Here is a 144,179-nt window from a genome sequence, read left to right on the forward strand (position 1 = left end):
AAGGGCAGGATGATGGGAATGGACAGAAAGACAGAAGAATGAACTAGACTTAACTTTCCTATGTGCGTATATGAATACATGACTAGTGAAATTCCACATCATGTACAACTGCAAGAATGGGATCCTAATTTGAATAAGCTATACTCCATGCATGTATAATATGTCAAAATACACTCTACTGTCATGTATAAGTAAAAAAAAATAAAAATACATTTGGAGGAGAAAAATAAATTATAAATCATGTGAAAATTCAAAAATATATCTTACTCATTTTTGTGACTCCCTTAGAGTGTAATACTGCTCTGCATACAACAGGGATTCAAAAACATCTCTTGAATTAATTTCATATGTAATTTGTTTGTAAATTTCAAACTCAAAACTTAACATGTATACTTTATACCCATTAGAATGACTATCCAAAAAGGGGAAAAGAGTAAGTGTTAGGATGTGGAAGAAATTAAACCCTAATCCACAGCTAGTGGACTGTAAGAGGGTCCAGTCATTGTGGGAAACAGTATGGCAATTTCTCAAATATTTAAACAAAATTACCATAATATCCAGAATCCCACTTCAAGGTATACACTGAAAAAATTTGAAAGTAGGGACTCAGGTACTTGTAGACTAATGCTCATAGCAGCATCAATTGAAATAATAAAAAGGTAGAAATAATCCAAATGTCTAACAATAGATGTATGAATCAATAGGTGTGGTGGTATGCACCAGTAGTCCTAGCTACTCAGAAGTTTGATGCAGGGAGATTACTACTGTCCGGAAAATTTAAATGAGACCTTGTCACAAAAAAAAAAAAAAATGACAACAACAAAATGTAGACAAATGAATAAACAAAAGGTGGTACATATGGGGAATATTATTCAATCTTTAGAAAGGAGTAAAATTCTAATGCATACTATAAGATAAATGAGCCTTGAAAACATTATGCTAAATGAAAGAGCCAGACACAACAGGACAAACACTGACTGATTCCATGGATGAAGTAACCATCACAGGGAAATTCATATAGAACATAGAATAAAGGTTATCAGGAGCTAGAGGATGAAAAAGATGGGAAGTTTAGTGGGTAGAGTTTCTTTCGGGGGTAATTTTTTTAAAGACTTGGAAATGCATAGTGGTGATAGTTACACAACATAGTAAAGGTTCTAGTACCACTAAATTTTACACTTGAGAATAGGTGAGATGAGTTTTATATATAGTGCACCAAAGTAAAAACAAAGTAGTATTTAAGACATCTGGTTTTCACTTCTTTTGCTTCACAACATAAATATAAACTTCCCTTTTCTTTTCAAAGACCTTAATTAATTTCAGTTGAGGTTATTTTCAGTGTTTTATGGAATTCTGTCTAAAATATTTGTAAAATAACCCATATGAAGAAATTTTATTCTGGATCACTCAGGATAGGTTGTTGTGTTATCAATTAACTCAAGATTCTAGAAGCCTTTTGCCAGTAACAGAAGGTAGAATTATTTCAGTATATTGCCACAAGGTGGTGATAGAGATTACAACATTAATATTTAATTTCTCAAATTACTTCTTCAGAGAGGCACTAGGAGACACTATTACAATATTTTTATGAGACTGAAAACTATCAAATAAGTCCTTAAAACTTCTAAAGTCTCTTGTTGACTTCAAATTATAACCATTAAATCTGATTCAACACATCTGTTGCCTCCCTTAAATTTCAACAATTTAAAAAAAAATTGTTATTGTCTAGACCTTCATTGGGAGTTTGGAATATAGTGTTATTCTATCAGTTCTTTCTTACTTGCCAGTTGGACTATTTCTATGAAACAATTCTTCCAACTATAATTGCTATCTACTTGTAGATAAAAAAAAAACAAGATAAATACTTGATTATTTTCCTCTATTCATTAGATTTTCTGAAACAATAAATTGATTTGCAAACATCCTGCAATGATAAACAATTATTTTTGATTTATTGGTATTATTGTGAATTCATAGATTTTTAAATGCATTTGGTGTGTTTGAATCCATTAAGTTATCATCTTTTTAAAAAAATGAGGAGTGGGGGTGTGAGTAGCAATATGAGTTTCAGATCTAGTTCTAGCTTATTAAACTAGGACCCCCTACTGATGTATTATTGGTTTCAAAGACAATAAATCAGATGAATGATGATTTTTAAATAGCTTTCTATTCTTGTAGGATCCTTTTTTGTGGATCTACAATAATAAGATATTCTGATGGCATGTCTAGAGAAACTGATGCCATCTGACATGCCCTGAAAATAGTGTCAACCAATTAGAACATGGTACATTACTACACCTATATTTTCAGAATGTACAGATGGCCTGAATTAAATAGATATTATCACTAAAAACCCTGAGACAGTTAGGGCATTTGCTTTTGAGAACAAGTTAAGTATATGGTAATATGTGGTAAATTCCTTAGGAATTAATATTTGTGAGTAAAATTAAATTTTACACACACAAATCTATGTATACAGAGAAAAATAACCAGCAGTACAATCTAGTAGAAAAAGGCTTTGAAGTTAAGGGACCTAGATTCAAATTCTGACTCAACTACCTAGCAGTTATGTGATTGTAGCCAAATTACTTAATTTCTCTGGGCCTGAGTTTTCTTTTTGTAAAATGGAGACAATAGATCCAACTTTCCATGGCTCTTTTCTGAGCATGTGTTTTTCTGGAGAGGTAGCATAGCACAGCAGTTAAGTATTTGCATTCTTTTGAAGCTGGCTGCCTAAAATCATATCTGTACTTTACTCACCATATGACTTTGGGCAAATAGTGTGCTTCAGTTTTCTCATTTACAAAACAGAGATAATAATAGTATCTACTTCATAAGGTTATTTAAGTATTAAATTAGTCATTATTTGTAACTTGTACACTCTCTGATACACATTTCATTATATGTAACAAATCATATTTGCTTAAAAACATTACAATCTCCTGATTTTCCTCTAGCCTCCTAGTTGTTCTCACTGTTTACTTTAGACTTTTCTCCCTGCCCATTTTTTCCTTGTTATTTTGATGTTCTTCCAGGTCTGTCCTAGGAACTCTTCCTTTTTTCACTTCTAAACACACTCCCTGGATGAACAAATATACTCTCGTTTTCAATGAAAATTTATATTCTAACTATTGTTATATGTATATCCCCATCCCAGATTGTTCTTGTCAGTTGCTGATCAATAGTACCTCTGCCTCTCCATTAGACAGTTCCACTTGATGTACTTAGCATATCCAAATGTGAATTATTTTTCCTAAAAATCTACATCTGTTTCCTAGCTAAGTGAAAGACATTATCAAATACTAATCATCCAAGCTTAAAATATATGACTCAACCCTGATCCCTTCCGTATTCCCCTGCCCAATCATTTTAATATTTCTCAAATGTGTTCATTTCTCAGTTTATCCATGTTATGGTAATCTCCACTTTAGATCAGACCAGACTTGACTTTTGCCTGAACAGTTGCAATCACCAATCTGCCTGTTGCAAGTCTTACCATTCTCCATTCTGTTCTTTACATTGCAGCTAGAGATTTCCTTTCAAGTCACAAACTTAATAATGTATTATTTCCTAGGCTGAAATACTTCAAAGGTTCCCCATTGCCCTCAGAATAAAATCCAAACTCCTTAGCATGTTTCAAGATTTAGCTCAAGCCTCCCTAACCTAATCTCTAATCTAATTTCCTCTTGCATTTCTATGCACTAGCCCTTCTTACCTAGTTTAATTACCCTAAGGGACTCTATGCCCTCTGGCTCTCAGGCTTTGGCAATATTTTCTCCATCTGAAATGTCCTTCTCTATTCCAAGGTCCTACTCATATCCTGGAGATGGCTTAATATAATTTCCTCAAGTAATGATTTCCTGATTCTCATTATCACCACAATCAAGTTCAGATTATGTGTCCATTGCAAAATATACTGTATCATAGTTGCCTTTACCTACTGACCATATACTGTGAGCTAAAATAAGGACAAAGTTTTAATATATATATATATATCTTTACCATTCAACCATTACCACTATCAAATTCCAGAACATTTGTATCACTCCTAAAAGAAACTACATGCCCATTAGTCATCATGCTCACTCTTCTTCTCTCAGCCTTCAGAACTACTAATCTTTTTCATCTCTATGGATTTGCCTATTCTGGATATTTCATATAAATTGAATCATATAATATGCAATACTTTGTGTCTTATTTATCACATTCTTAAATCCTGAGTGTCATCACACTATGGGAACAAAACAGGTGCTCAATAAATATTTGCTCAATCAATGAAGAAATACTATTGTAACAAAGAATTAATGGTCTAGGGGGGAGAAATTACAAAATTGTAGAGGTAGGAGGAACTTTAAATATCATCCAGTGCAAATCTCTAATTTTCTAGATGAGGAAATCAAGATCCAAAATATCATTGACTTACCCAGGGTCAGTCAGCCATTTAGTGGTAAAAGTGAGACTTAAAAATGCAAAATATTGGCACAGGACCCAGGCCCACAGTAGGCCCAGGTCCATCCTGCCACTGGCAGACATTTGCCAGAGCTCAAGCTCTGGCACAGGACTGCCTCTTCTGACTAGCAGACCACCACAGGAGCTCAGGTCCAGCCCAGATCTGCCCACACCAACATATGCAGGACCCAGGCCCAGGTATTGGCACCAAAATTTTTAAAGAACTCAAAAATCTTAACACCAAAAAACAAATAACCTAATTAATAAATGGGCCAAGGAACTGAACAGATACTTCTCAGAAGAAGATATTCAATCAATCAACAAATATATGAAAAAATGTCCAACATCTCTAGCAATTACGGAAATGCAAATAAAAACTACTCTAAGATTCCACTTCACTCTAGTCAGAATGGCAGCTATTAAAAATACAAACAACAATAAGTGTTGGTGAGGATGTGGGGAAAAAGGCACACTCATACATTACTGGTGGGACTGCAAATTGGTACAGCCAATATAGAAAGCAGTATGCAGAATCCTTGGAAAACTGAGAATGGAACCACCATTTGACCCAGCTATTCCACTCCTCGGTCTATACCCAAAGCATACTAAAGTAGATGAATGGATAAAGAAACTGTGGTTTATACACAATACAATATAAATAATGGAATATTATTCAGCATTAAAAGAGAATAAAATCATGGTATTTGCAGGTAAATGGATGGAGCTGGAGAATACAAAGTGAAATTAGCCAATCTCAAAAACCCAAATGCCGAATGATTTCTCTGATTTAAAGATGTTGATTCATAATATGTTACTGGGGGCAGGGGATTAAATGAACTCTAGATAGGGCAAAGGGGAAATGGGGAAGGAGTAGAAGGGAGGAGGAATAGGAATAGGAAAGATGGTGGAATGCAATGTCATCATTACCCTAGGTACATTTATGAAGACATGAAGGATGTGACTCTACTTGTGTACAACCAGAGATATGAAAAATTGTGCTCTATATGTGTAATATGAATTGTAATGCATTCTGTTGTCATATATAAAAATTAAAATTTTAGTTAAAATTTTTAAAAATGCCAAAAGTTTAATTCACAACGTAGGAGTTTTTCTAGACTGACTCCCCAAAATGAAAATTCCCTTTTTCTTTCCCTTTACTTAAAATGATGAAGTAGCCATTGCTTTCCTAAGTGTTGGGCTTGCTTACTTGCTTGCGTCTAAACATGGTAGATTCTTTTTCTGATGTTTTAGAATGAGCTTGCTTCATGAAGGTAAAAAGACATAAATCATTTTTCAAAATAGCCAAGCCCCTTTCAGTTTTTAATATTCTGTTGTTACTATTGTTTCTCCCTTTGAGCAAGTGTCTTGTGGAAGTTTCCTATTGAAGTACAACTTCTACTTAATTTTTTTGTAGTTGTAGATGGACCAAATGCCTTTATTTTGTTCATTTTTATGTAGTGCTGCATATTGAACCCAGTGTTGCACGCATGCTAGGCAAGCAGTCTGCCACTAAGTTATAGCCCCAGCCCAGTTCTGCTTAATTTTGAAAGCTCACATGCTAATGGCCCCAGGAGGTATGACTATCAGAGATCACACACTCTCAGAGAATAGCTCTGATTTTTTTTAATCACCTTGTTCTGATTCAATATCTAAAACCTAGAAGATATTTCATAACTATGGAAATTAAGATTAGAACTCTTTCAAGTGTCTTTTGCTTGTGTATTTGCTTGCATATTGGATCCACAAACATCTGAAATTTCACAGCGTATCCATATCATTCATTCTTATGTTTGATATGCTGATTCTGTGATAAAAAAATTAATGATCTTCTTGAAAAGTCAAGATTTCTGTGTTCTCTTGGAAAAAAAATCACTTTAGGCTTATCTTTTGACCTACATCTCAAATATTCTATCTTATTTATTATTTATTTTATTACTTTAATTGGGGTTTTTTATTTATACATGACAGTAGAATTTATTTTGATATATTTATATAAGCAAGGAATATATCTTATTCTAATTAGGATCACAGTCTCGTGCATGTACACATGTTGAGATTCACTGTGGTGTATCAAATACTTTATTTTAAATGGTGGCACAATTACTTACTATTTTACTCCTTCTGTGTGTGAATCCAAGATTATCAGAAAAAGATTAACCAGCTGTTGTTGTGTTTATTGAGACCATATTTTTTGCCATTTCAAGTGAAGCAAAACCCAAAACTTACTAGATCCGTTCAAAAAATAATCATATTTGATGTTACAATAATTTTTATATACTAAAGATTTCTATACATCTTTCCCAAACTTCCAAAACTATATTTTTACAAGAAAATCCTCTATAAATTAATGATACACAACAGATAGATTTTGAACTGCAACTATGTACATTTATTTGTTTGTTTGTTGTAGTTGAACACAATATCTTCATTTTATTTATTTTTTTAATGTGGTGCTGAGGATCTAACCCAGGGCCTCGAACGTGCCAGGTGAGTACTCTACCACTGAGGCACAACCCCACCTTAGATGACCTTCTTTGCATATGTATGATACGAAGAATAGTTTTGCTTAAATGAAGTGCATATCAGCATAAATGGATTAAAAGGATTCATAAAGCTGTAAGGAAGCAGAGATTTCATTTATTACCAATTCAATCCCTTCATTTTAAAGAAAAGGAAAGTCAATTTAATGGAGGAAGGATAGTCTTTTCAACAAATAATGTAAGAACAAGAGGATGTCCCAGGCAGAAGGAGAGAAAAAGAAAGGAACAGAGGAAGGAAAGGAGTAAAAAAAAGAACCTCATGCTAAAACTCACACCATGTACAAATATTAACATAAAATGGATCATGGGAATGTTACAGAGCCGAGACAGTGTGTGGCTCTCACTCTTACAGCCATTGCAGTACATTGAGTTCCATAGAGACAGCAAGTGAGAGCTGGACAGGCACTGGGCAATTTTGAAGAACAATTAAACCTGGGCAAAGGAGATACTAAGAAGCTGAGAGGCAAAATGTCATCATATGCATTCTTTGTGCAAACTTCCTGGGAGGAGCATAAGAAGCAGCACCCAGATGCTTCAGTCAACTTCTTAGAGCTTTCTAAGAAGTACTCAGAGAGGTGGAAGACCATGTCTGCTAAAGAGAAAGGGGGAAAATTTGAAGACATGGCAAAGGCAGACAAGGCCCATTTTGAAAGAGAAATGAAAACTTATATCCCTCCTAAAGGGGAAACAAAAACAAAGTTCAAGGATCCCAATGCACCTAAGAGGCCTCCATCGGCTTTCTTCTTGTTCTATTCTGAGTATCACCCAAAAATCAAAGAAGAACATCCTGACCTATCTATTGGTGATGTTGCAAAGAAACTGGGAGAGAGGTGGAATAACATTGCTGCAGATGATAAGCAGCCTTATGAAAAGAAAGATGCTAAGCCGAAGGAAAAATACAAAAAGGATATTGCTGCCTGCTGAGCTAAAGGAAAACCTGATGCAGAAAAAAAAGGGGGGGTTGTCAAGGAAGAAAAAGAAGGAAGAGGAGAAAGATGAGGAAGAAGATGAGGATGAGGAGGAAAAGGAAGATGATGATGATAATGAATAAGTTGGTTCTAGTGCAGTTTTTTCTCTTGTCTATGAAGTATTTTAACCTCCCTGTACACAACTCACTTCTATTAAAGAAAAAAATTGAAATGTTAAAAAAACACAAATAATAAATTTAAATGTAAAACATAAAACTATAATAAAAAAGAAAGTGAAGTTCAGCAAAGAATCAAGACAGCTTCACAAAGGAAGTGGCATTTTAGGAGAAGAACATGCCTATATAATTTCCTTTATTTGTTCTTTGGCAATGGTTAGACTACTTCAAACCAATAGAAACAGACATTTTGCCCACCATTTTAAAATCAGGAGAGGAAAGGAAGTATAAGACCTTTTTTTCCTGTCAACAAGGCTCCTGAGAGCTAAATGTTGCTTTTACAATCCCAGTACCCTACTCATGGCTAAGAGGAGAGGTAAGTCTTGATTCCCTATTCAGACTCATGGCTTCCTTCTCTACACACTATCATATGCTTTCTACTTCCACTAGTATTTGCAAAATATTTGTATTAGTCAGAGTCTCTACGGGAACAGAATCAACAGGAGGTATGATTATAAAAAGAGGATTTATTAGATAGGTTTATACAATCAGAAGCTGGATATTTCACAATGGCCTTCAGCAGGTTGGAGAGCTGGAGGAACCAATAGCCCAGTGGATGTGCAGTTCAACAGCCTCATAACAAGAGGGATACACAGTGCTATCCCAGTCCAAGACTTAAGGCTTCTGGAAATTCGCTGGAGGATCACTGGCAGAGTCCACTTTGGAAGAGTGAAGGAGCAAGATTCTGAGATCCTCAGGCAATTGCAGTAGCAATCAAGAGTCCCTTCTAGAAGAATCAAGCTTGCATCTGCTGCTGCTTCCTTGTTCTTCCAGTTTTTTATTCCAGCCAAGCCACCACCCCATTGTCGGTGCTGCCCACACTTAGGGAGGGTCCCTACTGTAGTTCTTTAACCCACGTGCCAATCATTCCTAGACACACTCTCATTGACACATCCAGAAGCCTCTTAATCTTCAGCATCTCTTAATCCAAGTTGACAATTCAAATTAACCACTATTTTCCATGTAAGGAATATGTTTATGAGTCTCCTTCTCTCACTACACCATAATCTCCCAAAGCTCAGAGACCAAGTAATTATGTCTCTGATCCATATGGTACCAAATGGAATGCTTTATAAAATGGTAGTATAAAATAAATGCTTGATGAATGGACAAATACAGTGGTGTCAGCTTTTGATAACTGGAAGTTATATTGATTTTAGGAGTTATATTGAAAATTGAAAGCAAATAGCAAAAAATAAACCACCCTTCCTACTTAGCTTCTTTCTAACCAATCTCAGTGTGCATAATCACAATGAACAGGGACACCTCTAGAGATGTCCTGGGGATACATTCTATTCAATATGTGTGTTTTGAAAAGTCTCAAGTATCCCATCTTTTGGAGAAGATATCCAAGATTTATCTGAACTTGATGGGCAAAGTTCTGATTGGTATAAGTAGGCAAAAGTGAGCTGTTTGTTGTATCACAATGTGTTGTCTGGTTTCTCAGCAGAACCTCTGAGATTCTAAAAGCTGAGAGCCTGACTCCACAAGATTCTATTAACACATGTTGCCAAAATAAAATTATTAAGATCAAAGAGAGAACCATGAATTCTCATTAACTGAGAATGAAAAATCATCCTTAGCACTCAAAGATTAAGGGTCAATGATTAGAGACTGTGTCTTTAGAAACATCTGTGTCATGTGACTGTATCTGATACAGTCACATGACACAGATGTTTCTAAAGTGGAAAGAGAAAATCTTGCCAGTGAATCTGGGTGCAGTGGCACCTGCTTGTATCCTAGCACTTTTGAGGATGAGGACAGAAGACCACTGGAACTGAGGAATTCAAGACCAGCTTGGGCAGCACAGTAAGATCTCATCTCAAAATAACTAATTAAATCCAGCCAGTGAAAGTCACCTCAAATAAGATATTCCTTCCTGTCCTCCTTTCACCTGTTTTGCCTGTTACTATGTGTATAATAAGTTTTGGGAAAATTTTAACAAACGGAGAATTTTGACATATTTCATGAATAATGATCAACTTCTAGTGCAATACACATTTCCCCATCCCTAAACAAGACATTTTGCTTTGAAATCGAAGATTTTCAAGTCTCTTATCACTAAAAGGGTGGATGTATGGGCAGAAGCTGGGAAATTGTTTGAGTTAGTTTATTCAAATATCTATTGAAAACCTTCCATGAATATAACAAATAAAATGAAATTAAGCAGCTCCTGCCCTCAATGAGTTGATAAGCTAGTCCGAAAGGTGAACGCTTTTCCCATAGCTCCTACTGCAGGGCCAGGGTCAGGTGCTCATTCATCCATTCAGATTCTAAACAAAAGTCTCAAGGAGATCAGCAAGGAATGAGCAGGGGAAAGAGTAAGAGAAACTTCACAGAAGCAACTAGAAGAAAGAAAGGATAAATTATTTTTTCAGTCCACCAATATTTTTTTAATACCCATTGTCTGCTGGGTACTGTGCTGAGTACTGAGAATCCTGGGGTGGTAATTCAGGCCTCTGATGCAGCTTATTTATAGACTATGGTTAAGAAAGAAGAACAGGTTAACAGATAAATGAAATCTGGTTGACATAAATTCTGTGAAGGAAACAATAATAAAAAGTGAGAGAAAATAATTGAGTGGGAAGGATTGCCATTAGTAAGGGGCAAGGGAGGAGGTTTTTGGACATGGTATAAGTTGACTGAGCTCAGAACCCAAGGCAGGTGACAATTAGGACAGCCAGCATAGAGGAGCCAGTGGTCCATTGGAATGGAACAAGACCATCTATGTGTGTGGTCGGAGCTTCAAAAGCAGTTATTTCTGGGAAGTATAGGATTAAAGCAGTAATCAACTGAAAGTGATTTTGCTCCCCAGGGAACTTCTGGCCAAGACTGGAGGCAGCTTTGATTGTCAGGACTGAGGAGAAGGATGATATTAGTGCTGAGATTGCAAAAACCTGCTAGGAAGGAGTATTTCATTGGAAATCACAGTTTTCTTCATTCTATTCTTTTGTTTGTTTGTTTTAATTAGTTACACATGACAGTACAATGACCTTGACATATCATACATTTGAATCACATGGGATATAATACCTCATTTTTCTGAAACTCCTGTTCTCAGCAGCTTGGATCTTTTTTCTTTCCGGCAGGAACAAAATAAGAACAGCTAGCTATCAAGTGGCCCACTCTTTACTCCACTGTCTCAGGAAATCCCATTGCAGAAGCTGAAAGGACTCCAAGAAGCTTTGGAAAGTTGTCCAGGTTAGAAAAGATGTACTTAGACACATGGGAAAAGCCGTAGGGAAACCAGGCCCTGCGGCTGCCAACGGTTACCTCTGAGGAAGGGACTGAGCTCAGGACCGGGTAAGGAGAATCCAGGTAGACTTTTTAGTTTGCATAATTACACACTAAAGTTGAAAATACATAATGGGTCACTAGCAGGAAAGAGGTGGGAGATGCCCTGGAAAACTGAGGAACTTTGCCCTTTGGATCCCTAACCCGTCCGTCTGTTCAACGTCAGACCCCTCCAAGCTCTATCCGGCCAGGGCTCCCTCAGTCCTGCGTTGGCCTGGGACCTCTCTGGGCCCCCGCCTCGCAGTGGCCCGTCTCTGGGTCCCAAAGTCCCCCGGGACCTCACCCCCACCCAGCCCGGCCGCCTCACCTCAGCGGGCAGGCACCGCCTGTGGGAGCCCCCGAACAGACTGTTCTCATTCTACGGATTGCCCAGACAGACCAGGTCCGCCGCAAGCTTCCCGAGGCCCCGTGAACTCGGTGCGGGTCCCTGACCGCGCCCCCAGCTCCCAAGGCAGCACGAGCTTGGTGGGGGTCCCTCTAACCCCGGAGCGCGGCGCCAGCCCTAGGAAGTGAGGAGATGTGTGGCTCTAGCTGCGGGAGAGCGGCACTAAGAGCCGGCGCCGGAACTCAGCTGTGAGCCGAGGGGGGCCCCCGCCTTCCAGCCGGCGAGCATTAGCCGCCACACGCCGCGGCTTTGCATATTCATTTGGCTGTGCTACGCCTCCCGCGGTCGGTGGAGGAAAAATACATTATTCATGAGGAAACATCTGACCCCGCCCAGGAAGCCTTTGCGGATTATTCATGAGCCTGAGAGGGCTTGTTTGAGCCGTTGAGTGCGGGTGAGAGCGAGGCGTTGACCCGCTAAGGTGAGAGCTGTTCAGAGCCCAGGTCTCTTGAGAAAGGACGCTTGGGCGTTGTTAGTCCTGTGTTCTTCGTGTTAAAAACGTTTTTCTTTTCTTCTTGTTTGAGCCTCTGTTTGATTTTAAAGTACTTCACAGAGTCAAACATTTTCTGAGAAGCAGAAACGCCGGGGCTGAAGAGGCGGCCCAGGGGAGGTCACTTCCCCCGACTTTTTTTTTTTTTATGTTTATTTTTTACTTATAGGTGGGCACCATGTCTTTATTTTCAAGAGGTGCTGAGGATCGAACCCAGGGCCTCACGCATGGTAGGCGAGCGATCTACCTCTGAGCCACAACCCCAGCCCCCTCCCCCGACTTTTGATGAGGAAAATTTTCAAACATTTAAAAAAGGAGACGGAGAAGGGAAATACAAATGGGGTGGGAACACCCGCATCCCCACTGTCCAGTAACTTTAACATTCAGACTTTTGAGGAGCTGGAGGGATGGGCCTGGCGAGGGAAAGCAGCCTTTAATTTGCCGCGAGGCAGCCGCTGGCTGTGTACTGGAAAAAAGCGTGTGGAGCTTTGGGGGTTTTCCTTTACCTGGTCAGGCTTTCTCCAGCCATTGACGGGTTCGGCCGATGCCTGGCGCAGACCAAGATATGAGAGAGGTGGCCACCAGTCCCCGGGGAATGACCTGGGTTCCTCTTTCACTTTATGGAGAATTTGCCTTTAATCTCTGTAGACTACAGTCGTCCTAATAGGACAAGGCAGCCAGTGTCGTCAGGTGTGAACATACTTTATATACAACCAGAGAAATGAAAAATTGTGCTCTATATGTGTGATAAGAATTGGAATGCATTCCGCTGTCATTTATCTTTAAAAAATCAATTAGAAGTTAAAATTTTGAAATTAAAAAAAAAAAAATCTCAAGATTAGCCAATGGCCTAGCTGTGCTCACCTGATGAAAAGGAAGGAAAAGCTTGGTTGTTGCCCCCTAGTTGGGTTTTAAACCTTGTTTGAGGGGGAAAAAAAAAAAAAACTCGTTAGGATGATACTCCCATTTTGCCCCCATTGACTCTAAGACTCTTGAAATGGGAAACCTCTTAGAGTCTGTAATCCTGCAGGATGCCTGGCACATCGCATTTGTCTGGTGAATGTTGCATGAACCATTGAAGTAGCATGAAAAAGTTATGCAAGATCAAAAGAGCATCAACAAATACCCAGTTAATGCAGTGGAAATCTTTTACTCTGAAGGAGCATGGAGTAGCAGAATTATTAGGGGCAGATGGAATGTGTTGAACCAGTGAATAATAATTTATTGAAGCAAGCTCTAAATGACAGGTTCACTGGGTGAACTTTGGTAAACCAAGTCTCCTTGCTGAACTTCACTTTCTTTTTCATTGTGGTTATATGTTTTACATTTAAATCCATAATTCATTTTTAATTAATATTTGTATATTGTTGAATTTTAGGTTGAGGTTCTTTTCTTTCTCTTTTTCCCTTTCTCTCCCTCCCCCACCCTCTGTATATCCTTTTAATGCTAGCAATATTTGTTGAAAAGACTATCCTTCCTCCACTAAATTGACTTTCCTCTTTAAAATGAAGAGGTTAGATTGGTAGTAAAGGATTCTATGTTGTCTTCCAACTTCATTAATCTTTTGAACTCACTTATGCTGCATTTGAGTGAAGCTATCCTTCATATCATACATATGTAAGGAAGGTCATCTAGAGTTCATGTGCTTAAATAAGGTTCTGTGGTACCTCTCCAGATAAACACATGCTCAAATAGAACACTGAACAAGCCTGGAAAGTAGGCGCAATTGCCTCCATTTTACAAAAAAAGGATTTTAAAGCCCAGAGACATTAAGTAATTTGTCTAGAGTCACATGACTGCTAGGTAGTTGAGCCAGAATTTGAATTCAGGTTCCTTAACTCCAATGCTTCTTTCTACTGTGTTATTATGCTGGTTATTTTTCTCAGCATACATATATTTGTGTGTATAAATTTTAATTTTATTCATCTTATAAATATTGATTCCTTAGGAAATTACCAAATACTAAAAAAGCCTAATTTGAATCCTTTCTGAAAAGCAAATGCCCTGCATGTCTTTACTCATAATATAAATTTAATATAGGCCATTTATACATTGTAAAATATAGGTGTAGTAATGCATTATATTTTTGTTGGCTGATGCTATTTTCAGGGCTTGATTCTCTCGATAGGCCATAAGAATAGCTTATGATCATAGAGAAATAAAAAGAACCCCACCAATATAGAAAGCTATTTAAAAATCATTGTTCCTCTTATTGTCTCTAAATCTAATAACTACCACCCAGTGGGGGATAATGGTTTAACGGGCTAAAATTAGATAGAAATTCTTATTGCTACTTTTCCCCTCTCCTCATTTTAATTCTTGAAATTTAAGGGAGGCAACCGATCTGTTAAGTAAGATTTGAGGTTATACTCTGAAGTCAATAAATGGTACTGTGGAAGCTTAAAGACTAAAAGACTATTGGGTGGTTTACTGCCTCATATAAAATATTGTAATACAGTGTTCCCTACTGCTGCTCTGAAGAGAGAAATTTAATGTTACTTATTTATAATCTCTATCACCACCTTGTGGCAGTGTCTTCAACATATTGGCAAAAATCTTCCAGAATCTTGTGTCAATTGATAATAGGTCACAGCCTATCCTGGGTGCTCCAAAATGAAATTTCTTCAGATGAGTTATTTCACAAATCTTTGAAAATAAGCTCCAAATGAAATTAAATAAGGCTTCTGGAAAGAAAAGGGAAGATTTGCTTTTGTTTTATGTTCATGAAGCAAAAGAGGTGAAAACCAGATATTCTAAACCTTAGCTTTTTTATTATGGTAAACTATATTTAACATAAAACTCATCACCTCACCCATTCTCAGGTGTACAATTTAGTGGCACTAACTACATTCACTATGTTGTGCAGCCATCACCACTATCCATTTCCAAAACTATTCCTCACCCCCTACAAAAAAAAACCCTACCCATTCACTCCCCTTTTTTATCCCCCTAGCCCCTGATAACCTTTATTATATTTTCCATGAATTTACCAACTGTTGGTACATAATCTATAAAATTATAATATATTTGTCTTGTGTCTAGAATTTTTCACTCTGCATGTTTTTGTGGTTCTTTACATTGTAGCATTATCAGAATTTCAATCCTTTCTAAACATATATTCCCTGATGTATACCACATTTTGTTTATTCATCTGCCCTTTCTTTTCCTTCCTTCCTTTCTTCCTCCCTTCCTTCCTTCCTTCCTTTCTTCCTTCCTTCCTTTCTTCCTTCTTTCTTTGCAATAGGTTCTTGTTATGTGTTCCTGGGCTTAAATAGCCCTCCTACCTCATTACCTCAGCCTTTTCAATAGCTAGGACTATTGGTGCATGCCACTGCTCCCAATATTGATTCATAGGCATTTGTGTTGTTTTTACCTTTTGAATATTTTGAAATGCTGCTATGAACATTAGTCTATAAGAATCTGAACCGGGCTGGGGATGTGGCTCAAGCGGTAGCACGCTCGCCTTGCATGCGTGCGGCCCGGGTTCGATCCTCAGCACCACATACCAACAAAGATGTTGTGTCCGCCGAGAACTAAAAAATAAATATTAAAAATTCTCTCTCTCTCTCTCTCTCTCTCTCTCTCTCTCTCTCTCTCTCTCTCTCTCTCTCTCCTCTCTCACTCTCTCTTTAAAAAAAAAAGAATCTGAACCTTCATTTTCAACTTTTTTTTTTTTTTTTTGCTATCTTCCTAGAAATTGGATTGCTGGTTATTAAGGTTATTCTGTTTAAATTTTTGAGGAACTGCCATACTGTTTCTCACAAGGATGGACCATTTTACATTCCCACCAGCAACGCATACAGTTTTTAATTTCTTTACATTTTCACTAACACTCTTTTCCATCTTTTTGAGTAGTCATTGTAATGGATATGAAGTATACACATTAGCTTTTGAATTTGGAATTTGCAGATAAATTACATCTGAAGTTAATTCAAGAAATGTTTTTCAGCCCCTGCTATATACAGAGCTGTATTAAACTCTAAGGGAAGTAACAAGGATGAGCAAAATATTTTATTGACTCTCTAGGTGGTTTATAACTTATTTTTCTCCTCAGTATGTGTTTGTGAATGAATAAATCATCATATGATTTTAATTGGGTAGCTTAAAAAATTAATCCAGTGACTTTATGCTAAATTTATAGAAAATGGGTAGTGGAAATTAAAATGTTTATTAAACTTATTTGCTGGGGCTAGGGTTGTAGCTCAGCAGTAGAGCACTCACCTAGCACGTGCAAGGTGCTGGATTCTATCCTCAGAACCACACAAAAATAAATAAATAAAATAAAGGTATTATGTCCAACTACAACCAAGAAAAAAATTAGAAATTTATTTTCCAAAGATTACATTCAACTATAACTTATGTAATTCTTTGGAAAATTCTCAATAAGGATCCAAATTTATTTTATAGTTGGATAAGGCCTGATAGCACTATTGTAGTATTCATTCTTCCTTTATGTTTTCAAAATTAAGCTTAGTCAGCTTCTCTCTAACTGAACAATCTGAGAAATAGTTTATACTTAACTGTCCTTGATTTTAGTTTTTCATTTATCTTTCAGTTATACCTTTTGAAAGAGTAAAATAGAAAGTACTATGATAGACAAGATCTCTAATTAATTTTTTTCAACAGGTTTTAATTATTGAAAGAATCCTGAAACATTTTTACAAATGGCTACTGCTCAACTCTCTCATTCCATCAGAATTCACAAGGCATCTAAGGTATTTGTTGGAAGTTAAAAGAAAATCAATGACCATTTATTGTGTCACTTCAGAATCAAGATGTTAATCTTTGCTTTTTATTGAAACAATTTTACCACTTATAATTGTCACATAATATTCTTGGAGAATATGTCTACATTTTAATTGTCTAATGGATTTGGGATATTTGGGAAATTAAAATAGATTACAAAGTTATTGACTGGGTGCTTGTTCATGTTGAAATATTTCTGTCTTCTAGAGTAAAAGAAATCAGAACTAAAAGACATTTTAAGAGACTGGTTCTTTGTTAAGACATTCATCTCCTGAAGCAATTAGGAAATTTGTGCTGCACATGGTGATGTAATTAGAGGAACTAGAGGGTAAAGCACTGAGAGAAATGCAGATATTAGGAGCCTAGGGGAGTGTATTGGTCAGTATACCATTTCTGTGACAAAATACTTGAGATAACCAATTTAAAAAGAGGGAAGAATTTATTATGACTCATGGTTTCAGAGGTTTCAGTGCATGGTTGGTTGGCTCCATTGATTCAAGACCTTTGGCAAGGCAGAACATCATGGCTTGAAGCACGTGGTAGAGTAAAGCTGCTCATTTCAGTGGCTGGGAAGCAAGGAAAAAGAGAAAAAAGGGCCAGGATCCCAATATTCCCTTTAAGGGCGTTCACCCAATGACCTAATTTCTTCCTTCTAGGCCCCCCTCCTAAAGATTCCACCACCTCCAAATGGCACCATAGGCTGGCAACCAAGTCCTTTGCATATGGGACTTGGGGGAACATTTTAGATCCAAACCATAATAGAATACATGCCAAGACCAGGCAACCTTGCTGGATTAAAACCTTTATTAATACATCATTCATTGAGATTCAATATTATAAAATGTATGTAATAGTGTTTTATTTTCTAAGAGAACACCAAAATAAAGCAAACAGACAAAACTAAAATTTTATCTTCCAAAAGTTTATGATCTGTTTAGGATAATAAGATTTATAGACGGTAAGTTGATGTACCCATATTTACCTAAGTGTGGAAGAAATATATTTCATATATTGATATGAAATATATAATATATTAGGCATTTATAAAACTACCAATAACAATCCTGAAGTATTATACCAGCTAAGCAGAGGGAAAAAAATCCCTATCGTAACAAACTGTAGGGGTCTTTACCAACCATTGATCTTCATTACTACAAATTATTATTATTATTACTTTTAAATTTCACATTTAGTGTAAAGTATCTTCATAGTTTCAAATTATTCAGTTTTATAAATGTTATTCAAGTATTGCCTCTACATTTTGGATTGTTTTCAATAAGTTAATACATGTATGCTATGCCAGCTACTACCCAATTACTTAAAAGAACCTTAATTCATCAAGATCTATAGATACAAAAAGCATTTTTTTTTCAAAAATTTTACACACAAACACATACCTCAATACATGTTTCATGCAAAATTAATGATGTTATTATATAACTTTTAACAACTGTATGTACTATGCTTTGACAAAAAGAATGAAATGGTAATTCATTACCACTCTCTGTGTAGTATACCAAACAAGAGGCATTCTTGAGGTTCAGAGCTGAGAAAAGGGAAGCAGAAGTGGAGGCAGAGGAGGAGCAGGAGTCCAAACCCAAACCCAAACCCAGGCCTAAGCCACAGCTGGAGCCAGATGCCGGACCCAAGTGCACACGGGTGCAAGCAAGCCATGAGGAGCTGGCTGGGCAAGAAGAAGCAGTGATCCCTCACCCTCATCCCCGATAGCCAGACTCTGGATTGGCCTGCTGGTCAGGGGACCAAGAGCAGATCCCAAGTCAGGCTTTATTCAGCCTTCCACAAGGGCTAGTCCTGTGGAAGGTGCCTTCAACAGCAGGACCAGGTGGGTCACCATGACTGAGAACTCCATGTCCTACAGCCAAACCCATGTGGGTGAAAGCCTCCAAGAAATCCACAGTCCACCCTATGTATTCAGAAATGATCATGGCTGCCATCCAGGCTGAGAAGAACAGCACTGGCTCCTTGGGAAAATCCATCTGGAAATATAACAAGAGTCTCTATAAGATGGGTAAGACCACCAACTCCCAGATCTAGTTGTCCATCAAGCATCTGGTGACCACCAGTGTCCTCAATCAAACCAAAAGGGTGGTGCCTCAGGGTCCTTCTGTTTGGCCAAGAGTGGCAAGCCCAAGAAGTCAGTAGCCTTCAAAAAGATCAAAAAAGAAATCAAGAAGGTGGCTATGCCAAAGAAGTCAAAAAAGAAATCAATGTAGAAAGACCACACTGTTTTCTTCATTATCAATTCCTTAAACAATCCAAATGTAGGCTTAGAAGAAAAGTTTAGCATTAAGCACCTTTACCTTTGTGGATAAGATTCAGCTTGCTCTTGACAAGAAAAGAGTGCTTGAGTTATAGGAAGTGTAATTAGTGTGAAGAATTCAGCCTTTTTGTAAACTTCCAGATATCAAAATAGATTTTGATATATAACTGAGTTTTCTGAGATGACACTGCCTCTATTTCTATATCCATTTCACCTGGACTTTCTAAGCAGTCCTATGAATGTATCCCTATATGTGGTTATCAAAAACCGAATAGCTGCCTCACGACAATTAAGTACTTGTTATTTAAAGAGGGAAAAATATTAAAGTTTGAATTGAGTTTGTAGGCCTTCTGTCATTTAGTTTCTTTTTCCACACTAGTTAAAAGATTTAACCTAAATTCTAAGTGTTTGTAAAGAGTTAACTGTCCTACATCAAACTTGTGTTAAATAATTCCATCCACTTATACAAGAAGAAGATTTGGAAGAAGTAGAAGTTGGGCACTAGTTTGTACGCCTATGAGTCAGTAAAGACTAAAGTAATACCCCATGTTGAGTTGATTATTTTGATATATGATAAAAAAAATCTTTGAGGTAAAATAGTAATTCTGTTAACTGGAAGATCACAGGATATATCCATCATATTTTTCAGGACAGATAGTTTTTACAGTGGGGCAAGTAGGTTAAATTTATACTGTATGGAATTTGCATTTAGGTTCTAAAGAAAAGAATCTGTAGAGAAATCTATGCAATGTATAATTTGCCCAGATTAGTTTTCATTTGAGGAAAGGAGTTCTGAAATATCTTCAAAGTTTACTCATCAATTGAAAATCTTTCAAAAAGAGATTATTAGGAAACTGGTGTGTGGTGGTGGAAAAGAAAAGCTCCCTCAGTTTTTGGAGGGAAAACTTTAAAATTACTTTAATGGCTAAGTTTACTTGGTGCAGTTAAGAATTAAACTTGTCAATTTTAACATTGCTGTTACATCTGAAATAAACTTATGTGATGTTCTGGTAGTGAAAAAAAAAAAAAGAAAGAAATCAAGAAGGTGGCTATGCCAAGAAGGCTGCCTCGAAGCCCCAGCAAGAAGCCCAAAGCACCCCCAGTCAAGAAGGCCAAGAGGAAGCTGGCTACCACACCCAAGAAAACCAAAAAAAAAACCCAAGGTTATCAAAGCCAAGCCCATCAAAGCATCCAAACCCAAGAAGGCCAAACCAGTGAAGCCCAAAGCCAAGTCCAGTGCCAAGAGGGCTGCCAAGAAGTGACAATGAAGGTTTTTCTTATGGACACTCCTTCCTCTCTATTTTCTGTAAATACTTTTCTCCATTCTTCTCTCTCGGTCCTCATCTATAACCCTTTGCCCCATTCTATTCTGATTTTATTAGAGACAGAATTTGGATTCCTCAGAAATTGTAGAATAATTTCCTTTTCCTTAACCAGTTGTACAAGGACAGCAACAACCAATCTCATCTGTGTAATGATGAGGATATACTTATATTTTGTTTTGTTGATTTGCTAGTAATATTACAGGGTTAGGGATTTAGGTGGGTATGTGTGTTTTGTTGAGTAGTTTGTTCACTATGAAGATAGATGGCAGAGGACAGAACAGGCAAGGTAGTTTGTTCTGGCTAGACGAGTGGGAACCCAGAACTACAGGGGTTGTAGGAGTATCTTTAAGTCTTTCTTTAAGTTGGGCACCCCTTTTGAGACTTTCAGAACCTTTGGTGGGGAGGAAAGGGGTGGCAGCTTCGAGCAGCAAAGAAGGGAAGTAGAAAAAGCTCTCCCTGGAGTGACTTCCCAATGATGAGCAGTGGCAGGTCCAAGCCCAGTTTCCTTCTCACTTTTGTTAATCTGCCCTTATGGTCTCTCTGTTTTCTTAAGGAAGGGGATGGGGTCCAAGTAATGGTTGGGAGAAGCTAAAGCTTTTGCCAGTCAGCTAGAAACTATCCATTGGAGGGTCTTTGGGCTTCACAAAGTCCCCTGTTAAATGGAAGTGGAAACTTTTGGGGAAGGTGAGAGGAATCAGTCAGCCAAGTGCTTCAGTGTGCACTGTTGAAACTTTGGGTTTTTCCACATAATTGATGGATTGTGTCCTAGAAGGACTTTTTGGTGGTTGTCTCTATTGCATAAGACATGGCTTTATCTGGTCTCACTAGTCACTTAAAAACCTCCTGACCTCTTTTTACTTCTGAGTCTTTTATAAATAGTTATAGACAGGGAAGGGGAAGGACAGGAAGTTGACAGTAAGACAATGCAGTTGATTTTGAATTTGCCAAGCAGTTTTAGAGACTAGGTCTGTGTATATGTATATATGCCTGGCTAGGGCTAATATTTAACATTACACACTGGGAGCTGGGAGAAAAAGAAAAAAAACTGTACAGTTGTCTTCCTTTTATTTTTAATAAAATAGGAAAATCACCCACTTGCATTCCCCCCCTACACACACACCTTTTTCAAACAAGTGTTATTTGTGCCAGGAAAAGATTTGCTATCATCATAATTTTAAAACTTTGCATTCTTATGCATCATAATTATATCTAGAATGTCTTTTGTACATTCTAAAATCATTTTTATGGATATAGAAAAGCTTTGGGGAAGTTCTTTTTCATCTAAAGACCTGTTGAGGGGTAGTTTCTGCTTCTGTGTGACAGAATTATAAAACTTAAGCAGTAGAATTGTGTTATATAGTAAAAGGATCTCAATCACTTGCTAGCACTATGATCTGGCAAATAATTTATTTCCTAGGTTTCTTTTTGGCACCTGAGGCATGAGTACATTTTATTAGATTAACTCAAAGATCCTTTCAGTTTTAAAATGCTGTGCAAGGCCTAAAAAAGGATTGAGGGTAGATCTACCCAACTAATTTTCTCAACCTTAATCTTAAGATAAATTCCTATTTATTATTAAGGCCACATAAGTATTAAAAATAATTTCATCTATGTTAGTGTAGTCTCACTACAATTGTAACAGTTAAAGTATATTCTATCACCAAGTTTTGGAATCCCCAGAACCTAACCAAATTTGTATTTTATCATATTGAGGCTTGCTGGTAATAGAAGCTTATAAGTATGACTTGGTCTTAAAAATAACTTCATCATCTGGGAATGGAACCACGATTTGACTCAGCTGTCCTTCTCCTTGATCTATACCCAAAAGACTTAAAAACAGAATACTACAAGGACACAGCCACATTATAGCAGCATAATTCACAATAGCTAAACTGTGGAGCCAACCTAGATGCCCCTCAATGGATGAATGAATTTAAAAAAATGTGGCATATATACACAGTGGAATTTTACTCAGCAATAAAAGAGAATAAAATCATGGCATTTGCAGGTAAATGGATGGCATTGAAGAAGATAATGCTAAGCGAAATTAGCCAATCCCAAAAAAACAAATGCCGAATATTTTCTCTGATATAAGGAGGCTGACTCATAATGGGGTAGGGAAGGGGAACATGGGAAGAACTGATGAAATCTAGATAGGGCAGAGGGATGGGAGGGAAAGGGTGGTTAGCAAGGATGGTGGAATGTGATAGACATCATTATCCAAAGTACATATGAAGACACAAATTGGTGTCAATATACTTTATATACAACCAGAGATATGAAAAATTATGGTATATGTGTGTAATAAGAATCATAATGCATTCCACTGTCATTTATTTAAAAAAAAAAACTTCATCAACCCTAGCCAGAGCAATTAGGCAAAAAAAATTAAAAGGATATGAATAGGAAAAGAAGACCTCAAACTACTCCAATTTGCCAACGATATTCTATATTTAGAAGACCAAAAACACTGTACCAAAAAGCTTTTAGAATTCATAAATAAATTCAGCAAAGTAACAAGATAACACCCATAAATCAATTGTGTTCTATACACCAGTGATGAATCAGCTGAAAGAGAAATTAGGAAAACTATCCCATTCACAATAGCCTCAAAAAAATAGTGGGAATTAATTTAACAATAGAGGTGAAAGATCTCTACAATGCAAACTGCAGAACACTGAAGAAAGAAATTGAAAAAGGTCTTAGAAGATGCAAAGACCTCCCATGTTCTTGGATAGGCAGAATTAATACCATACAGATTTGATACAATTCCTATTAAAACTCCAATGATGTTCTTCACAGAACTAGAAAAAGCAGTCATGAAATACATTTGGCAAAATAAGAGGCCCAGAATAGTCAAACTAATCTTTAGTGAGAAAAGTGAAGCAGGAAGCATCACAATACCAGACTTTAAATTATAGTACAGAACTACAGTAACAAAAACAGCAAAATATCTGCATAAAAATAGACACGAAGACCAATAGAACAGAAGACACAGAGACAAACCCACACAAATACAGTTATCTTATACTAGATAAGGCACCAAAAACATACATTGGAGAAAAGATAGCCTCTTCAATAAGTGGTGCTGAGAAAATTGGAAGTCCATATACATTGGCTGTGGCTCTCAACACATATACAGTAAATGAAATTTATCTCCTATCTTTCACCCTACACAAAACTCAATTCAAAGTAGATCAAGGACCTAAGTAAGCATTAAACCAGAGACCCTATGGCTACCAAAAGAAAATATAGGCCTGCATCTCCATTATGTTGTCTTAGGAACAGACTTCCTCAGTAAGACTCCTAGAGCACAAGAAGTAAAATCAAGTATCAATAAATGGAATGGTATCCAACTAAAAAGCTTCTTTGCAGCAAGGGAAACAAGCAAGAGTATAAAGAGAAAGCCTACATAATGGGAGAAAATCTTTTCCACCTGCACCTCAGAGCATTAATCTCCTGGATATATAAAGAACTCAAAAAACTTAACACCCAAAAACAAATAACCCAATCAATGAATGGGCACTAAATAGGCACTGAATAGGCACTTCACAGAATAGGCATCGAATAGGCACTTCTCAGAAGAAAAAATATGAATGGTCAACAAATATATAAAAAAATATTCAACATCTCTAGCAATTAATGAAATGCAAATCAAAACTACACTGAAATTCCATCTCACCCCAGTCAGAATGGCAATTATCAAGAATGATAATTGTAACAGTAAGTAACAGTAACAGTAAATGTTGGCGAGGAAATTGCTAGTGGGACTGCAAATTGCTGTAACACCATGGAAAACAATATGAAGATTCCTCAGGAAACTTGGAATGGAACCACCAATTGACCCAGTTATCCTCAGCATATACCCAAAGGACTTAAAATCAGCATATTATAATAACAGCCACATCAATGTTTATAGTAACTCAATTCACAGTATCTAAGCTATTGAACCAACCTAGATGCCCTTCAACAGACGGATAGATAAAGAGAATGTAGAATATTACTCAGCCATAAAGAAGAATGAAATTGTGGCATTTACTGGTAAGTGGATGGAACTAGTTACTATCATGCTAAGTGAAATAAGCCAATCCTAGAAAACCAAAGGCCAAATGTTCCCTCTGATATGTGAATGCTAACACATAATAAGGAGGGGGAGGAGGGAAGAATAGAAGCATTGGATTACACAAAGGGAAATGAAGGAAAGGGTGGGGGATGGAAACAGGAAAGAGTAGAATGAATCAGACATAACTTTCCTGTTATATATGAGTACACGACCAGTGAAACGCCACATCATACACAACCACAAGAATGGGATCCTAATTAGAATAAATTATACTCTATGTAACTATCATATATATATCATATGTAAAATTTTTTAAATCTTTTTTTGGAAAGTGGGGTACCAGGGATTGAACTCAGGGACATTTTACCACTGAGCTACATCCTCAGCCCTATTTTGAATTTTATTTGGAGACAAGGTCTCAATGAGTTGCTTAGCACCTCACTTTTGCTGAGGCTGGCTTTGAACTCGCGATCCTCTTGCCTGAGCCTCCCAAGCTGCTGGAATTACAGGCATGCACCACTGAGCCTAGCTAAAATTTTTAAAAAATAAAAATTTTTAAAGAACTTCATCAGATTTGAGGACTACTACTTTGCTACACATATAAGATACTTCTGGTGGTCCTAGGGCTGTAGATGTTTTTTAACTCAAGCATTTAATAATAGAAGAAAACTTCCCTATCCAAGTTTCAGGAATTTCCTGTTTCTTTAAGGATTAAATACAATTTTTTTATGTGGCATTCTAGATTTGCTACATCTTGGTTTCTATGTCCTTCTCCCTTTTTATTCCCATTATACCCTGCTTGAACTCTCAGCATCATGATTTCAACCTGATACCTGTGTCCCAGATGTGTCATAGCATTCTTGCTTCCTTGCCTGAACTAATTGTATTCCTCTTTCTTGCCACTTGTTCAAATCCTACCTTTTTTTCAGGACCCAACTAGGTCTCGTTTTGCCTACAAAGCCTTCACTCAGGGCCAGCCTCAGGTAACCAATAGCTCACCTTCTCTTCCTGGAGCCTCTAGTGTCTCTCCATTCATTTACTACTTATTCTCAGCTGTCTGGTATGCTAACTTCTCTTTTATGTCCAAGTCTTTTCTTTTTGATAGGATTGTAAATTCCATGAGGCTACTGGTGTTTTCCCTCCCCCCACTCCTCCCCCCCCCTCTAGTATTGGGGATTGAACCCAGGGTCACTTGACCACTGAGCCACATCCCAGCCCTTTTCATATTTTATTTTGAGACAGGGTCTCCCTAAGTTGCTGGGATTACAGGCATGTACCACTGCGCCTGGCTCAAGTATTCTCTTTATTTTAATTTTGGTTTTATTTAATATTTTACAGATTATCAGAGTAATACATGCTTGTTGTAACAATTGAAACAATACATGAAAAATATTAAACTGTTGAACCAGGCACTATAAGTACTTTATAAACATTAACTCATTTACTCTCAGCAACAATTCAACAAAGTATGTATCACTAAAAAATATTTTTAAGTAGTTGTCACTGTTATCTATATTTTACAGATGATAGAAATAGGTTGCAGAGAAGTAAATATCAGGAACTTTCCACCATACATTGTAAATAAAGTTTTGTTGGAACATAACCTACTCCCATTCAGTTAAGAGTGTCTATATCTTCCTACATGCTAAAATGGCAAAATCAACTGCAAAGCCTAAAATATTTACTATGTGGCCCTTTGACAGAAAAACTTTCTGACCTGTGACCAAGACCATACAGTTTGTTAGTAACAGAATAAGGACTAAACCTGACTCTTTGACTGTACTGTCCATCCTCTTAATCATTTTACTATACTCCCTTATTGTTATCCTTCTACCCTTAAATCACCCTCTGAGGTTATGCTGTTAAGAACTTCACCTGCTTCTTTCTACACCTTTTTCCTTGCTTATACAAATGTGCACAATTATCTGTGAATACACACACACACACACACACACACACACACACACACACACATGCACACACTTATTCATGCCTAAATGAAAGTTATCTAACACATGCATTTTTTTTTTCTCTAACGGATATCACAGGAACTTAGGAATCAATCAGCATTTCCTTATGCTTGGGGCCATTTTAAATAGCAAAATCATAAAAGGAAGCCCAAAAGAGTTAAATAATTGGGCACTAAATAGACTAAAATAAGTACACATGTTTACAGTATGATAGCTGAACTGAGAAGAATGAGAGTGGCTTTATTTCAGCTATCATACTGTAAACATGGAAACGTGAGCTTCAGATGACAAATTTGTTGCTGCCCTATGCATATCTGTAAATGATTGCAAAAATGAACAATTGTTGGTTCTGGATTTACAAATAAATTGGAGTGAGTAAGAAAGTACACAAATGTGCAACCTACTAATAACAAGAATCGAACCCAGTGCCTCACACGTGCCAGGCAAGTGCACCTCTGCTGACCACAGCCCCAGCTCCTTTTTCCCCCTTTTGAGATGTTGGGGATTGAACCTCCCACATTAGGCAGTGCTCTAGCACTGACTACATAATATAATGCAATATATTTCCATTTATTACCTCTAAATGTATCAAATTTGAAGTAAAAAAAATATCTTTCTGTCCTAGCTGTGATAATAGTATAGTTGGTGGGATGAATATATTTAAAAATACTAATGTTTTTCACCTTATTTTTTTCTAGGAAACAGTTTTTCCATCCCAAATCACTAATGAGCATGAGTCACTGATAATGGTGAAGAAACTTTTTGCTACTTCTATCTCATGCATAACATACCTAAGGGGCCTGTTCCCAGAGAGTTCTTATGGAGAACGCCATTTGGATGGTAAAAATTAATTAAAATGGTTGCTTTGGTTGTTATAGCCATTTTCTCTATTTAGCAAGAGTAAATTCATTTCTCACAATGTACTAATTGCAACTCATGGGTCTACAAGACTAAGTTGCTAATCCATTTTCCATTTTAATTTCACTATTTTAGTGGTTTTTCTTAAAAGAAACATTAACTTCTGACAAGTTACAAGTGAAAAAAATATATATGTATGGACAAGCGTAGTAGTATTTCTAAGCTATCCCTGTAAAATAATAGCCAGAACAAAATCTGAATGCTAAAGATTCACTTTAGTCTTCACCTTATTTGAATTTGTTCTTTGAGGAAGTTCAAAGGAATCAGGTGAAAAACTCTTCTCCCTATTAACATATATAACTATGCTGGGGGGAAAAAAGGCAAATCTATTTGTTGATTATTATGGATATTTATTTATTTTTTTTTTATTTTTTTTTTATTGGTCGTTCATAACATTACATAGTTCTTAATACATCATATTACACGGTTTGATTCAAGTGGATTATGAACTCCCGCTTTTACCCCGTATACAAATTGCTGTATCATATCAGTTACCTTTCCATTGATTGACATATTGCCTTTCTATATTATGGATATTTAGACAAACTACTATTCTTACTAGTTCTGTCTTTTTCTCAATTGCCAATTTCACTCCTTTTGTTTCTTGTGCCCTTAAACATATCACTTTATTGCCTTGTATCATAAGCTATTTCTGGCTCCTTTCCTTCCTTCATATTAAAAAAAAATTTACCTGGGATTCTTCAGTTTTTCAAAATATTAGTGTCTTTTTTTTTTAAAGACACTAATATTTTGGACTTTGGATCTCTTTGGTTTGTTATTAAAATGGGAACTGTCATTTGGAAAATTAATAGAGCCACAAGTTTCTTTGTTAAGATGTTATTTTTTCAAAATCTAAATTTAACTCTCTCACATTCATATTTAATGGCATAACTTAGCCTCATTCCAATTAAATTTTTAAGTAGTTTTTAATTCTCTATATAAGCATCAATGAAATGCATGTGTACTATAAACAATATCAGCATGATATTGTGATCATGATAACTTAATTTGTATTATATGACTTTTTAAAAAATTATGGTATATAAATCTGTAGTAGTGAATACGTTTATATAGCATCTCATTACAGTTTCTCCTTGTATTTATAATATGGAATTGTGAAGGACATGTTTTAGGTAATTAAGCACTTACTGTATGTCAGTCACTATCCTAGACATGGGGTTAAAACCATTCCTTTGACAGTTTTGTCTCCATTTCACCATTTGTACTTAAAGTAACCCACATTATTAAAATGCTCAATTCTCCTATGTCATTTTCTTTCTAATAATCTTTAAATGTTATGCCAACCTGGAATGATTTTCATATCCTTCATTTGAAGAAGAGATGATGTCTATTTTAGGGTAGGAAAACAATATGAAAAGGTAATTGACTCATACAAAATTATAACAAATCAGTGATTGACTTTTGACTGATCTTAATCAAAACACTTTTAATATGATGTTTCTTTTCTTCCCTAAACACTTGGCTTTATTACCAAATATTATTTCCATCTGAAACCCAAGTATTTAGGGAAGAAAAGAACCTTGAGAAAAATCTATGCAAATTTTTTTTCATTTTTCATTCAGTGAGATGGAGAGAAATGAGATTGAGGTGTATGTTTTAAATTAGTCAATGGAGTTAGTCTCAATACTATGATTACTTAAAATTGAAAAGAAGTAAAGAAGTAACAAATCAATTTTGCAATCCAGTTGTTCTGTGTTATAAACATGAAAGACTGCTAAACTGTCATCAAATTGGGACTAATATAATTATCAACATAGGATTTATTTTTAAAATGATATTTAGAGATTCAAAATGTTTTATAGGCCATAAAACTAAATAAGTTATATAACTGAAATAATGGAAAAACCCTAGCATGGACATTCTCAGTACTGTACTCAGCAGATGAAAATAGACTGTTTCTATTTTTATAGATCTCAGTTTAAAAATTCTTCGAGAAGACAAAAAATGTCCTGGGTCACTGCATATTATCAAATGGTAAGTAACCAAAATTTCAAAAAAGTCGAACAAATTTTTATAATAGCCGAAATTGCCCATAAGATTTGATTTAGTATGATCATTTCCTTAAAACCATTTCTTTCTTTAAAAAAAATTTCTAGAAATTTGTAGCAATTCTTCAATAGTACTTTAAGATTATTTTAAGATACTGATTTGTTTTCAAAAGAAAATAAACTTGTATAAAGAAACCATCAAGATTTGTTTATTATCATTTGAACCTCAGTGTAATAAACATTATGAGAGAAAAAAAAAAGATGTTCCACTGCCTTAGAATTGCTTAAAGTTCTAAAAGCATTTAAAAGATGTTGGGAGATTTAAAAATAATTAAATGGGAAAGGTAACATGGTTAAATAGTTAAATGGTTATCAATTCAATATATTTAAAAGCAGGAAAAGGGTAAACTACTTCTGTACTTGGCAATATTTTTTACTTTTTTTCATGTGGTCCAAATTGACATCAAACGTTTATTTCTTGACAGGATTCAAGGTTGTTTTGATGCTTTGGAGAAGAGATATGTAAGAATGTTTTAAAATTTTTACCAGGGTCTTTAAAAAGTTTAGATTTTTATCTTATATTTTATTTTGTTGTGTTTAACAGTGTATCAGTACCTACATTTGCATTCACAAACCAGTTTCCTTTTACTTTATGTCTTTGTAGTCTCATTGATGTCTCCTTTATGACAGTTAGAAGTGAAACCCTCATTTTTTTATTCTTCATATGCGTATCTTTTTGACCACAAAATTTCCTCTGAAGTCACTGGAAGATATCCACAGGATGTGGGATAGAGGAGGCATGAATCTGATAGTTAGCACATTGAACATATTCAAAATAGTGGTGATTCATTTGCAGATATGAAAGGAAAAAAATGACTTGAATAATTGATTTTTATTCTTAGTTATTTTGGTAACTGTGTTCAATTCATGTATGTAACTTGTTCTCTGAATTAACTACTGTTTTACCTAGAATTTTTTTAAAAACGCAACTGAATAGAAGACATTGTATTTTATATAAAAAATGCAAACATTCAAAGAAAAAACATGGAAGTATTTATTATTTGATAAGTTCCTTTTATTTAGCCTAGATTCAAATTTGAAGATTTAAAAATATAATATTTATACTTATAAGATTTCTCAATAAAGTTAAAAATATCAGCCAGAGAAATTTGTTTAGAAAATCCAGAAACTAAAAATAATTATAAAGATGTATTTTAAAAGTATTTTTAAAAAACTGTCATTTAATTTTAACCAGTTCTCCAGGTATTAGTAATTTAGCTATAAAGTTTTTGTTTCTAGGATTTTCATATTTGTTTTAATAACCCTCCAAAATTACCACAATTTCATATATTATGTGAAATATACCCCTATTGAATATGAAGTAGGAAACTGCTTAATTGCTGAGTTGCTGCAAGGCAAATAGGTAATACTGTTCCTCTTACCATTCAGTTACTTGCATGAATTAAGGTTGCAGTTCAACATGGCATAAGGGTCATGTGGTATTTAAATATAATTAAATATATCATATATCTTTGTGAATAATATTTTGATGAAACTGTTTCCATCATTTTCAGTCATGATATAGCAATGTCACAATGATACCCAGAGCAAGGAACTGTGCCAAGGAACACTGGGTTATAAAAACTTTATATAAACTTCATAGCAATCACTAGTTTTTACTATTGTTCTGGACAATAAAGAATGTGCTGCCAAAGCCCATTTTACAAAAATAAGAAAGAATAAAAACACAACTCAAATTTAAGTGCATCTGATCTTTCATGCTTCCCTAGAGAGCTATGAAAAGTGTGAAAAAATGGAGGCACTGGTCTTAGTTGAAGAGACAAGGTGCATATAAATTAAATTTCTACCACAGCTTTCCCTCCTTCTTCCCATCTATGTCTTCTTTTTACTCCTCAATTCTGACTTTTTTTTAATATTTATCTTTTAGTTATCAGCGGACACGACATATTTGTTTGTATGTGGTGCTGAGGATCAAACCCGGGCCGCATGCATGCCAGGCAAGCACGCTACCACTTGAGCCACATCCCCAGCCAGAATTCTGATTTCTTTAAGAAATTTTATGTGATTAAGCCTTCATGGGTGGGAGGAGCCTTCCATTGGATTATTTAGTACATTCATATATTTCCCTCTTCACTGAAATTATTATTTACGACTTATTCAACTCTGGCCTTGGGGACCTAGGGATACAAATATAAAACAGGTGAGGGCAAAAGTTCATAGACAACAGTAGAAAATGAGCACTACTTATATGCAGGGCAAATGATCAATGGTTACATACTGGCCCAGCTCTACCTGATGAGAAAATGTTGGTTGTACTTCTGTATTGATGATAAATCACTGCTTTTCTGAGGTCCCAGGTGAACCTTCACCAACTTCCTTTTTTTTCTCTCAAGACTTTTCTCAAATCTAGCAACTAAGGATTAACACCTCTTGTCCAAAAGTTGTGTCTACAAGTCCAGCTCTAGACTAAGTCAGCGCCCCTTCTGATTGGTCAACACCTGTGCCATATTGGACTTCAAATATTGATTTTTTCATATCAGTTTGATATTTTTATTTAATATATATATATATATATATATATATATATATATATAATTGACTATCACCCCTATAATAACAAGTATAAGTAACTATAAGACTCAGAAAATGATGCTTGCTGGGACTGGGGTTGTGGCTTGGTGGTAGAGTGCTTGCCTAACATGTGAGGCACTGGGTTCAATCCTCAGCACCACATAAAAATAAATAAATAAAAATATTGTGTCCATCTACAACTAAAAATTTTTTTAAAAGAAAAGAAAAAAGAAAATGATGCGTGCAAAGTTGGGTGTGATGGTACATGCCTGTAATCCCAGCTACTTGGGAGACTGAGATAGGAAGATCACAACTTGGGAGGCCAGCCTGAACAACTTATTAAGATCCTGTCCCAAAATTTAAAAAGGGCTGGGAATGTAGCTCAGTAGCAGAGCATCCCTGAGTTCAGTCCAATATTGGAAAGAAAAAAAGTGATAGATGTCAAAGGAGAGCTACTAATCAGCTGCAGTATGAGGCATGGAAAAGGAAATATTGTACTCCATAAGGACATAAGGAGAAATTTTGAAAGACTTTTGAGCTTTTGATACCCTGAGTGTTTGGACAGGTTGAAAAAAGGAGGTCATCACTGGCATACTAAACAACATTCTTTTATTCTCCTTCATCTACTCATTTAGCAACATCTTCTGGGTGTTCATCATTAAGGTGCCATACAATATATTTAAGAGCTAGAATTTCAGAATCAAACCGTTTTAGGTGAATCCCAGTTTTATCACTTAATACCTGTGTGACTTTGGTCTAGTAACCTACCTCTTAGTACTACATATATAATGGGCATAATAATAGAACCTACCTTTTAGGGTTATCTAAGAACTGAGAATTCAATGAGTTAATAATTGAAAACAATGGTTCTCAAACTTTAGTTCATATCTGAATCACCTGGAGGGCTTGTTAAAACACAGATTGCCAAGCCCCATCCCCAAATTTCTGATGTGATTCCTCCTCTCCAGGGGCGTCACGGTGTACTAGAGAGTTACTTCTTAAATAAAATAAATCTAACATTCTATGTACTAAAATAACATGTAATGTACAAGAATATCTTAACTAGTTTGATGCATTTATTATACTAAATGATTATGTGTATAACTGATGTTTTAGAAATTGACTTAAGCTCTTAGATAAATAGTATTTACATTATTTTCCAGTTTTTAATATTTTATAACTTCTCTCAGGTGATTTTGTGCTTGTAGGGAATAAGATTTTAAAAGTAGTTTAAGTAAAGTCAAGTTGGATTATCTAGAGATTCTTAGAATATGTGCTAGTAGATGATTATTTACAGTTATGAATTTTGGGTGATTTTTACATTGTTTTCCTTGTGCTGTATGTATACTATGCTTGAATTATTCAAATAATTATGTAAATTTTTTAATAATTATTATTTAAAAGATGATATATTTATCTCTTTACTCCCATTCTCAGTTCCCCACCATTGAAAATCCCCGTCCCAATTACATTCTTTCAGAAACCTGAATCTGATCATGTCATTCTTGTACCTAAACAATATCCAGGGCTTTTAAAATAAAGGTCAGAGTCCTTCACATGACCTGCAAGACCTGTATGATCCCTATCTGCCTTCCCAAAGCATTGCTCTAATTTCCATGTTCAAGCAACACAAAGATTCTAGTACATGCCAAGCTCCTCTGAATTTTGCACATATTCTTTTGTCTAGAAAATTCTTCCCTTGACCCCATACATATTATCTACCTAACTCCAATTTATCCTTTAAGTCTATGCTTAAATATTTACTTCTCCAGGAGGCTTCCATGACATTCCCTCTTCCCCAGCCTAGATTATCCCTCTATTTAGTATTCTCAAGCCATCTCATGCTGCTTTTTTATAGCCATTAATACAATTGCAATGATGTAGCTACTATGCTGGGTTTTTTGGTTTAATATTGGTCTATGCTGCTAATCTGCAGGTTTCCTGAGATCAGGGGCCATATGTATTTTACATGTATGAATGAACTATTAATTGATTAATACCGTTTCACGGAGTGATCTTAAAAATCAATTATATGCAACAACCAAAATAACCACAGGGTGTCACTAAAGTTTTAGTTATTTGCAATGAAATTACAGTCCTAAAATTTTCCCATTTGAATTCTAGGCTTAGAAATAATCAAGCTTTTTTTTTTTTTTTTATCTATGCTATATATTCTATTCTATTAATCAGAGAGAATCTCTTAATAGTAGTATATATAGAGAGAGAGGCAAGAGTTTTATAGACATCAGCCTTAGATTTTTATTCTAGGAGATTAGTTTTAAAAGAGATACTTTTTTTTTAAGATACTTGGGGTATCTTTAATTTTTAGAAACAAGGAATTATTTCATATATCTTGATGCATTTATGCATTTATTGCCTCACAAATTCAAATATAACTTCTTGAGAATAGGGTAGTTACCTTTTTTTTTTTTTTATATCCCCTTCCTTTCCAGCAGTCTTGGGTATGTAATAGGTACTACTTGAATGAATGAATAATTAGTATTCCTTTATCTGACTTTTTGAATAATTTTTTCTACCTAAATATTTGTAATATGTCTGAAATACTATCTTTTCCATATTTTTAATTGTGCATTATAGTTGTACATAATGGTATGTTATACATACATATAACAACAATATTAACTTGGCCAATATCATTCCTCAATATTTCCCCTTTTCATCTCCTTCTACCTCCCCTTGGTTCCTTTCCTCTACTTTCTCTGAAATAATATTTTAATTAGCTTTTGTTAAAAATAACAATGATATAGATATAATTATGTTCTAACAAAGTTTTCTTTTTTCTTGAAGCTACATATGGCAGTACTTACAGTAAGTACATACTTAAAGATAACTAAACCTCTGTCTCTACTTCCTTGACTTTTGTATTCTCCCTCTTCCTTTTTTATCCATATTATTACATTTTAGAATTTAAAAAATAGTTCATCAGAATTTTTATTAAAACATTAATTATATATTTTGTAGATTATAGACATGGAGAAACATGGGATATACTATCTGCTTCATCTGTTGGCTATCAGGATTTTTATATTTTTAAAGTTACTTTACAGGCTCAAAGTTTTTTGTTTTTGAAATTTTATAGACTCTTTTGAAGTTTTGTATACTCCTGATTATCACATGGCATATGTAGTTTAAAAAAATGAGAATATGCCATTAAGAATCTTAGATATATGATTTGTTTAAACATTTAAACCATGCCAATTATTTAGAACTTATTGTAGCTCATTCACAGTAGTTGTAAATACCTTATATTTCTTGTATGGAATTAATCCTTAATAGTCAGTGTTCATAAAGTATTCTAATGGATCCATGTTCACAAAACAAGAGCTTATCCTATCTCCAGCTTGAAATATGTATCAATACAGTACTCAATTGAGTACAAATTGTCCTCTTTATATAGAAAATGTATTCTGTGAGGAATAATCTAGTAAATTTCAGAAATTAAATGCTGTTTATTTTTTCTTTAACAGCTTTACACAAATCCAAAGGAACCTGAGGTAAGAAGACAAACGTATAAGTAGATAGTATATGTGTATTATATTTAAGTATATTTACCTGAGTTGAGACTATAGACTATGTTGCTATACTACTATTTGAACAGCAAGAGTGAGCTCTTTCAACATATTTTCTTATAAATGTGGCCAATCCTTTAGTATGAGATTTTCAAATATTACCTAGGAGTATTTTTTTTAAAAAAAGGCATTGAGTAGAACTGGGCCTCTTCCATAACATATTAACATTAAAAGACTCTCTTGATATATAAATATATAAAAAACACATTTTATTTCTTTTAACTGATTCTGGAAATTGCTTATGGTCTTTTAGTAAAATAAACCAGACATGGCATAATTCTAAACTTTTTTTTTTTTTGCCAACTAAATTCTCCCCTTTTGACCTTTACAGAGTTTCAGAATTTTTTTACCTCTTTACTTCCCTATCTATTTCTTTCTTTACCTTAGTGATTGCTACTTATCCTCAAGGCCAACTTAAATTCAAATCTTTCATAAAAGCCTCTCTGGCTAGATTGTCTACACTAACTTCTCTAAATTTATTTTCCAGAAGAACCCCACAATTTAACACTCTCAATTGACTCATGCAGATTATTTTCCCAAGCAGACTGTGAATTCTTGAGGACAAGGTTCTTGTCTTGTTTTCTATCTTCCAGAGTGAATATTATAGTCCTAGAAACATAATAGTTACTTTTGCCACTTTGGCTTCTGTGGCTGTAGTACTGAGTTGGAAGGAGAAGCCCTCTGTTCTCTCCTCTTGTTCTGTTCTCTTCATCTTCTTCCTAGCTTTCTTTACTTTTTCCTTGCTTTCAGTTTTTCTTCTCTTAGCCAATGTATTTGGTCTAACTGCTCATATTCAAGACAAAATTGTTTTTAACTCTTAAAATTCTCTCTTTGCAAAATTATGAATAACCATGTAAGCAAAGGGGAAGCAACCTTTGAATACAGATGGATCACAATTTCTCAATGTCCAAACTAGTTTTACCTTTCTTTATCTTTGTCTCTTTTTTGTTTTAATTTTTTTTTGAAGTTATAGATGGACAGAATGCCTTTATTTTATGTATTTTTTTATGTGGTGCTAAGTATCAAACCAAGTGTCTCACACATGCTAAGAAAGTTCTCTGCCACTGAGCTGCAGCCCTAGCTGTCTTTGTCTCTTCCTTTTTTCTTAGGTTTAAACAGAAGTTTCCTAAACTACAACTTTCTGATAAGTTGTTAATTGGTTATTTTCTTGGTACAGCATTTACATGTTTTCTTATGAATGTAAAACTCCTAGTTATAAATCAGTAATTTGGTGGGTAGTGAAATGCTGACTAACTTAGCCTTAAATACAGAAAAAATCTTACAGAATGGGAAAAAAACTGAAATGAGTTTCAATGCTAGCACATACAACAATGAGGATAAAAAACAAAAACTTATTATATGGTAAATTCTAAGCTATCACTTATGACCCAAGAAAATATCTTGAATATTTGTAAATTATTCCCTATAGTGATGATCCCTAACTACTAGGTGTTCGTGGCGCCCTTCTGATTACTAAAAGATTTGATGGTTGCTTGAGGATATTAAAAAAACTCAAAAGAATAACAGAGTAAGCAATAATTATAGTATAACTACTACTATAGCATAACAACATTCATAGTGCCTAAAAGCATCCATCCACAAGATTACACTGTTTTATTTGCTGTTTAGCATCATGTCACTGATACTACTGTTTAGTTCCATGATCATATTCTTTTATGTACTCACAAAACAACATTCTCACATAAACAGTCTTTGGCATTTATCTGATATTGTGCCAAACATTTGAGTCATATCCCTAGAAATATATCTTTCCCTAGACAAAATTTCATAAACAATAATAATGTTAATATTTACCTAAAGCAGCAAAAATATACTTTACACATCAATTTAAATTTGCAGGACTCTTGTGACAAGTATGTTATGATACAACAGTGAAAGACTTTGGCTTAAGATAAATTGTGCTTCCCCAGTTCAAAGGCCAACAAAGTTTGGGGTACTGCACAAAGTTCTGGCATTTCTGCACATGAAGTTTTGTTCTGCTTGCCCCATCTTTTGAAAGAGAAATTGACAAAGGCAGCTGAAGTAGTAAAGAATGATAGCTTTTCATAGACGCATACTACAAAAAGTATGATGGGTATTAATAAGATATGTAAGCTGTATGTAAATATGTTAAATAAAGGTTTAATTTGTGACATAAAGAATTAGTATACATGAATATTGTAAAAATACAGATCTTATGATATTACCATCTATTCCTTTGTGCTTATTAGAGGTAGTCAATGTCCAATTATAATAGTCTCCTTCAGGAACTGAACTATAGGTGGTCCTTGTTTCTAACCACATTATGCTTTCAGAAATTTTGGTTTTTAAAAATGTTTATAAGATGAAACCCTAACTGAGCATGTACTCTGGGCTGAATATTTATTCATTCAGCAAATATAAATTGGGGCTGGACATGGTGGCACATGGCTGTGATCCCAGCAGCTTGGAAGGTTAAGGCAGAAGGAACACAAGTTCAAAGCCAGCCTCAGCAGCTTAGCAAGACCCTGTCTCAAAATAAAATGTAAAAAGGGCTGGGGATGTGACTCAGTGATTAAGTGCCAAATGTGTGTGTGTGTGTTTGTTTGTGTTTGTGTGTGTGTGTGTGTGTGTGTGTGTGTGTGTGAGAGAGAGAGAGAGAGAGAGAGAGAGAGAGAGAGAGAGAGAGAGAATGTACATATTATATGTGAATTGGGCTCATTTTATGTGCTTACCATTATTCAAACTACAAAAACATGAAAGTAAATGGAATAAATAAGGTCCCTGCCCTCTTGAAGCTTTATATTCTTATGTGGAGGGACAAATAATAAATAAGTAAACAAAATTTAGCAAAAACTTTCAGATAGTTATATTACTGTGTATGAAAAAAAAATAAATGTAGTTTACTAAACAATGCTGATGTAGAGATGGAAAAGGAAGAAATGAATGGCTGTGTTAGATTGGCAGTTCATAGAAAGCCTTCCTACCAGACCACTATTTTAGCTGAGACTGAATGACCAGAAGGAGTCAGCCTTTGCAGTTCTATGAGAGGCAATGGCATATAACAGGTAGAATAATATGCTAATTAACATTACAGGTACTGGAGTCAAATCTCAGCTCTACCACTTAACCAGCTTCTTCAGTAATGAGAATAATAATATATACTTCAGAGTAGCAAGGGCTACTGAAATCTACTTCATGGCTACAGCATTTTGGGCAGTGGCCAAATATTATCATTAACCGGAGATAGCATGTTCCAGAGTATAACTATACAAAGGCCCTAAGGGGGGAAGGAATCTTGGATGTTTATGAAAGAAAAGGTGCCATGATCCTATAGCTTAGTGAATGGGAGGGAAAGTGCAGGAGAAGTAGGTATTGGACAGATGAGTAAGGTCTTATAGACCAACATAATTCATAAATTAAAAGATGTCAGGGCAATGGGATGCCATTAGGTAGAGGGGTTTAAGCAAAGGTATTGCATGGTCTGATTTGTATTTCCAAAAACTTTTTGGCTATAGAATAGAGAATGAATATTAGATGGTCTTCCAATTCACTTTGAAGATAGTCCTGAAAAGTTTTACCAATGGATTGGAAAGTGAGGGAGAAGAGGCTACACGTGTTGCTGTTGCTTTGGTCTATATGAATGTGATCAGCATGGTTGATAGAAACAATTGATGTTCAATTTAAAATATCACCTTTGTCAGGCAACACAGCCTGAAAAGTGGGAGAACATTTTGTGAGTTATAATATACCTTCTTTGATAAATTAGTTTCAAGTTAATAAGATTAGCATCTTCTATAAAACAATTATAAATGTAAAGCCTATTGCTTCAGTGATCAAATAATAAAATACAAGTAAAATTATCAGCTACTGAAAGATTTCTTTCATTTAAAAAATAAAAACTCACAACATTAAATAGCTATAGTTAACTCAGAAACATGGGCAGCAGGAAATAGGCATTGTTTGACAGGGCAATTACATCCAGCATTGGTTAAGAGAAGACACTGTGTGTGTATCTAGCCTGTCCAGAGTGAACTTGTTGCTATTAGGCAGCTATAGATGCTTCTAATCTCACCCATCTCTCCTACTGTAGCCATAAACAGCCTTCTGAACTTTCATTTCTCAAGTAGGTTGTCTAGTTAGAAAAATACTTGTATCTTAAAATTAACTCCATGATAAATCTCTCACTTTAGAGTTTAACCAACATGAGCCAGTTTTCCCAGTACATGGTCACCTGTGATTAAGGTATTATTAAGGTGCAAGATCTGTAGAACTAGAAGACTAAACTTCAGAGTAGAGAAAAGTAATAGAAGCACTGGGACTTTTTCTGATCACTCTAACATCTTCATTCTCACATTATCAAGGATTAAATATTCAACCAGATGAATGAGGGGCACTTTTGTGTGTTCTGAAATCTGTCCCTTGTTATTTCTAGCTTTCTTAACAGAAGAGCAGATAGCAGTAATATCCAGTTTTTAGTGTAGAATTGAAAAAAATAATACTTGATACATCCCTTCTTTTTGTTCATCTAATCTTCCCTGAATTTCTGCAGTAGCCTCTTAACATGTCAGTTTCCATACCTTTCTTAAGATTGGCAGGGTGAGCTTTAAAAATGCAAATCACTCCCCGACTTAAAACCCTTCTGGTTTATATGGAATAAAATCCAACCCCCACTTACCATGGCCAATAAAACATAGCAACCCTCTCTACAACTTCATCTCCTACATTCTCCCCCTTGCTCTCTCATCTTTAGCCTCCTCTCAGATCTTGGAAGAGGGGGACATCCCTTCTAGAGAGTTTGTATTGCTGTTTGCTCTGCCTGGATCATCACACCCAAGGACTACACATGGCTTACCTCTCTTGAGGTTCAACTCAAATATCACTTCTTCGGGAATGCTTTCCTTGGCCCTTTCAAGCCAAATCAGTACTTTTCCCCCTTCATCTTCCATCAAAGCATCTGCTTCATATTGTTCACAGCAATCGTACTAGGTGAAATAATTTATTGATTATCTCCTGATCAGACTATAAATTCAAGAAAAACAGAGAGAAAAAGTTTTGTTCATTACTGTGACTCCAATGCTTGATACAAAACAGAATTCACTAAAATAGGTATTATGTGAATGAATAGTTTCTCAACTGATTCCCCCGTCATAACCTAGTGGGTCAGATACTTGACTGTGCCTTAGTTTTTCCAACTTCAATTATAATGGAAGTATTTATCATCTAACTCACTTTTGGAGAAAAAGTATCTTTATATCTGGAAATATTACTCCTAAATAATATAATACTGTGAAATAAACAGGTATATAGGAAGCATGGTAGGTATACAATGAAAATGTGCCTTATTATCAGGTAAAATTCTGGATTTCTTTTTAAAATTAATTTCTTTATTACCTTTGGTTTTTCTAGAAAGTGACTGAGATATACCAGTTCAAATTCAAATACACAAAAGAAGGAGCCACTATGGATTTTGACAGGTAGAATCTAATTATTTAATGAACCTGAGAAAGCATATAGAAGTGAGATAAACATAAGTTTTTATAAGCCAGAAAAAAGTTTTATACTTCTTTTATCATTTTCCCATAAATCCTATGAAACTTCACTATTATAAAAATGAACTGTAATAATTAAATTTCTGAAATCCATGGATTTAATTGATGAGAGTAGAGGAGATGGTAAGCATTGCCATTATATTAACAAGGCTGTCTGCACAATGTTGATTGAAGAACTCCATAAGGCCCTGTCTAGCTACTAACCCAATGTTTCTCAACTGCTATATTGAGATATTGATCTTTTACACATTCTATATAGTCAGTTGGGGCCAGGGTTAGATAAAAAACAACCCTGGACTATTTGCCTACATGCATAACTTTTGTCATCTGCCTACCTCACAGTGATGTACAAATAGCATTTTCTATGTGCTTCTCTGTATGGAAAAGACTGGAAAACACCTTATTGTCCTATCAAATCTAAAACTCCAAGTTTTAAACACATTTAGTGGATTAAATAGCACACTAGTGGATTAAATAGTAGTTCAGAAGGGCCCATTGCAGATGAAGATGTTTTGTTGAGGAGCAATATTTATTCTTCTTTCAGTAGTTTTTTGGCTTCAGATCAGCCAGGAGGTAGAGAGAGCTAAAGATTTACTGATACAATAGAAATGGAAGATGCAAATGATAGTGAAAAGCCCTAGGTAATGGAGTGCTCCAAGTAAGGGAGATGGATATCTCCAAAAGGAATGAATTTAAGAGAAATGTGGCAGAATTCTCCCTTTTCTCTATTATTAGCTCTCTGGAGCTTGACGATTTCTCTCTAATACTCACTTTCTTAATTATTCCCTCATTTATAATACTTATAGGCAATACTCAAATGTGAGAACAAAGTTCCAAAAATGAGAGTTAAAATTTTAATCATCACTAGCTAACATTTGTATAGCATTTTACAGATTATATTCACATTTACACGTATTTTCTCACATAAAGCTGTTGTTTTTACTCTCTAAAACTCAAATATAAATATCCCTGGCAACCAGATTAATCTCTTTGGTTTTAAAGACACATATGCCAAGAGGTAAGCAGTAAAATAAAAATGGCCAAATCTTCCAGATATTAGGGAGTCAAGAAAATAATACATATTAGAATTTCCTAGAAGCCAAAAAATAGTATTTGTTTACATCAGAGTTTTGAATGATTTTACTGATGAATCCTGGAGGATCCCCTGGGCCACCTGGCTATAGCCCTTCACTCAGGTTACCTTGTTTAAATTGGTTAAATTCTGGCAGACAAAGCTAAGTTGTTTGAAATTGATGGAGAAGCTTAATAAAGGTTTGCTTTATGAATTTACACTGCCTCTAAAGATCAGTTAGGGGAAAACTCAATAGTTCAATTATTTAGGATTATTTTTCAACACTGTGCAATTATACCAACAATCATAACTCTTCCCCAAAACTACTCAAATATGAGACTAATTGGAGAAGAAAATTTCAGAGAGAAAAAAAGTTTAGAATTGGAAGGTAATTTAGTCCAACTTGTTCATTCATATTCATTGAATGAAAGATACTGATGAAATATACAGTCACTCGCTGCTTAGTGAGGGACAAACAGTTCTCCTAAGGGGAAAGCTGTGGGGATTATAGGGGAAGACTTCTTTGAAAAGATGACACATTGCATTAGGTTTTAGAAGAGAAATAGAAAAGCACAATACAGGTGGAATGAACAGCAAATGCCCGTGGTTGAGAGGAAATTGGACAGTAGCTGCTGGTGAGAATAGAGAAGAGTATGAATGGACATTAAAGGCATTATACACCATCCTTTATTTGATTGAAAGGTTATTAATTTAATGGAAGAATTTTAAGCATGAAGGTGATATGAGCATATTTTCCTATTAGGATTATTATTTTGTCAGTGGTATGGAAAATGGTTTGCAATGTGGAAATAAAGGAAAGGAGGAAGAATAGTTAAGATTCCCATTGGGGTAATCCCTGCAAGTGTGAGGATGGGATGCCTTTGAGAGATAACCAGATGGTAGATACAGAGCTAGTAACTGATTTTATGGTTAGGGAGTTATAGAAATGTCTGTAAGCTTATCTTACAAATGACATAAACAATAAAGTGTATCTCAATGATTTGACTGAAGACATTCAGCTAGTTAACAGCAGAGATGATATTAGATGCCAGGATACCTAATTCCAAATCCAGTGTTCTCATTATTATGACATGTGGTTATTTGTAATAAGCAAATTTTTAAAAATAAGGTCATATTTTAAATGCTTTAGGTGAACATATTATTTAGAAGTCCTTTGTATGTGCATTGAAAAAGTATAATTATTCCTTTAATTTATAATCTAAAAATTTTCTCCAAAATGTCTAGATGTTTATATTTATTTGATCATATACTCAAAAGTTGTGTTCTTTTGGGAATATATTGTCAGTATTGCATATGATTGAAAAGTATACCTTTTTTTCTATGTGATTATAGCAGTAGTACAAGCTTTGAAAGTGGAACAAATAGTAAAGATATTAAGAAAGCCAGTGTACTACTGATTCGCAAATTATATATACTGATGCAGAACCTTGGACCCCTTCCTAACGATGTTATACTTACTATGAAACTCCATTACTACAATTCAGGTAGGTGGAGACCTTTATTCAAATTCTTCTTAAGTACTAAACTAATATTTTATGTTAATAGAAGGATTTTACAAACATCTGAAAGATATCTGTTGCTATACTTAAAATATTAATCTGGCTTCTATTGAAACAAAGTTTCATGGCTTTTTGCCCTTTTCATTTTGCAGTGACTCCACATGATTACCAACCGCCTGGTTTTAAAGAAGGGGTGAATTCACACTTCTTGCTGTTTGATGGGGAACCTGTCAATCTGCAAGTGGGATTGGTCTCCACAGGCTTTCATAGCATGAAAGTAAAAGTCACTACGGAGGCAGCCAGAGTATCTGATTTGGAGAACAATCTGTTTCAGGAGAATAATACTACTGAAATTGCCCATCAGGGTCTAGACTGTGATGATGAAGAAGAAGAGTACAACAATCAAGTAAGGCCAAGTTTTAGTGAGCCTCCATTTCTTCAGTTAAATACAACTGACATTTTTCACTTTGCATACAGGTCATATCACAGTAACAACAGTCCAGTGGTGAAGCATGCCAGGCATAAAAACTGAAACAAAACTAGTTTTGACATCAAGGATTTTTTAGTCTAAAAAAGTACAGTCCTAACCAGGAGAGGTGAGGTGACTCACACCTGTAATCCCAGCAGCTATGGAGGCTGAGGCAGGAGAATCACAAGTTCAAAGCCAGCCACAGCATCTTAGCAAGGTCCTAAGCAATTCAATGAGACAGACCCTATCTCTAAATAAAATACAAAAAAGTTCTGGGGATGTGGCTCAGTGGTTAAGCACCCCTGGGTTTAATGTCTGGTACCAAAAAAAAAAGTATGGGCCTCAAGAAAGAAATATGTTTTTAGATGAAATTGCCTATTGCCCATGATTAGGAGAAAAATATTTCCCAATATATTTCTAATTTTCATAAGTGACATATTTTTAGGACTTACAAATATTTTAGGTGTCTATTCATATCAAATACAAGTACAAATCAGCTCTTGATTTTCTGGAATAATCAAGTGGGAAGGAGCCAAGAAAGAAAGTTTGTGGATTAACCCAAATCAGAGTGAAAACAAAATGTCAGCACTCGTTTATGTGGAGAGACAAGCTTTGGGTCTAGATCACTGGGGAAAGCCAGGGAGCTGATGGGTTTGCAGCCAAAGGAGCTGAACAGGCATGGCTCTGAGCCCCTTACCTTGCCTTTTGCATAGAGACTTTAGAGTTGGGTACTGAGAGGGCCGCACTGTGCCCTAGGTAAATCTATACTGTTGACTTACTGTTTACTGGCTGCTAACTGTAGGCTGACATTGTATTAAAAGGGTTCTGAGACAAACACATTTTTAAAATCTTCTCAGGAGACATTTTAAGATTAGGATAATAACTTATTTGCCTGAGATAATCTGAGTCCTACTTACAGAAGATGACTACTAGGTAATTTCTGAAGGTTCTTTCCAGATCTTTAACTCAGTGATATATATGTTTACTGCATGGAAAACAAGTCCCAGTCTTACTTGAATTAATATAAATAATACAACCAAACGAACAACAAGGTTTTGTTTTGTTTCGTTTTGTTTTCATTTTTAGTATCTTCACAATGTCAGTCATGAAAAAGGCTTTAGATTTTTGGTACAGTTTTCTTCTCTGATTCTACTCAAGGAAGATATAGCTAACATAGAAAGGCTAAGAAAAATAAATAAAGGTTAAGAAAAGAATGAACAGATTTCAACTGGATTTTTATCCTTAAAAAAATTAAGAATTTCTTGTTTGCCAAATAAGATTTAAATAAGACAGCCTAGAAAAGTATATTTTAATTAATAGATTAAATGAGGCAGGTGATGACATTTTCCAAGTATATATTTAACAGAAACTATATGTACAAAGATCTGGCTTTCATGGTAAACTTATATTTGATATTAGTTTCTCTCTCAACCAGCCAATCATATGAGAGAATGTAAATATACTGAAGTGCTACTGACATTTTTCTACTAAAGATTCCTTTGGTTTTACTTCATGGAAAATACAAATGTTTATACGCATGTGTACATATGTAGAACTTTAACCTTATTGCTTTTAAAAATTACTGTATTTTGAAACATAATTCATCAAAGAGAGTATACAAAAGTTATATGTACCATTTAAAGAATAATGAAAACATCCGTATACCCACACAGGCCAAGAAGTAGAAATTTACCACTAGAAGCCACCAGGTATCCCTTTATTAATGCACTTCATGTATCTATAAAGATAAATACATCCTGAGTTATTTTATCATCTACCAATATTTTGGCCCTTTTAAAATTTCTATATAAAAATAATAATACTCCAAGTATTTTTCTATGATTTTAGTCCTTAGCTTGACCATCAAAACTGAGATTCATCCATTATGTGTGGTTTTTCTTTCATTTATACTGTTGTAATGTATTCTACTCATTTGTTTTGTTTCAATTTTGAGATGGGGTCTTATTCTGTTGCCCAGGCTGGTCTCGAACTCCTGGGCTTAGGTGATCTTCTTGCCTCAGCTTCCTAAGTGTTAGGACTACACGTGTGTGCCACCATGCCTAGCTAATATCCTACTCTTGTTGAAGTTATTTCTTTTTAATTGTTAGAAACATTCATGTACACATCTCCTGGTACACATGTGAAAGAATATCTCTAGGGATTATATCAGAGTGTTCTAGTCTTGCACATTTTCAACTGCATTAGGTAACACAAAACTATTTTCCAAAATGATTGTACCAATTTATATTCCACCAACAGTGAAGAAGGATCTCTACATTCTTGCCAACACTTGACTTTGTCAGAGTTTATGTCTTCTGCCAATTTGCTAGATCTGAGGTAGGAGTACAACCTCATTATTGAAATTTTAATTTCCCAGGTTATCAGTGAGTTTGAGAATCTTCTTATTGGCCAGTCTTCTATAGAAAGTAGCTGTTCAAGTCTTTCATACATTTTTTTTCTTTTTTTTTTTTTTTTTTTGTACCAGGGGTTGAACCCAGGGTACACCCCCAGTCCTTTTTTTCTTTTATTTTTTTATTTTGAGGCAGAATCTCACTAAGTTTCATAATTCCTTGCCAAATTTCTGAAGCTAACTTTGAACTTGTGATCCTACTGAGTTGCTGGGATTACAGACACAGGCATGCACCACTATGCCTGGTTCATACATTTTTCTATTATTTATTTTTTCCTCATTGACTTTTAAAAGGTGTTCTGAATTTTTCTTTTACTTATTTGTGTTTTAATATTTTTTCCAGGTTTGTGCTTGTCTTTTAACTTATCTTTAAAAGGTCTTTGATAAAGAAATGTTTTTAATTTTAATGTAGTTTATTCTTTTTCTTTAATATGTGCTTATGGGTATCTCAAGAAATCCTTTTCTACCTGAAGGCATTAATAACAATCTCCTGTATTTTATCCTGAAAGTTTTAAAATTTTTCTTTTCACATTTAGGTTTTTAATTTTTGTTCCTTTCTTCCTTTTATTTTTCCCCCCAGGACTGGCAATTGAATCCAAAGCCTTGCACATACTAGGCAACCACCCTAACACTAAGCCACATCCCATACCCACATTTAAGTGTTTGTTTACTTGTTTTGCAGTTCTGGAGATAGAACCCAGGCACACTCTACCAATGAGATGCATCCTCAGCCCTTTTTTTGTTTTGTTTCCTAACTAGCTTCTCAGACTGGCCTCAAACTTACTATCCTCCTGCCTCAGACTTCTGAGTAGCTGAGATGATAGGTATTGTCCACTATGCCCACATCACATTTAGATCATTAAAAGTTTGTTTTCATTTATGGTCTGAGGTAGACTAGACCCCGTTAACATTTGTTAAATTTAAGCATAATCTATATACATAAAAAATATATGTCATAATAATATATTTCAATAAATATTCACAAACTGAATACTAGGACTGGTAGAAGGGTAAGACAAATAAGATGCTTGGGGGAACCTTTTTTTCTAATTTCTAAAAATCTTTAATTGGCACATTATAATCGTACATAACAGTGGGATTTGTTGTTACATATTCATACATGCAAATAACAAAATTTGGTCATTTCCATTCCCTAGTAACTTCCATTCCCTCCCCTTCTCCCTCTCCCTGGTCTCCTTTCTCTGCTCTACTGGTCTAAGGAGGCACATTTTAAGGTTGCTTTCAGGTGCCAAGAGTGAGCTTAAATTGTGCTCTCTGAGTATATTGCTTTCCGTGCCTTGTCCCAGCTCTACTGAATAAACATGTGAAATCAACAGTCAGACCAAGAAACAGAATAGTACCATCCTTCCAGAAACTTCTTACTTTTCAGTCACTATTCATTCAACAAGAGTATTGCTGTCCTGATTTCTATTCATTTCTCTTGATTATTCTATAGATGTAGAATCACATAGTATGAGCTGTCACTTTAGTTGACATGCATATTTTTACACATTGTTGTAGACCATTATCATAATTTATCATTCCACTGTTGATATGCATTTGAGTGATTTTCAATTTGGGGCCTTTATGAATAGTACTGCTCAGACATCTGGAACATGTGTTTTAGTGAAATATGTAGTGGGAATAGAATTGCCAGGAGTAGAATTGATGTGTCAAAGGGTATGCATACATTTAGTCTTAAGAGACACCACAAAACAGTTTCCAAAGTGGTTGTGCCAATTTATATTTCCATCAATGTATGAAAGTGTGGTCACATCCTCACCAACCCTTGGCATTTTCCACCTTTTTACTTCTATCCATTCTGGTGAGTATGCAATGGTATGTCATCATGGTTTAATTGACATTTCTCTGATGCCTGATGAAGATGAGCACCTTTTCATACATTTATTGGCCATATTGTATATCTTCTTTTGTGAAGGTATCAGTTCATGTTGTTTGCTATTTTTTATTTATCTTTCATTTTTATTGATTTATAGAAATTCTGCTTATAAATCCTTTGTCAGATAATATATGCTGAATATCTTCTTTAACTTTATAAATTGCCTCTTATTTTTTCTTTTCCAGTTTTTACTGGTACATGACAGTTGTGCATAATGATGAGATTCATTATTACATATTGATATGTGCACACAATATAATACTATCTTTACTCCCTTAATAAGGTGTTTTATGAATAGAAGTTCTTCATTTTAATGTAATTCAATTTATGAATTACTACATTGAGCAATTTAGGGTACTGCTTAAGAAATTTTTGTTTGCTCCAAAGTTTATAGAAACTTTCTATATCTTTTTTTTCTCTATAAGTGGTGGAGAAATAACTGCAGAAACACAAGGGTTTTGTTTTGTTTTTAATTATAAGAAAAACTTCTGCTGTGTGTAGTAGAGTACCTGTTTAGCATTTGTGACTCTGGGTTCAATCCCCTGCAGGGACAGGGCAGGCAAATCAATAAAACTCCAATGAATAACTTCATACCAAAAAGTATGAATACCTGGAGTTAAACCCCACCCTAAAATATGTGAGTGTGTGTGTATGAATATGTAGGATGGAAAGGCAGTTAGAAGATTTGCATTGCTTTTTAAATTAATGTTATTATGATATTGCTTTTTAAAGTGCTTTTTAGGGGATATGTGGTAGAATGCATGCTTATTAGGTTCAAGGCCCTGGGTTCAATCTCCAGCGTGTGTTATCATCTCACAAAGCCCAGTGTGATATTAGTTTTTATTTCAATTCAGATTTTTGGTCAATTACACACTGGAGAAAATAATGATAATGTTACTTGTCTAGAACTATAATTAGTTTGCTAGGTTATCTAATACTGTTGTATGTCCTTCTAGATTTCCATTTGAAGCTAAATGTCTATTGTTATACTGATGATATTATGCTTATAACAAATCTAGGCATCATGGCAAGTAATTCTTCTAGCATTTATATTAGGAAATCCAAATTGAGAGATAAGACTTCAGAAGACCAATCCTTCAGACAGTGGTAAAGAAAAGTTAGAAACAACTATGTATTTTATGGAGCCCCATCTCAAGTGTGCTTCATCCTGCACAGTAGAGGCTCTTCCTGCTCTGATAACCAAATACAGAACAAACAGAATCATTAAGCTAAAAACATTATTTTGACATTTAAACAAGGCTACTTGAAACTTACCATGAAGAAAGCTTAAAATAATTGAATATATTGTAATAACCATAAATTATTAGCATTTATTCAGCCAACAATTTTATATTGATGCCTACCATGTTTGAGTCACAGTACAAAGGTCACATGCACAAAGATAAATAGACCAAATCCCTGTGGTAATTGTATGTTTAATCATTTGAAGAATTCCAAAACTGTATTCTAAGTGGCTGCACCTCTTTTTTTTTTTTTTTTTTTTTTTTTTTTTTTTTTTTTTTTTTTTTTTTTTTACATTTCCAACATCAGTGTATGAGAGTTTCAATTTCTTCACATTCTTACTTATATGTGTCTCACTTTTTGATTCTGGGTATGAAGTGGTCACTCATCGTGGATGTGATTTACATTTCTCTAATGACTAACAAAGTGAGGTATCTTTTCATGTGCTTATTACCCACTTATATATCTTAACGGAGATATATTGATTCTGATCTTTTGCTCATTTTATGTTGGTTTTTTTTTCCTTTTATTTTGAGGTATAAGAGTTCTTTATCAAGTCTGAATAGAATACCTTTTCAGATACATAATTTATGAATATTTTCTCCCTTTCTATTTCCATTTACATGGATTTTCCTTAATTTCTTTCAGCAATGTTTTATAATTTCCTGAGTATAAATTTTGCATTCATTTTGTTAAATTTATTCCTAAGTATGTTATTCTTTTGATATTAATTGTGAATGGAATTTTTAAATTTCATTTTCACATTATTTATCATAAGTGTATAAAATTACAGATGAATTTGTGTGCTAATTTTATATCCTGAAACCTTGTTGAGAGGATTGATTTGTCATGGGTGTAATTAGATGAAATTAATATTTAAATCAGTGAACTTTGAGTAAAGTAAAATCAGCACTCCATAATGTGTGTGGTCTTCAGATAGTTGAAGGCCTGAAAAGAACAAAAAGTTTGGCCTCCTTGAACAGGAGGCAATCTCCAGCAAACTGCCTTTAGTCTTATCTGCACCATTGACTTTCCTGGGTCACTAGCCTGCCAGCCTACAGGAAATTACACCATTGGCTTTCATCCCTCTGGAGTCTGCTGACACACACTGTAGATTTTTTTAGACTTGCCAGCCCCCATAATCACCTGAGCAAATTCCTTATAATAAGTGTCTTTACAAATAGTGTACATAAGTCCAGCAACATATATACATGCATGCATGCACAAGCTCACATTATAACCAAGCTTGATTTAATATCTGAAATTAATAAATATAATACATTATGTAAAACAATAAAAAGCAAAAATCACATGATTCTATCAAAAGAAACAGAAAAAGCATTTGACAAAATCCAACACTGTTTTAATGACTTAAAGAAAGCACTCAGCAAATTAGAAAGGGCAATGACCTTTTCAACATGATACAGGGCATCAATCCTGAAAAATACTTAATATCATAACTAATGGTAAAAGAATAGATGCTTCTCCCCCCAATTCTCTCCCCTATTCAACATTGTAATGGAGGTTCTAGCCAGGTCAATGAGATAAGAAAAGAAAAGGTATCCAAATTGAAAAGGTCATTGCCAATGGGATGTTCTTATCTATAAAAAATCCTAAAGAAACCACTAAAAATCTATTACAATAAAGGAGTTCAGCAGGTGTATTAGTCAGGTTTCTCCAGAAAAACAAAATTACTGAGATAAACTTATAAGATTTTTAAAAAAGAAAAAATGTGTGTGTGTGTGTGTGTGCGCGCACGCGCACGTGCATGCTGTCCTGCTGAGTTTTGTTTGCTAGTATTATATTGAAGATTTTTGTGCCCAATTCATAAGGGATACTGAGCCATAGTTTTCTTGTGATATCTTTGTGTGGTATTAATATCAGGTAACACTGGCTTCATTAAATGAGTTCAAAAGTGTTTGTTCCTCTTCTACTTTTTGAAAGAGTTGGTATTAATTCTTTAAAAGTTTGGTAGAACCCTGCACCTACTAGAAGAAAAAGTAGGCCCATATCTCCATCATATTGGTTTAGGAACTGAATTCATCAACAAGATTCCTAAAATGCAAGAAATAAAATCAAGAATCAATAAATGGGATTTTAAAAACTAAAAAGTTTCTTCACAGCAAAGGAAACAATCAAGAACATGAAGAGAGAGCCTACAGAATGAGAGAAAATCTTTGCCACCTGAACCTCAAATTGAGTATTAATCTACAGGATATATAAGAACTCAAAAAACACCAAAAAAAAACACAAATAACCCAATCAATGAATGGGCAAAGGAACTGAACAGATACTTCACAGAAGAAGAAATATGAATGGTCAACGAATATATGAAAAAATGTTCAACATCACTAGCAATTAGAGAAATAAAAATTAAAGCTACTGGGCTGGGGATGTGGCTCAAGTGGTAGCACGCTCGCCTGGCATGCCTGCGGCCGGGGTTCGATCCTCAGCACCACATACAAACAAAGATGTTGTGTCCACCGAAAACTAAAAAAAATAAATATTAAAATTCTCTCTCTCTCTCTCTAAAAAAAATTAAAGCTACTGAGACTTCATCTCACTCCAGTAAGAATGGCAATTATCAAGAATACAAGTAACAATAAATTTTGGCAAGGATGTGGGAAAAAATATGTACACTCCTACGTTGCTGGTAGGACTGCAAATTGGTGCAACAACTATGGAAAGCAGTGTGGAGATTCCTCAGAAAATTTGGAATGGAATCACCAATTGACCCAGTTATCCTACTCCTTGGCATATATCCGGAGGACTTAAAATTAGCATACTATAGTGACAGAACCACATCAATGTTTATAACAACTCAATTCACAATAGCTAAGCTATGGAACCAACCTAGATGCCCTTCAATAGATGAATGGATAAAGAAATGTGGTACATATACACAATGGAATATTACTTAGCCATAAAGATGAATAAAACTATGGCATTTACCAGTAAATGGATGGAACTGGAGGCTATTATGCTAAGTAAAATAAACTACTTTCAAAAAACCAAAGGCCGAATATTCTGATACAGAGATGCTGACTCACAATAGGTGGCAGGGAGGGAGGAGCAGAGGGGAGAAGGAAGGGGGTTGGGAATGGGAAAGACAGTAGAAAATCAAACATAACTTTCTTATGTTCGTATATAAATACACAAACAGTGTGCCTCCACATCATGTACAACCCACAAGAATGAGAAGTTACACTCCATGTATGTGTAATATGTCAAAATACATTCTACTGTTATGTATAAGTAAAAAGGACAAATTTTTTTTAAGTATACAAAACAAAAGATTGGTAGACTTCAGTGGTGAAGCTCTCAGGAGCTGGGCTTTCCTTTGTGGGTAATTTTAAAATTATTAATTCAGTCTCTTCACTTATAAATGTATTCATAGTTTCTATTTCTTTATTTGTCAGTTTGGGTATTTTTAATAATTTAGGAAGTTTCCATTTCATCTAATTTAATTTGTTGATACAAAATTTTTCATAATATTCCCTTATCTTTTGATTTTTGTACAGTCAATAATGATGTCTCCTTTTTCATTCTGATTTCAGTAATTTTAGTCTTTGCTCTTATTTTCTTGGTCAGTCTGGCTAAAGTTTTATCATTTTTTTTTATTTCTCAAAGAATCATATTTTGAATTCATTGATTTTTCATATTGCCTTTTATTACTTCATTTCCTGAATTTCCTCACAAATGATTATTAGACCTGTCATTCTAAGAGATGGTGGTATGTGGTGCATGACTATATTTCTTCTAAGATGGGTCTGCTAGCAACAAATTCTCTCAGTTTTGTTTTCTGAGAATTTTTTAATTTTACCTTTCTTTTTTGTTGTTTTAGGTTTTTGTTTTTGTTTTGTTTTGGGTGCTGGGAATTGAACCCAGGGCCTTGTGTTTTCGGGGTATGCACTCTACCAACTGAGCAATATCCCCAGCCCCTTTACCTTTGTTTTTAAAAGATAGTTTTATTGAATGGATAAAGAATTCTTGGTTCTTGGTTGACAGTTTTTGCTTTTTTTTTTTTTTTTTTTTTTTTTTTGCCCTTGAGCAGTTTGAATATGTTGCACTACCTCACTGGCCTCCATTGGTTTTGGGGTTTTTTTTTTAATTTTGTTAATATTTTTTTTAGTTGTAGTTGGATGCAGTACCTTTATTTTATTTATTTTTATGTGGTGCTCAGGATCAAAACCAGGGCCTCGAAGGTGCTAGGCGAGCATGCTACAGCTTAGCCACAACCCCAGTCCCATGACCTCCATTGTTTCTGCTGAGAAGACAGCTGTTGCCTTACTGGGGTCCCCCTGCTAGCAGTGAGTTATTTTTTCTTTCATTGATATTCAAATTTTTCTCCTTGTCTTTGGTTTTCAACATTTTTTTGATATGATATGTCTGATTGTGGATCTCTTTTCTTTTGTCTTCCTTGGAGTTTGTTGAGTTTCCTGAATGAATGTGCATGTGAGTTATTGTTTTAAAATACATTTGGGGTGTTTTCAGTCCTTATTTCTTCAAATTTTTTATGCTTCTTTCTCTTTATTCATCCTTGGTACTCTCAGTATATTTATGTTGATGCACTTAATGGTGTCCTACATTTCTCTGAGGCACTTATCAGTTTTCTTTTTTCAAAATGTCACTATCTCTATTGATCTAACTGCCAGTTATTCTTATTCTTTCCTCTGCCAGTTTAAATTTGCTGCTGACTTTTCTAGTGAGTTTTCATTTCAGTTATTGTAGTTTTCAAATCCAGAATTACCACTTGGTACTTATTATAATTTCTATCTCTTTATTGACATTATCTATGTGACATTGTCATCATTATACCTTCCTTCAGTGCTTTAATCATGGTTTCCTTTAGTTCTTTGAACACATTTATAAGATTATTTTGAAATATTTGCCTGTCTTATTTGACATCTGACTAGTCTCATAGGCATTATCTATTACCCATTTCTTTTGCATATTTCAAGTCATACTTTCTGTTTCTTTGCATGTCCCAAAATTTTTTGTTTGAGAATTGACATTTTAGATAGCAACTGTTGTTCTGATCCAGCCTCCACTTCCTGGACTTATCATTATATTTTCTTCATTTATTTGTTTAGTGACTAGTTAGATTATTTTAATGAAATTTAATTCTCTGCTGCAGTATTAAACATCTGATGTTGATACTCAGGGGTGCAGCCTGAGGTATGTCCACAGTCACCCTGGGATGATGGTGGGTTTTATCATGACTTTCTTTGATTATCTCTTTCCCTGACCATACTCAGGTTTTAAATTCAACTAATTACTAGTGATTGCTATGTTTTCAAAAATGCCTCAGCCAGAAACTGTCCTTTAGTCTAATTCAGTCAAATTTGGGCTCTTTTGAAGGGATGTTTCTGAGTTTCCAGTGTTTAAAATTTGTTCTTACCCTAGAAGGGCTTTTCTCAACTACCTGTTTACTTGATTCTTTGCTGTGAAGTTGTCAAACTATAAATGTAGCCTTTATCTCCAATGAATCTACCAATCTCTTCTCAATTGCTTTTCAATACAAGCTCCACTATATTTGAGCATGTCCTTAGCTTTGAACTTTTCCATGCTCTGTTGCAAATAAAATCACTATCCTTGGAAGGAGTTATCTGTTTTGTTCTGCACTTCTCTCCCTTGGGGGAAAAAAAATCTCTTGAGTCACAGATCAGAAGCTAGAGATTGGAATAGTAACATGCTTTTCTCTGAGTGACACTGCTGCTTTGGGAACTAAGTGCTAGGCGTCCAGTACACTCAGGTCCTCAGCTTGTCTCTCCCAGATGAAGCCACTGCGTTTTAAGCCACAGCAAGGGTGATTGGAACTCCAGAATTCTCAACAGTGCTATGCCAAAGGTAAAGTCTATTTCACCAACAGTGGCTGGAACCCTCATCTTATGGCCATACTAATATGGAATTTAACCTCTGTGATACATAACTGGAAGTAGCATAAAAAAATGATGATGTTTTTTGGCTCCTGTGAAAATAATTCTTGGAGTGAGAGCTTGGGGAAGAGGAAGGGAGCCTTGTATTCTTGGCTGCACCAGGCTAGTGGAATGGAGTCTCGCTGAGATGGTTGTTCAGATGCCATCAACTTTCAATGTTCTTAGCAAGTTTAAGTAGATATTCTTGAATAAAGGTGTCTTCATTTGATTGATGCCTTTAGGACCAATTTTTTAAAATTGTTTTGACCAGTTTTGCTAAAAACCAGATTTTGGAGCTTCTCATATGAATATATGAAATGTTGATATCTTATACAATTTTTTTCAAGGTAAAATATAGGGACAGAAAATAGATAAGTAGTTGTCCAGTTAGGTATGAGGATTAACTACAAAGGGGCATAGGGTATTTGGGAACTGGTATACATTTTTCTTGTGTATATGTTTATCAAAACTCACAGAATTGACTTAGTAACAGTGTAATTTTATTGTGTGCAAATTATAGCTCAATAAAATAAATGGAAAAGGTTTTTACAAATATCCTCAAAGATTTAAAGAAAAACATGAATATGATGAGATAAAAATTAAGTGTTAAAAGGGGTGCACATAAACCCAAAATCTTAAAATGCGGTATCTGAAATTTTCAAAAATATTTTTCAGTTGTAGATGGACACAATATCTTTATTTTTATGTGGTACTGAGGATCAAACCCAGTATCTCACATGTGCAAGGTAAGCACTCTACCGCTGAGATACAACCCCAGCCCCCATATTTGAAATTTTAAAATATCACTGCATGAATTTATCAGCATATTAGAGGCCACAATAACTCAGTGACTTTGAAGATGGAGCAATGGAAACTATCCAAATTGAAACATATTGAGAAGACAAAAGAAAAAAAAATCACCCCTCAGTGAAAGGTGGGACAACAAATATGTAACTGAAATCCCAGAAATTGGATGGGAGTTTAAAATATAGTGCCTGTAAGTTTTACAAAATGATGAATTCTGTCAAATAATATAAAGAGATGTAATGTAACCTTAAAAGTCCTTAAGAATATAGAGAAGAAGATTGCAGAATTCATTTTAGGAGGCCAACATTATGCTGATGCTAAAACCAACCAAGGCATTCCAAACAAAGGAAACTTTGGACCAACCAATATCTCTCATAACTATATATGCAAATAACAAAATATTAGTGAGTTCAGCAATATAAGGAATAGATAATACATCATGAATAATGTAGTTAATCTCAGGAATGCATGATTGGTTTTAGATTTGAAAATCAAGCAATATAATTCCCTGTATTAAAAGAATGATGGGGAAAAATTACAGGATCATGTCTATACCTACAGAAAAAAAATTAGAGCCCAATCTCTTACCTTGCACAAAAGTCAACTCAAAATGGATCAGAAACCTAGGAATTATACCAGAAACTTTGTAACTGCTAGAACTAAACAGGTTCAACACTCCAACTGAGTGGTACAGGCAATAGCTTCCTCAATAGGACTCCTAAAGTTCAGGAAGTAATAACAAGAATTTAAAAAATGGGATGGCATCAAATTAAAAGCTTCTTCATGCAAAGAAAAAAGAGTGTGAAGAGAACCTACAGAATGGAAGAAAATCTTTGCCAGCTACTCTTCTGACAGAGGATTAAAATTCAGAATATATAAAGAACTCAAAAAACTTAAAACCAAAAAAATAAATAGCCCAATAAATAAAGAGGCAAATAAACTAAACATACATTTCTCAAAAGAAGAAATACAAATGCCCAAAAAGTATAAAAGTGTTTACATCTTTAATAATCAAGGAAATGCAAATCAAAACTATACTGAGATTTTAATCTCACTCCAGTTAGAATGGCAATCATCAAGGATAAAAATAAAAATAAATACTGGCAAGGATTTAGGGAAATAGGAATACTTACACCGTTGGTGGTATTGTCAAGTTAGTAGAAGTACTATGGAAATCAGTATGGAGTCTCCTCAAAAGACTAGGAATGGAACCACCATATGACACAGAAATACCACTCCTTGGTATTTATCCAAAAGAATTAAAGTCAGCATACTATAATGATAACTTGCATTGTATCACTAGACCTTGTTCATAGAAGCACAATTCACAACAGCCACATTATGGAACCAGCTTAAGTGTTGTCAACAGACGAATGGATAAACAAAATGTGATATATATACACAATGGAGTTTTACGAAGCCATAAAGAAGAACAAAATTATCATTTGCAGGGAAATGGATGAAATTGAAGAACATCACATTGAGTGAAATAAGCCCAACTCAAAATGTCAACAGTCTCAGTTTCTCTCATGTGAAAGCTAGATAGAAAAAAAAAAGTAGGGGAAAGGATCTCTTGAAATATAAGTGAGACCATTAAAGGATAAGGATCAGGGAGAAGGAAAAAGGAAGGGAAAGGGAAGATACTGAGAAAAGAAATTGGCCAAATTATATTATGTGCATGTGAAAATATACCATAGTGTATCCCACTATAATGTATAATTATAATGCACTATAATTTTTTAAAACAATGAAAAGGCAAGCCAAAGACTTGGAGAAAATATTCTGAATACATATATCCAATAAAGAACTTATAGTCAGGGGTGGGAATATAGCTCAGTGGTAGAGCACTTTCCTAGTATGTATGAGGCCATGGGTTCAATGCCCAATACCACAAAATAAAATAAAAAATAAAAATAACTTGGAGTCAGACTATGTAAAGGATATTTATAACTCTTATTGAGTTAAGCATTTATAACTCTTATTGAGTTATAAATATGTCCAGGAATTTGAGAGATACCTCACAGAAATATTTATCAGAGATCAAATGAACAGATGAAAAAGATGCTTAACTTCATTAGTCATCAGAGAAATGCAAATTCAAATCAAAATTGAATATTAGCACCTGTCTGCTAGAATAATGAAACTTAAAAATGTTGGCATTATCAAGTATTGTCAAGGTTGTAAAGCTTTTAGAATTATATATTGCCGGTGGGTGTGTAAAGTGGCACAACTATTTTGGAAAATATTTTATCAATATCCTATAACATTAAGCAGTACTGACTATATGATGCAGCAATGTTCATTTCTAAGTATTTATGAAAATATACCATCTCAGAAAGACCTATATATGTGAATGTTCATAACAGCTTTATTCATAACAGATCCCAACTAGAAGCTCCTAGGATGTCCATTGGTATGTCAGAGGATCAGCAAATTGTAATATCTTTGGGAAATGAATTATCATTAGCAATGGAAAAGAACAACTGATTACATGCAAGTATGTGAATGAATTTTTTAAAGTTAGAAAAGTCAAACACAAAAGAGTGAATTTTGTATAATTTCATTTACATGAAATTCTAGAAGAAGCAATCCGTAATGAGAGGAAATAAATCAAGTGTTTGGCTGGTGGGTAGAGATGTAGTGCAAAGAGGTTTAAAGGAACTTTTTAGGATGGTAAAGTGTTTTACATCTTCATTGTAATAGTGGTTACAAGGATATATACAATAGACAGAAATAAACACCTAAAATAGATGTATTTTATTGTAAGTAAATTTTGCCTCATTACAGTTGAATTTTAAAAAGCAGTGATCCAGTGTTAATCTTTAATGTCCTATTAATAATTGGTCGATATTGGAAGTAGCCTAAATGTTCTCCTGTGAAGAATTATTTCAGTAAATTTTGATACAACAATAAAATGAAGAAAAAAAAATATTGTTCTAGAGAAAATATTTTAAAATATTTGTACTTTTTAAAGGAAAAAAACAAAAATAACACCTAATAATCTCGCCATACATAATAAAATTTTGGTTATATCTATAACTGGTACTTATATTTGTGTAACTATATAATTCTCTTTTGAAGGGAGCTGGTGATTGAACGCAAGACCTCTAGCTTGCTGAGCTACACCCCCAGCCCTAACTATATAATTTATACTGAACTGAGTCATATAGTAAGCCATGCTTTTTTCTTTCTTGAACAAGTTTTTGTCTTCCCTCCAATTAATATTGATTTTCATTTGTTTAGTTTTATCTTTACTTCTTCCTAATTCAATTCCAAACCTACTGATTATCTAAATCTGCACTGTTCAAAATGATAGCAACTAACCACATGTGGTTAATAAAACTTAAATTAATTTTAATTAAAAGAATAAGTTCCCTTGGTCATCAGTTCCATGTTAAAGTGCTCCACTAGGTTCTACTGTACTGGACAGTACAGATGTAAAACATTTCTATCATCACAGAAAATTTTAAAAACAAAGTTAGTCTAAATCTTCCTTAGATATTCAGAGACAGCAATTTCATCCTTACTGAGAAATCTCTCTGGAATCTTTTCACCTTTGATCAAGTCTGGATGGTGCTGGACTGTCATCCTAGAATCTCCCTTCATCAACTTCCAGGGAATTCTTTGCCCCCTCCAGTGTTAGATATCTTGTTTCCTGTTCTTGGTTTATTCTCTCATTTCAGTGGAGCACCTTCTCTGGTAATTTCCTTAGTGAGGATTGAATGGGAGGTAAGTTTTTGAGATCTTACATGCCCTAAAAATACCATTATTTTACTCTTATACTTGACTGCTAATTTGGCTAGAAATTTTAAAAATCAACTATATTTTATTACAGTTTTTGAGGCATTATCCTCTTTTTTCTAGCTTCCAGTATTGTTTTTGAAAATTTCCAAGCCATTATAATTCTATGTGTTTTCTGATTTTTCTTGTCTGGAATCTTTTTCCTCAGAGTTCTGAAATTTCATAATAAGTGCCTTGATGTAGATATGTTTTCATCCATTATTTCTGATAAGTATTCAGTGCTCCCTTTCAATCTGGTAACTCAGGTACTTCTTCAGTTATGGGAAATTTTCTTCAATTATTTTCTTGATGAAAATTGTATCCCATCAAATTTCTCTGTCATGTATTTCAAGGTCTCCTAATTTTTAGGTATTGGACCTATTATACAGGTACTCTATTTTTAAAAAATCTTTTCAAATTTTCTGTGTTTTTTGCTTTAGTCCTGTCTTAGGAAGAACTGCTCAATTTGGTCTTTCTCTTTTAATTTTCATTTGGGCTATTGCATTTTCATTCCCAAGAGCATTTTGTTATTGTTGTTCTCTGAATATCACTTTTTATGGTATTCTGTTCTTGTGTATGGTTACAAAATTGTCTCTTAAGGATATTAATTATCTCTATATAGATTTTTTAAAATCTCTGTATGTCTGTGTTTATTTCCAGTGTTTACTCTGTTTCCTCCTTACCCTCTCCCCTCTTCCTTGCTTTCCTTAAAGGTTCTCAGAGAGTTGCTAGTGCTTAAGAGTCTGCTCACATTTAATGGGGGGAGACTGTAAATGTCTACGCTTAAGGACAAGGCATGCTTATTATGGATTTCACTACAGAATGACTTATCCAGATCTTTGGGGGAATTCCCAATATCTGTCTTTTTAAGTGTTTCTTCTTGGTAAGTTTCCTCAGAAACTTGGCTGGCCATCAGTGTTTAGGGAATCAAACAGAGATAGATGCCAAGGGTCTCTGCATTAAGAATGTTCAGAATGCATGCTTTCACTTAACTCCCTAGTTCCAGTACCATAACACTCTGACTTAACTATTCTTTGTATTCTACTGTTCAAAGACTTTATATCATGTTCTCTAGAGAATAAGCCTCCAAGTTATAAAAGAGGGGCAACTATTTACTTCTACAAAATTGGGTAGGGGGTCTAAGGACTGCAGAAGCTTCATAAATGTTTTTAATCTGAATTTTCTTATTTTAGCCTCTCTGCCCACCTTGCTCATCCCATCTTCTAAGGATCATGCTGCTGGGAATTCCTTAGACTGATGGACATTTATTTGGTTGGTCCTCAGTTTTTTGCACTGCTGGTTTAGGTTTCTTAGGTCTGTTACCTTAGGTATGTCTCTTCCATCTGCTTTCTAGATTTCAAAATTTCATTGCTGTTATCCTCTCATTCTTTCTGTCTATTTGGATGTCTGCCTCTTAAAGAAATCTCTTCACTATCATTCTACTGAGGTTTGGGGAAGAAACTAAATATGCCATATTTTTGCTATCAATTTACCGTCTTTATCCAAAGTTAACAAATTTATTTCTAAAAACAAATATTTTAAGAGATAGTTTATAAGACAAATAATGAATTTTTTCCTTAAGCATTTTGGTCTGACGAATAAAATTAATACTACTTGTATCAGGCGGGATTTCTGAGAATTGGTAAAGATTGCTTGAGAATTTTAGCATGAAAAATATTCTGTAATATGTAAAAATACTGCAAATATATTTAAAGAATCTAAGTCCAAATGGTCTCTAGAAGAGACAGTTGGAAATAAACATCTCAGCTGTGCCACTGAATGTAATAAATTACATTATCAAAAAAATTTGCATTTTTTAAAAAATTCTCACTTATACAGAATTTTTTGAGTTTACCAGAACATTCTAGGCCTAGGCTTAATTTAGGGGGGGAAAGGACTGGTAAAAGATAATATGAAAATCACCTAGATACTTTTGTATTCGTTTATAAGGACACACAGAAAGATTAAATTCCTCCACTTTTTTCATAATGCACAAATATTTATTTTAATTATTCCTATCTGAAGATACTTATTTTTTGAGAACAGAAAGGCATTTAATTATTCACTCTTTCCATTCCTTAAAAGTTTCCACAAGTTTCGGTAAATACACATTATTTTCACAACCATGTTTCAGAGTTGCTCTTGGTGTATCAGCAGATACATATTCAATCCACCTTACCAGTGCTTTGTATCTTTCTGCAATATTGAAGCCAATGGCACACTGCAACTTGTGTAGACAGAAAGGGCAAAGTTTTAGAAGATGACAGCTTCTTCTAAGTGATTGGAGCCTTGCATGTGAGCCACTGGTATTGTCACAATCCAAATATGTGTTCAATCTCATGGATCACAGCAGCAAAACACTAGTGATATCAGGAATAAAGTAGTTATCAAAAATGGAATAGTCACTGGAAGATTTTTTCTGGAGCTTCTTCACTGTGCCTTCATAGTGTGAGCTATAGAATTCACTGCCATATCTAGCAAAGCTGGATATGCCCACACTATCTGTCAAAGAAGCCTGTCCAAAGCAAAATTCCAGGAATCTCTTTTATAAAGATCAATCATTGTTATTCCCACAACACAGAAGGCATCTTCAGATTTCTTCTTTTTTAAGAACTTCAGGATATGTCCTGCATTAATTTGTAAATTGCCCATGTAAGCATTTAAAAGAACACCGTGTTGCAGAAACAGAAACCTGTTCTAGGAGTATTACAGACAAGCCATAGAAAAATGCTTCATAGTAACCCTTGAGCCATTTAATATATTCTTCACTGATAACTCTGGTGTTTCCTAGAGATCCAATGGACAACATATAAACATTGTGCTTCTCTGGAGAGGGTATATTTCTGCAGGAATTAGCTGTTCAAAGTCTTGGGGAGCCTCAGGATAGGAAGTGATTCAATCTGATTGTGAATGCAAAGTATGAATGCAAAGTAATAGATCGTGCCACAGAGATCTGGTTGGCTGGAGGGCTTCATTTATTAATTGCTGTTCTCTAGCATCTAATTTCTCATACTGTGACACAAGGACTAGGTTCTTAGGGACAAAAACTGTTTTTAGTATCTGTTCAGAATGATGTAATACTTGCATAATGGCAAGTCTCATCCATTCACATCATGTCCTATGTAGAGCTTTCTTCCTTCCTTTGAGTGGGGCAAACAGATGTTACACCATGAGGCTTTCTTTATAAAGGAAGGCTCCCATGAGGCTTTCTTTATAAAGGACAGGCAAGCTGAAAGGTGCTCAGGAGGGTGCCTTCACCCCCACAGGTCTTGCCGCTGCCTGCCCGCCTCCCACAGATACCCCAGTGCCCCTCCACTTGTTTTTGGATGCTTTGTGTCACAATGCTGACTTTGTTCAAAAGTTAGATTTTGAAATTCTTGGAAAGATGAAATTGGTCTAAGCATTAGATAGAAACCTTCAAGTGTTCCTAATTATTACTTCTAGTTATTGTCCTTTTTCATTCTTTCCCAGTTTCTCACAAGATGCTTTCTCTTTACTGTACTGCTCCCACCTGTTCTTTAACTTGCAGAGCTAGCTTCTTTCTTCACCTTCAACTTCGTAACTACTGTCTTCAAAATAAATAATGATTTCTATCAAAAAGATCTCCTAGCCGCATATCGCAGCACACATTGGTAATCCCAGCAACTTGAGAGACTGAGGAAGGACTAAAGACTGCAAATTCAAAGCCAGCCTCAGCAATTTAGTGAGACCCTGCCTCAAAATATAAAAATAAAAAGGACTGAATATGTTGCTTAGTGGTAGAGTGCCTCTGGGTTCAATTCCCAGAATGGAGAGGTCACGAGATCTCATAGTCTTTGCTCCTGATTGATTCTTGATCTATTCCAGTTTTTTATTTAGAAATTTTGTGTGTGTGTGGTACTGGGGTTGAACCCAGAGGCTCACATTTGTTAGGCAAATTCTCACTGAGCTACATCCTCAGTGCTTATTTTATTTTGATATAGGTTCTCACTAAATTGCCCAGGCTGTTTTCAAACATAGGATCTTCCCACCTCTGCCTCCATAGTAGCTGAGATTATAGGTATGTGCCACTGCACCTGGCTTCTAGATCTAATTTATGATGTTGACTATACTCTTTTAAAAATATTCCCTCGTTTCTGTGATATTTATACTCTTCTCATTTTCTTTCCATCTGTTTGACCATCATCTATTTCTCTCTTTCACTTTTATTCTTCCTCCAACCTCAAATTGTGGTCTTCTTACAGCATCTCCAAGATGTTTAACCACATAATCTTTCAGTTCTACACACTTTCTTTTGGAACACCCATTCATTTTAGGGCTTCAAATATCACATACATATACTGCCAATGTCCAAATGTCTTATCTTGAGCCTACCCATGCACAAAAGTTTCAAATCTATCTCTTTAGCCTTCTGTTGGGCATATCCTCTTTGATGTCTCACTATCATGCCAAGTGTGCACATCATTTTGTTCACCACTGTTCTTCCCCTTCCATACCCAGAATAAGTTTCCCTATCCAGTTTTCCTGTTTCTCAGTGTCACCTTTATCTCAATGTCTTAAGTTCAGAATCTTGAAATCATTCTCCTTATTTAGTCAGGTATCAGAATTCCCCCAAGCCTTTCCTTTCCAGTGTTTTCTTACTGACAGACTTTCATCCTCTTTCATTTGATCTGATGCTATCACTTCAGGCTCTCCCACAGCCTCCTCAACCCTGCATACCACTGCCATCTAATCTGTTTTAAATATAACTTATCTAATCAAAATTATTTCATTACTCCTATTTCCTACTATATCAAGTCTAAACACCTCTGTTTGGCTTTCGGGCTGCTCATAATCTGGCTCCACCTTACTTGCCTTATTTCTCATTATTACTCAACACATTCCCTTTCCTTCAGTTAAGTTGGCTTTTGCAGTGTCACAAGAACAAGTCAAGTTCTTTTCCGCCCCCATAGCTTAAAAAATGCAATTTCTTTTGTCCATAATGCCTGTCTTATCATAGACCTAAATTATACACATCTTGCAAGAGAATTGACTATGCTTCTTGTTTCCACTTCCCTGTTTTCTACTCTCTTTAGCCCACTTTACCCAGGCTTTCATCCACTGCACTATCCAATCCACAGTTATTTCTATTTTTCTATCATTACTCACTTCCTTGGTCTTACCCATCTCAGTTAGTGATGCCATCATTTATCCAGTTGCTCTAACCAAAACACCTAGGAACCATCATTGGTTCTTCCTCATAACCCACATCCAGTTCAAAAAAGTCCATCGAACATTCCCTTCAAAATATAATTCAAATGTGACCATATTATCTCACTGTTAATTCAAGCAAACAGTACCTTTCAGTGGTCTTACTGACCTTGCATAGTGTTATTTGACACAAAGCATCCAGAGTCATCTTTTAAAGATGTGAATATGTTCATGCTCCTTCTTTTTCTATGGTCTTTAAGGCCATACCTGCTGTCCAACCAGTTGTCCCCAAAATGTCTGTTATAGCAAAAGTATTCAGGTCAGAACCAAGTATTTTAGATATTAAATTTCTTCAGCCTCCTATAGCGTGAAACAGGTCGTTGTCATTCCTTCCCTGATTTTCATGACCTTGACATGTTTTAATAGAATGGGCTCATTTTGTACAGTTTTCTTTGGGTTGTGTTTGCTTGAATTTTCCTTGGGATTAGATTTCAGAGTATTCACCATAGAAATGGTGCTGAGTAATCATTACTTCCTTCAAGTGGCATATGATTTTTATTTGTCCTATTAATGATAGTGTTTATTTGTTTATTGGTTAAGATGTCTATCAGGCTTTACTGTAAAGTTACTCTTTTCTTCCCTTTGCAATTAATAGTTTATAGGGAAATACTTTGAAACTATATAAATGATCCTGATCCTCATCAAATATTTCCATTTATTAATTTATATTAGTATGAACTCTTCATGAGTCCTTATTATATCTATTACCATCATTATTTATTTTGATGATCACATTCTCTAATATTTTGCCAGTAGGAGCCCTCTCAAGAAGGCTTCCATTCTTTAATATGATCCCCCTAATTCTTTAAGCATTTCCTTACATTCTGGCATGCAGAGTCTTCTTATACTTTCCCTATTCCAGCTCTGGAATCAGCCATTTCTCTTAAGAGCCTACAGAATGGAAGAAAATCTTTGCCCCCTGTCCTTCATTTAGACCATTAATTTCCAGGATACACAAAGAAAACATTACACACACACAAAAAAAAAAAACCTATCAGTAAATGCACAAAGGAGCTGAACAGGCACTTCACAGAAAAAAATATGAATGATAAATATATGAAAAAATTTTCAACATTGCTAGCAATTAGAGAAACGCAAATTAAAAACTGACATTCCATCTCCCTCCAGTCAGGATAGTAATTATTAAAAATACAAGTAACAATAAATGTTGGTGAAGCTGTGGGGAAAAAGGTACACTCATACATTGCAGGTGGGACTACAAATTGGTGCAATCACTATGGAAAACAGTATGAATATTCCTTAGAAAACTTGGAATGGAACCATCAATTGACCCAGTTATCCCACTCCTTGGTTTATACCCAAAGAACTAAAATTCAGCATAGTATAGTGATGTGGTCATATCAATGTTCATAGCAGCTCAATTCATAATAGTTAAGCTGTAGAACCAACCTAGGTGTCCTTCATTTATAAAAGGATAAAGAAAATGTGGTACATATACACAATGGAATATTATTCAGCCATAAAGAAGAATGAAATTATGACATTTTCCAGTAAATGGATACAATTGGAGACGATCATTCTAAGTGGAAATAAGCCAATCCCAAAAAACCAAAGGCAGAATGTTCTCTCTGATATGTGGATGCTAATGCACAATAGGGGGTCGGGGGGGGAATAGGAGTTCATTGGAGTAGATAAAGGAATGAAGGGAAGGATGGGAGATGGGAATGGAAAAGATAGTAGAGTGAATGTGCATATATGATTGCATAACCAGTGAAATTCCATATTATTTACAACCCCAAGAATGGGATCCTAATTAGAATAAGTTACACTCCATGTAGGTACAGTATGTCAAAATACACTCTACTGTCAGGATATCTAAAAAGACCAAATTCTAAAAATATTTTTTTTAAAAGACCCCTGGTTTGTAACCTTTCCTTTTAGTAGCCAAGATGTGGGCTTTCTCGGTGAACAAAACAAGGGAATATCTATAGCTGTGTGTACATGCACACATACACACACATACGCCTATATTTGTGTGTCTGTGTGGAGGTCCAAGAGGTTACACCTATACTGACAATTCCAATCCAGTACTATAAAGGTCATTCTAGTTTTCTCAACTTCCATATTTGTAATTTCTTCATTAGTAAGAAACCTGTCTCCTGTCATCCTTAACTTATTTATTTGATCAGCTCCCTGAAATATAAACAAACTCCCATTCTCACCACATATGTCCCACATATAGATTGCCATCTCATCCTTCTGGGACTCTGACTCCCCAAACAGATTGCCTCCTCACCCTGCTTGAGCTTTGACATTCTGCCCTGGGCCTTTCTTCTCCTCTTGTAGATGCCCTCTTCATCCTTCCCAGGCTCTGACACCCAATTGTGGATCACTCACACATGTGATGCCTTCTTTATTTCATTCAGGCTCTGCCTCCTCACCTCAACCCTATTTTCCATGTGTATGTTTCTCATCCTTCTCACACTCTGCTATCTATCTATGCAGATGCCTAACTGGTGGTCACACCTAACATTGGCTTTAGGAATGAGCTGGTCATCAAGGGGTGGGAAGAATAAGAACTGTGTTCAACATTTTATTTAGAATGTGCTTTCTAGTTAGTGTTGATATAACAATATGTTAAGAAGGCTATTGTATTTCTGTTCTCTTTCTCTTAAAAAGTAGAGTATCAATCAGTGTGGAATACCATGGCAATTGATGGACAAGGATTTCTGTTAAAACAAACAAATCAATGTAGAAACCAAAGAAAGAAAGAGAAAATTTTCTTCACATTTTTCATCTTTTGTTCAAATGTCTTGGTATTATGAACATAATCTCAGAATCAGTATTGAATAGTAATGATTAATATATTCATGAATCTTGCATTTTTAAAAATTTTTTGTTCTTTTTAGTTATACATGACAGTATCTTGCACATTTTGAAGAAGATGGTTTCTGATGCATGATGCTTTTGAATAAAAATTTATCTTTTAAAACTGAGAAATGCAAATATTTAGTCACAATAACATTACTGTCATTCAGTTATACCACAGGATTTTTTCAAGGCAGTGTTTACATTGAATTGATTGCTCCTTGAAACATTTGAATTGAAACCTCTGCAAGATGGTCCTTGATGGCCTTTTCACAGAGAAGTGCTAATAAGGAATAAAGATATTTCCATCAAAGAGTCTAAACTCCTGGAAACTACAGCTTTCCCAGGACAAAAATACTGTACCTGAGTTTGCCTCCAAGCCTTTCAAGATATAAACTAACCCTTTCAATAAGTAGCTTTCTCATTCTTACTTTTACTCCATATTTTCCTTTCTAAATTACAAGTTTAGCCTTTCTTCTAAATCAAGATATGATATGGAATGATTTTTTAATTCTAAGCCAAAAACATACCCAAACTCCCAGTGAATTCCCAGGAGTCCTAAATGCTATAAAAGTACTCTCTTGGTTGTGTCTTGCTCCTTTAGGGAGTCATCCCTCCCCATCTGTATCCTCTTGGAGACCATGAAGAAGAAAAACAGTCTCTGTGGCTTCTCCAACCAGGTGGGTCAGATTAGCTGTACAGTTCACTTAGGAGGAAGCTAACAAAGCTCCTCTGTGGGTGTTTGAGCACATTTTACAAAACTGTTAATGACCTCATGAGCCAAAGAAACCAGGTCTCACATTGTGGACTAAGCCTAAATATTATAACTTTATATTTATGTAGTGTCTTTTTTCCAAGGAACTCCAGCTTCTTTACAGACATTATGTCATTAATCCTCAAAGCATCCCTGTTTGGTACAGGGCTAATATGATCCCCTTCCCTTTTTTTTTTTTTTTTTTTTTTTTTTTTTTTTTTTTTTGCTGTGATGGAAACTTGCAAGTCAGTGATGGAACCCAGCCCCCTAGTTCTTAGTTTAATGCATTATACCATGAAAAAAATCCAGACAAATACTTCTGCACGTTTATTCATAGCTTCTTGGGTGGGATTTGAGAAGATGTCTTAGTTTGTATGCATTTCAATCTTCAGTGTCTCTAGCTTCTATTCTTACAATTTTCTTCATTACAAGATCAGCATGTTCAAGCATATGTAGTTTACCTTTCACTGTTGCATTTATGGCAAAATAGAAGTTTGTAGCTGAAATTTGAAGTGAAAGACTTTGTTATTGGATATGCTATTTTATTTACCACTCAGAGATTCCTTACATTTCTTATATCCCAAAATAAGTTAGTTTTTTTTAAGTTTCCATGACAACTCAGGGTACATTTCATTTTATAGCAATCCCATGTTCACTAAAATCAGGTAATGTTCAGCTAGATACAAGCAATTTGTATTGAATGACTAACAAGTACCAAATTTTGTGCCAAACATTTTCAAACACATAATCCTATTTTACATATGTAATATTTTATGAAAACCTGTTAGATTTAAGTCTTATGTGTATGGAAACACTCCCTAGACTAACACAAGAAAAAGAGAGGCACTAATAAAATATGGCCTCATCTACTATATCCCACCCAAAAAAGAACCCTCTCAATTAACTCTTAATTCCCTAAGTGGAAACCCCTGGGGTAACTATTTCCACAAAAGTGGAAAATATGAGTAAATTATAAAAATTATCAGGAATTAGCTCAAATCAAAAACAAGACAAAAACACCTCAAAAGACTGTTAACACAAAAGACTTTGCAGTTAACACAAGGCACAGAGAAGAGAACAAAACGTCTTCATAGCTAAAGATGACAAATATTTCTTTATTTTAGTTGGTTAGATACTACCTAATCAGGATTATTAGAATCAAGAATTATGAACTATAGTGACAAAAATTTAAAACTCATAAAGATCAGTTTTACATTCCATTTTTAAATAAGTTGATATGAACTATTTGTGTTGTTTTTCTAAGTTGGTAGATGCCTATACTTTGCTGAATTAGATACTGATAGTGAAATGAGAGATACTAGGCAGAATCAGAAAAACTCTTCTTCTGAAACAAAGCAGAAACTTTCAATTATTAATCACTAAATTCTAAAAACCTCAAAGTAAAATGTGTCATATACCCTGCAACAATACTGTTCCGCTCTGCTCTCTACCCCAGCTAGATTTGAAATGGGCCTACATTTCTAAATAGTGTTTAATTTGAAACTGAGCAGCCCTACTACATCATGGAAAATCTTTATAGGCTGGAAAATATGTATAGTATGTCATACTTTAGGTATATAATCTAGCTATATTCCGTAGCATAGTTATACTGCAGTGTATACTCAACAATTTAAGTTTTTAAAAAAACATATACATAACATTTCAAGCATTTGTTTTTTCTTGTCATAGGAAATATTAACCAAAAGGAATGCCTGGTGTCCCAAATAAAAAATTTAGTGATGGGGAAATTTAGAAAGTGTTAGTCAAAAACTAATATTTAGGGCTGGGGTTATGGCCCAGTGGGAGAGCACTTGCCTAGCATGTGTGAGGCACTGGGTTCGATTCTCAGTACCGCATATAATCAAATAAATAAATGTTTAAAAAAAAACTAATGTTTAGCCAGGCGCAGTGGCACACACCTGTAATCCTAGCAGCTTGGGAGGCTGAGGCAGGAGGATCGCAAGTTCAAAGCCAGCCTCAGCAAAAGTGAGGCACTAAGCAACTCAGTGAGACCCTGTCTCTAAATAAAATACAAAATGTGGCTCAGTGGTCAAGTGCCTCTGAGTTCAATCCCCAGTACCCCTGCCCCCCCAAAAAAAACTGATGTTTGTCCAAGCAGTGTCTCCCTGTATAGCTATGCTGATGGTACACTGCAAAATTCTAGATACCTAAAACAGACAAAAATGTAACTGGTGCCCCTGGAGTTTAACAGTGTCTTGCAGCCCTGACTTTAACTGAATAATAAAGCTTTTGAAATGTCCATGTTTTTTCTCTGATTCACAGCTTAAGACCAATTATGAGCTGCAGTGGGGCTTTAATTATTATTCTTGCTATTTATATGCATGCAAGGTTTTTAGTTTTTTCATCTCCATATTGGTTCCAAACGACTTCCTTACTGACTGAGGTTCAGCACACTAGTCTGGCTTTCTCACAGGTTTTCATGAGTCAGGGGAAAAACATGTACGTTCTAACAGGAGTCTCATCGGACATGCTTAATCAGCCCTGGGCTAATTTATGAAGTCCCTCCCTCCATTCTTTTCTTTCTATATTCCTACAGCACACTAATTGCCCTTACTTCCTCTTTTCTGTATTGGATCCTGGTTAGAGTTTGTGGCTTATATGCCTGTGTCTCTTGCCATCTTGAAACATTGTACTGTCAACTCTTGTCATCTTGCTTCCACCCTGCCCTGCTCCCATCAGCACTATGACACTTTATGGAAACTTGAATCTTCTGCTTTCCTGACCCTCCTTCTTTACTCTTCCATTCTTCAGATATACAAGAAACTAGCAGTTGTAGTTGTCTTCTAGGAGGGGAATTGGGTTACTCTGGGATGGCAGGGAGACTCTTGCTATATACTCTTACATTACCTTTTGAACGGTATACTAGGTGAATGCATTAGCTATTGAAATAGGTAAATAAAACAAAAATGGAAGCAGGCAATTAAATAACTAGACTTGAACTGAACTGATGACAGAAAATTCTGTTATTTATAGGAAAGGGTTCAAATGTACTAAAAAAAAATAAAAGTGTATCAGGAAGAAAGATGATTATTTTGTGTTAGGAACTTAATTTCATTGTTTCATTGTTTCCTGGATAAATAACATGAAAATTCAGTTTAGGTATCTATCTCTTATATAAAATATATCCACACTCTGAATATCCAACTACTTCTTAGAAGTTTTCTTTTTCTTCTCTTCAGGTGAGCTTATGCCAACATAAAATGAAAACCCAAATTCTTAGTGAGCATGTCTTGCATTTTGCCTCCTCCTTGTGTGGAAAAACATTTCAGGGGATGCCAGAGTTCCCAAAGGTCATCTTCTCTCTCTTCTTCCTGCCAGCAAGAATAGGCAGCTCTATGACCCAAGGTTTGGATATCTCACTAATAGATATCATTGCAGACAAAGTGGTCTTTGGTATTATATAAGATCTAGCTCTGTAGTCATTTCTGTACTTACAGTTTTATGTGTTCCTTTCCACACCTGTTAAAGCACTTTGTAGAGCCTCAGATACAAGCAAATGACCTACATAGCAAGTCTGTGAGAAGCAGCATATCACATTTCCAATTCTGTATCTATAATCTGTACCTCTCTTTTTTGAAGAATCGGCAAAACTTCTGATTTTAGTACATATAATAGCACCATCATGTCATTGCTTGTGGATTTCTTCCATTCATGCCACAAAACAAACTTTTCATTTTTATAACTACTTAAGTATGTTCTTGAGGATGTTGCTGTACTTTATGTGTCCATCTTTAGCTACCATGGAATTCAAAATTAATTACTCAGGCACTTAAAAGTATGGAACTTACATTTTTCAATTTAAAATCATATAATATTTAATTAGAAAAAATAATTTAATTTTTAAAAAGCATATAATATTTTAGAATATTTTATGATTGAAAAAATTAAGTCAAATTAATTTTAAGAATTTTAAGGGGTTTTCTGTTGGTTCATTTGTTTGTTTTATGGTGTTGGGGATCCAGGGCCCTCATGCGTACCAGGCAAGTGCTCTGCCACTGAGCTACATCACCCGCCTAGCTTAAGGTTTTTAAAAAATATTATTTTATTATCTTTTCAACTTGAAAATAAAAAGAGTTTTATAATAACGTTTTTACCATATTGAAATAAGGAAAATAAGAGATGAAAGTAATAAGCATATTGATTATAAACATCAAGTAATAAAAGTAATAACTTTAACAGAACTTATAAATTAATATAAGATGTCATATTTTATTTTTTGTTTTGATATTGAGGTTGAACACAGGGCCTTGTTCATGCTAAGCACATACTTTACCATTGAGCCCTAGAATGTCATATTTAAACTTTAATAGTGCAAGCCACACACAAATACATTATCTTAGTGGTTCAAAAATTACTAGTGAGGATATTCTGTACCTTTTATTTCACATTTAAAATGTGCATGTGTGTGTGTACGCACACACAGAAAATGTGAGGTGTGTGATATGGCAACCACTAGCCACATATGGCTATTGTGCACTTCAAATGTGACTAATTTGAATTAAGATGTGTTATAAGTACAAAAAATATATACTGGAATGTGTACATGTACTACCAAAAAAAGAATGTAGGCCAGGTATGATGGTGCATGCCTATAATCACAACCACTCAGGAGGCTGAGGCAAGAAGATGGAAAGTTTAAGGGCAGGCCGGGCAATTTAGATTAGCCTCTGTGTCAAAATGAAGAGAAGAAAAAGAGGGACTGGGGATGTAGCTCAGGGATAAAGTGCCTGAATTCTATCCCCAATACTGAAAAAAAAGTAATAATTCAAAATATCTCAGTAAATTTTATATTGATCACATTGGAATGATAATCTTTTTGATTAAATAAAAATATTATTGGGATGGAGGTATAGCTCAGTGGTAGAATAAGTGTTTAATCTGTGCAAGGCTCTGGGTTTTATCACCAGTACCTCATAGATACACACACACATACATGCACACACACACACTTTCTCTCTCTCTCTCTCTCTCTCTCTCTCTCTCTCTCTCTAAATATATATATATATATATATATACACTATATGTATATAATTATATACTTAAATATATATACATATATAATTATATAATTATAAACTTAAATATATAATTATATATGTATATATATTTAAATTTATAATTATATATTTATATATATACATATATAATGAAAATTTAATTTTATCTGTTTTTCACTTTTTAAAATATGGCCAAACTCTAAAATTATATATTTGGTTTATAATTGTGTCTATGTATTACATTCTTTTTCTATTGGATAACACTATTATATGTGTGTGTGTGTATATGTGTGTATAAATTGATTTCTAATAATCAGAAGATACATTCTTTTGAAATTATCTCTAAACTGTCCTATTCAAATATAGGAAATATATTTTCCTTTGTGGTCTCATCTTTTTTAAATAATCATGTGCTGCTTTTATTTTTTACTATCATAAATATACATAATATAGAATTTACTATTTTGACCATTTTTAATTGTATCATTTCATGGCTTTAAGTACATTCACATTGTCATGCAACCATCACCATCATCCATCTCTAGAACTTTGTATCCTTCCAAACTAAAACTCCATAACCATTAAACAATAACTCCTCATCTCTCTCTCCCCTCTTCTCCTGGCAACTATCTTTTTATGTTTGTCTATAGGAATTTGACTACTCTAAGCCAGGCGTGGGGGCTCATACCTGTAATCCCAGTGGTTCAGGAGGCTGAGGCAGGAAGATAGTGAGTTCAAAGCCAGCTTCAGTAAAAGCAAGGTGCTAAGCACACAGTGAGACCTTGTCTCTAAATAAAAAATACAAAATAAGGCTGGGAGTGTTGCTCAGTGGTCAAGTACCCTGAGTTTAATCCCTGGTACAAAAAAAAAAAAAAAAGAATTTGACTACTCTAGATGCCGCGTACAAGGAAAAATCAAAGAATATTTGTCTTTTTGTAACTGCCTTACTTCATTTAGTCTTCCTTACAATTCATCCATGTTGAAGCATGTGTCAAAATTTTATTCCTTTTTTAAAAAACTTTGTTTTATACCTTTATTTTATTTATTTATTTTTATGTGGTACTGAGGATCAAACCCAGCACTTCCACCTGCTAGGCAAGCCCTCTACCACTGAGCCACAACCCCAGCCCCATCCTTCTTAAGCCTAAATAATATTCTGTTGTATGTATAAACCATATTTTGTTTATCCATTTTTCAGCTCATCTAATGATGGACATCTGGGCTGCTTCCACCTTTTGGCTACTGTAAATAATACTGTGAACCTGGGTGTACAAATGTCTTTACATGTTTTTGCTTTTAGTCCTTTTGGAAATATATCCCAAAGTGGAATTACTAGATCATAAGGTAGTTTTATTATTTTTGTGTGTGTGTAACTACCCTGCTGTTTTCCATGGCTGCTATATATTTTACATACCCGCAGCAATGCACAAGTGTCCCAGTTTCTCCACATCATCTAACACTTGTTCTTTTCTTTTTTAAATAATAGCCATCCTGATAGGTGTAAAGTGGTATGTCATTGTGGTTTTGGTTTGCATTTCTCTAATGATTAGTGATGTTGAACATGTTTTTATGTGTTTATTGGCCATCTGTATATCTTCTTTAGAGAAATGTCTCTTCAAATTATTTGCCCATTTTAAAAGCAGGTTGTTTTGTCATTGTTAAGTTGTAGGTTTTATATATATATATATTTTGGGTATTAATCCTCTGTCAGATATGTGATTTTACAAGTATTTTCTCCCATTCCATTTTGTGTCCTTTGAACCACAGAATTTTAATTTTGATCGAGTCCAATTTACCTGTTTTTTTCTTTTATTGCCTGTGTTTTTCCAAGAAATCCTTACCAAAACCAATGTTATAAAACTTTCCCCTGTGTTTTATTCTAAAAATTTTATAGGTTGGTTATTATTTTGTTTGCAATTCTGTGGATTGTCATGGTGCTCTATCAATAAGCAATATCCCCAACTCTTTTATTTTTTATTTTATTTTGAAACAGAGTCTTGTTAAGTTACCATTGCTGGCCTCAAAATTGTGATCCTCCTGCCTCAGCCACCTGAATAGCTGGGATTACAGGCATGGGCCACCACATCCACCTGTTCTTATTGTAGTCACTCTAACTTTATAGTGTGTTTTGATATCTGGAAGGGCACCTGACTCCCCTTCATTATTCTTGTTTTTCAGTGTCTTTAATGTTTACCCACACATTTTCTTTTGCACATGACTATTAGAATCAGCTTAACAAGTTCCAACAGATATATTATTGGAATTTTGGCCAAGATTGTGTTATTTTCATAAATTGGTCTTGAGAAAGTTGACATTTTTATAATAGTAAGTTTGTATTTTGAGGAAGCATTATTCCTAATCCCTATATTCCTATTACCACCATGGTTCCTAGTACTTTTTCTGTTTGTTTATGTTATACCCAGATTGCCTATGTGGAGCAGCTCTGTCCAATAGAACTTTCTGTGATAATGAAACGTTCTATGTCTGTGATGTCTGATAGATAACACTCATCACATGTGGGTATTAAATACCTGAAATGTGGCTAAGGCAACTGAGGAACTTTGCCTCTTCCAGCTTTTAATAGTTGTTGGCATTCCTTAGCTTGTGGCCATATTACTCCAGTCTATTCCTGTGTGGTCACATTTTCTTCTACAATCTGTGTTCAAATATCTCCCTGACTCCTTTTTGTAGGATTACATGTGATTACATTTAGGACCCACCTAGATAAATAAGAATAATCTCTCCATATCAACACCCTAAATCACATCTGCAAAGACTCCCTCTCCACTTCCCACACAAGGTAATATTCACACATTCCAAAGATTAGGACATGGACATCTTTTGGGACCCAGTTTTCAACCTACCACAAGGATCCAGTTTGGCTGGGATAGGAGATTCTTGGGGTAATAGGAATGATAACAACTGTCAGTTACTGAATGACTTGCACACATGAAGTGTTGTACTAGGCGCTCTCTCTGTGCTATTCCATTTACTCATTACAAGAACACTGTGTAGGCCATCTTTGATGACTGAGAAATGATGATTAATAGAAATTGAAAGTCACAGGGAAAATTGGTTACAAAGGAAAAGCAATGAATTCAGCTTTGGCTGCATTTAGTTTGAGGTCCCAGTAGGCGAAGCCCAAGAAAGTGTCAATCCCCCATAGAAGCCTTGCAAGAAGTTCTGATGACCTCACCTACTACAATTTTCTTTTAAATGGTTATACTCTTTTCTACTTTGTTTTATTTGGGTTTTTTAATTTTTTTTAGTTGTAGATGATTGCAATACCTTTATTTTATTTATTTATTTTTAATGTGCTGCCTAGATCAAACCCAGTGCCTCACACATGCTAGGCAAGTGCTCTGCCACTGAGCCACAACCCCCGCCCTCACCTACAATTTTCTACCTTAGCTCTTCTCTTCAGAAGAAGCAATTTAAAGGAGCACTGAGTGAAATCAGAACTGGGTTCATGACTTCCACTTACTAAATTTGTGAAATAGGTAAATCACTTTATTTCTCTGAGCTTCAATTTCCACATCCGTGAGGAATATATGACATGATATATATGACATTTAAGTGTGCAGACTGTTATAAACTTTCAAATGTTTATGAAAAGAACAACAAAAATGTAAATATGTCAACCACAAGTATTTTAATTTGAAGGTGATATATCTTAAAGCTATCTGGATCCTAAGTAATGTTAACATTATTTTCGCAAGTCTATTTTCAGCTCCCTTTCCCATTATCCATAAGACTATTCTGTATCTCATATTCATCACTGAAGTTCATAAGAGCTACCTAACACCAATTCTTTCCCTTTCTAAGAGAATAATCTAAACTCATAAAGATAATTAAGGCCATCAAGCATGAACACCTCTGTCCTCATATTTAAAGGTTTGTCTTGTGGAACTCAACTTATGATGTCCTCAACTCATAATTTTTTACTTTAAAATTATATACACATCAATTGTACTTCAAATTTTTAATTTTGATCTTTTCATGAGATAGCAATATAAGATACTCTCTCATGATGGTGAGCAGTGGCAGAGAGCTACAGCTCCCAGTTGACAAAACAATCACAGGGATAAACAACAGACACCCTCCAGTACTGTGTTTACTAAACTATGATGTTCAGTAGGGTAGGTGTATTAAATGCATTTTTTACTTAGAATATTTTCAACTTATAGTGGGTTTGTCAATTTGGATGTAACCCATCATAAGTTCAGAAGAATCTGTATGTTCACTTTAGCTCTTTTAGATCTCAGAAGAAGAAATATTCTTTTTTTTTTATCCAAAGTGAATAATTCTTTTCATATGTGTTCTTGTTGCAACTTCTTCCATCTTTGGCTCCAGGTCATGTAATCAATACCTTTATGGACATCTTTATTTTGAATCTTTTCTCTCCAATTCAGAATCTTGAAAACACAGTCAATTATTTCTCCATTCACCCTTCCTACCATATTCCCACACCCCATGTCCTCAGCTTCTTCTGTTTCAATATTGGTCACTGGCATTATCAGAAACTCCAGCAATATTTGTCATTTTTTATTCCCTTCTTTCCTTCTCATCCCTGTGCCCATTCCAGTTAACGTTCAAGTCATGATAGTGATACTGCTACTTACCAGTGATAGGTTCTGTTTCCCCAGGTGTTGAAGTGGGAACCTCCAAAAAGTGCTGAAACAAGCATAGAAAGCAAGTTTTATTTAAAAAATAGTAACACAGGCTTTTCCTGGGAGGAAGAAAGGGGCCATAGCTGGTATCCAAAGAAGTAGAAATATCCTGCCCCTCTAATAAATTTTAAATTCTCTCTGTTCTCCTGCCCTCTTCTTCCCATCCTGTGTATGGGACCAGTTGGCAGGGGAGGTGGGGTGGGGTGGGGGAGGGGAATGCACCAAAAAGCAAATGGACTAGGGGAAAAGGGCCAAATCTGGAGTGATCCAGGAAGTAAGGTACAAGCCAGTAGGTATCAATTAGCAACTCATAACTCCCTGCAGGGAGGAATAATTCCTGAGGCAGGTTACCTTAGCAACAGGCTGGAGCAGGAGGGGGGGGGGCTTTGGAAGGAGGAGGGGAGAAAGGACAGCATTTGATTTCCTTTTCAACCAGCCCCCACCTTCCTGATTGGACCTGATTATTTATTATCTATATTGACCATCTTTCTGCTCCCTGGCTTCAGCAGGGTTTAGGTTCATCTTCTCTTGCCTTGTCCTACTATCCTATTGGCACTATCCCTCTATCCTTTGCACTGTTTTTGTTCTTACTCAGATTGTAGTAGCCTCATTGCGTCTCATTTCTGTTCTCTCCTGACACCCTTCACACTGCTGCCATGGGAATCCTTCTAAAATAGATCTGTTCTTGGAATACTTCAGTGGTATTCTATTACAGGACAAAATCCAAATTTTAGAAAATGATATCCTCATCCCATTGCTGTTGGTTCCAGAGGTATTCTTCTTTACATCCTTATAGCTGTAGTCCTTCTGTCTAGAATGTTTTATCTGCATTCCACTCTCCAACACCATTTGCCTGGTCAATTTCTGCTCCTCTTGTACTACTTAATTCAAACTTCACATCCCCTTTGCAGCCTTTCCAAATCTCCCCAGGAAGAACTGATATGATCTTTTTGGAACCCCTGGTGTGCCTTATATCTGACTTTATCATTTCATTTGTAATGTGTTTGATTCACCCTATCAAGCTCTCTTTGAGACCAGCTTTGTATATTTAGTGTTTAGCACAATGTCAGGAACAGAGAAGGTGCTCAGAAAACATTTGTTAAATTAATTAATTAATTATAAAACATTTGAGGTCATACTATGCCCTAGATAATAAGGAGGGAGTATTGATACAATTACTTTTGGATATAAATGCAGATATTCACACAACCCTACGAAGAATATATATTTATCTCCTATTTAGGGATAGTGATGGTTCAGTACCCTAGTGTAAACTACAGAAGAAAAGGAAATTAAGTGAATTGGCAAACCCTTCACAAGTCCCAGTAAAACATGGGACACTTCCCAACATATCAGAGAGCTTAAAGTTCTACTGGAGTTGGAGATAAGTATTCTTTTAAAGCATTTACATTCTTTCTGCTCTTTCATCATGAATATTAACATAAGCTGCATTTATATTAATGTTATTTATTTTATAATTGCTATTGATATTTTATTGTGCCAAAAGATAAATGGGAGAGAAATCAAAACTAACATCAGTGCTATAACTTCCTTATAGGGGGAAGAGGCACAGACTCTGTGAACCAAAGAATTTCTTGATTTGAGAACTGCCAAATCCAGAGATTTTGGATTTGGGCCTTATTTATAAATTTATACTGGTGAGGACTTATTTTCTAAAGAGAATACATTTTACCAGATTTGACCTGAAAAATAATTTTGAAGTAAACAAAATTCATTACACTCTTATCCCAGGTACATAAAGTACTCACAGTATTTCCTGGTTGCCTGAGGCTACCTCTCTCTTCCTCTCCCAAACAGGTCTACCTCCTAATACAAAACAATCTCTGTGGCCTGAACTGCTCTTTCTGTATGAAAACATACCTGTGTCTGTTTTCCAAATGTGAGGAACCTGCTTCCAACAGTCTGCCATTTAGAGATCGTTTGATAAATTGCACTAACATCATATTGAGTAAAAATTCCAGGAGATTTTGCATTATTATCTGTAGTGTATTAGATGACATAATACCTAACCCTGGGAGCCAATCTAATAAAGGGATGTTCTCACTGTTCCATATACTTTCCATGTCTTTTCATGGTTCAGGGGCTTTAAACAAGCTGAACCTTCTTCCTGGAATCACCCTCCTCCACCACAACCTCCAGTGCAGTGAACTGCTACTCATTCTTCAAGACCCTGATCAATGTCCCTTTTTTAAGAAGCCCTCTCTAATTCCCCAGATTAAGTTGGTTATTTATTCCCTTTTGACTTTTATAAAACTTTGTGTACTTGTCTCAATTTCTTTGATATTTTATGCACTCTTAAATTGACTTCTGAGCAACTTATATTCCCACCAATCCAAAGTACCCAATAGCCTCCATGTGACTAAATCAAGTGTCGTACTTCAGTCCTCATCTTCCTTGACCTCTCAGCAACACTCAACGGTACTGACCACCACCTTTTATTTTCTCTATTCGGTCTTCTCAAAACGCTTTTCTCCTGGCTTTCTTGACACAACAGTCTTTGACCTCTCTTTTCCTTCATCTCCTTTGTTGACTCATCTTTCATTTAATCTTTAAATATTGGAGTTCCTTAAGGCTGTGTCCTGGCACCTTCCCCTTCTCCCACTCAACAAGCAAGCTCTTCAAGACGCATGGCCTTAATTATCCTACATATGCAGATGACTTTTAGATTTACATCTCCAACGCAGACCTCTCTCCTGAGCTTCACACTTCCACATACAGCCACCTATTTGTGTTTCCCTGGGGGAGTTTTTGAATATAGCAGGCTCAAAATTCCCATTGTTACCTTCCTAAGAACAGCACTCCCATCCGTGCACTAGCCTAATTAGAAACTGGGGAGTTATAGTTGACACACCTATCTCTTCCTTATTATCATATCCAGTTGGTCATCCTTCTTACTCTTCCTTTTAAATGTTTCTCTCAATGTCAACTTTTCTGCATCTCTACTGCCACACAGTTATCACCTGACTACCACCATAGCAGACCCATCACCCTACATGCACTTAATGACTCCAGAATAATTAATTCTACACTGCAGGTGGAGTGCTTTTTGATAATTCATTCATTCACTTATTCATCAAAAAAATTTTATTCAGCCCTTACTATGTGCTCACTTCTTAGAGGTTGATGATAAATGTGACCAAGACCAACATGTTCCTGCTCTCCTAGAATTCTACAAAGAGTATGGTTGGGGGATCTAACTTAATTGGGTGGGAGTGGTATAGAAAAAGAAAATCCTCCTTCCTCTGCTCTCATGCCAAAATCAACACAAGAGACTTCTATGACCTACAAAGTTAGGAACTTCTCCTCACCAACAAGCAAGCAAGAACTTCTGGGTGTCCTCTACTCCAACTCAGTTCTGTTACAGTCTACCCAGAGATACTGTCAGATCCCACAGGATGAGGGCTCAGTCCCTGAGGATGCAGCCACACACCTTTTAAGTGCAAATTACAAGCTGCAGGTTGTTTCACCTGTGCTTTGGACCAATTGGCTATAAATCAGCATTCCCACAACCCTCTTCTCAAGTTTGACTAATTTGCTTAAGTAGCTTATAGAACCCAGGGAAACACTCTTATGTTTGCCAGTTTACGATAAATGTTACAAAGGATACAGATAAAGACATGCATTGGGTAAGAGATAGAAGGGGCACATGCTCTCTATGGACCAGCAATTTCCACATGTTCAGTTATCTGGAAGCTCTTCAAACCCTATCCTTTTGGATTTTAATGAACATTTCATTGCATATCTAATGCTAATAGACTTGGTGGGGAAACCCAGAAGGGCCTGTCTGTTCAGAGTCTCCCTGGTTTCTCTGTATAGCATTCCTACCTCCTGGGTATAGGACAATATCCCTTCTGAAATGGGAGGGAGGCTTATCATTTACTATCTTATCAGATAAGATATTTCAAAGAAAGGTGATAAAAATTAGAGTTTCTATGACTTGTCTTGGGGGAGAGAAGAGCACAGCATGCCAGTGAACATTAAAGGCAAAGTCCAGAGGGAAGCAAGCCAGGCCCATTTGAAGATCTGCAAGTAAAGAAGCAATGTGGGATCAAGATGAAGCCACAGAGATAGGGCAGGGCCATAAAACATTTAGAATTTATCCTAAAGTCAATAAGAAGACATTAAAGAGTGAATGATGAAGCAGAAGAATGTGTTCAGATTTACGTATAAGACAACTTGTGTTCCAGACTAGAGAGTGAATTGGAAAAGCAGTAATAGTAATTGGGAGAGATGATGTTGGCCTCCAATAAAGTAGAAGTAGTAGGGACAGAGAAAAATGGACAGATTTGAGAGATGTTAAGAAGGTAGGATCAATAAGATTTAGTGATTGATTGTTATAGTAAGAATGATGGAGTGATCAAAAAATGACTCAGATTTTTAACTTGGACACCTTAAGTAAGTGAGATCAAAGATTGGAAGTAGGCTTAGAAAAGTAGGTGTTGAATTCCAATTTGGATACCCTGCATTTGAGTTTTCCTTGGAAAATCCATGAGGGGACTTTTAATAGGCAATCGGGTAGACACATGGCTGTGGAATTCTGAAGGCAGATCTAGATTTTGATCATATAAATGTGGGAGTCTTTTCTGGGTGTGGTGACTCATCCCTGTAATCCCAGCAGCTCTGGAGGCTAAGGCTTGAAGATCGTGAGTTCAAAGCCAGCTTCAACAAAAGCAAGGCACTAAGCAACTCAGTGAGACTCTGTCTCTAAATAAATTACAAAATTGGGCTGGGGGGCTGGGATTGAGTGTCCCTCAGTTTAATTCCCAGTACCCACCACCACCACTCCAAAAACAGTGGGAATCTTGTGAGTGATAATTGATTCCTGGGAGTGGACAAGATCACTCACAGACTAGAGAAAAGAAAAAAAAGACAGCCAAAGACAGAACTCAAGGAAAATATTCAAGTAATATGCATTTTTAAGAGAATGAATAAAAGAATAAATAATAAAAAGAATCATTTAGAAGACGGGACTCTTTCCAGTGCTATCTAAATACTGCTACAGATAAATAGATGATGATGATAGATAGATAGATAAAAAGATAGATAATTGCTACCAAATCAGCTGCTACCCTATTTATGTATAAGGCAAAGCTGTTCTTAGGTTTCTCAAATGGTGAAAATGTTATTAAACCAAAAATAATGGAAAATAGGAGCAGGAAAAGGCATATCTTCAGCCAGGCACAGTAACACACACCTGTAATCCCAATGACTCAAGAGGCTAAAGCAGGAAGATTGCAAGTTTGAGACCAGCCTCAGCAATTTAGGTCCTAAGCAACCTAGTGAGAACCTGTCTCAAAATAAAAAATTAAAAAAGCATATCATCAGGTCTTTTTTAGAAACATATACTCTTATTAGTCTGCATACAAGAAACACCTTAAAATATGAACTGCGTTAGAAACAATTTGATGCTTGTTTAATGTTGTTCACTTCACCTAGATAATCTCTTTAGCCTATCTGATTACTGGCTGTTTGTTTGGCCAGTCAGCTTTAGCATCAAATATGCTAAAATCAGCCAGTTGGGATATACCTGAAAGATGTTTCTCAAATGTTCCTTTGCATAGATGAGTTTATTGGTTTATATCATTCATATATATTATTTATCTGTGTTAGGAATTGTCCCTGGACTAATAACAAACTTGCTTTAGAATCCATTAATTTTCTGTAAATCATTGAGAACTCCCAAGCCTCACTGGTTGCCTTGAGAATATACACATTATAGAAAATGTTTTGACTAATTCACTGCAGTAAAATTGTAGTTCTGCAACTTGTAATAAAATTCTGGCTTATTTGAACTAAGAAGAAAAAAAGAACAAAACTATTAAACCATGAAGCCAACTTGTCACTTGAGAATTTGTAAACCCATCTTCTCTTCTCTCACTTCTTCTCAGAATTGACAGAAGTAAGAATAATTTTGTTTGAATGGAAAGCATGCTCAAGCAACATTTCTAGACAAGTTGAATTTCACCAAGTACTTTTTCTTACAATCAAACTATAGCAAATTTATTTCCTAGATAAAGAAGTTGGTTTATGTATTTTGGGGGTTTTATGTTCTACTACTTTCCCTTAAGTAGACCATTTCAAACTTTTGCATGTATAAGCAAACCAGTTATTTGATTAGCAGCTCTATTTATTTCATCAGAGTTCCACTATTTTATATATAGTCAATGTCTCTGTTTAAGCCAGAAGGAATTTATGGTTTCTGAGATCAGGAATTTAACTGCTTTCTACAACTAAAGGATAAATTAGTACTTAAATTACCCTTTTAAGACCCAATGTTTGTTTCTAAATGGTACTCAAATGCTTTAGTTACAGTACCACTATTTTGTAGTAACATCATATGAATAATAATAATAATAATAATAATATGAAACTAGTACAAAATTAAAAAGGGATAATGTGGGACCCTGTGCTAGACATTCTGACAAGTCTTGATTTAAAATACATCCTATTCCAGCTGGTTGCAGTGGTGCACATCTCTAATCGAAGCAGCTCAGGAGGCTGAGACTGAAGGATTGCGAGTTCAAAGCCAGCCTCAGCAATTTAGTGAGGCACTAAACAATTCAGTGAGACTCTGCCTCTAATAAAATATTTTTAAAATGGCTGGGGATATGGCTCAGTGGTTAAGTGCCCCTGGGTTCAATCCCCAGTACCAAAAAAAAAAAAATCATATTCCATTTTCCTTTCAAAGAAGGAACAAAGGATATGGAAAACCCTTTTCTCCCATCTAGCAGCTAGAAAATATATAAATGTTCTCTATGTATTTCTTGGAATTCCAGGCACTAGAGATTGTCTGACAGATTATACTATATCCAGATTTTTACTTAGTTAAGCAAAAACAAGTCCTAAAATCCTTACCAAAGCTAAGTCCAATGGAGATGATGGTGGTTAATGATGGCTCACTAATCAACTTGCTTTTTAAAATATTTATTTATTTATTTATTTTAGTTGAGTTGGACACAATATCTTTGTTTATTTATTTATTTTTATGTGGTGCTCAGGGTCGAACCCCGGGCCCCGCACATGCTAGGCGAGTGCTCAACCCTGAGCCACAATCCCAGCCTTCAACTTGCTTTTAATCAATAACATATTAGAGGGATCTTTCTTAATTCATTAATCTGAACATATGATGGAAAAAAAATAAGACTGTATCTCTGCTAACTGAAATAGGGACTTAAATTATGACTGTCTCTAAAGCAATCAATGCTCTAAATCTCTCCTAACCCTGAATTGCTCCTAGTTGGCCCCACACCTTGACAACTCTCTCTTGAAGAGTTGAATGTGCTGAATTCACAAGAGAGATCCAAGAAACTGTCCCCAAAACTGGCTGCCTCCAGGAGACCTCAACTCCTGAAACTTGTAATACCAGACTCTGATACTGGCAGTAAGGCCTTCATGCAGGGCCAAACCAACCCACAGGAAAGCAGGTTTGGATCCGTTATGCAGCTTGAGGGATTAATTCTTGGTCTACCTGTCTTATATATGTCTTGTGCAGATGTCAAAATCTCTGCTGAACTGTGTCTTTCTCTGGTGATTCTCACAGATTCAAAGAATGAATTTTGTGTACAGTCAGCAAAGTTCTGAAAGCTCCAGGAAGAAGAGGAAGGTCAGCGAACCAGTGAAAGTCTTCATCCCTAACAGAAAATGAAAGTTAGATGCCTTCACTACATTTATTTTAAAATAATTTTATTTTGCAAATATATGTGTTAAGTATCTTAGCTGGAAAGTAAGATCTTATCACCAAAACCTTTTTCTAAATTTGTTACTCAACTTCTTTAGTCAATTTACTGTTAAGCTACTGAGTAGGATATGGGTTCACTTTGCCTAGAATCTCCAGGGCTGCCTTGGAATAACATTACTTCAAACCTGAGTTAGAGATAAGACAACCCTTTTATTTGTAAAAGAACCACAAAGGAAAGAAGGGTTTTCTTTGTGTAATTAAACTATCCAGGTATTTAGACTACTCTGAAATGTTTTAACTTGTTGTAACCTGTATGCTGGAATGCCTCTATAGCTTTATTAAAATTCTCACAGAGTTACTTAGGATATGTGTGGTGATGCTTAGCCAGGTGTGATTTGTGTGTTAACTTCAGTCATGAAGTTGATCAGCTAAGTGTGGACCAGCATGTGCTCTCCTTGTAAAGTTCCTCAATTCTTACCCCTATTCTGTTGGCCAGTCCAAACCAAGGGACATGCTATAATTCAAGTGTCTGTCTCCCTTTTAAGACCTATGTTAAATATTTCCCAGTAAATACTTCAGTTTTTCCATCTGTAACCCACAAATGATGCTATTTGTCCCCTCCTTAATCTGGAATAATTTTGATAGACTTAAAGTATTATTTCTATTAATGGACAATTTAAATGTTAAATGTATGTGTTTTATAGTTAAATAAAACCAAAATGCAAGGTATTTTTTACTCGTTTTTTTTTCACATTGTATAGTGTCTTCACTTAGATCAGTGTGTTTTCTTCAAATGTAAAGTGTAGTGAGGCAATCAGCACCTGAAGTGCTTATTAAGATATGGATTACTGAGCCTGTCTCATTTCTACTAAATTAAACTCATGGGAGTTGGACCCTGTGGAAAATTCTCAGGATTTTAATGCACATGAAATAATTGAGAATCTATGACCTCTGACCCAGACTAAAGAGAGCCTCTGGGCTAGATATACACAAGTACCAGCAGAAAGCCATGTGTTACAGTAACAGGGAAGAAAATCCAAGGGAGTCTGCCTGTCTAGCACCACCCCTTGCTGGACTCTGACCATCCAGGGCAGCCTACCAAGTGGGGCCTTGATCTGGGCTGAAGCACCAGGACCTGGGGGGAGGGGGGTAAAGGGAGTACATTTTCCCTGCCCAGTATATTAAGTGGATTCATGTAAGCCTGCTCTGCCACTAAAGGAGAAGGAGGGAAAAGGTATTGGGTTTATTATATCCTTGATAGAATTGTAGCCTGAGTCACCATAATTTCTTTTAAGAGCATCACATAAAGAGATTAGCTGTCTAGTAGAGGGATTAGGTTTGTTTTGTGTCTCTCCAGAGAGCAGATCTAAGACCAAATTGGTGAAAGCTACAGGAGGTCAATTTGGCTCAGTAGAAGGAGGAGCTTTTAACTTCACAGGTTGTCAAAATTTTTAAATAGGCTACCTTGTGAGGTAATCATCATACCTTCACTGCAAGCCTTTGAATACAATGGAGTTTTATGGAGACTCTAGAGTCTTTGACCTGGCAAAGCAAATTATGTAATCAGTCAATTTGGATTTCAGAAGGAACCATTTTATTTAAAGGGGGAATTGAGTTTTCAATCTTTACTTACAGTTGTCAGTAAGATTGACAAATCCTTTAAGTCAAAGTCTACAATCTGTTTCTAGAAAATTTCTGTAGTGATTTTATTATCTGTTAATACTCCTCTCCCGATGGAACGGTTATATTGCTGCCAGTGGGTGGAATGTGTGTTTCTGATGCAGCATGAGGCAGTAGAAAGAAGTTGCTGAGCCTGTGCCTTTGGCTGGGCTCACAGGGAAGGAGATTTGTCATCAGGAAGATCTGAGAAACATGAAAATATGCACTAGCTGATTTTATACAGCATAGCTCATATATGCAACCAGCTATCAAGATCAGAGGGTATTCAATTCCATTTACCAAATGATTTATTAGAAGGAAAGAAATCTTTTCTCTAGTCGATCCATTTCTGTCCCTAACAGAATGATATGAATAAACACAGGGAGCTGGAACTCCCAAGGAAAAAAAAAAAAAGATGACCTAGGCCCCGAGCTGGGAAGCCTGAGCTGGACCAGACTAGCCCCTCCCTCACCCTGACTGTGCTTGCTTCTTCAGCACAATTATAAAGATTAGATGACGATAGCTTGGAAACTGGGACATTGTTAAATTAAAAAATTATGCAGAGGAAGTTTGAATTTGGCTGCTTGGGGTTTTTCTGTCTTTACAGAAAGTTAGTCTAGCTGGAAAGAAATGGGTTAGGCTCGTGATTGCCACCAGCCTTTGAAGCCAGGCACTGAAACCGCACCTTCATTTCCCCTCTTGCAGGTCCCTCTGGTGTCTGGGTTCTTTCATTCTCCAGCTCACTTCTGCCAGGAAGAAGCTGGAAATAGTGATCAATGTTGAAGTTGCATTCACATTAAGTTCAAAGTTACTTTTAAAGTTTCACTAACCATTAAAGCCAATTTTCAATATAACTTAAAATTGTCAATTTATGTATGGTTTCAAACCAAACAATATTGGATCTTTAGGGACTTTCATAGATTCTTATAGTAAAAATAATTCTCAGTTATAGTTGTCATTTTGAAATATGTCATCCCAAGTAATAAAATGAAATTTATACTGTGCTTGAAAGAGTTAAGGCAAAATCTTCCACACTGTGAATCTAGATTCTATACAAGTGAGAAAATGCCTAAATGTATCCTCTTTAGAAACTATAAGGGTTTTTTAGATAATATTTTAAGTGTGTTTATGTGATTTGTGTACTGAGGTCCTGGCTGAGACTTGATACATAATTTTCCATTTCTATGGAAGACAGAGAGAGCATCAGTGAGGGCATCATTATTTTGGTTTTAAAAAAAAAAAAATAGCCGAGCACAGTGGCACACATTTGTAATCCCAGTGGCTAGGGAGACTGAGACAGGAGGATCACTAGTTCAAAGCCAGTCTCAGCAACAGTGAGACACTAAGTAACTCAGCGAGACCCTGTCTCTAAATAAAATATAAAATAGGGCTGGGGATATGGCTCAGTGCCCCTGAGTTCAATCCCTGGTATCCAAAAATAAATAAATAAGGTAAATAAAAGGGCCCTTTTTTAAATTAGTGGGCCTTTTGGTTATGCAATGGTAAAGTCAAGTTCTAATCAGAAATGGCAATGCTTAAGGGTCTAAGTAGCTAATCTGCTCATATTATGTCCTCTTGGGTTTACTACATCTCTGCAAATAAAATAGGGCTTCATCTTCTGGGAGGGTCAAAGTTGTTGAGATTCACTCTTATAGCTCATAGTTACCCTGGCTCACTCTCTGCAGGGGAAACTGGTCCCTGCAGCCTAGCCAGAAGTTGGATTTTAGATTTGCTCAGTAGGGAACCCTGGGAAAGGGTTTGGCCAGCTGTGCTGATTTATTCAGCATCTGAGTTTTTCCTGTGTTATAATTTGATTGTATTATCCCTGAACCTTCAGTAAATTCTCACTAAATGTTTTAGAGTGATTTTTGTTGTTTTGGTGGTGGTGGTACTGCTATTTGGCGCTGGGAGAAAGTCAGGGCTTCACATGTGCTCTACCACTGAGTTACATCTCCACCTTACTCTGGTCTTAACTGTGCCACAGGGACAGCAGTACAAGGGTTTCTCTGTAGCAGGAGATGTGGCAGCCTAGTTGAAGCAGCCATAAACACTTGGGAGACATTGGTGGAGTGAATAAGCATTGAGGTCTCAAATACTTAAGGACAGAAACCTGATGTAAGAGAGATTTTAAAAAAAAATACACACACACACACACACACACACACATATATAGCTGTAGATGGACACAACACCTTTATTTATTTTTCTTTTATGTGGTGCTGAGGATCAAACCCAGGGCCTCATACATGCTAGTCAAGCACTCTACCACTGAGCCACAACACTAGCCTATAAGAGAGACTTTTGAGGAGTTGTTATTTGAATGTTTCAGCACTCCTGAAGGCTGGAGAGGTCTGGGACATATAGCTTCTGTTAGGATAATTACTAATGGGCTCTAGGATAAACAAGCAAAGTTAATTTTCCATCTTCCTTTTAACAAGGAAGTTAAGAACAAACTTGAGCTACCATTCAAAACCTGACTGCCATTTTGTAGGAAAGTTATTTCACCTCTCTGGCCCTCAGTAATCATTCTATAAAATGTGGATAACAATGGTATCTGCTTATAACTCTTTGGAGGACTAAATTGAGCAATTCAAGCAAACTGCCCACCATTCGTTTAGCCAGTGCTCCACAGATGTCCATCATTATTGCTATTTTTTTTAAACTCTCAACAAGTCCTCTTCTACTGTAGTCTCCAGGAGCTTAGGATCCCTGTGCTGCTTTTTGTCTATCTAGAGTTACCTACATCAACATCTTCTCCAAGCACTTGACTTTGCAGGTGTTCTCAGCACCTGCCCACTCCTTTTTCCCAAATAAAAATTCCCTTTCTCTTAGCATAGCTTTTAAAAGGGAAACATCAAATTATGCTTAATGAGCTGCCCTCCCACATTTGCATTTTAAAACAGAAGCTTGTTAATAACAAAAATGAGTCTCACTTGGGACTGCCATATAAGAACAGACTGAATAAACAGAGGGAAGAAGAAAGTTTAAAGAAAACTTTGTAGCTATCTTCAAATAAATGAAGGGCATGAAATGCAGGGAACCACAGATACATTCTGCTTTGTTGCAAACAGCAGAACACAGAGCCAGTGGAGGAAGTCAGAGAGGCAAATTTGGCCTTGATACTAAAATATTTCTCCTCCATGCTCTAACAAAGTGCCTGGCACATGGAAGGCAACCAACATTGTCCTGTTTTTATTAGTAATTAGAGCTGCCAGCTGGTGACTGCTTCGGGCTGTAATGAGTTCCCACCATTAGAAGTGTTCAAGCCTAACTGTATAGAACGTTTCCATTTGAACCAACTGAATACTAACCTTCTTCTGGCCATAAATTTCTATGACACTTTTATTAATGGTAGAATTTCAACAGATATTTTGGAGCAAAGAATATTTCATAATTCTTTCTTTCATAATTTCCAAAAGGCAGTGAAGTGGTTAAAACTGAAGTCTTGGAATTCAAACCCTGGTCATCCTATTTACTTACTGTGTGACTCAGGGCAAGTTGTCTGTTCTCTCTGTACTTCAGTTTCCTTAGCTATAAAATGGGGTCAATAGTAGTGTCTTTCTCACAAAGTTATTGTGAGAGCTAAATAAGTTACTGTAATCCAGGTGGAGTGCTTAGAAGAATGTCTGACACACACACAGAAGATTAATGTTTAGTCAATGTTAGTTATGAGGTATTATCTGATACCCTTACCTTTTCTAAGCTTTTTACATCTTTTTAGTATGTGGAGGCACATCATCAATAGCATAATTGACCCTGACCTGGTTTTTTTTCCTGAATCAGTTGCCAGCTTTGGCCACTGTGATGAGCCAGTGAGTGCACTTTCATATAAACTAGTTTTAAAACTGCACAAGCAGGAAGAGGCTGTGATATGATATGCAATTTACAAAGGATCCTCTGATGAAACACAATCATGGCTGTGGACACCCTTATGGTGCTATGTGCCTGGCAAGTGGTAGATACCCAGTAAATATTTGTTCAATGAACAGATGAACTTGGCATGGTTCTTATTATTTCCTACATTTTATTTACTTAGTTTTGATTAGGTAATACATTCACATGATTTTAAATTCAAAAGGAACAAAAGGATATATAGAGAAAAACATTCCTTCCCCTGCCCCCTAACCGTCCAGTTCCCTTCCCCACAGGTAACTATTACAACCGCTTTCTCATATATCTTTCCAGAGCTATTTTTGGCATAAACAAGGAAACATGCTTGCTTACGCACATTCATTTCTTTCCCACCTTTTTAAACAAATAACATCTTACACTGCTGTAGGCATAATTATTGAAGTGGCCCCAAACTTGAGGGTGAGCGTGGGTATGCAAAGGAGGAATTAGAAAAGAAAAAGTTCAGAAGCAGAAATATCAACCATAGACTATGACTAGGCCCTGGAGGGAGGGAGAGAGGGAGAAGAAGAGAGAGGGAGAGAGGAGAGACCTAGGATACATACACACTGTGACTGTGTGGGTGTGTGGGTGTGTGGATGTGGTGTTAGGAATTGACCCAGGGCCCATACTTGCTAGGCAAGCACTCTACCATTGTGCTACAACCCTAATTCTGGACTAGTGTACTGAGGAGATAGATAGAGAAAGAATTGTTGGAGGCTTTTTAAAATTACACTACAGTAACCATCACTACAATCAAGATATAGATCATTTCTGTCACAGCCAGCCCACCCTCCTCAGGCCTAGGCACCCAGTCCTCTGCTTTGTCAGAGTTATAAGTCTATTTGAATGTGGTGGGATCTCTACTTAGCATGGCTAATCACAGTCAACATCCATGACATTCGCTTGGCCAAGCAGTCTATTAAGCACCTACATGTGCTCATTCATTTAATGAGCACAACCAATTGTATCAAGTTCTATTGTTAACCCAGTTTCAGATGAGATAGCTAAGACATAAAGTGAAATCACTTGCCCAAAGAACAGCTAGTAAATAGCAGAGCCAGAATTTTGAAACCAAAACCATCTGCTTCCAAAGACCGTTTATGAAAATAAAGACACTCAAGTCCCAACAGAAAGACTTCACTACTATTCAGCAAGATGGAGGGGGGAATCCTTAGCAGGGTAATATAGAAACAACTTGTTCAGCAAACTTCAAGCATGTTTTAAACAGCCAGTAGTTTTTCTTGATTAGTGGGCAGAATTTGACTTCATTCCCCTGCTTTCACTTGCACACCAGCCACGCTGTTTTCTTCTAAGAAATTAAAACATTTAGAACTATCTCTTTATGTTAAAGAACTGGTGTGGTCAGGGTATTACTAAGAACTACAACTATCTCTGCCTATCTATGGGTCCCAGAATATGCATGTCATTCTGAAACCACAAGGAATGTGGTTAAGTCCCCTGGTCACATCTCTCAACAAAGATTTATCCATTTTACTGTTGCCTCCAAAGAGCTTTTCTCTTGGACTAAGATGTTAATTCACAGTGATGCCTACTAATGGGCCTTCCCTAAAGAGCAGCCTATTAGAGAAATTAATGACATGAATGTTCAGAAACTTCCCAATCTGATGAAATGGCTCCCCAGCTGTAACAATATGAGAAGGAAACCATTGACTTAAATCATAATGGAGATAAGTTCTTAACAAATGAAATGTAGTTTGCTAAGATAACTATAGACACCATGAGAAACAGGATAGTGAAAATGTTACTAATGGAACCAATATTCACTCTCCAATGGGGGTTTATTAGATACATATCATATTTTTTTCAAGTTTTTTTTTGCCTATTAACTTTTTAAAAATTGTTTAAAATTTTTAGTAGTTATACATTACAGTAGAATGTATTTTGACATTATACATACATGGAGTATAATTTCTCATTCTTGTGGTTGTACATGATGTGAAGTTATACTGGTCATGTATTCATATATGAACATAGGAAAGTTTTGTCTGATTCATTCTACTATCTATTCCCATTCCTCTTCCTTTCTGTCATCCTCCCCTGTTCCAATCCAGTGAACCTCCATTCCTTCTCCTCCCCATTGTGAGTCAGAATCTGCATATCAGAGAGAACATTCTGCCTTTGGTTTTTCAGGTTTGGCCTATTTCACTTAGCATGATAGCCTCTAGTTCCACCCATTTTCTTGAATTTACTAGAAATTTATCAAAGTGTGGATTTTATTTCAATCTTCTTTTTAGCTGAGTAATATTCCATTGTGTATTGCGCCACATTTTCTTTAACCATTCATCTATTGAAGAGTATGTAGGTTGGTTCCCTAGCTTAGCTATTGTGAATTGATCTGCTATGAACACTGACTTGGCTGCATCACTATACTATACTGATTTTTAGTCCTTTGGGTATATGCTGAGGCATGGAATGACTGGGTCTAATGGTGGTTCCATTCCAAGTTTTTTGAGGAATCTCCATACTATTTTCCAGAGTGGTTGCACCAATATGCAGAACTACCAACAATATATGAATGTACCTATTCCCCGACATCCTTGGCAACATTTATTGATACTTGTATTCTTTTATTTATCTATTTATTTTAGTTTTAGATGGACATATACCTTATTTTATTTATTTATTTTTATGTGGGGCTGAGGATTGAACCCAGTGCCTCACACGTGCTAGGCAATCACTCTACCACTGAGCCCCAATCCTAGCCCTACTTCTATTCTTGATAATTGCCATTCTGACTGGAGTGAAATGAAATCTCATTGTAGTTTTAATTTGCATTTCTCTAATTTCTAGTGACTTTGAACACTTTTTCAATTACTTGTTGACCATTCGTATTTCTTCTTCTCTGAAATGTCTTGTTCAGTTCCTTTGCCCATTTTTTGTTTGGGTTATTTGTTTTTTGGTATTAAGTTTTTTTGAGTTCTTTATATATCCTGGAGATTAATGCTCTAAATGAGGTGCAGGTGGAAAAGATTTTCTCCTATTCTGTAGGCTCTCTGTTTACGTTCTTAATTGTTTCTTTTGCTGTGAAGAAGCTTTTTAGTTTGATACCATCTCATTTATCAAATTCTTTATTACCACCTTTATTTAAGTCCTAAGTTTCTAGATTATTTTCAACTAAAACCTGGGGATTAGATTAGATAACTTTTGGCTCACTTGTTCCTCTTTATGGTCCATTTTCACACTGTGAAAATCTCTAGAAATGGCAATAACTGAAGAAGAAGATAATAGCAGAAGATTTTGTTAGGGCTTGTGCTGGTAACTGACAATCCACAAATTTAATGGTTTCTAGGCAGATTGTGGGGGATAGTACATAGCAGGGTAACATGGAGAATTTACTAGAGATTTGTCAAAGTGTGGATTTTAGTCTTAATATTCTTTTATTCCTGGACAAGTCTTTAAGCTTTCTAGTCCTTTGTTTCTTTAGCTGCAAAATGAGGGTAATGATGAGCTGGGGATATAGTTCAATGGTGGAGCACTTCCCTAGCATGAGGCACTCAGTTTAATCCCAAGTACCACAAAAAAAAAAAAATGTGTATGATGGTGAACCCACCTCCCACCCAGAGGTTTTATCAAGCAGGAAGTATAAATAGTAGGTTGTAATATCAGCCTATCCAAGCCTGGCACAGTTTCTGGGCTCTAAGATACCTGAGAGGATGGATAGAGAGGTTTAAAATGGGGGGAACCAGCCCATCTATCAGTGAATCTAGAAAAGGCCTGATCCCCAGGAACCAGGGGAGAACAGACCAGTTCTCTATTCCCTCCCCCAGGCATTGGGGTTACTGTGGAGCAAAAGCAAGATTCATCTGAACTTAGTTTATAGTTAACTAAAACATATGCTTCAGTTAGAATCAACAGCCTTTGGGATGAAGCTCAAGGGGGAGTTGTTTTTATTAATGAAATCCATTCAGGATTATAGTATATAAAACAGTCATTGACATGTTATACACTCTTTAGGAGATTATGGTGATACACAGAGTATAAAGTGACTTAGAACTAAGTTACTGAGGTTACATGATAATAAAACACCTCTCAAGATCTTGCTATTGCTTCTTAGAATGGATAGGCTAAATAAAATCTAACAAAGTCTAGCTAAAAGTCATTAGTCTAACAGTTCTGATGGAAACTGTTCAACCAATTCTGCAACCAAAAAGATAAACAACTTAAAACTGCCAGGTATCGGTATTATTGTAATATTCCCTTTATCAAAAACCTATAACTGAACTTTATAGGTAAGAATTTACAGTAAGCAGAAAATACTTGGAAACTTGTCAGTTAAGGTTTCCCATTATAGAAGAACTTCTGTTTGTAAGCTTTTAACCCTCTAAAGTCAGAAAAAAAAATTTTTTTAACTTTCATGGTTAGTTTCTAAGGAAATTATATGAAGGTCATGATAACAAGAATAGCCTCAAATTGTCATTTCTAATAGGACATAAGTCTCCTAAGGAAAAACAACCTGCTCTTTTCTTTGGGGGAGGCGGGTAATATAAATAACAATAAAAATCTAAAAATTCTCAACTTATTTCTAAAGACGAGAGTTAACTAAATCACTTCAAAGTGATTTCATTTCCTGCTGCTCCCCTAACCTCCTCAAAATTGAGACTATGACAAATATTTGCATAGGTTTATTATTCACATTTAATCATGAATAATTCACTTTGTACAGACAGCTGGGTAAACAAACGATTTGGAATTTCCTTTTTCTGGAAGATTCTTTATTGACTGAAAGAAACCGGAATCAGTAGTGATTTTTATATGACTTTTCAGTGCCATCCTGATCTCTCTTCCCTGGGCAGGATATTCCCTCCCCAAACTTTGTGATTTTTTTTTCAATTCTTTTTGTCAGTTCTTGGATTACACTTCTCCAACATAATATTTTTATTTAAAAATAAAAAAATGTCTCATTCAGTTCTGTTGTCTGCAAGATAATATAAAAGTATGTTTCTCATTTTGCACACATTAGGATTTTTTTAAAGCTATGGTTTGCTTTTGTGTGGAAACTCTATTAACAATGGGAAAAGATCCTTTCAAATTCATGCTGCCTTGTGATTACATCCTTCATCTTTTGCTGTCATTCATTAACAATTTCACAATTATTTGAATATCTACCACAAAGCCAGTTTTCATTTCCCTCTACTCCTCCTAGGCCTACGTGAGGAAGTGAAACACGTATCACTGAACACAGGTTTACCCAAGGCATTTCAATTCCTGGGCAAGGGGGTAGAATTTACTAAAGGTAAAGGATCCTTCCAGGTCTGTGAATGTCATTAATCTAATTGTGACAGTACAGCCTGTGGTGGAGAATTAGGCTTTCCATAATTCAACTATGACCAAATGGAGATGGGGTACGGTATATCCTTGGGAAATCCCTGCTCTTTGTCATATCCTACCAAAAACCTTTAAGAATTTTAGTCACCCACCAAGTGTCATACATCCACTGTATTAGTTGAGGAAAAACATAGGAATAGGTATATATGTGTCCTGACTTTAGTAATACACATCACAGAATATGAATGTTCTAGAAAATATGACAAGTAGCATGCCAGAGAAAATTAACCATAATTTGACCAAATTTAAAAAGTAATGCTTTCTCTACATAGCAAATATGTAATACTTACTATATGTTGCATGGTGTTTTGTTTTTTTTTTTTGGGGGGGGGCGTACCAGATATTGAACTCAGGGGCATTTGACCACTAAGCCACATCCCCAGCCCTATTTTGCATTTTATTTAGAGACAGGGTCTCACTGAGTTGCTTAGTGCCTCACTTTTACTGAAGCTGGCTTTGAACTCAAAATCCTAAGCTCTTCATCTATATTAACTCTTTATTCTCATAACAACCCTTTGAGATAGTTACAATCTTTATCCCTACCCTACATATGAGGAAATTAAGGCATTGAGAAATGGAATAATTTGCTTAATATCAGCACAGAAAGTGATAAAACCAGGATTTGAACTAGGCAACCTTGCTTCAAAGACTGTGCTTTTAACTACCAGCAGAGAATAATATCTGCTTATGGTAAAAAGTTTGGAAAATTATTAAAAGCATTAAAAATTACCTGCAGACCTACCACCTATTTTAGAATATTTTGTATGCAAGCATTTAGTGGACTATATCTCTGTATACTAACTTCCTGATTTGTTGTTGTTAATTATACCTTGTAAACATTCTTCCATAGATAAAGATTAATTTCATTGAACACTCAAACCATTTTCTTGGTCTGCTTCATAAATACCAGCACAGTCAAGTTTGGAAGCACTTATGATTAGTAGGGTAAGGCAGGGAGTTGCCAATTTGGCAGATGTCTTATTTCCCCCAAGTTCAAAGAACTGCCCTAAAAATAGAGTAAATATAACTTCTTTTAAGCAACCTGAAAAAAAGTGTTGTAGCCTAGAAACAGTGTGCCGTTTCCCTTCAAAGCATTTATGTCCTGTCCACTTCTTTCTTCTTACTGTTCAGCTTTCTGAGGGGTGAGATGGGGCGGTAAGTCTTGGTGTGAAGAAAAATGTAGGCTAATCAACAGGAAACCCAAAGTCCTTGATACAGCACAGTGGCCTCTAATTTTGGCTTGGTATGGTTGCTTTCTCTTTCTTTGATAGATGTTGCAATACTAATAATGATAATAATATTTTGAAAAAAACATTATCCTAGTAAACAAAACTATTACTGTCTGCCAATACATTAAAGAGCAGTCTCTGAAGCAAAGACAGTAGTGATCATTGCTATGGCCATTTACAGCTTTTGGCCAAGTCACATGCCATCCTGTCAAGAGCCAGAGAGGTAAACAACACAGTAGGTGCTGACCTAACCTCAGAAGCACTCTTGGAGCACAAGGAAATTGGCTTGAAAAGACTTTCTCTTTTTGCTTCCTTGTTAGTTGAATATCTAGCTCTAATTAAAAAGGCAGACAGAAAACAATATTCAAAAGGGAAAGTTAAGGAATGACACTCATCTCTGGAGAGGAAAAAAAAAAAAAAACAATTGAGTCTTGAGTCTCGTGGAGTCATTAGAGACAGGGCTGCATTGACCCGCCCTCTGTCCCAAGCTGTCTTGCCCTTTCTTCAGTGAGAAAGTGGAGAGGAAAAGCAAGGGCCAACCTTCTCATAGGGTCCTCTCTGTGAGTTACTTCTGTATGCACATAAATTTCCACAGTAAGTACCTTCTGGAGTTTGATACAACCTAGTCGCTCTTTCAAACCTCTGTCCAGTGTTCCAACTTGAATTGTGCTACATGAAAATAAGGTACATCTGGGTTGCTAAGTCAAACTGAACTTTTCTTGAAACCAAAACTCACTAACTTGAGTTAAATCCCTAAATCTCTCCCCTATTCTCTTATTTTTCCCTTTAAAATTCCTTTTTCTCCATTTCTCTCAGTCCCTGGTCCTAGGTGCCCTTGGAGAAGTTTGAAATTTAAGATGTGGTACCAGGCAGCCAAATGGATAAAAGGAAATTTTTCTTTATCCTTAAAGCTAAAGTCATCTCTCTTTGTTTCAAGTTTGAAAACCAGTTCTAATTCTTTCTGAGTCTTTCCCTCTAATCTTTGGAGAATGACAAGGCATTGGGAGAGGAAACTAATTAGCTGTTTCATCCACTGACAGCTACTGAAGGTCACCATTCAATTTACCAATCTTGCAATTCCAAAGAGACTCCTCCTAGGGAAGGGTTGAAGATTTGGGGAGTAGTGAGTGCCAAGGACCAGACTGACAGTCTTTCTTCAGAGAAGGCTTAAATAGATAATAGCAGTATATCTGGATGATATATAGTCAGATGCTGCATAACAACATCTCAGCCAAAACCAGACTGCGTATACAATGGTGGTCCCAAGAGATTATGTCACCCAGTGATGTCGTGGTCATCTCTGTTTGCAAAAGCACACTCTATGATGTTCACACAACAAAATTGCTAGTGACACATTTCTTAGGACATGTTATTGTCATTAAGTGGAGCTCCACAGCCAGGAGAGGCTGAGTCAGCTGCCCCAGATCACACAGTTTATGCAGGAGCCAGGTCTGAATGCTGTGCATGTGTCCTGTGCCTTGGCTATCCCCTCACCCTGAGTCTTGCTCCACTTCTTGTCCAGATCTACTATGCAGCTCTACTATAGCCTTAGTAAACTGCTCTCAAAGGCTGTCTTTCTCTAAGACATACTGATCAGTTAAACAAATCTATTAAGTAGTTAGTGTTTGATATTGGGACCCTTTACCCTATCCTGAGGTACCCCCTCTTGAAGCCCCTAGTACTTGTTGTTCCTGCCCTCTCATGCTATTCCTCTCCTTTCCCCAGGTCCTCCATAGACCACACTCCACCAGGCCTGCTCTCCTGGAAAACCATTTGGGACTTGAATCTACAACTTTTCTCTCAAAATTAAAGTCACTTGCCCTATATCTCATCTCTCTTAAGTCTTCCTAGGGGACCAATTTGTACTAAGAGACTACAAGAGAGCAATGACCATATTCTAGTACCCCAGGGCCTTCGGTTCCACTTATTAGCTATGTGAGCTTGGAACAGTCCAGCCCCCACCACCCTATGTCACCTATAAAATGAGGATCATAATTATTTACAGGTGAGGAGCAAGTAAAATCATTTGGAATGTTATCATCCCAACTATTTCCTTCTCTCTCCCCACACCCTTCTATTACTCCTAACACACATTTCAGGGCAGTGTCCTCTCTCCTACCCAGAGGACTGCAACAGCCTCCTGTCCAGTCTCCCTGACTCTAGACAGGGTCACCACTACACCTTTCTCCACGAGGCAAAGAAGATAGGATCTTTCCAGAGTATAAGCTTTTCCAGGTTTATTGTGTGCCTAAAACCGGCAGCAGCTCCCAGGACCCTAGGTTAAGTTCAGAAACCTTGACATATTCAGAAGTTCTGCACACTCAGGGCCTTGCTCACCCCACCAGCACCCCCTATGCAGAGCTTCTGGCACATGCTGCTCCACCCCTAGGGCTTTGTGCTTTTCCTACAGCACTCTTCTCTCAGTAACCTTTTCCAACTTGCATTCATTCTTCAGATCTCAGTGTAAGCATCATTCCCTCCAGGAATGCTTTCTGAGTTGAGTCAGATGCCTTCCTCTATGTCCCTTCCTGTCTTTCTTCTCCTCTTGCACACAGAACACACAGTAACTGTCCTCTCCTCCCACAGTAGAGGGTAAGCTGTGGAGGGGAAGGAAACAGGGAGCTCTGGGCAAACAAGTAAGGAGTGAATGAATATTCCTGGCACCTTTCCTGGAACATAGAAAGTGCTCAACTATTTTTCAGGTATGTTACTCTTACTTGAAAATATTTGCTTTTTGAAATCCCCACCCTCTTCTTTGCATTTCAAAACCCCTTCCAGTCTTTAATGCTTTATTCCAAATAAGAGAATACTAGAATATTGGGTCTAGAAATCCAGTATTTTTCAAAGGGGAAAAGGGACATTCAGACAGTAATAACAAAAATACTATAAGATAAATTAGCATTAATGCTAACAATCTAGCCCCCACTACCCTATGTCACCTCTGTAATACTAATACGACATATGACGGTATCTCAGTTAGGTCATATAATACTCCTATGAACTAGATTGGACATATATTTTGCAGAGTATATTAGTTATAACTCTAAAATTGAAAGCAGCAGAAACAAGCTTGAGTTAGCTTAAGCAAAATCTAGAGAGGAAAAAAAAAAAGGAGGTGGAGCATTTGTTATAACATGCAGGGGTGTATCATGGAACCCAAGCGCGTAATTGGTTTTTAGTCAGGGACTGGAGCTAGAAACCACAAAGCCTTTAGAAACCCAGAGTTTCTGGGGTTTCATTTCTGCTTCTCTCCACACATATAATCCATTCTTCTTTTTCCTCTTAATGGCTCTAATACCTAGTCCTTTGGTCAAAGATGGCAGCACATGGCTCCAATGTCAATAGTTATAGACCTGGCCACATGAAGAGGCTGGCAGGCAGTCCCTCAGACCCAGGTGCAGGTCCTCAGAGAAGATGATCTTATGGGTTCGGTAGAGGTGTCCACAATGACTAGGGCAATAGTGGGAATCTATACCACACAGGGGCCAATTCTCAAGATGGATCCATTAAGTGGGATGAGAGAAAGGGATAGAAGGGAAAGAATTCTCCCAAGGTCTCCTACAAAGAGGTAAAGGGCCTTTTTTGAAAGCAAACAAGCCATAGGTGGAGAGTCAGAGAATCAGAGTCAGCTTTGCTCAAATGTCTGAAAATCGTGTTTTTCAACAGAAAATTAGAAATATTGAGATTAGGTATACTTTGGACATATGGATCAAAATATGCATTCTGCAGTGCACATTTACTTGGCATACTCAGTACCCATTTATAGAAATGAACCGTTTGGCAGCTTCACAAAAGGGACATCCAAAGCTCTATGGAAACCTTTTGCCAGAGCTTAAAATTAAATTAATAAAAAAAAAAAAAAAGTTTTCCAAAAAAAAAAATTAAATTAAATTAAAACAAGCTTATGTTTTAATCCATAATGAGAATTAACCCATTAAGTTTATAAAACAGTCATGTTTAAAACTCATTGATAATATCAAACACTTTTGTAATTTTAAAATTTATTTTATTTAAAATGAAATTTGAACTTAGTTATACTTTTTTTGGCCCTGTTGGTTTTAAACTTACTTTTAAGAATTCTGTAGAATCTTTTAAGAGGCAAATGAGAGAGTAGAATTCATCTGGTTAGTTGGGTACCACTGAATTTCCCCTTAGCTTTTGGGCCTTCTTCCCATCTACCTGGGAGTCCCCATTGTCCCTATATGAAATCCTGGTGTTCTGAGCAAAGGTACTACCTGGTTAGGAAAATCTCTGATCTAGTCCAGATGGAAAAATGAGATTTGGAGCAATGGTTCACAAACCTAAATATACAGAAAGTCCTGGGGAGCCTTTTAGAAATGAAGGTCCTCTCTTGGGCTGGGAATATAGCTCAGGGGTAGAGTGCCTATAGCATGCAGGAATCCCTGGGCTTGATTCCCAGCACTGAAAAAGAATAAAAATAAAAAATGCTAATAAATGCAGATCCTCAGGCCCTACTTCCAGAGATGAATTCAAGGAATCTACATTCCTTCCAGACAGCCCAATGGGTTCTGATACAAGAGCTCCTCCAGCCCAGTCTGGTGAGAACTCTCCACTCCAGATCACTGGAGACAGAACAGTAACTAAGCCCCAGGTTCCTGTTATCCTGTTCAGTGCTCTTTCTACTACATTCCACTGACTGTCCAGCCTCTCATTGTCAAAATATAAACTTCACTATTTAAAAAAATAAATAAGAATTGACCTACATTGAATGGACAAATAAAATGTGATCTAACCAAAGGATGGAATATCATCAGTCTTAATTTTAGTTGTGTTATTATTATTATACTAATAAAAAATAATCAGGGGGTGCTAAACCAATGAGCCACATCCCCGGCCCTTTTTATATTTTATTTTAAGACACTGTCTCGGTAAATTGGTGAGGCTGATTTTGAACTCATGATCTTTCTGCCTCAGCCTCTGGATATCACTGGGATTACCGACCAGCATGACTGCACTGGCCAATCTTAATTTCAAGAAATAAATTCTGACACATGCTATAATATTGATGAACCTTGAGGACATTATGCTAAATAAAATAAATCCTACATAAAAGGACAAATAGTATAGGCAAATTCAGAGACAGGAAATAGAATGAATGGTGGTTGCCCAAGCTGGGGAGAAAGGAAACAGGGAGTCAATATTTTATGGATACAGAGTTTTAGTTTTACAAGATGAAAACAATCCCAGAGATGGGTGGTGGTATTCAAGGTTGCACATGCTAGGAATATATTTACTATCATACACTTAAAATGGTAAATTATATATGCTACCTATATTTTGCTACAATTTAAAAAAAATTGTACTTGAAGCAGATTTCATTTATCATTTTGTAGATTGAGAAAATGCATTTACAAACCAGTCAGTTGCTAAACATCTATTCACCCAAATACTTTAATTCCTTTAATTGTATTGACTTCAGCTGCCCCAGAATGGTTATCTCTGCAATTAACTGCCACAGTACCACCTCACAATGCTATGATGAAGTACCCATGTGCTCCTGCTCACACCTCAGCTTAACACCTGCTAAGCAGGTGACAGCAGCCTTAATATAATAAGGCTGAGGCCCTTGGCTCATGCAGATTCACCCCGTGTGCAAGAAGTGCAAAAGGAAAGAGGGAAGGCAAAGTGGAGGCAGAAAGGACGTTTTGGAAATTTTGAAAGTGGCTATGAGCACAATGAAGTACCAGCCAGCCAAAAATGTTAAGACTGAAAATGTCAGTGTGTTCCTTTAGAGAGTTGTCATACTACAATTTCCTAGAAATCTAGAGGGACACATTTAAAGACAGTGAAGAACCAAATAGAAGTAACTGGAAAAAAGGCTGGCCCCTACCTCTGAAAGTCCTATCACAATGGAATCTTAAGAAAGAGCAAAGCTAAAAGTCGCCCCAAAACCCACATGTTGTAAATTCAAGGTGCTAGGTGGGAACTCAAATTTCATTCTTGGTCATAAAATGTAACATAAGGGTTGTGGGGTATAGCTCAGTTGGAAAGTACCTGCCTAGCATGCCAGAATCCCCAGGGGAAACAAGGTACATACTGGATTGCTTTGAGCAAGAAAGGAAATAGAGGAAAGAGGGAGACAGGTCAGTGCCAGCTTTTGGGGTCAACAAGGATAAGTTTGCTTGCTCCTCTCTGAGAAGTTTATCTGGTGGTCCTAAGTTCCTGTCACTGGGCAATTTTCCAAACTCTGGGGAAGTTACTCACAAAGAAGAAGTCAGCTCCAGACAACTCGTCGGGAAATGTGGAGAGTCAGTGCATGAGTGGTTTTCATACTAATCCAGGATTTATTAAAGCTCAGAAAGCAAGCAGAATTTTGCAAGTAGAGTCATCAGCATTTCAATAGAAAGGAAAGTTTCTCTCTGAAAAGTTCTGAAGGAGGCAGGCAGCCAAGGCTGGGAAGAGGTGGGGACTCCTCTGTGAGCATAGTGCTAGGGCTGGGGGACTCTGGCAGTGGAACATTCCATCCTTTCTAAACCCCATCACCTGCTTCTAGGGTACAAAGTTTGCACTTGCATTAGGAGGAATTAGATGCCATGATCTAATAGAGCTAACTTTTCCCTTTTTAATATGGACTACAGGCTATCAGCGGCTCTGCCAGTTACTAATGCTATGAGAAAGATTTAAATGCCAAGTGGCCTTCACTTTATTACACTGATGGCTTATATGGACATTAAATTGTTTTAAGTCTACAAAGGTAACTAAAGAAGTTCTACATGAAGTCATTTGTAAATCTACATACAGTCAACCTTCTGTAGCCATGGGTTCCCTAGTCTGGATTCAACCAATTACATATAGAAAATTGTAATTAGGTTCATGATGGTTGTACATATACTGAATACATACAAACTTTTTTCTTCATTATTCCCTTAACAATGCAGTATAATAACTATTTACATAGCACTTACATTGTATTAAGTATTATAAGTAATCCAGAGATGATTTAAAGTATATGGGAGGATATGTTTAAATTATAGGCAAATACTAAACCATTTTGTAAAAGGAACTTGAGACATCACAGATTTTGATATCCAGGCTGGATCCTGGAACCAATTCTCCATGGATACCAAGAGACAACTGTATACTTGTGAAAGGTGAGTAAATACTTCTGAAAACATTTTTGCTTATAGCTCTGAATTTTGATTTGTCTCTTTGTCCTGGTGTGGTGGCACATACCTATAAACCCAGTACCTAAGGAAGCTGGGGCAGGAGGATTTTAAGTTCAAGGTCAGCCTCAGCAATTTAGCGAGTACATGTTTCAAAATGAAAAGGTTTGAAGATGTAGCTCAGTTGTAGAACACCCTTGGATTCAATTCTCCAGCACCAAAAACAAACAAAACCAAATAAATAAATAAATAGAATATTTATGAAGTAAACATTGTAGTTTAGATAAATCATCTGTCACTGCCCATCTTGATTTCCCAGGATGTTACATCAAATAGATTGTTTTCCCTTAGTTTAAAAAAAAATCCAATAGTTCTGCAGCTGCCTTGGGACTTTATAAGTATTCCTTTGTTTTTAACCAACAACAACAACAACAAAATGTTTTTAATGTCTAAAAACAATGGAAGACCAGATTGCCTCTCTTTTTTGTGAAGAGGGAGGAGGATACTGGGGATTGAACCCAGGGGCGGTTAACCACAGATATATATCCCTGGCCCCTTGTAATTAAATTTTTTATTTTGAGACAGGGTCTCTCTAAATTGCTTAGGATCTCCCTAAATTGCTGAGGCTGGCCTGGGTCTTGCAGTACTTGTGCCTCAATCTCCCAAATTGCTGAGATTACTGGTGTGTGCTACTATGCCCTGCGCACAGGTTTGGCTTGAGTTTAATGAGGAACTAGTTCCTAAGCATAGGTTGATGCTGATTTTAAGTGGCCAACTCAATGCACAAATCTTGTTGGAGGAAGGTTCCATGCAAGGCACCAAATGGACACCACACAAGGAGGGCCTGAGCCCTGCAGAGGGTTGTCAGCATTCTGGAAACCACAGGGTTTCTGAGCAGAGAAAGGTCTGGCATGGTGCAGGAAAGCTTCATACAGGAGGTAAGTATTGAGCAGTATTTTAAGGGAAGGTCAGAGTTTGGATACTTAAAAAAAAAAAGAGTAAGGCAGGAAGAATATTTCCTACTAGGAGAAGCAGAGATACAGCTGGCTTAAAGGTATAAGAATAGAGGAGGGTTCTGTGACAGAAAATGTACCAGTATAGCAGGATTTTCAGATAGATCTGGAAAAGTTTCAGGACAAATTATGAATTAAAGGTTTGTAAACACTTAGAGAATCCTAACCCTTAAGAGTCAAGCACAAGTTCACCAAGAGCTAGTCATTTCCTGTTATTTCATAAAATTACTAGTCTGGTAAATTAGAAGATGTAGAGGGGATTCTGGCTGGAATTCTTGGCTGGAATTTGGTCTTTTCTAATATAAAGTTTCTCTCAGCCTGTGGGGGGAATAGAATGGAAGACTTGGTGTTCTATTATGCATCATATTTCTGCAGGGCATCTGATATGGGCTGCAATATTCTTGATAAAAGTATGGTAAACATCCATCCCCAAAGAGTTGGTGATGTATCAATGGTAGAAAAAAGGACAGCCCAATGTTGACAGTGCTCTACATTTGGCCCATTTTTTCCCTCTTCATTCCTGTTTACCAATAACATAAGGATACACACAGCATATACATCTATCAGAGTTTCAGATGATACAAAACTAGAAAGAATCAATAAAACATATTCATTGACATATCAAAAAATGATCTTGAGCTATGCATGGTGGCACATACCTGTAATCTCATAAGCTCAGGAGGATAAGGCAAGAGGATTGAGAGTTGAAAGCCAGCCTCAGTAGTTTAGCAAGGCCCTAAGTAATTTGGCAAGACCCTCTCTCTAAATAAAGTATAAAGTAAAGGGGCTAGGGATGTTGCTCAGTGGTTAAGCATCCCTATATTCAATCCCTAGTACCAAAAAAAAAAAAGTCTTGCTTGCTTCTTTTTAGCAGGAACTGCCAACTTCCAGTAACTCACCAAAATAATGAACTCAAAGGGAAAGAGGAGAGGTACTCCTCTTTCAAGCATGTTCTCTAGGCCCTCTAGAAAATATGGAGTATAGCCAGGCACCGTAGCACAGATCAGTGATCCCAGCTATTGGAGAGACTGAGGCAGGAGGATTTTGAGTTCAAGGCAAGCAAAGGCAGGGGTGGGATTAAGGGAGGAAGGGAAACAAAGAAAGACAGGCAATCTACAGGGAATTGTTTATTAGGCCACATGCATGTGAATCTACAAAAAAAAAAATGTGATATCATAGACATGGAAGGAATGGACGTTGTTCAAAAAGGAACATCCCACAACCATGGCAAAACTGGAAGTCTACAGTATGACCCAGCATGCTGTTGGCATAGCTGTAAACAAGTTAAGGGCAAGTTTCCTGCCAAGAGGATTAATGTGTGTATTAAGCACTCTAAGAAAGAGAGAAGGAAGCAAAAAGGCACCTGGGTTCAACTGAAGCACCCACCTGCTACATCCAGAGAACACACTGTGAGAACAAATGGAAAAAAGCCTGAGCTTCTAGACTCTAGTCCCTATGAATTTATGACATAATCAGTATAAAACAATAATAAACAAAAAGACCTCTGGACTGTCAAAAGCATTTTTAAAAGATCTTTCTGGGCTAGAATGATAGATAGAAACAAGAAGATGTCGTATAGTAGGTATAAATATAAAATACTGTACCAAGGGATAAGCTTTTAAAATCATTTGAAGAGGTCTATATGCATAACAGTTGATGTGAAAAGAGACCAAAGGCTTTTAATTGCCCACTATATGACCCAGCAGTGTGATGTGCTTGGCAAAAAAAAAAAAAAAAAAAAAAAAGATGGTGTTTGTTAAATAAATCTTGTTCTCATAGCCTTTAATTCAACCAATCTTGATTTAGCTCCTAACATGTTTCAGGCACTGGTTGGGGCAGTGAATACACTGAATAATGAGACATGAGTTCTTGCCTTCACATAGCCCTGTAGCTTAGTAAAGGAGAGAGACAGGCACAAGAAGAAGGAAACAAACACGTAAAATCATAAAATACCGTGACAGGAGCCAGGAGGGACAAATGAAGATGTGAAAGAGAGGGATAAGGGCTCCACTCTTCACAAGATGGTCAGGACAGGCCTCTCAGAGGAAGTAGCATTCAAACTGAGGTCATACAAAGAGGAAGGAGAATCACAGAGGCAGAACTTGCCAAGGGTCAGCAAGTACATTGGCCCTGAATCAAGAAGGAGCCCACTGTGTTCTTCAAACTGAAAGACCAGAAAGACTGACTTCCTACTGTGGCCACCAGTGTCCTCAATGATAGAGTTCTGTCACAGGGCTGCTAGGCTGCACTGCATGTCACAGCCTCCCTTGCAGCGGACTATGACCAGAGTTCTCACAAGTGGAATGTTAACAAGCTCTCTGTGTCAGGAGCCGGCCCTTCAGAAGTGAGAAAACCCTCTCTTCACACTCTTTCCTTTTGAAGCTGACTGCATCTGGGTCTTGGCAGCAATCCAGCTTGGACAAGAATACTTCATGGACAAGCAGAACTCACTTGGAAGGGGCTTGGATGGCAGAATGACTGCAGCAAACAGGATCCTTGCTAACCTGGATCACTCACCTGGGACAGTTCTTGCAAGAGAAAAAAAAAATTCTGTATTTTTTAAGCCATTGAATGATTGCTATTACCTGATTTTACCTGATCTAACCTGATCTCCTACCTAATTTAACTGCTATAGGAACAAAGGAGATACTCGTGCCTCCAACCAGTCCACAGTCAGAATACTGCATTTAGTTCAGAAGGTCCCTTATTTTTAAGAGATACTGATAATTTGAAGCATGTCAAGGGGGTAGGAGTAACAAGGAGATGCAGGAGTGTGAAAATCAAGGAGAATCTGTTAAAAGTGGTTATTTATTCTGGAATAGAGATTTCTCTAGGGTGGCATAATGGCTGTCTTCAAACATTAAGGAAGAGGAATGAAGTTGAATTGAGATAGTTTAGCAGGACTTATTGGTGGTTGGGATTTATGTTGAAATAAATTCTGCTTCAGTGAAGGGAAGAGGGGTGGGGTGCCTGGGAAAAGACCAGATTTCTTTGAGTTCCAGAAGTTTCTCCTTGGCATTATCTCCAAATGAAGACTGGTTTCCCACTGGTGAGGAGACATTGTAAGGGTGATTCTAGCATCCTTGTGGGGAGCCAGTGAATTATAGTATTTTAGGTAGAAGGTAGTAAATAATGCAGTTTGAGGCCAGGTCATAATGGGAACTGAGTGTCTGTTTGGATTGAATCCTGGAGGCAAGGGGAATCTTGAAGGTTTCTGAGCAGAGTAGGAACATGCACAAAGCAATCTGCTAGGAACATTGCTTTGGCCAATGGAGGGAGAAAATTGTTCTGATTTTTATGTCCCATGTTTGTCATTGGGTCCTTGTATTCCCTGAACCAGTAGTGATTGAAGGAAAGCCAAGAGTAAAGAATATTGATATTCTCTCATTTTTTGAGATAATCAAAAAAACGTTTATGGGCTTGAATTTTGTTTTTAAACTTATCTTCCAAGATAAATGATTCTTTCATTCCAAGGAACTCAAAGTACTTTACACTCTAGCCTCATTTATGCTTGTCACATATCTGAACTGCTATATCAGGGGCAAGATGGTCAAACCTCATCTCTCATGATAAGGAGAAGGGCTCATAAAGAAGGGAAGTGAGTTGTTCAAGGTCACAGTGAGTCAATGGCAGGGCAGGATCCTTGACGGAGTTCTCCCAACCCACACTGCCCGGAGCCCATGCCAAGGGTGCCCTCAACTACGCGTGTCTCCCACATACCCGAAAAAAACAACCTGAATAAATATTCTTTCCAGAGTTGGAAATTAATCCACACATTTAAGGTTTGATCAGTTTCACTTTGCAGAGGAGGAAAGTGAGTTTCAGCAAAGGCCTATGTGACTTGAACTCAGTCCCTGGTGTTCCTGCCACTAGATCTTATCATCCTATTTACCCATAAAATGGAAGACCCATCTCACATGATGGCCTGAAATTATCTAAAGCCTCACCATGAGCCCCACTGTCTGGAAATATAAAGGCTCACACTGTATTGGCTTTGGCCACCAAAGAGAGAACATTCTGCAGTCCTTGAAAACGCACAGCTGAGGGGGGCAGGGAGAAGTGTGTAGAGCCTTGTACTTACAGAGTCAAAAGGGAAAACATGTGTTTCCCATTTGTCTTGGGATGGGAAAGAAAAACTTTTCCTTTCACTTAATCTTGGTTCAAACAAACAGAGAGACTGCCCCTTTTGTAAACTCACCGAATGTCAAATATTGTTCACTAGTGTGGCATCGACTTACTAAGCCACTGGAGAGCCACTTTCCTCACGTAATCCCCTCGGCTAGAAAGCACTTTAGCCTGAAGAAGGGCGACTAAATGAATACACATTTCCTCTGATGAATTGGACAAGAGTCAATCCGAGGAGTCAGGTTTCCAAATCTATAACCTCTGATTTCAGCCAGAGCCCCGAGGCAACACGGTCTCAGTCATGACTCAGGATTTTGTGAGTGAAAGCAAGCACGTCAAGTGATGTAAGAAAATTTCCCCGATCCACCGGCCTCCTCCTCCCTGGGGAATTCTGTAGAAGAGCACTGGGTGTGTTGGGGGTGGGAGGGCGTCATGTCCCTGGGTGCCCAGTTGCCCGGCACACCTATCAACCATGGCAGCACCCAGGGTCAGCACTTGACAAAGGAAGTACTCAGTGACAATTACTTTCCTGTTGGCCCGAGAACTCAGATAATTGCACTGCAATGTGTGTGAGAACCTCATAAAGTAAACCAAGAATCAGAGGGGCCAGGTCTGGGCTAAAGGGAAGTGTGAAGTGGGGGTGGTGGGGCGGAACAGTGATGCAAGGCTGCTTTTGAAGTCACTTTGTTTGTGAAAAGTCTGCTGCTCTCCCTTCAGGAAGCTCCACTGGAATGAGGTCTCTGTGCATGCGGGGTTTAGGGCTATTGTCTTTGGCTCTGATTTTCACCTCAAGCTTTAGCTAGGACATGTATAAATCCCATAACAACAGCCTGACATGAAATTGCTCACCCTCTCATTGCATCAGGGGACTTTTACTCAGGCAGACTTTGAATGCCTTATTGTTTAATAAGACAGGAAGTTTACTCTCAATGCAAATGAGGAATCTTTTCTTCCCTCTTACCTCCTTGGAAGATCCCTACAGAGGCCTGCCTTGTTATCCATAGTCTGACTCCTCATCTAGCAACTTCTAAGAGAGCATCTGCAGCTCACAGCAGCTGCCTCATTTCTTCCTCAGCTTGGGGTTTTCACACCCAAGCTTTAGGCAGACTTTCTCCTGAAGGCAACTCTAGGTGATGTAAGGGCCACCCAGGGACAGGGCAAAGTTGGATCTCAAGACAAAGGTTGGACTTGTTTGTTTGTTTTGGTGAGGGATACCAGATAAACTGTGGGGTACTTAACCACTGAGCCACATCCCCAGCCCTATTTTGTATTTTATTTAGAGACAAAGTCTCACTGAGTTGCTTAGTGCCTCACTTTTTGCTGAGGCTGGTTTTGAACCTGCGATCCTCCTGCTTTAGCCTCATGATTACTGGCATGCACCACCGCACCGGGCAAAGGTTGAATTTTCTGTTTTCAAGTTCTTATTCTGATCTGGACGGAAGGTTCCTTGTTACATACATACAGGGAAATCCCATGATGCCTTTACCCCCCACCCACCCACCCACCCCCACGCACACACACACACACACACACTTGGGATATATCTCATGGTGACTGACTCTCGTTTGGAGCATCAGGCTAGGACTCTGAAGTCAAAATATCAGACTAACAGGCATTGCCAAGAAGATGTCTAATGCAGAACAAAAACTTGTGGGCTTCCTCATCTCACTTCATACCTGTAGACAAACTCTTACAAAGGTACAAGTATAACCCTCTCACTCTCTTGCTGATGCCCCAGCCAAGAAACTGGCTCAGAGAGATTCTCAAAGAGAAAGAAGTTCATAGATAAAATCACTTTTAGTCAAAGGAAACCAGATAAGACGATTAAGAGGGAAATGACAGAGACTCTGACTTTGTGGGATGAGGTTTTATTTGGTATGTATCTCCAGAATCGTTTTTCCCTATGTATCTGAAGAGAAATCAATAATGTGTGTGTGTGTGTTTAAGAAAGAAAAAAAAGTTGGACATTTTTCATAAGAACTAGGGATTAATCTAGGGTTGAATTACCATCATAATTGTCTGCACGTTTCTAAGATTCATCATGGTACCTGATAGCATATGTGTTAAAGACCTATTTGTTTAAAAATTGCAATATTGACCAGAGTTTTATACGTGTGCATGTGAATATACACATGTACATATATGTGTGCATTTTCATTTGCACCAACTCAGGTACAATTTAGCAAGAATTAAGTGGCCAGAGCTCTGCTCTCAGACTTTGAATCATTTCTAGTTTTTTCTATAACCCAGGAACATCAGAGTGCTCAGGTGTCTTCCTCCAAGATTCTGATTTAATTGAGTTGGACTAGGATCTGGGGACAGAGTATTTTTAAAGCTCCTCAGGTTGTTCTAATGTGACCCCAGAGTCCCTGTCCACTGAACTAGGCCAGTCCTCTAATGCAGCCTCTCTCTATTGGCCCACAAAACAGGGCTACATGTGCCGGATCCTTTCCCTTACTCAGGCACTAGTGTTCCTCTCATCTCGCTGGTTCCATCCCTAGCTTCACTCCACACTTCAGGCACCTGGGATCTGTCCTCTGTGGCAAGAAAATTCCCCCTGAAATGCCCTCAAAGTATAACAGCGTTTCAGTTGATCCTTAATACCCAATAAATATTACTGTATTTGTAATGAATTCCATCATTCTCATCTGATCTTATCTAATGTAATAAGAAAAATCAACCCTTGTTCAGTGGCACGTGACCACTTGACTGGACCTTTCTTCATTGAGTCTGTGTTTCAGCCTCCTAAGGAGCCAATGCAATCCATCTGTACAAGTCACAAATAACCAAGTGTCATGAATCTTTAGGAAACTTTGGGGCCTGGCACGGAGCTTAGCACATCTTAGGTGCTCAGCAAACTTCTGGTGAAATTGAGAATATTAAGTCTATGAACTCAAGAGTGCTTCCCCAATCTAGTGTGGGTCTGGAAATTCAATTGACTGAACCGAGGAAAAGTTGAACTGGTGATTGTCAAAACCCTCTCAGAGAAGGCCGCAACGGGCATAACTATTCAAAGAAAGGCAGGGGTGATCGGCATCTTTCTTCCCCACTTCTCCATCCTCCCATCTCTCAGAACAGCATTTCCTGTCATTGTAGATATGGGACTCAGGGACTTCCTTTCCACCAGGAAAGAAATTTCGTTGGTAGGGTTATTAAACCAGGGCCCCTCTGGATGGGGATGATGCTGTATGTTGTAGCTTATAAATAGTGAACAAGGGAATTTTCTTCAGTCTGTATAAACACCCAAGTGGCCCAGATTCTCAGCATGACCCATCCCACCTCATTCTAGGGTGTTTCTGGATGAAAGTAATAGATATGAAACTAGCATTTGTTAGTTTGCAATGCTATTTTGTATTATACTCATAGTATTTTTTATTCTTTTTAGTTATACATGACAGCAGAATCTATTTGGATATATTACTCATAGTACTTTTTTTTACTATTTTTTAGTATCTGGTAGGACCAGCCCCTCCCAAACCTACCCCTCTTCTTTTTCAGAACTGTCTTTGTCGTTTTCTCACACTCATTGTATATGATTTTTTTATAATTATTTTATAATAATGTTCTTACAACTGTGCTTTTTCTCTTTTTTTGTCTGTTTGCTGAATTTTTATTGTAAAGAATTTAGTATTGGAAGCAAGGTAGTTTCTACTTGGAATTTTTATATTGAATTTTTCAAATGGAATGTTAAAATGACAAAAAAAAATCTTTAAACAGCCTAAAAGCTAAGAATAAGAATTGCTACATTAAAAAAAGGACATAAATATGTCATAAATATGTCATAAATTACATGTATAAGAATCATGGAAGTGCAGTTGTATATGATTTTTTAAAAACAATGAATTCTACTGTGGTTTTGATCAAAATCACAAGAATCAGCAAATTAATTTGAGGCTAAAGAAAATACTAATCATAATTTTTCTATTTAACAATACCCATTTTATTTGAAATTCTTAAAATTTGCAGGTAACATTGTGTGATGCTATCAAGAATCCACACAGGCTTGTTGCTAAGCCTTGGATGCTATTGTAAATATTGTGATTATGGTCATTAGTAGCATATGTGTGCAGATGAATGCCCTGACCTTGTTTATCCTGTGCTTATCTTGTATTCAGCCATTTTTCTAAATCCTTGTATTAACTCCAGTAGTTTTCAGCTGGTTCCTTTACATTTTCAAGAGTATCACCACATGATTGTGGAAAAATCATGTTGTTTTTTGATGTCCAAGCAAGAGGTGCTAGTTATCCAATACATTGGTGTCCTAGGGCTGCTATTACAAAAGACCACAAACTAGGTGGCTTAAAGAGTAACAATGTATTCTCTCGAAGTTCTGAAGGCCAGAAATCCAAATTGAGCAGGATTGATTCCCTCTGGAGCCCCAGAAGGAGAATCTGTCCCATGCCTCTCCTGGCTTCCAGTAATTTCTGTTAATGGTTGGTGATTCTCAACTTGTAGATACATCACTGCAGTCTCTACCTCTGCCTTCGCATGCATTTTCCCCCATGTGCCTGAGTCCCCCCAAATCTCTCTTTCCTCATAAGAATATCAGTCCTTGGATCTAGGTCTCATCCTAATCCACGGTGACCCCATTTTGACTTGATTACATCTACCTTTTTCCAAAGAAGATCATATTCATCAGTACTGTGGAAGGTTAGGATCTCAACATATCTTTGGGGGGGACACAACAATCCCACAGCATCCAGTGTTCCTGTCTGACCAGTCTACATCTAGAATTTTGGAACCACATTTCAAGATGTGCAATGAGAAAATTTATTGTGTCCTGATGAAGGGGACCACACAATGAAGAATCTTGCAGCCACGAGATGTGAGAAATAGTTATGGAAACTATATTTCAACTTGGCTCTAGGCCTTTATAAGAATGTAATGCCTTCCTTCTCAGAGTTTCAGGGATTTCCTGGTATACCTAATAAGTATTGTTCCAGGGGTGGCATTCACAGGAGAAAATTTGGCTCAATATAATTTTGGCTCAAAGAGCCAAAGGATCTTTGGATTACAACCATCTACCAAGGCCTTGTACTTGCAACAACAGGGAGTTACCTCATACTTTGCTCATCGGACAAAAATGTTTGAGGCCTATGATATGCCAGGCAGCAGGCCCCAAGTCAGATGTTGGGGCAATACCAGACTTAAATGAGACGCTCAGGCCTTGCCCTCAGGAAGCCTGAAGTTTAGTGGGCCCTGAAAGAGTCCAGGAAGGCTGACTGGACTTGTGGGTTGAGGTGTTTCAGAATTAAGGCACCAATTTCACTTTAAAATTCTTGAGAGAGAAAAAAAAAATTGTAAAACAATGCAGAACCCCATCTTATACAGTCACAACACCATTAGTATATTAAATATCTGAGAAACCCTATTTAAAAAGAAATCCTTGAGAGGCAATTTATAAATGAAGCAAGGGATTGGGGGGGGGGGCAAAGTATGCGGGTGAAATGGATTTTTTAAAACACAAACTTCAACGAATATGGGGCTTTCTTTGGCAGGACACATGCAAAATAGCAGACTTCCTCACACCATCACACATGTTGGACCCTCAGAGGAGAATTTTTATCTGCCCAAGTCTTAGATTCCACTCTCCTGCTTCCAATTACAGTGTTCTCAGCTTTACTCCACCCACCCTGAGTAAAAAATGCTCAACAAACAAACAGCCCAGACCCACAATGGCTGCTGGGGCCAGAGCCATCTCAGTGGAGAAACCGAATCCCTCTCCCAAATCTCAGCAGACAAAATAGCCCAAGCCATAGGTGTTTCCCCTTCTGCCCGGGACACCCAGCCAGGGAAAGCAAATCGAGAAAGCGCTAAATCAAGTATTTTCAGCAGAACCAGGCCCTGGGGTGGAAGGGAGAGGCCTCCACTTTCAGCGGCTGTTCCTCCTTGATGAGCCAAACCGGAGTTGGTGCCAGGAAAGTTAATCTGCCCTGAGTACAGCAGAGCCACTCCCAAGGTGCACAGGGAGCCATGGACCCAGGGCATGACTGGCCCAGGAAGCTTGACCTGACATGCGCATGAGACAAACCTTCATCCTCAACTCCAGGTAAATGCCAGCTAGGCCTCCAGGGAAATGAAGCCCATGTCCTTGAATGCTACCCTGCAGTCTATGAAAAGATAAATTTATGTTTTAAAAGATCTGCTTATGGTGAAGGAAGATGACTGGTACTCCCCACCAAGCAGGTCTCAAATATCCAAAGAATCCATTTATCCAGATCCCTGTTTTCCACCTCTCCCTGCTTCTCGCATATATGGATGCACTCCTTACCCAGTATGGCGCACACCAGATGAATACATTATATCTGCAAACATTATACACCTAGTGTGCACACACCAGCACACATCCTTATGCATAGATGCACTTTCACATACACACATGTTTAAATACAGATGTATATGCACACATTCTCTCATAATACAATGCCCTCACGCATGCACACATACATACACTCTCACACACATGTGCATCAGCACACACAAATCCATATATAAACATTCACCCTTACAAATGGATACACATTCATCCTTCCTCTCTCTCTCACACACACACACACACACATACACACACGCACACACACTTTTTCTTTTTTGCAGTGCTGAAGTCTTGCACATTCTAGGCAAGTATTCTAATCACTAAGCTATATTGCCAGCCCTTGCACATCCCTTCTCTCTGATGCTTTTTCCAGAACTAATTCGACTCTCTCCTCCATGACAAGGTAAGACTAATAATAACATCTTATTGGACCAGGTTTCAGTTCAGAACTCCTGGGCTGGCACCCAGGTTAGCAAAGGCCCAGAGCCCCAGGCCATGCACAGGCCACAGAGTAGTGCTCCAGCCGGCCATCTGTCATGGAGAAAGCCAGGCTTGGTTTGGACAGATATGGTCCTCACAGTAGCTCAGTGACCCTGGACCTATTATATGACATCTCTGAGTCTCAATTTTTTATCTAGAAAAGGAGGTTAAGAGCATCTGCTTCATGGGGTTGGGAAGACCAAGATGGTATAGATGAATGGCCAACCACAATAGGTGTTCAGCAAAGAACTTGTTCCATTTTGCTGCCTTGGATCATCAGAATTCCCCATATTCCTCTTTTCCAGGGCCCCAGGCACACTGGAGATAGGAACTGATGAAATCTGAGTGCAAAATACTAAGGGCGATTCACGTTGTTGCTGCTCCAAAGAATATTTTCTAAGGCATTCAGACTGTCCCAACTCTCCCTTTGTGAAATCTAACCAGTCAAGACATTCCCAGGGATCTTTTAAGAAAGGAGTTATGTTTGGGTGACTTCAAAAGTGATGGGAAAGATGTAAGTTTTCGTGTACAAATCTACAATGGCCAGTTGGGGAAAAGCAGAGGAAAGGGAAGAAGATGGGGAAGGAGATCCAGAGACAGAACCTGAAAGAGTTCCCGGGGCTGCTGCCTGAAACATCTGGAACTCTACTAATAGGCATGAAAGAGAAGCTGCCAAGCCAGCTCTTGGCAGGAGCCCTGAGAGACGCCTGAGGGGGCTGGGGAGCAGACAATGGGACTTTTCCGGAGTTATTGCAACTTCCTTCTGGAGCTGGTGTGGCGACTGAAACACAGAAGCGTGCCCTGAATTCTCTTCCCATCAAGGCTGCTGGGCCTCGGTTTCTCTGTCTGTAGGTAGGCCATTCAGCAAAGATGAACAAGCCCATACCGTTGAGAATAAGATAAAAATACAATTTTGTGAGTGCCTGACACCTTGCTGAATTCTGCATAAGCATCACTTAATCCTTAAACAACTCTGGAGGTGGCAATTATTACACCCATTTCAACAGCTTAGAGAGCCTTGTCTAAAGTCATGGATCCAGCAAGAAGATGGGGTGAGGACCTGGGGATAGGGTGAGCATTTGAATCCAGGACCATTCTCCTCAACTCTAGGGCCCTCCTGCTGAGGAAGGACAAATGTAAATCGGCTCTGCTCTCTGACCCCACTTCACCCCCACACAGGGGGAGCCAGGATGCTATTAGGACCCGGTGGGCTGCCAGAAACTGCCATCTGCATGACCTCAGCCAGCCTTTCACAGCCAGGGACAGTCAGAACCAGCAACTGGCCCAGGGTCATGTTGCGTCCTTTCCTCATTCCCGGACTTCAGGCTCCCCGAAGGTCCCAAGATAGAGCTGGGGAAAAACCTCTGGGACATTCCCTTGGGAAAACAGCTGGAACGTTGGGGGCTCTTGTGACCCAGTGATGAAGCAGTGACGAAAGGACTATTTCCCCCTTTTGAGAAACACTTTGGCATCAGACGAGCTTTGGGGGAGGTGAGAAGAACTTGGCAAGGATCTGGTTATAAGCCATCTGGAGGCCAATGTGAACACCAGAAAAACTGCTGCCCTTTCTTTTTGGTCCTGTTCCCTGAATGTGGTCACAGCCCTCTGTGCACAGGAGACTCAGCCACTGCCCAACTCCAGCCGATGGAGAAATTCAGAGAGAAATTCTACCCCAAATCCCCAAACAGGGACATTCCTGCCATGAGAGTTGGCAGCCTTTTGGTCCTGTGGGACCAAGTGAGGAATGATATCACACACTTCCTCACCCGGAAGTGAGTCTCATGTCATTGCATCAAAAGGGTGACATCCCAACAGAGGTCACCATTGCTAAGCAACTCCCTGGCCAGAGAATGTGCTTAGTATTTGCATTTTCTTGCTTAATCCTGGCCATGATGCTACTGTGTAGGAGCCACTTACACAGGAGGACCTCTGGGACCCAGAGAATTTTAGCAAGGTAATAAATGATAATCATGGAGCCTGATCTAAGGACCTGAGGTATGAGCTCAGGCTTCTACTTGCAACACTATGATGTACCTGTTACCAATTCCTGGCATCTCAAATGACGTCTGAGCATCATTCAAGCAGAACTGGTTCACTTCCTGGCTATCACCCCCTGCCCCACTTTCCCCTTTGAATTGGGGACCTCAACAGAGACAGAGCCCCAGGAGGTTCTGCCCACACCCTTGTTCGCCCATGGATGAATCAGCTGGAACTTTCAGACATCCCAGGCTCAGTGGTTATGGTACCAGGAGCTGTCAGGAGGTAGGAATGCTGGGAATGTGGCTCCATGGACTCCTGCCAGCTCTCCCCCAGCACACCCCCCCCCCACCAGGCGAATCACAGAAAGGTTTGGAAGGTGAATCCCACAATGTTTGTCAGAGTTTGGTGTGACAGGTGCATGTGAAGACGAGGACAAAGACTGATTATTTTCTCAGAGCAGCAGGCACAGTTTCTCATCCCGCCCACACATGTCCGCATTCCAGGCTCAGATCCTTCCAACCCTGGGCTCTGTGGAGGGCGAGAAACCACTGATTAGGAAGCAAGAGGGAAACATGTCCCAGGTTCTTATAGCCAGCTCTGACTTAGCCTGGCAACTCTGCAATCTTGAAGCACAACTTTGACTGTGTCACTCCTCAAATGCATTTAGGCACCCCACATGGATTTTTCCAGCATCTTCTATGTGCAGGGCACTGGTCAGAATGGTCAATAGCATAGTGGTAGTTCCTCCTCATGAAGCTTCCTTTCTAGAGAAGAGCTCAGACAAGTGAGCATGTAATTACACATGATCAGTTTGATGAGGGAACACATCAGGTCTTTGATGGCAATTACGGGAGGGGGCTCCTTTAGAATGAAATCAAACCCTCAGATTTATGTACTTCCCAAATGTGTCACCTTTCCACCCACTGAACATACAGTGTTTCCCTGCCTCCTGCCTTAGCAGGTGTCATTTTCCTACCCAGTTCCCTCTTCCTTCTATCTTCCCAGGATCTGTGCCTCCCAGCCATCCAACCCTTCCCCACCCACTGGCCAACTTCTCATCTCCTCCTCTGGATCGTGAGCCCCTTGGGGAGAGGGAGCATGGTCCTCTTGTGTACTGATCCTTGCCTCATGGGATTTCTCTTTACAACAGTGCCCCAGAGCCAAGCACTGGGGAGACACAAAATAAATATTTATTTAGAGAATGAGCACCCCAGACTCTGGCTGACTATAGAAGGTCATGAGGTCGTGGCTGGGGGCAGGGTGCTGTCTCAGCAAAAACCACACTTAGGAAACACTCAGTGCTAGGAGCCAGCTTGGACCCAATGGATTCTGGAGGTTCACATCACACCATGCCATGCAGAAAGGAGGAAGGGCTGAGGGTAGAGACTGTTTGAACCATCTGTCTTCCGGAAGCTCAGGCCCCAGATGTTGCCTTGATTACCTATCAAAATGAGCAAATGCCAGAAATCACCCAAGGCCTTGCTGACGCAGGGCACTGGAGAGAGAAACCACTGGGTTGATTATCTTGGCTTTATCCACCACATCTGTTTTAGCTCAGCATCTCTGCTTTTCATGTTTAAAGAGATGGCAACCAAGTTACAGAATCTCAGAGCTGGGAAGGGCCTCTGAAGTCCTTACATCTCACCTCATTCCTTTGTAGATAAGGGACAAATGGGTGGCTCAGAGGTGGTGACTCAGCTACGGCCACACAGCTAGTGAGACTGGATTATGGCTCTTGCCTCCCAGGCTGGAACTTTTCCTGCTTTTCCAAGCTGCCTCTCAGAACACACCAAGTTATCTCCAGGTTCACCTCAATTCGGCCTCATTAATGAAAGGAGCTGGCCAAGGCCCTCTCTCTTGCCCTTCTCTCACTGACCCACAAAAAAGGGAAGAGAGATAGTTTCTCTTGTCACCTGCTGTTTTGTTCTATCCATGCCCCGGGCTCCCCTCCAGGGACACAGCCATCTGCATTCACAAGGTGTCTTCAAAGAATGTCATTCACCTTCCTGTCAACCCTGAGAACAACAGGCCAGTTCTCAGCTGCAGAATCACAGCCCCCATGAGAACCAGGAGTCAGAGAGACTGACTTTTCCCTGACCAGTCATGCTGTCCTTGGCAAGGCCTCCCCCAGGCATGCCAACCCTCTTTCCTGAGCCCTTCTGTTGGACAGGTCACCTTCCACCAGGTTAGGTGGGCACTCTGTATGGAAGGTGCTTCACATCCATTCTGGAAGGGATTATGGTCCCTCCACCACCCCTTCATCTTTTTTTTTCTAATAGATGTAGAAATTGAAGCTCAGAGGGTTGAGTTATCTGGCATGGTTACCCAGCTAGTGAGTGGCATAGTCAAATTCTAACACAGATATGACTCTGGAACTCACGTCTTTCCACAGGGCCTCTCCACATGCCTTGAAGGAGCTGGAAGTATTTCAAGATGTCTTCATATGCTCAGAAATAGTTTCCTCACTAGCCTGTTCAAGTCCCCGAAATCCCCCTCTCTGGATTCATCTCTTGGGTAACTCTAGCTTGGGGGGGTAGTTATTCCTTCCTAAGGGAAAGGCTGGGAAGAAGGAATGGGGGAGCCCCTTGGCAGAGGTTTCATTATCATGGAAATGACTGGAGGCCTGACATCAAGACCCAGAAGGGGGAGGCCAAGGGACTAGAGTGAATAAGAGGAAAGGACCAGAAGGAGAGAAGGCTCCTTAGTGCTGCCAGAGGGCAGAGTTGGTGGGGGCAGGGCACGAGGGCAGCACCGGAAGTGTGGGTAAAGAGGCCTCCCTCCAAACCCCCAGGGGCTGGCTTGGGGCAAGAACTGGTTTTGGGGTGGAAGGTGGAAGGACCAGTGTGACCAGGAGGCATTAGTCAGCGGTGGAGGTTTATGAAAGGAGGGATTGTCAGCCTTCCTTACTCACTGAGCCAATTGGGTCGCCCCAGAGCCTGGAGAGCAGGGCTGGTATCAGAGAGGAGCGGGAACTGCCCAGGTTGAATGGCTGGGGCCACAGGGCCAAGTGTGGGGGCCCTGCTCAGTCTCAGCAGCCTGTGAGTCACAGCCCTCTGCTGAGTTTCTTCATTGTCCACTGTCCCTGGGACAGTGGGACCAGAGCCCTGGTGGGAGGTCTGACTCCTCCCTCTTGTGATAGAGGAGACCCAGGGCTGGTTCACTGACACCTACCCCACGTTCTCACCCTGCTGACCTGCTGCTCCCTTCAGAAATCCACAAAGCTGCAGCCCCAGGGGCAGATTCTGGCGTCCCTCCACTCTGCCTTCTCCCATCATTCAAGCAGTCATTCCGCTGATTGTCTTTGCCCAATCTTTATTTGCAAAAGTTATCTATTGAATATTATTTGGCCTTGAAAGGAATAAAATTATGACACACCCTGGCACATGAGTAAACTTGAGGGCACCATGACGAGTGAAATTAGCCAGGTACAAAGGGACACATACTATGCCATGCCAGAGTCATCAAAATCACCAAGACAGAAAGTTGAATAGAGGTTACCAGGCATGTGGGCAGGGGGAGTTGGGAGTGGTAAGTTAGTGCTTAATGGGTGTAGAGTTTAAGTTGTGGAAGAGGAAAAGGTTCTGGAGATAGATGGACAGCCTTGATGTAAACCTGAAAAGTGACTACAGTGGAAAATTTCATGTTAAATATACTAAAATATAGAAAAGCAAACAAAAATTCATCACTGTTCAAACAATATATATAAAAGTAAAAGGTAAAACATAAAAGTAGATGTCCTCAAAAATCCCATCTTAAGGAGCTATAGCTCAATGGTAGAGTTTAGCAGAAGTGAGGCTAGGGTTTGATTCCAGCACATTAAAAAAAAGAAAACAAATATTTATTTATTTATTTGTTTGTTTGTTTGTTTGTTTATTGCTGTACTGGGGATGGAACCACGGGCGCTCTACCACTGAGCTATATTCCCCATCTTTTTTTTTTTTTCAATTTTGAAACAGGGTCTCACTAAGTTGCTGAAGGCTTCCCTGAGTTGTTGAGGCTGGCCTCAAGCTTGAGATCCTTGTGCCTCAGACTCCAAAGTCACTGGAATTGCAGGTATGTGCTACCACACCTGACTTCTTTTCCAGCATTTAAATGTTCCTATATGATCATATAAGTGTGGGCAAAAATAAACCCCCAAGGTAGGAAAGGAACATGGTCCCAGGTGCCAGCCACATTCCTCATCTCTATCTCTTTGAAGGACAATGTCACGTCTACATCTGTGGGTGCCAGGCAGCAAGGTCATGTGAAGTTCACAGCAAGGTATTAACAATAACCACCATGGACTGATGTCTTAGACATGTCTGGCCTGGTGCTAAGCCCTTTACACGCATGAACTCACTTAATCCTTACACCAGCGCCATGAGGAAGGTATATTTTTATGCCCACTTCTTTTTATGCCCAAGTCCATCTCATAAATAAAGACTCAGAGGCATTGAGAGCAAAGGAGATGCCCAGGTCACATGACTAGAAAGAGGCAGAGCAAGGATGGACTGTTAGTTGTGTGGCTAGAACGTGCAGACGTGCCTCAGCCAGCACATAGTCCCCTCTGGAGCGCAGTGAGGCTTCGGGGCATTTGCATGCTTGGTAGTAATCCCCTAATTTCTGGCTTAATTTCTATCAGCATTCCCAGGAAGAGGGCTTGTGCCATCTTGTTCTCTGTTTGGTCCTTTCCAAGCCCCGGAACACAGTAGGTGTTCAACAAATATTTGTGGAAAGAACAATTCTCATTCATTTCTCTGTTTGATCTTCTCCCACACCCCTGTGAGGTAACAAGTTAGGAAGTATGATTGCTGCTAGTGTTAGTCATCTGGTGAACAGGCGAGATGGAGTGACTCCCTCCAGGTCACACGGCCAGGGCCTGCTGAGTTGGAGTCTCAGGCTGCTGGCTCCCCTCCCAGGCCTTTCCAATTCTGTCATCCAGACCTTGGCTCCTGCTGTTGAAGGACAAAGATATTAATTGGGAGGAGGAACCCTTTGAGTCATTACCAGCAATAACAATAATCACAGTCATTCTCATTGTAAAATTTAATTTATGTAATCCTACTTCCTCCAATGAAGTAGGTGCTATTATAATCACTAATAGATCAATCTACACATAGACAGAAAGGTTGAGTAACTTCATCAGCATCACACAGCTAAAAAGGGGAAGAGCTGGGATTTGGGCTCCATCTTGTTCCAGAGCCCCTGTGGGCCACATGCTGCAAAGTTTTCTGGTGCAAGCAGCATCCTCTGCTGGACCCAGATAGACCCATAGCATAGGTGGGCTGCATATTGGTGAGGAAGGGGGCTGAATGAAATGTCCATTTCCTCCCTTCTTCATTCAGGGTGCCACTCGTGTGCTCTCAGTGGCCTTAGGACGCAGCAGGAGCAGCATGAACCTTTCCTACCCCCAGGGAGCCTCTGAACTGTCAGGAGAGGCAGATCTCAAGACACAATTATGTGGTTAATTGTTTCACTAGAGTGAAGATGTGTGTCACCAAGGAGGGTTGGTGCTTAGTCACCTCGAAAGGCACTGAGCAGGTAGGAGATGGGAGCTTGCCAGGAATCAGGGAGCAAAGAGCTGAAGATCTTTTCAAGGCAGAGCAGGAGCTTGGCTCTGACTGGGATGGAAAGACACTAGCATAACTGGAGCTGACAGAAGAGGAGGCAAGGAGTCGAGTGGAGGAGGCAGCGGGTGTGGGCCAGTGCAGACCTGCCCGTGGCTTGAGTCCTTCCATCTTCCATAGGAAACTAGAGCTACTTTTGTCCTCTTTCCTTCACTATTATCCTCAGCAAGTAGGAAATACAATGTTAAAAGGCCCCTTCCTCTCCAGGTTTCTGGGCTTGTCTGGGGCCTTCAATAAGCATGCATTCCACCTCACCGCGTGCCTGATACAGTTATTTGCAATGAACAACATGTTCATGGTCTTGTTTGATCTTGGAGGGAGCAGGGAAGAAGTGCAGGTGTCAAGCTCCTGGACAGAGGAGGAAACTGAGGCAGGAAGAGGTGGCAGCATCTGAGATCCAGGCCATCTTTTCACAGAGGCCTTTTCTCCATAAGATGCACTTAATGGCACCTCCGTCTCTGAGTTTCCAGGGGCAAGGGGATGCAGGTCACGTGACATAATCCAGGTGAAGAGGCGGTCAGATGGATCCTCAGCATCAGCGTTCAGTAAGCGGTGCCTGTTATCATATCATTATTACCATAATCATGAATCTTCAGGTTTCTACTCTTGGCTTCCCCCTGAGCACCTGCCCTGCTGTGTGCTGGCACCATGCCAGGGGCTGGGAGGTAGAGGGGTATGGGATGCCTTTCCTGCTCTTAAAGAACTCACAGTCTAGCAAGTCAGACAGCTTAGCAGTGACCCACAGTAGCCAGCCAAGAGCCAAAGGACCATGGTTCCAAGACTTGTGGGCAGGCAAGGATGGGATAGAATTGGTAAGTGGACCCTGGGGACACACCTCAGATGATTCATAGTAAGTATTCTCCAGAGCAGGAGCAGATGGGGCTGAGGCCAAGGGTCGCTCCCCAGTGGCCTGGAATTGTGGCTCCATGTCAATGGGTAAGCAGGTATGAGATCACCACTTGAACAATCACAATCAACACATCAGTGATAAGCTAAATGCTAGCATCTATTTGGAATTCTTTGTGTGTGTGTGTGTGTGTGTGTGTGTGTGTGTGTGTGTGTTGTGTTTTGCGGGGGATTGAACTGAAGGCCTTGCACATACTAAGCAAGCGTTCTACCACTGAGCTACACCCTCAGCCATTTTTATATTATTTTGAGACTGGGTGTCTAAGTTGCCTAAGCTGACCTTGAACTTGCAACCCTCCTGCCTCAGCCTCCTGAATAACTGTGGCTCAGTTTCTTTTCTAATTATAGAAGTTTTGTTGTTGTTGTTTGAGATGAGGTCTCACTATGTGGTCTCAATGGAACTGATCCTCCTGCTTCAGCCTCCTGAGTAGCTGGAAATATAGGTGCATGACACTGTGGCTGGGTTATAAAAGTAAATTATGTGGGAAAGGTGGGATGTGTATGTATGTGCACAGGCACAGTACACACAAGTACGGGAGCCAAAATCATTGGTAGCTCACCATTCCAGAGAGCCTGGTTAAACTAGCAGAATACAAACTTCCACTCTTCTATTTATTTCCCAAAAGGCTAATTTGAAGTGCTGTAAGAGGGGAAGCCAAGGAAGGGTACCAGGACCAGAGAAGTCCAGAATGACTTTGAGGAGGTAGTAGATGCCGGCGGATGCCTGGGATGGGGACTAGTTAGTGGGGATTGGGCCCTGTTAGCTCCAGTGGCCTGGGCCCACAATGTACCCATCCTTCTGAGGAAAGAAAGGAGCTCAAAGAGCCAGGGTTGTGGAGTGAAGTGAAGGAGTGGGTGTGAGGAGACCTTCCGCCTAATTGGTCCCGTGCTGCAGGGGCTTTATCAGGGAACTGCAATCATCACTACCTATCTGAAGCTAGGCTTCTAAGAGCTCAGGCCTGTCACCCTTGAGACCAGAGATAAGGCAATTCTGGTCATGGGGCTCTGACTGTTGGTGACCAGGAAGAAACCAAGGAAGGATGATGGCCAGCTGGAAGAGAGGCCTCCCAGTGCCTTCTGACCAACTTCCCTGGCCACTCTGAGTCAGAAAGAAAGAGCAGGCCACGGGGAGGAAAGTGTCAATAAGACTGATTCTTAACACCCCTCACATTGGTCCTGTGACTTTGGGTTCACAAAGCACTTCTGCTCCCATTCTTGGCTTGCAAGGAGACAGTGGGGCCTCAGAGCCAGCCTGAAGTCCAATCCTCAGGCCACACTATCTGACTTTGTGACTCTACGCAGGTGACATCACCTCTAAGAGCTTCAGTATCCTCAGCTTGTAAAATAACAACTGTAATGTGGTCTCTCCTTTTCTGAGCTCAGTGCCCAGCCCTGCTGGCCCCCGGCCTTCCCCAGTGCCTGCCCCTTTCTCCAACTGGCACCGTCTCGGTACCACACCAGACACCCAGGCCTTTGCCAGGCCAGGAGCTGAGTCAGACATCAGTCCACCAACATGCTGCTGGGGTGAACGAGCCCAGACAGCCAGAGATTCTTGTCCCAACTCCCACCCGGCAGCCAGCGTTTCCCAGGCCCATGGGAAGCTGGGTGAAAGAGAGGGAGGGAGGGGAGCCCGGATGGAAGGCTCTGATTTTGCCAGCAAAGGCTTTTGTGCTCAGGAATGCCAGGCCAGGGCAGTCCTCTCTGCCAGTGAGGAAACTGGCCTCCAAAAATAATGTTTTTCTCTGGATTTTCTACGAGGCATCAGTTGCTTTCTAATTCAAACCATCAGGAGAAGGCTAACATGTGCTGAGTCTCAAAACGCTGTACAAGAAAACTGCTGCCCAAGCCAGACAAAAGCTGGCCTGGAAAAGGCTTTGGCCAAGGGGACCCTAACAGAGGGCTGGGAGCCACTTCCAGGCCTCCCTGTGTCCAGCCCAGCCCCTCACCTGAGCATACTGGCCAGCCATTCACTCCAGCCTTAGCCACCAGAGCCCACAGGGCACCAGAAGTCCTGTAAAGCTTGTTATTAGAGGAACCCTTGGAGCTGTCTCTGGGGCTTCTGTGCCCAGGCTCACTGCTCAGCAAACCGAGGTTCAGTGTTTATCACTCTACACCTACTAGCATGGCTAGAATCCAAAATTCAGATGATAACGAGAGATAGGCAGGATGTGGAAATGCCAGAATCTGAGAACACTGTGGTGAGAACGTGGTATGGCACAGCTGCTACGGGAAACCATCTGGCATTCCCTCAAACTTTTGACTGTAACGCTACCAGGTAACCCAACAATCCTACTCCTATGTATATACTGAAGAGAAATGAAAACATACTTCCACACTAAGACTTGTACACAAATGTTCATAACAGCACTATTCAAAATAGCCCAAATGAATAAACAAAATGTGACATATCCATACAACAGAATATTATTTAGCCATAAAAAGGAATGAAGCAATGATACATGCTAAGACATGGGAGAATATTAAAAACATTAGGGGCTAAGATATGGAATCCAGTCCCAAAAAACCATCACATATCATTCCATTTGTATGAAATGTCCAGGATAGGGAAATCTAGAGAGATGGAAGCCGATTATCCATCGGCTTCCTAAGGTGGTACATGGGTATGGGATGATAGAGAAAGGGCACAGGTTTTTTGTTTTTTGGTTTTTGGTTTTGTTTTGTTTTTTTTTGAAGTGATTAAAATGTTCTAAAATTGGCCATGGTGTTGGTTGCACATATGTGTGAATAAACTAACAACCAATGAATTGTGTGCTTGTATGGTGTGAGCATTCCATATCCATAAAGCTGCTTAAAAAAGAAAAGGTTTTAGGGACAGCCTTTGAGGAACTCACAAGTGAGGGAGGACAGGCACCGAAGAGGCAACCAGAAAAGCCTCTGTCTCCAGACCCAGTCACACTCTGACCTCCCTATCAGTCAGGATGGCCTGCTGCCCTCATCCCCCCACCCCTACGGCTCCCCAGGAAACACCGTGCCTGAGGAGAAATCGAAACAGAAATGCAGGTGTCTGTCCCTGGGCAGATTCCAAGAAAGAACAGAGAGTGACTTCCACAGGAGACAGCTCACCAGCTTTGAAGGGAGGAAGGAAACCCAAGCCGCGAGAGGAAACGAAAGTGGAGGGTAGGTGTGAGAGACAAGCAGGTGCCCCGGGTGTGGGCCATGCAGGACACGAAGGCCACGTGCCACATGCACATGGTCTTACAGGACACTTCCCGCCAGTCCTTCCATTGGTCTCCTGTCACCTCAGACCCTGACTCCTCCTTTCCCGCCATGATCCCCTTGAGTCCCTGTCACCCTGGCATTTATGGGTCTTGGATCTGGAGCCAGATGATCTGGGTTCAGCTGAGTCTGATTTACAGTGTTAATGACCCTCAGCTTGTTCATCTGTAAAATGGGATCATTATGGCTGTTCAGCAAATTAAGAGAAAGACAAAGCAACTTGCAAACACTTGGTTGACTATGGAGATGCAAGGGAGGGGTTCGTGGGCACGATGAGGTTCGTCTGTTCTGTGTGGCAATTTCATGAATTTGTTGGCTTCTCTGGGTCTTGCAGCACTGTTTTGCAAGGAAAGTCAAGAGAGTGTCTTATACCCATTTGGCAGGAGATAAAACTGAGTTTTTGGGGAGCAACAGAGTTGTTGGGTTCCTGGGGCTGTTCTGCTCTCCTCTGGCTCTGCTGGATCTAAGCTGGGGTGTTGGTATCTCTGCACTTTTGCACAGGTGGGAGACCAGGCTCACACCCCAAACCAGACTTCCTGATCACATGGAGGTCATACAACCTGGCAGGAAAGATTCACAAACATATCCTCAAATATTTAAAATATTTGAAGGCAGAAATAAAATGAGGCTAGTTTTTAGATAGTCTCAAGGGCAGATTGAGGACAAATGCCTTTGGAGGCCATAGGGTCATGGAGAAGGAAAGTCACTACATTGTGAGGATCATTCTGAATGCACAGAACTGATTTCAGATGGGACAGGCTGCCCAAGGGATAGTCTGAGGATGGAGAGGGAAAACTAGCTCCAACTCAGACTGTTTGTCCTACCGTCCACTCGCAGCACAGAGCACTTCTGTGACTTCCAAAGGTGCAGGGACTTCTGCCCACCAGCAAGCAAGCAATCAACTCTGCAGCAGCAGACACCACGTAGGCGTCCTCTAACCCAATTCAGTTCTGTCACAATCTATCTGGAGGCAGTGTCACACCCCACAGTTTGGGGTTCCATTCCAAAGACTGTCCCCCCTTTCAATGCCAATCCCCAGATTGTTCAGCTTCTGACCAAACAATATAGTGAGTGCTTCTGACCCGCTTACTCTAGATGAGGGCTCCCACCAACCACCTCTACAGGCTTAAGCCACTCACAGAACTTGGGGAAACGTTTGCTTATATTTACTCATATTGTAAATGATGTTACAAAGGATACAGAGGAAGATGTGCCCAGGGCGAGGGATGTGGGAAGGGGTGCAGACCTTCCGCACTGTCTTTGGGAGCACTATCTTCTAGTAACCTCCATGTTGTGAGTGTACAGTAGGAGAAACAGTCTGACTGAGTTGCAGCCAGTTTTTCCTCTCCATCCTCAGACTGTCCCTTGGGCAGCCTGTTCCAACTGTAGTCAGTTCCATGCATTCAGGATGATCCTCACAAGGTGGTGACATCCCTTCTCCGTGATCCTATGGCCTCCAAAGGCATTTGTCCTCAACCTGCCCTTGAGACTAACTAAAACTAGCCTCATTCAGTTTCTGCCTCATTCGGGCTCAGCTATCTGCAAGCTCCCTGAATCCATTCTTTCTGGGTTTATGGAGAGTTTCTGCACAGGCATGATTGCTAAAAGACTGAGTGAAGAAACTCAGCAAGCCTTCTCTCTGCAGATTCTTCTTGCCTTCTTTATGCAGCATCCTTCCCTGCAGGGAATGGGGCAGGACCCCTCTGGAATAAGGAGTGTCTTAAGGCCTACTATCACACAAGGTAGGTCAGAGTTACAAGCCAGGAACCATAGACAAAAATATAGAGAGACAGAGATAGATAAAATCACAAATAATGAGCTCCCCATCCCTGGAGTTACTCAAATGTCTGATGTTCAGTTGGTAGAGGAAATACAGAGGGAAGAAAATTCTATGAGAGAGGTTAACCTACAGCTGAGATTCTCAGCCTCAACATGATTGATGATTGGCATTTCTATGTGTGTGTGTGTGTGTGTGTGTGTGTGTATACGCGCACGTGTATGTGTATGCGCGCATGAGAGTACGTACACAAGAACATTTGTTTGTTTTGGAGATACTGGGGATTGAACCCAGGGGCACTCTACCACTGAGCTACATCCCCAGCCCTTTTTATTTTTTGTTTTGAGACAAAGTCTTTCTAAGATGCTGAGGCTGGCCAATTTGCCATCTTCCTGCTTCAGCCTCCCGAGTCACTGGGATTACAGGTGTGTGCCACCTTACCCAGCCATCATCAGTACTCTTTGAGGTGGGGACTTTCTTTTGCACAGTGGAATGATCAACAGCATCCTTGCCCTATACCTACTATATGCCACCAGCACCCATAGCTCTGACCATCAAAAATGTTCTCAGATATGGCCAAGTGTACCCTGAGGTCTAATCATCCCTGATTGAGAGCTACTGGCTTAGATGACTGTTGGGATCCCCGAGCCCCTGTGATGCCCTCACTGCACACAAGTGGAAACATCAGAATCTCTGTCATATTTTGAGCCCCACCTGGCCTGCACAATGCTGAGTCTTGTATGCATCATCTCATTTAATGTTGTAACCACAGTGGCTGGTCCCTCTATATGCTTCTCTCCACGACTCCTCAACAGGGCTTCCTCCAGCCCCCACTTACATCCCAGATGAAGCCTCGCTCTCCCTGCAGTACCTTTTGGCCTGTTCGTCCTGCATTATATTCTGGCACCAATGCTCCCCTGTTAGCTTCTGTGTGTTTCTTCCCACTAGATGGCAGGCTCCTGGAGAGCCACCTGGGCCTTGTTCCACTCTGGGTCTTCACATGTTAGGGACTCAATCCATGTGTACAGGGGACCAAGGCAGAAACGTCAGCTTAACTACATCAGTGAACCCGTCCCTGTCAGCTGCAGCCACCTGCCTCTGTGGTCAGAATGTAACCACAGTCCCCTGGCAGCCCACGTATCCCCCAAGCACCCCCTCAGGAAGCAGACTGCTGCCTGGCATGCTCCCCCATTTCTCTGTGCCAGCCAGTGTCCAAACAGACTACTGCACAGGAAGGACAAGGGGTGGGAGGTGTGGGTAGAACCTTCCCCTGGAGGAGGAAATGACCTGGATAGCGAGGTGACCGCAGCCTTGTTCACCCAAACCCAGGCACCCAAGCAGTCCTTTTCTTCAAAGCTGGAAGGAGGGCACTTCGGGATAAATGGGGGAAGCCCAGTCGAGTCCCAGCCAGCAATGGTCAGGGGAGGGTGTTCCAGTTAACGGAGCACTCTGATTAAGTGGAAATCACAGTGCAGGACGTCAGGAGGGCCTCCTCCCTTCACAGGGTTGTCTTCAGGGTAAAGTGAAGAAGAGTTGAACTAACGGGTGGTTTCCAGACTTTTGTGGGTATTTTTATTTTGTCTGTAGCAAAAGAATCCCCCACTTCTTAGAAGAAACCCAAAGTGGCCCTGGGTCATCTGCCAGTCTCCTGAGTCTCCCCAGAGCCCAGCTTAGAACTCACAGAGTTTCTCTTAAGCCCTTTAAGTTGCAATTCAATTACTGTCCCCACCTAACGATGACATGTACCCCTACCTATCAGGATGGGCATTGGGTGACTCAAAGGCCCCCTCTTGAAAGGCCTGGGATGATCGTTGTCTTGGGTTATTGTTAAACATGCTGAGATGGAAAATTCTGGTCATCTGAGTAGTCTGTTTATTTCTCTGGATCCCAGGATAAACAGGAATTCACAGTACCCAGCAAAGATAAACTTATGGAACTCATTACCCCAGAAAGGGTTACAGGCCAGGGATCCAGCACACCCAGGCAGGCCCTGCTGTTTTGGAATGACGAAGCCCAGAGTAGTGATGCCCCAGATTTGGTCCTGGCCTGACAGCAGCAGCCACAGTCCCCAGAGAACAGCTGTCAAGGGACTGGAGCTCTGAAAAGCATTTTCTCATCCTTTTAAATCTTGTCATACATTCATTTCCCTTTTTTTTTTTTTTCCCTAAGAAACTGAGGATTGGGGAGGTGGAGTACCAGTGGCCAAATTTAGAATTCTCAGCTCCACTATCAGGGGCCTCCCACGCCATCCACTGGGTGACGGGAGCAAATTTGGGCTTGGTTTTTCCTGTCCTGAAAGTTGGGAGTATCTGCCCAGGGTCCTGTGTGAATATGCATGGGTGGTATGATTGCTCTGAATTCAGATTGAGTTAGATTCTCTTAGTGATCAATAAAGACATGTTGCCTGGGACAAAAGGTCAAGAGTTACTGGTGGGGGAGCAGATGGAGAAGGTTTTGCTGAGAAGGGATGTTTGAGCCAATCTGAGTAGTCAAGTGACAGATGGGGGATGGAGCAAGGAACAGCATTTTCACAGAGTGAACAGTCTGTGCTAAGGAGAAGAGACGTCTTGAGGGATTCCTCCATTTGTAACTGCTTTGGATAGTGGTTGGGCCTTAAGAGATGCTGAGAAAGAAAAGGTAGATGTACCTGAATCAGTATCTCAGAAAGGGACTAAGGCTTTGAGGGACCCTGGGCCTGCCCCTGGAGAACATTGCTAGTATCTGTGAGTTAGTTCTTATTGGAGCTGGGAGAGCCCTTTATGAATTGAATTATTTCCCTGTGGCTTCCATAATAAATTACCACAAATTGGAGAGCTTAAAACCACAAGTGGTGGCACACGCCTGTGATCCTAACAGCTCAGGAGGCTGAGGCAAGAAGATTGCAAGTTTGAGGCCAGCCTCAACAACTAAGCAAGGCCCTGAGTGACTTAGAGAGACCCTTTCTCAAAATAAAAAACATAAAAAGGGCTGGGGATGTGGCTCAGTAGGTAAGCACCCCTAGGTTCAATCCCTAGTATGAAAACACACACACACACACACACACATACGCACAGATGCACAGATGTTTATTCACTCACGATTCTGGAGGCCAGAAGTCTGAATCACGGTGTCAGCAGGGCCACACCTGTCTGAAGGCTGTAGTGGGGAACCTCCATGCCCCTCGCAGGTGGCTTCTAGAAGGTAGCTCCAGTCATGCCTTAGCTCACAGCTGCATCACCGCTTCTCCACCTCTGTCTCCACGTGGCCTCCTCCTCTGTGTGTCACAAATGGCCCTCTGCCTTTCTGTTGTTGGGTTTAGGGCCCACTTGGATAATCCAGGAAAATCTCACCTAGAGATCCTTAACTGAACTGAATCTATGGAGAACATTTTGCCAAATACAGTCACATTCTCAGGTTCTGGGATTAGGACACAGGTGGAGAAAGGCTCTTGCCTGGGGCAACCACTCAGTGACTCAGGAGTCCCCAGGTGTCACAGGATCCTGGTACTGAAGCCACCACTATCATCACAGCACAACAACACACACGTTACCTAGTACAAGTTGGACCTTGTTCTGTGGTGTATATCTGTCCACTCAGAGGCTCCCTACTCTGTAGAGCAGGAAGAGAGAAACAGAGAGGTCCAGAAACTTGCCCAAGAGCACAGAGCCCATTTGCAGCTCATGCTCTCTCCTGGGAATCCATATGCCTCCTGGTATCCAGCATAGTCCTGACACAGTGGACAGGACATATTTGGGAATATTAGCAGTGACTGCACTAGGTGGTATTCCTCAGTGTGTCTCTGAGGCCCTGGTGGGATAGAGCAGGAGCTGATCTGGCTGGGGAGAAAGACGCGTTCACCATCATAGATAGGGGAGTAGAGACCAACCTGGGAGTACAGGGGGAATTTGAGCGGGAAGAGGCCTGAGGTGAACCACTCCTAAGGAGGAATAAAACCATCCACAGAAAATAAACCTGGGAAGGACGCTCAGGAAATGAACTGGATACCCAGAGGTAGGAGGGAAAGAAGGAGGAATGAGCATGGAGTGTCCTGGGGACTGCCTGCCGTGGGGAATGAAGCTGAGGGGTGGGCAGAGCACAAGCTGAGGCTTTGTCTTGGAGGATTCTGAGAAGCCACCAAAAGTTGAAGCAGAAGCTACCTCCATCAGTTTGGGGTTTAGAAAGATTACTCTGGCCCTGGCTTTGACTTGGATCCTGGGCCTGGCCTGGTGAGGCCAAAGGGTGGGGGTGTCTCTGCAGCGAGTTGGGTTCCAGTCTCCAGCTTGGCGGGTGGGGGGTGAAGCTGCAACTTGGGGCAGGAGGAATAGAGCCTGATGGGCTCCCTACCTTCTCCCCTGCTGTTCAAAAATCCTAGGTCACAGCTGAAAGTCTGGGGACATGGAAGAGAAAAGTTCTGCCGCCAGATTTAAGTGTGATGCCAGCCTTCCTGTGGGCTGGTCAGCTCAGGGTCATTGGGAAAGATGCTAACAGGACCTTAAAGGAAGTGGTCAGGTCTGTGTTTCCCAAGATGTATCCAAAGAATATAGTCTTGGAAGAGCCACTGGAGAAGAGCCCACAGACATATGCCACAGTCCGTCCGTCCCCCTTGACGGTCCGAAAGGCTCTGAGAAGTTCTCAAAAAAAAAAAAAAAAGACATCTTCTAACTTTTGTTGAATCTGGTGTTTCCCAAACATTTTCTGATACAAAATGCTTGTTTTTGTTTTTGTTTTTGTTTTAACAGTGACGAATTTCCTTGTGAATGAAGAGCTGTGGAACCCACTTTGGACAATGCGGGTGAAAGAAGAAGGAGTATCAGACCAGGGGTGAGATGGCTCAGGTAGGTACAATCATGGCGGGCCCACCACTTCTCTGGGCCTCTCTTTCCTCCTTTCTCCCACTCAACAGCTGTATTGCAGTGACCACATGGCCTCACTGTAAGAGGGACCTTGTGCTTCTACCCTAGGGCTCTAGTGCCTGGCATAGGGCCAGGCACCCAATGAATACATGAATGAAAGCCCAAAAAGAGAACCACCTCTCCAATAGAGTGATTATGGAATTAAATAAATTAACTAAATGAGAATGCCTGTGAGGTGAGTTTTATGTCATACATTTTAAAGCCCTGTTCTCCTGTAAGGGACAATATTTTTATATACCCGGGGCCTTACCCCCCACCAATTTGCCATGTGCCAAAATTCCACCATTAGTCACTCGCTTGCCTTTGGGCACTGAAGGCCCCAACAAAAATGTTAATGTGTGACCCAGTGTGTCTCTATTGAGCCACCAGCACCCTGGCCCGGCCTCATGTCATCATCCTGGGCAATTTGTTCACCAGATAAATCCAGATAGAAACCAAGGCAAGTGTTCAGGGCAGGATGTCCTGTGTGGAAGAGCAACAAGAGGCTTAAAATCATGCCGGTGGGCTGATTCAAGGGGGGCTCAGGGAGCATAACTTGACCATTGTCACACCATTACCCACAAGCGGACAGGTCTGGGTCTTGTCACCTACCTCCAATGACACCTGGATCTGGGGGCATGGAGGGAGTCACCATGAAGTTGTCCCATAAGGTCGAGGGTGAGCTTCTGGTCCAGAGGGTCTGTACTGTGCTCAACAGGAAGCCCACGAGGCACAGCTCTCCCGCCGGGGTCACCCCCGTCCCGCCAGCTGTGGACTCAGGGCAGGACACTCTCTCCGCAAAAACAGGAAGAGAGGTAGTCGCTGACCATGGGCAGGATTGGGCCCTTCCTCCTCGCTTCCCCACCCTCACCTCCTGATGGCCAGCTGCCACTCCTCTCCAGAAAGAGAGTAAGACGAAAGGCACTAGTCTTAGTGGGTCTTTGCCAAACGGATGGAGGAGACACACAACCTCATGGCCACCCCCAGTCAGTTCCTCCCCTACGCTGCCCTGGCAGAGCCAAGGAGGTGGCAGATAGGGAAACTGAGGCTCCTTCTCCTCTTCCATCGGGTCTCTGCTCAGATCAATGTTCCTTCCCCAACCACTCAGCAAACTCAGTTTCTCCCCAGACTCTGCTACATCATCCTTGTTTTCCTTCCAGGGCATTCTGTCGCTAGTGACACCATCTTGTGTGTTAATGAACCTGTTCCTCATCTTTCAACCAACTTGAATTGAAGCCCCATAAGAGCAGAGCCCTCTGTTCTTCCAGCATGCCACCTGTGGTAAACATTTTGTAAATATTCTTGAACCAATGAAGGATGTAAGAACTGGGGCTCAGAGAGGGGAAACGACTTTGCCAAGGTCATTTGAAAGTCAGCAAAGGGTCTGCTTTAGAACCCAAGTCCCTCCCCATCCTGGATCTGGACTTTTTCTAATTTCTTCCAGGCTGTGTCACCAGGGTGACCAAGAGCACCCACTCTCCTCTGCATGTGTATCCTCTATCCACTGTCCAGAGCAGGGGACAGTGACTGCATGGGCTCTAGTCACACACCCCACCACCCTCAAACAATTATTTCTAGACACACAGACCCAGGCCCAACAAAACTTCTTTTCTGTAGCAAATCAGACACTAACTATGTTAGGCTTCATGGACTGCACTGAGTTATGATGACTCAATTCTGTTATAGTACAAAAACAGCCAGAGACAATATGGAAATAAAGGGTCATGGGTGTGTTCCAATAAAGTTTTATTCACCCAAAACAAGCAGTGGGCCAGACTGAGAAAACTGAAGTCAGTACATTCAGTTAAGTTAGAATTTTTGTGTCCTGTGTTTTACCTACAACCCCAGGCTGGTGGAGCAGTTTACTGACCCCTTGGCATAAATTCTGGGTTGAATTGGATCTCAAAAAGATAGGAAGGAATATCACAGGATGCCTACTACACAGGTGACACTAGCTCCAGTGCCTCCCATGTCTTATTTCATTTGTCTTTCCAACAATCCTATGAGATGAACATGGTATCCTATTTTGCATATAAGGAAATGGGAACTCACAGAAGAAATGTCCTGGTTCCCAGACCTGGACAGGGACAGAGCTGGGATCCCACCTCAGGACAGTCAAGCTCTGAAGCCTGCACTCTCTTACACCAAACACATTTTATGATGTAAAAACCAAGGCTCAGAGAAGTCAAGTGAGAGGGGTCTGGAATGCACAGCAATAAGGGAGACCTGCCTGGGACCAGGGTAAAAGTCCTCCTAGCTCCCTGTGCCTTCAACTTTCCTGGGGTCACCTCAGGCTTCTGTGTGTGAACTTGCATTGTTGTTGACTTCTCAGTTTACTGTGTGAGTGCATGTGAATGTGCAAGAGTGTGTGCTCATGCACACACACACACTCACTTACTGGATCTGAAGTAGAGAAGCCAGACCATAGCAGTTCATTTCTAGAGGCTGAATCTTGTCTCAGATGTCATCATCATCTGGGAGCAGATTAGATGTTGAGAGATGGCGTGTTGGTGAATGGATTCATTTCCACCACAGTTGCTCAGCTGGGGCAGCATGGGCAGGTTGCACTGGATGATTGTGGTTGGTGGAGACACTGTAGCATGTTCCATGAATCGTGGCACATTTAGCAACATCCATGGCCTCTATCCACTAGATGCCAGAAACACCCATCCGTTGTGTGTGGCAACTCCAGCCATCACCAAATGTTGCCAAAATTGTCTCAAGCCGAGAATTACCAATTTGATTACCTGAGGTTTGAACCCACTTGAGGGACACATGGGGGAACCTGCGTTCGGCCTCTCCTCCAGAGGCCAAGTCACCCCCAGGTTTGCTCTGGGGCCTGTCTCTGTGAACCTACGCAGACTCTGGAGGCTGGTCCTGGAATCTGTCCTTGTGTGTTTCTCTCTCCGCCCGCCCAGCTCTGTAGCCCCAGCAGGTGTTCCAGGTAGATTCCTGAAGGGCCCTTGGAGGGAACAAAGTGGAGAGAGCTGGAGGCCAGGACTGCTGTCAGGGGAGATGGCTTGGAGAGGGGGCCTGGGGGTGCCTGCCTGCTGCCACGTGGGTGGCTGCCTTCTCTGCGTCAGGCTGGTCTGGTGGAGACAATGACCTCACCTGCTTGGACGAGCTGCTCTGATCTGGGGTCGGGGAGGGGTCCTGAGGGCCAGACAGAGAGGAGCTTGGGGGTTGAGAACACCTCCCCCCCAGCCTGGCTGCAGCCCAGCACGGCTGCCTGTGGTCTGGCCCCAGAGCAGGGGACAGACCTCCACTGTGGCTGGCACCCACTCAGCAGCCTCTTCCCAGCCACGGCGGGGAGAAAAGGAGAGGGGCTGACGTGGGGCTGACCTCATGCCATCTCCCCCTCCTCCAGAGCCTCCCTCAGGGCTTCCCTGCTGCTGGGAAGTGGGACCTCCCCCAGGGCAGTGGGGGAAGGGAGGCCAACAGCGCACTCGGTAGGCTGGACTAGAGGACAGAAAGCCCTACACATACCCCGATACCTCCTCTGCTGCCTGTAGGAGAGCTGAGGTTTCTCCTCGAGGGGTTACCCCAGAGTTACACGGGGGCTCATGAGAGCTCTAGAAATGAAATCAAGGATGGATGGCCTGTGTGGATAGGAGGAGGCAGATGGGACAGAGACATTCAGACACCACCTGGCCCATTTACCCTAGGTGGCAGGCCTCATCACATCTACTTCTCTTACTGGCCATAGGAGGGAAACTGAGGCACAGAAAATTTATGAAACTTGCCTAAGTTCTCACAGCTGGAAATGGCAAAGCCCAGATTCAAATCCAGTGGTATCAGAGCCCTACACTAAGTGTTGTGCATCCGCTCTTGACAGATTGGAGTGAACACAGTCCCCTGAGAACCATATTGAAATGCAGACTCCAATTGGGCTGGTTTGAGGTAGGACCAAGATTCTGAATCTCTAAGCTTCTAGGGTGTGGATGTGGCAGTCTGGGAGCTACTCCTTTTACATAGCATAACACACTTAAGTACCTGGCACAGACTTTTAATAAATGGAAGCTACTATTGCTACTACCTGTGCAAATTACCTACAACATGCTCTGTGAATGCAGGTGCTCAATAAACAGTAGGCCCTTGTGAGATGTGATCATATGATAGAAGAACTTAGTGAATATTAGAACCCTGAAAAAAAACATGACTAGAGCTATAATGGACTTGGGGGAATTCAACCTGAAAGAGTCAAAGAGCAACACTTCAGGGATATGATAACATCTGAGCAGGGCCTTGAAGGATCCCAAAAAATTTCTCACATAGCAGAGGAGAACTGAAATTGTAGATGATGGGAAGAACAAGAACAAATTTGTCAAAAAGGTAAAGGGATGTCATTTAACAAGTCTCCTAGCCAGGTATGATGGTGCATACCTGTAATCCCAGTGGCTTGGGAGGCTGAGACAGGAGGATCACAGGTTCGAAGTCAGCCTCAGCAATTTAGCAAGACTGTAAGAAACTTAGTGAGACCCTGTCTCAAAATAAAAAATAAAAACAGCTAGGGATGTGGCTCAGTGGTTAAGCACCCCTGGGTTCAATCCATGGTACCAAAAGCAAACAAAAACACGAAAAGGTCTCTAAGCCATTGTGATGACCAGAGGGAAGCAGGCACTAGAGGCAAGCACAGAAAGTTAAGTTGGCCAGGACAAGCTAAATGATTTGCAAATGAAACACCAGTCCCTTTATTCAAAAACAATTATGAATTTCAAGTCAGGCACAGGTACACACCTGCAATCCCAGTCCCTGAGGAGGTTAAGACAGGAAGATTGCAAGTTTGAGGGCAGCATGTGCAACTTATCTAGACTCTGTCTCAAAATAAAAAATAAAAAGAGCTGGGAATGTTCTCAGTAATAAAGCACCCTGGGCTCAATCCCCAGTACAACACACACACAAACACACACACACACACACACAAAGAGAGAATTTCAAGATAGCAACAGTAAACCATTAAACAAGCTCAGGACCTGCTGCATGAAGATACTGTGAGTTGCCCAAATTATACACATATGAAGTGGGCCTTGAAGTTGGGAATTGGATCATGGTCCATGAGATAGAATTGGCCTTACCCTGTTGTCAGCTTGTATGGGAATTCTGGAGTCTTTTGAAGTGAGTACAAGAGAGGAATGACAGAACTGCAGGGGCAGAGGACTTTAGGACACAGGGAATCTGATTTAAACTTGATGCAGATGGCCAGAGTAGGCACTGGAAAGGTCTGAGGGGCTGTATCAGTGTCTTTGTTAGTTCACTTTCTATTACTGTAACACAATACCTGAGATCATCAACTGCCAGGTGCAGTGATACACACCTGTAATCAGAATAATTTAGGAGGCTGAGGCAGGAGGATTGCAAGTTCAAGACCAACCTCAGCAATTTAGCACGACCCTGTCTCAAAAAATAAAAAGAGCTGGGGGTTTAGCTCATTGGAAAAGTGTCCCTGGATTCAATCCCCCAAGAAAGAGAGAGAGAGAGAGAGAGAGAGAGAGAGAGAGAGAGAGAGAGAGAGAGAAGAAAGAAAGAAAGAAAGAAAGAAAGAAAGAAAGAAAGAAAGAAAGAAAGAAAGAAAGAAAGAAAGAAAGAATTTGGATGACAGATCTGGAGGTTTCAGTCCATGTTCATCTGGCCCTCTTGCTTCTTGGCCTGTGGCAAGGCAGCATGTCATGGCAGGAGCATGAGGCAGAGCAAGCTGCTCACCTCATGGCAGCCTGGAAATGAAAAGAGAGGTCGGGAGGGGATGGAGTCTCATTATACCCTTCAAAGGCACACCCCAATACCTAAGACCTCCCACTAAGGTCCCACCTCTTAAAAGTACCTCCTAATAATGCCAAGGGCTGGGGATTAACATATGGGTCTTTGGGGACACTTATCTAAACCAGAGCAGTGTCCTAGGGCTACCACAACACATTTCCACACTGGACGGCTTATGACAACTGAAATCTATTCTCCCACCGCTTGTAAGTCAAATTCAAGGTGCTGGCAGGACCACACTTTTCCCAAAGACTCTGGGAGGGAATCCTTCCTTGCCTCCTCCAGTTTCTGGTGGCCCCCAGTGTTGTTCGGCTTGTGGCTACATTGCCCCGGCCTCTGCCTCTGTCCTCACATGGCCTTCTCCTCTTCTTTCCTCTGAGCATTTCTTAGAAGGACACTTGTCCTTGGATTTAAGATGTACCCAAATAATCCAAGATGATGTCACTATGAGATTCTTAACCTAATGACATCTGCAAAGATTCACTTTCCAAATAAGGTCACATTCACAGGTTCCGGGGATGAGAACTCAGCCATATCCTTTTTGTGGGGGTGGTTAGGGGACAGGCATTTAAACCACTCCAACAGGGATGCAAGCGACACTGCACAGGGAGATGGAATGAGAAGAGCAGGCAGAGGTAGATACTGAGAATTTGGGACCCGTGGGCTGCCTACGTCTGGCCCTTGCCTGTGACATGCTCTCATCTGGGAAGGACAAACAACGGTCCTTCTGGGGAACTGGGACGGTTCCAGCATACGGCAATGAGGAAAGGACCAGGAGTGAGGCTGCTGACAGGTAGAGCCCTTCCCGGCTTTGATTCATTGACCGTCTGGGCAGGAGCTGGACCAAGCCACCAGGAATTACAAAAATGCCTCACACATATTTTCCTCTCACTTGGTGGTTTTGCTTTCAGCCAAGGAGAAGGGCCGTTGGCTCTGTCAACCCCTGCTGGGTCCCCCATCCATTGCCTGTCTGCGGCTCCCCTCTGCATCCCACCCCTCACCCCACCCAACACCCTCTCTTCACACACACCCCGCCCCCGTCACTGAGGCTGGCTGGAGTGGGCAGGGCTTAACCGCGTCCTCATAATTGAAATATTTAGCCCCTGAAGTGAGGCCAAAGTGGGGTGGTGCTTCCCCTAAGTCAAAGGGACAGATTCAAGCTGGACTGTCTGCTAGGGCAGGAGGAAGCACCGGAAGTGTCTTGGATGCCTAAGTCAAAGACTGGTCAAAGACTTTCCGTCTGGGTCCTAGAAGACTCAAGTGGCCTCAGAGTGAGATGGAGGCAGAGTGTCAAGGCCACCAACCCCCAAATCCCTGCCCCAGTTATGCCCACTTCCTCACAGCATCCTCAGGACCACCTGGCATCCTCCCTCCAGCCTTCACAGAATCTTCTAGGAGGGAGGAAGTCATTTGATGTCCATTTTGTAGGTATTGCATAGATCAATAAAAAGATTCTTGCAAACTTTGCAAACTTCTGAGGTACATTTAGCCCCTACCCTTACTTTGAGACTCAAAATCCATACTTAGGGCCAAAGCCCCAGTTCATATCTGGGTCAGCCTGATCTTTTGTAGAATCCCCTTAAGTGGGTTGCATTGATGTTGGATTTCAGCTTTTAAAGACTGCTACAGAAAAACAGCCCTTCCCCCCCAGAAATTTGCACCAAGGAAGGTGGGGCCCTTCATGATGCCTGCTATCCACTGTGTGGGTTTGCAAGGAGAAATTCCCTTTGGAACCTAGTCCCAGTCCCAGACTTCGGAGTCTCCTCCTTTCTAATTATGAGAATCACATAACAAGATCACATTTCCCTTTTTCCTTTAGCTGCCAGGAATCTCAGAGCCAACTTTGAAGTTCAGCCATGGTAATTACGTGGCCCCTTGTGATCTGAAACATTTATTTTCTCTGTCGTCTCAGTTTTCTCACTCTGTTTATATCTCCTCTGGTACTGATTCTCTATCTATTTTATCAGTATTTTTATTATGTACCTTCTGTTGTAAGCTGCTGTAGGTGTTGTCGAGAACAAAGAGGACTCCAGGTCAGGAAATAAACACATCATGGTTTGGTGTAATAAGTAAATTCCTCTTCTTATCATCTTCAAATTTAGGAAATATCTGAGAGATTCTCTTTCTTCTACAACGAACACTTGAGACCCTTGGATATAAAGCCTGGCACAGAAAGGCCCTTTAAAGTCTTGACCCCATAGCATGGACAGATGGTGAACTC

The 144,179-nt window shown here is 38.7% G+C and overlaps 1 protein-coding gene and 3 pseudogenes across 1 annotated transcript; 3 read left to right on the plus strand and 1 right to left on the minus strand.

Moving 5' to 3' along the window:
• Positions 1 to 7,457: 7,457 nt before the first annotated feature.
• LOC113196850 (high mobility group protein B1 pseudogene) lies at positions 7,458 to 7,913 on the plus strand (annotated as a pseudogene).
• Positions 7,914 to 18,935: 11,022 nt separating this feature from the next.
• LOC113196845 (histone H1.0-like) lies at positions 18,936 to 20,591 on the plus strand (annotated as a pseudogene).
• A 3,771-nt stretch (positions 20,592 to 24,362) lies between these two features.
• On the plus strand, positions 24,363 to 86,611 carry Hormad2 (HORMA domain containing 2). The gene is made up of 11 exons (XM_026408948.2): positions 24,363 to 24,377; positions 25,647 to 25,700; positions 27,386 to 27,527; positions 29,537 to 29,600; positions 30,100 to 30,136; positions 35,015 to 35,035; positions 35,695 to 35,721; positions 41,185 to 41,252; positions 43,753 to 43,904; positions 44,072 to 44,325; positions 86,507 to 86,611. Exons 1-11 carry the CDS (start codon positions 24,363 to 24,365, stop codon positions 86,609 to 86,611), a joined length of 939 nt encoding a protein of 312 aa, XP_026264733.2.
• On the minus strand, positions 62,475 to 63,532 carry LOC113196849 (archaemetzincin-2 pseudogene; annotated as a pseudogene).
• Positions 86,612 to 144,179: the final 57,568 nt, after the last annotated feature.

This window comes from Urocitellus parryii, chromosome 3 (assembly GCF_045843805.1).
Source record: "Urocitellus parryii isolate mUroPar1 chromosome 3, mUroPar1.hap1, whole genome shotgun sequence".
NCBI lineage: Eukaryota > Metazoa > Chordata > Mammalia > Rodentia > Sciuridae > Urocitellus > Urocitellus parryii.

Excerpts from the sequence above, each read along its gene's own strand:
- Hormad2 (XM_026408948.2), top strand. Across the intron at positions 25,701-27,385 it reads TCACTCAGGGCCAGCCTCAG|GAAACAGTTTTTCCATCCCA; the intron begins GTAACCAATAGC and ends ATTTTTTTCTAG. Across the intron at positions 30,137-35,014 it reads ATGCTTTGGAGAAGAGATAT|CTACATATGGCAGTACTTAC; the intron begins GTAAGAATGTTT and ends TTTTTCTTGAAG.